The 144179-nt window shown below is 43.9% G+C and overlaps 2 protein-coding genes across 2 annotated transcripts; both read right to left on the minus strand.

Annotated features, from left to right (window-relative positions):
* Positions 1-21791: 21791 nt before the first annotated feature.
* On the minus strand, positions 21792-96046 carry LOC147899597 (uncharacterized). The gene is made up of 7 exons (XM_087378686.1): positions 95919-96046; positions 93382-93609; positions 84123-84264; positions 48541-48629; positions 24250-24304; positions 23988-24073; positions 21792-22403 (listed from the first exon to the last, which is right to left on the minus strand). The coding sequence occupies exons 1-7, from the start codon at positions 95940-95942 to the stop codon at positions 22257-22259; spliced, it is 771 nt and encodes a 256-aa protein (XP_087234812.1). The 5' UTR covers positions 95943-96046; the 3' UTR covers positions 21792-22256.
* Positions 96047-119849: 23803 nt separating this feature from the next.
* On the minus strand, positions 119850-121687 carry LOC147899598 (acetylajmalan esterase 2-like). Its single transcript, XM_087378457.1, has 5 exons — positions 121342-121687; positions 120851-121066; positions 120620-120771; positions 120206-120470; positions 119850-120096 (listed from the first exon to the last, which is right to left on the minus strand). Exons 1-5 carry the CDS (start codon positions 121601-121603, stop codon positions 119852-119854), a joined length of 1140 nt encoding a protein of 379 aa, XP_087234583.1. The 5' UTR covers positions 121604-121687; the 3' UTR covers positions 119850-119851.
* Positions 121688-144179: the final 22492 nt, after the last annotated feature.

The raw sequence follows: 144179 nt of genomic DNA on the forward strand, positions 1-144179 counted from the left end.
GCTAAGGTGGCCCTGATGATGTGGCTTGTTGATGTGGAAATACCCATTCCACCTATTGATTGTACCTACTAAGAGTACCTATAAATGGGGGGACAATGCCGCTACTACTTCAGGATAAACAAGTTCACGAGTGCAAATTGGGATTTTCAGCTTGTGGCCATAGTTTCTCTTGGAGATTCAAATTGTTGCAAGGCCATTCATAGTTTTAAAGTATTTTGCTCTACCACTTGCCTATTGTTTGGGAATCCTTATAACGTTGTTGTCTATGTCATTTTCTGCATGTGCTATAGTCTGCTTCAATTTTATTGCGTGTGCTTTGGTGTTGTAGGCTTTGTTGTCATCCTAACATCTTCATCAAAGCTGCATAACCCCATGAAGGAAAAGTGCCCAACTAGCATATTTGCCTGTCAATGGGTTGTTCGCCTGGAGTACTAGATTTTGAGAATTCCAGCCTAGCAATCAAATGCTAGATTGGTTGAACCGGCACACTGGTGCCATTTACCTTTGAAATTGACAAGCATCATTGGCTCTCTCCTAGACTCTTCAGCCTTCATTGCAGATTCCACCTAGTGCAGCCGATTGGATTTACCTTGCAACATAGCGCAGGCAACACGCTCCTGCTGAATCAGCGGCCTCTATGTGAAGCACATATGGTAGGCAAGTGGAGGAGATGATATGCATATTAGAGGATGATGACACGTGGCAAGTTGAGATTCAAAATCGGGATAGAGGGGGCGGCTGGGATTAAAATCCAAAAGCGAAAAGGTGAAGCGTCGGAAACTCTTCATCTTCTCCCCACACACACAAAAAAACTCTCCCAAACTGTCACTCTTCAAGCTGTCCGTTTCACCAATTGTCCAGGCGCTGCATAAAATTGTCTCATAGCTCATTTGCTCGCAGAGTCACAAGCTATATTGTTTGGCTGTTTGAAGATGGCGCCACTGTTGAGCCTCTCTGCAAATGCAAGGGAGAGAAGCCTCTACTACGTCTGGGGCTTAGCGTCAGTGAAGGAGAAGCGTATGGTTCTTGAGGCTTCGGAAGGTGGGTTACTTTGAATACAGTTGGATATCCATTGGAAGCGGAGGTAGCAATTTATCATGTGAGCGGATGGTGGGAGAAGTACTTCCCTTCGGCGAACGAAGCACATGGGACGATGGTGAGTCTGGCTGTGCAAAACGATACCTGCTTGAGAGCAGGAGGTTAAAGTGCGTGATACAAGGAGGGCAACATCGAGCTTGAACTTTTTCTACCAGAGCAGCAGAGCTTCACATATGTTAGCCGACGAAAGCCTAGCCGAAAAAGTGCAGGGCTCGAAAGCCTTGGGATTGCTATAGAGTAGCCGACGCCTTTGCAAGGAGGAGGAGAAGATGCCCATCCATAGGCAGTAAAATCTTCAGCGCCCAACAAAACTAATTCCTCTAGCTGGCCAGCTTCTCTTACGCTATCACCTGGCTGCGTCCAACCATCTTGGTGTTTCGTGCCTGTGCACTAGTCTCCATGGACCCTCTCTACACTCGCCTTCTTCCTTTATCTGCCACCCCTCTACAATCCAATGTCAAGTCCACCATTTTATCTATGGCTAGACCTCGAGAATTGTTGGTGATAGCGCACGGTGACTCGCAGACAGTCATGAGCTTGCTTGACGTGAAATCGAAGTTGACGTGAGCTGCTGTGGCCTCTTTGTTGGCACTTTCAGCTAGAGCAATGCAACGATCGACTGACCGTGTACTTCATGGCAAACCAAGGAGTGGTGGTATGACTATACATGGAGCACTCCTCCTTCCACTGTTGTCATCGACCTACACATCGCTTTCAGCGAAAAAACTGCAGGAGCTTTCCGAAGCATTCAAAGTGGTACAGCTACTAGTTATTGATGAGATATCCCTAGTAGAGCTCAACACCTTCGCCGCAGCAGACTCCCGCATGAGAGAAATCAAACACAACCATGACCAACCTTTTGGTGGAGTCGATGTTCTGCTATGTGGCGACCTGTACCAAGCGAGCCCAACCAAGGATTCATGGATCTTCCATGACAGAGCGACTCCGTCAACCATGCTAGGGTCCTTTTGGAAAACCATGCTTCTTTACTACGAGCTTCTTGGTTTGCCAGGAAGTACACGGTCAGTCGATTGTTGCATTGCTCTAGCTGAAAGTGCCAACAAAGAGGCCACAGCAGCTCACGTCAACTTCGACTTCACGTCAAGCAAGCTCACGACTGTGTGCGAGTCACCGTGCGCTATCACCAACAATTCTCGAGGTCTAACCATAGATACAATGGTGGACTTGACATATCGGGGTCTTTGCCTTGTTGTTAGTCCACGTGGAGACTCAGGCCCGGCATCCCACACGAGGTTGACTGCACTATAATCCCCCATCCCGAGATCACTTTCCTTGCTGCTCATGCACGGCCATGCGTGCATGTTCCAGCCCCCATGTCCAGTGGCCACTCAGCGACATGCAATACGCTGGCGTCATTTACTCTATGGCCAGACCCCCTTTTCAAGATCCTTACCATGTCTTTAGTGTCATTTCATAAGTGATATTGTAACACTTTGACATTATTTGATTAGAATTAAAGCTCCTTGATAGCTATGTGTAATTGAGGAGCATTTTTTGGTGTGATGAGCATTTGAAAATTCAAGTGTATTATGTTGCTCTTTTGTTGTATCTCAAAACTAGTTGGAGTATATTATTATGATTCAATAAGCTTTCATCCTATGAATTTTCCCTCAAAGTGATAATGAGTTTTTGTCGTGCATCATTCAATAAATACTACAGGTTTTGTACATATTGAATCCTTGATTTTATGTGTTCTTGTTTCAATGTACTATTCTATGAATGCAAATATTTTACTTATGATATTGTATTTAGTAGAGCATATTGGATGTTTTGGAAATCTTAATTTACATTTCCTTGTTTTTAAGAAATTTAGGTTGAACTTTACACCATTAAAATGTTTTGCATTCACTAGAAGCACATAGTATGATGCACTAGTTTGATTTCTCTAGATACAAGACTATACTTTTGGATAATTGTTGACCTTACCAATAAAGAGAATCAAATATTAGTTATGTGTTCCTATCTTATTTTTCCCTCACTTATGTTTGTGGCCTCCATGGTTTTCCCCAAAAATATTCATGAAATTTTTGTGGGTTATGCGTGAGAGGATTGAAAGCATTGGCAACCTTTAATGCACATTTCCTTGATTTGACAGCCATGTGCCTTGAATACCACAACATAAAATAAGGCTTTAAGTGCCAGGGTTGAAAATTTTGTACTTATATTTTTACCACAAGGACCTGGAAGAGTAGGGGTTCGAGCATGCAAAGTCCCACTTAAGTACCTAGTGGTCCAATGCCCATCTCTACTTAGTTTGTAGAACATCCAGGCCTCTTATGTAGATCATAAGAATTCAAGCATACATTTAATTTGAGATAGGCTAGTGGCCCAAACTTGGCCCAAATAAGTCGCCACGATTCAAAATAATTAAAAATGTATTAATTAGAATAAAGGGAGGAACGAAAGGGAAGGGTTAAAGACCAATGAGATTAATGAGGTCTTCCCAAGTTTAGTTTTCAATTGTGAATTAAATTTTGGGCCAATTCAAAACACCCATGCCTTTGGAGATATGGATTCATCATTAGATTGAAGGCATCCCAATTGCCCAAGTAGCCACTATGTTGGATAGTTGGGACTTAATTTCCCGTCACAAGTTTAGTTTTGAGTAGCCAATTTAGGGCTTCCATGTTTAGCTACAGTTTGACAATCATCATATTTATGCAAGCATATTGTAGTTGAAACTCACATCGTGACTTGGTTCATACTCCTTACTAGCCTAGGTTGAACCTTGGTCTTCTTCCTTACTTTATAATGCATAGTATATAAGTGTACCCTACTTCTTTCCCTTCATTTTCTTCCCTTGTTGAATTTTATCTTTATAGAATAGAATCATGAGCCTTTGGGTATTTCAATTAGAATATTAATTCAACATATATTTTTTAAATGTTTATTTGTTGTTTGACAACCCTTTGACAAAGAGATGTTTGATGGTAGTAGTATCATGGGGTGCTTTGTTTACATTAGCTCGAAGAAGAATATATTGGTGGAGAAGTATTTTATCTTTTTGTGGGGGTTCAATGGTTGAGACTTCAAAGCATGTCAAATGTTTCTCTCTATATGCCATCAGTGGAAGTGGGATAGTATTGTGAGTCTCTATATGCACAAGTTTGTTTTTTGTAGAGTATACTACTTGCTTTTTTGTCATGGCTTCCTCCTCATCCCGCCAACCAGCTTCGAATCTCCCGACTTCAAACAAGGGGCAAGCAAAGGGAAAGCGAGAGGCTGAGAGGGCCGTCGTCATTGACGATGAACAACTGCTTGTTGTGCTACTTGGGAGATCAAAACGCTCATGAAAAAATCCCGAGGAGGTAGTCATTTGTAGTACTTGGAAGTTGCCTAAAGTGTTTCTATTATCTTGCTGTGAACTAATTTGGTACTTGTTGTGCTTGAGCAGGTTCTTCTTAAAACAAAGGAGTTCAACGTATGGCATGATGACATATCCGCCAAGAATTAGTACACCTACTTAGTTCTAAAGTGTGACTTGAACCTCAAGAATGTTTGTGGTAGGTGTCCCTTCAATAGGCACAAGGAGTGGGTGCATGGCTTGCAAGCCATGCCACCTCTTCCAAGGGGACTAATCCCTAAGGGTGGCCGTCCGAAGAGGCATGTGGTCGATCGTCATCATCAAGATCGCTCCATCAAACGTTCACTCGACATGGGCAAGCGTTATGACAATGCTCGTGATGTTGTGCGAGCTAGGGCTAGGGCAAGTGCAAGAGAGGCATAGGAGGGTCTGCCTCAGAAGACAAGGCTAGACAAGGACACTTGGATAGATGCAAGAGTCACAGAGAAGATGTTGAAATGGGAAGGTAACAAGGAGGAAAGAATTAGGGAGCAAGAAAAGCATGTAGAGGAGAAGAAGGATGACATATTTAAGTTGCCCAATATCTCTATATATGATGAGGACACTTTCGAGGAGGAGTGAATGGTGTGCTTTTTGGTAGTGTGTTTATTTGTTGAGAAACTACTTCTTTGGTGCTTTTCACTTACTCATCCATTTTTGGCAGGTACAAAAGCAATGTTTTATGATCTTTTGTATTCTATAACTCTCATTGGGCAAGTGTGTCGTTCCCTATTTGTTTCATTTGTGGTTGTGCGTATGATTACAAATATGAAAACGAGGACATGGTTTGACTCATGTTTAATTCATCCATCCTAAGAGTCCGTCTTTAAATAACTAATTGGTGTAATGTGTTATATACACCTCTACTTGCTTTGTTTCTCATCTTTAGATTGATGGAACGGCTAGATCCCCAAGTATCTTTACTCAACCCATCCCCCTCTCCCATGTTCTTGTCATATGTGACATGGACACGCTTCAGGTCCACGTGGTCAAGAAACTTAAACATGATGCCGAGTGGATCACATATAATGTGCGCAGACATGCACATGGGTGGGATCAAGACCAAGCACGAGTGGAGTAGTGTGCTTTGAATTTTTCTCGGGTCTATCTCACGGACCCGCGGAAGCTTTGGTGAGACAGGCACAAGCACAATTTCTCCAAAGTATATCATGGTAAAGACATCATGCGGCGCATGGACCTCTTCTACACTCGTGACTACATCACCCATTCAGAGTGCCTATGCCTGCAAGAGGATGCTAAAGAGGAGGTGTTGGATGACCCACCCAGTGACGATGATAGCGGGAGTACGAGCGATAGCAACGCCGAGCAGTAGTTTATTTGTCTTGTTCTAAAACATGAACATGTCTTTTTGGGATGAATAAAATATATTTTAATGATAGCCTCACCACGATTTTAGCAAATGGTTTGGATTAGTACTCTTGATTTGCTAGATGGGTCAAATGTTTGTGGGATATTTGGTGTGATTGCTCATGATGCTTTTTTAAATACCCACGTCACATAATCTTCATGCTGCATCTATTCAGTGTAGTTGTAAGTGTGTTTCTTGGTGGGTATTGCATTCAGTAACTTGGCCATTGCAGGCTTTCAAGTGTGGTTTCTATGGGGGGGCTTAATTAAAGGTTGGAGTTTATACATTTGTTTGAATGTTGATCGTAATTTCAAAGATTATGTAAGCTTAACATTTTAGCATTTGAGAGCAATTGTAATTCCTTGCCCTATGTCTATACGATTGGATTACATTCTCAATCGACAAAATCTTTATATGCATACGTTAAATGATAGGGATGGCTTCTCGATGGACATAATCTTTATACACATTTATTATCTTGTTTGGTAGATGGCTGCTCCAGCAAAGTGTCTCCCTAACACTACAGTACTTCCACCGAAGGCATCCCAAGGGAAAGACAAGTGACGTATTGAAGACATCCTTGGGGCTGACAAAAAATCAAGCATCCTCTTAGAACATGAGGCTCAACCCCAACAAGGAAAACCCATCCGCCTATGATTATGTTGGTTGTGGGCATCTTGTCGTGCCAAACCCACTCGATGGCCCCTTTGATCTGATAGCCTTGTTTGGTTTTCTTTGTTGGACCTACGTGCACAAGGCATTTCAAGACGGACACACGTGCCTTTTTCTAGGGTCCAAGACTTCATCGTGGGAGAAGGCAATAGGGGTGGCTTCCCCATGATCTTCAAAAGATTGTATCATCACAAGATCATGACAAAGCCAAATGAACGAAGTTGGACAGAGGAGACAATGTAAAGCTTTCTACAACCCACCTATCCCTCTGTGTGTAGTCCCATTACTGTGTTTGATTACCTCTTGTTAATCTCAATGCTCTTTTGTAGCTATTGGTGTAGCTTTGGTATGGATGACTCTGAGGCTATCAATCTCAAGACATTATGGCTTCCTCAAACCCCGCCAAGACTAGCAAAGGGAGCCAGCTAAGAAAGCAAAGAGGATTGCACTCCCATGGCTACACCTACCATTTCTCTGTATGTCAGCTCTATCTTTTTTAGGATGTGGCGTCGATCACAGACTTACAGATGGAGCACGTGGACAAAACTGGGCATATTTCCTATAAGTTGGGGTATGATGGTGTATCCAAGATTGATGTTTCATTTGCACTGTGTCTTTTGTATGGTAGATGAAGAGATGGGTTCTCACAATGTTGGCTAGGGGTTTCACTCCCCACAGCAAGTGTGGGATCAACACATCAAGGACTTTCAACAGCGTGTCCAAGGGAATCCTAGTGCTCCAGTCGAACAGGATGATTTCTTGATGGTCCGCAACATACTCAATATTGCAAGGAAGCTAGACTCGACTACTTTCCAGCACGATGACGATGATGCTACCAGTGTAAAGATTTGGGCCATCGTGAACGTGGAGCATGTGTTTATCTATGTCAACCAGGACATCACCAACAAAAGGCCGTTCATCCTCAGCATCCAAACAAGATGGCAAATGGGTATGCTGAACATGTATGGCAATGGCAGTCTCATTGCAATGGATGCAACGTTTGGCACCAATCGGTACAAGGTACATGTCCCCACTAAGACATACATGCATTTTCTTTGCTATTTTCCATAGCTCAAGAGGATGGGTGTTTATTCCTAACCTCTTATTATGCTGTCGCATGTAGTTCCATTTGTACACAATGATGGTATTTGACAAGCATCGGAACGGGGTTCCCAATGCATGGGTAATTACCTCCTCTGTCACCAAGGCAAACATTCAAAGTTGGTTGACGGCCTTCCGCAACCACATCCTTGATCACAACAAGTTGTGGGAGCCCAATGCATTCATTGTGGATAATGCCCTTGTCAAGGTAGATTCTCTAAGGTGTGTACTGTTTTGTGTGCATAATAAATGGAGATTGCAACTCAGAATTGCATAACAAGTACTTCATTGTAGGACTGTTTTTGGAGTGTACACCTACCTCTTCCTGTGGCAAGTGCGTCAATCGTGGCTCAAGAACCTTGTGCGGAAGGTTCATGATTGGCCCACCAAAGCAACCATGTTCAAGAGCCTAGGAGGATCATGCAAAGGATCTTGTCTCAGGTTTCATGCTAGTGTACGACCATCAAACTGAGTTCATGGCGTATTTTTGAAAGACTTGGTTTCCCCACTTAGGTGAGTTTTATAATGTCTTGGCTCTGTCAACGTAATGATGTCATATATGTGATGCACTAAAACATACGTATGACACGATGGTGTCAATCATATGTACAGCACAATGACTTTTGTAACCTAGTGTCTCTATGTGGCACAGACATGTGGGTATGAGAAATAAGGCGCTTGCCCCATGCAAATGAAGACATGAATGGTGCCATTGAGTTGTATCATAGTATGTTAAAGTCAAGATTTTTGGCAGGAAGGAAGAGCGGGATTGGTCGGTGTATGGACTAGTTGTTGGACAAGCTACTATGTAAATGCTTGCCATATTATTAGTATGTTGTTATGGTGAAGCACAAGGGCTTCAAAAGGAATTGTAACATCAGGGGCATCATAGAGAATGCAATCCATCGAGCGAAGGAAATTCCAAATGATCATGTGACCTTCCTTGAAGGTGACCACCTTACTGCCACTATACGAAGCATGTCAAGAGCAAGTGGAATATATACCACATACAATGCCGATTGTGAGTGGGTTTTTTGTGACTATGATTGCTCTTGCAAAGGTAGCTTTTGCAAACACCAAGCTAAGGTTTTGATCCTCTCGGGCATCCCCTTGGAGACAGTGGTTGTTGGGGCTCTGCACTTGCATGGTGGCCAATTCATGGAGTTCCACACGCAAGGTTTGTTGAGTGCTATTGGGCTTTCTGAAGGCACTTATGTTGTCACTTTGTAGTTTCACATTCTTTCTAACCTGCTACTACAAGAGCACATTCAGTTTTTCATGAGGCCAAGGCTATTGGAGAAGAAGACAATGCTTTTTCTACACCACAAGAACATTTGAGCAGTTCTACTACAACCATGGCTGACAGAGAGATGATGCAAGAGAGACTCACTCGTGAACTCGGGCTTGAATTCGAGATGTTGTAGGAGGGCATGAGTTCTTCTTGTCTCAAGCCGTAGCCATGGTATCCCATGCCTCGATTGATTTACAGGTTCTCAAGGATAGGATGGACGATCAAAAGCTACACCCCTCCACCATACTACATGCCATTAATGAAACTCAATCCAAAGGGCTAAGCCTATTATAGAGAAATGATACCAATGTTGCATGAGCTCTATGGCAGCCTCACATAGAATAGCTCTTCCAGCACTAGTGCTTGTAGGCGAACCAAGACACGACAAGAAAACCATGCAACAATTCTTGAATGATTAGTCAATGGGCACCCAAACGTAACAATAACTTCATCTAAAAATTTGATTATTGACATCAGGACCTTTTTCCATGGCTTAAATTATTGCAAGTACGTTATGCTCTTGTGCTTATATGGTTTTTTCAAATTTCCTATATGGTTAATGGTTCATGTGACCTTATATGGCTATGCTCTTATAATATTGTTGGTTATGCTTGCATGGTTAGATGAACACATGCGATGAAACAGACATGGGATTTAAGCATATGCATATAAACATAGAAGCACAAGTGCACGTATGGTGACATGGTTATACAATTGTGCTTATGCTCTTATACGGTACTCGTATGCTTGTATGGTTAATGGATTTTGCTATTGTTCTTGTATGGTTGATGGCTTATGCTCTTATGCTTGTATGGTTAATGGGTTTTGCTCTTATGCTTATACGGTCATATGTTATGAGGAAAATGGTTATATGCTTAACACGGTGCTATGGTTATGGTGAAATGGTTATATGCTTAACATGGTGCTATGGTTATCGTGAAATGGTTATATGCTTAACACGGTGCTATGGTTATGGTGAAATGGTTATATGCTTCTGCTCTTATGCCTCCATGCTCCTATGCTTGTATGGTTACTGGGTTTTGCCCTTATGCTTATGCTTATATGGTTATGCTCTTTTGCTTATATGTGTAATGTGATATGCCTCCTTGCTCTTTTGCTTTCATGGTTATACTCTCATATGGAGCTATAGTAATGGTGATATGGTTATATGCTTATGCTCTTATGCTTATGCTCTATGCTTGTATGGTTAATGGTTCCCTTATGCTTATGCTTCTACGATTGTATAATGGGTTTCTCTCTTATGCCCTTATATGGTTATGCTTTTTTTCTTATATGCACAACATCATATGCCTCTATGCTCTTATGCTTGTATGGTTACTGGGTTTTGCTCTTATGCTTATACGGTTATGCTCTTTTGCATTTATATGCATATCGTGATATGCATACTTGCTCTATTTCTTTCATGGTTAAGCTCTTACACAGTGCTATGGTCATGGTGAAATGGTTATATGCTTATGTTCTTATGCTTATGCACCTATGCTTGTACGGTTAATGGGTTTCGCTCTTATGCTTATACGGTTATGCTCTTTTGCTTATATGCATAACACGGGGCTATGGTTATGGTGAAATGGTTATATGCTTATGCTCTTATGCTTATGCTCATATGCTTGTATGGTTAATGGGTTTCGCTCTTATGCTTATATGGTTATGTTGTTTTGCTTATATGCATAACACGGTGCTTTGGTTGCTTATATTCATATCGCGATATGCCTCCATGCTCTTTTGCTTGTATGGTTATGTGACCTTACATGGTTATGCTCTTACACAGGGCTATGGTTATGGTGAAATGGCTATGTGCTTATGCTCTTATGCTTATGCACCTATGCTTGTATGGTTATTGGGTTTTGCTCTTATGCTTATACGATTATCTTCTTTTGCTTATATACGTACCGTGATATGCCTCCATGCTCTTTTGCTTACATGGTTATATGACCTTACCTGGTTATGCTCTTACATGGGTGCTATGGTTAGGGTGAAATGTTTATATGCTTATGCTCTTATGTTTATGCTCTTTTTCTTGTACGGTTAATGGTTTTGATCTTATGCTTATACGGTTATGCTCTTTTTCTTATATGTGTAACACGGTGTTGTGGTTATGCTGAAATGGTTATATGCTTATGCTCGTACGCTTGTATGGTTAATGGGTTTTGCTCTTATGCTTATACGGTTATGCTATACATGGTGCTATGGTTATGGCGAAATGGTTATATGCTTATGCTCCCATGCTTGTATGGTTAATGGCTTTTGCTCTTATGCTTATACAGTTATGCTCTTTTTCTTATATGCATATCGTGATATGCCTCCATGCTCTTTTGCTTGTATGGTTATGTGACCTTACATGGTTATGCTCTTACATGGTGCTATGGTTATGGTGAAATGGCTATGTGCTTATGCGTCTATGTTTGTATGGTTATTGGGTTTTGCTTGTATGCTTATACGGTTATGCTCTTTTGCTTATATACGTAACGTGATATGCCTCCATGCTCTTTTGCTTACATTAATTTATATGACCTTACATGGTTATGCTCTTACACAAGTGCTATGGTTAGGGTGAAATGGTTATATGCTTATGCTCTTATGCTTATGCTCCTTTTCTTGTACAGTTAACGGTTTCAATCGTATGCTTATACAGTTATGCTCTTTTGCTTGTATGCGTAACACAGTGCTATGGTTATGCTAAAATGGTTATATGCTTATGCTCTTATGCTTGTACGGTTAATGGGTTTCGCTCTTATGCTTGTACGGTTATGCTCTTTTTCTTATATGCATAACACGGTGTTATGGTTATGGCGAAATGGTTATATGCTTATGCTCTTATGCTTGTATGTGGTCAATGGGTTTCGCTCTTATGCTTATATAGTTATGCTCTTTTGCTTATATGCATAACGTCATAGGCCTCCATGCTCTTTTTCTTGTATGATTATATGACCTTACATGGTTATGCTCTTATACAATGGTCTGGTTATGGTTAAATGGTCATATGTTATGACCTTACGTGGTGCTATGGTTATATGGTTGTGCTCTTATGATATGGTTAATTGTTCGTGGTCATATGATCTTGTATGGTTTTGCTCTTACAATTTTATGGTCATTTTGTCATTTGGATATGCTTACACAGTCCTATGGTTATGCTCTTATGCTTATATATGCATATGGTTATGCTAATATATGCTTATACAATCATATGTTCATGCTCTTATGCTCTAATGCAGTCCATAACAACAATTTCATGTCCAAGGTCCATTGATCCATCCTTGTAGTCGATGTTCAACAAAATAACATAGGAACATTCATTTTGAACATTCAATAACATAAACAACATTTGCAAAAATAAATGGGACAAGGAATATGAGCATATGGACACATTAAACATGAACATAAACATTTCATCTCCGTTAATGCAAAACTTAATTGTCTAGAGTCACAAAGCTACAAAGATATTGCATAAAAATGAGCACAACATCAACTTCCAAGTACAGTAGCCGTATATATAGTTGTCTATATATTGACTTAGAGGCCCGATGCCTACTCAACTTTTCGGGCTTTCATGGATATTTTAAAAATAATCATAAAGAGGTGTGTGTTTGAAGAACCAACAACTTCATATTGAAAACAATGGTTACTTCCTAAAGCTAGCACTTGCCTTTGAACCATGGCCAAGTCCTCGCATACGTGGCTGCAAACGAGCATAAACCCCCTCCTCTCATGGGGTACGAGACAATAACTCCATGTTCGCCAACTCTCCCAGCACGTACAACCCCATGTGCTCTATATGGGCAGATGTCTTAATACCAATCTCATCAATGGGTACTTCCACGTTGGCATTATCAGTACGATCCTCTGTTTGGCTACCACCCACAATCTCCTCATTACCAGGAAAATCAACCATTGTCATCCTCCTCCTCATCAGCATCAATATGTTCATTTGTCGCATGGCCAAATGGAGCAAGCATCACTGGAGGAGGGTCATCTTTCAAAGAGAGGAGAGGCGCATCATCTCTCTCACATGTAGGTCAAGGGGTGGCTGAACAGATCCTGAAATGGATTGCAACTAAAAGCTCTCATACATAAGGCCACCAATGGAAAGTGTTAATGCATTGAAACATAGAAACTCCAAAGCATACATACCAGTGGCCATGCCTAGCGCCTCATGCAATACCTAACTCATGGATTCAGCCATCTTCATGGCCTTGCTGACTCAAGATCAATGGTCCCACAGATCCCTAAGATTAAAGATAACATTAGACAAAAGGTTATGCAAAGGCATAAGATGCAGCATAACATTAGACAAAAGGTTATGCAAAGGCATAAGATGCGGCAACTAAAAAATTCAAAGTCACGAACCTACGGTGTGTCAACGAAAGGCCTCTTTCCCTTCAGGTCAAATGGACCTAGGGAAATCATGTCTGCATGCAAGGAATAATGCCCCCTTTGCCGCCCATGGGGGTCTCCAAGCCAATGTGGACAACGGGCCAACCTAATGGTACAACAAGATATAAGAACATTAACATATAGGTCATGTTGAGCGAACCCTATTTGCCTCCACCTTGATCACATGAGGTGATGGTGGACTGGGGGTGCTGGTGGAGTGGGGGTTACAGGTGGAGGTGGAGGTGGAGGTGGAGGTGGAGGTGGAGGTGGAGGCGGAGGTGGAGGCGAAGGTGGAGGTGGAGGTGGAGGTGGAGGTGGAGGTGGAGGTGGAGGTGGAGGTGGAGGTGGAGGTGGTGGTGGAGGTAGTGGTGGATGAAGGGGAGCATTTGAAGGTGTTGCAGGACCCCTTCTAACTTGTGGGGCACAAAGATAGGGAGTCAGTGGAGGAAACAATGGTCATGCTCGTGATGGTCGCCAATAATTAGCTTGTTGTCGAAGCGCTGCCAAAGACCCTTGGGATCTTGGGTGATTTGGGAGAATTGGGTCTAAGACAAATCCAGATCGTACCACCAGATATAAGCTTGCACTCCTCAAACTAAACAAACATGTCAGGAATATATATGATTGAACGTTTGGATAACGTAATTTGTGTCCAACAATTATTGCGAAATAATTTTCAAAGGATTGGAAGTCATAGCAAATTCTAATATCAATAGGAAGTCATTACTCACATCCTCCCCTTGCCGACAGACTCTATAATGTGGTTGTTCTGCCATGTTGCACTTTGTTGGAGATAAAACAACTAAAATGCTCAAGCGTTTAGCATAAATCCATGTAAAATAAATAAATTTCCCATGGACGTTCATACATTAGACTGTATAAAAGAACATCTATAACACATCTTGCAAAACTTTGTCTTGGACGAAACATAAGAATATCATTGGCAACAAATATGTCTTCGAAAACTTGATTGTGGAGCGAGTCTCACCCCAATCATGCTTTACGTTATTAGAGAACTAAAGGCAACAAATAGAAAGGCAACCATCCTTGATAGAGGTCATGGCAACACTTCATACCTCCAAGAGTATGTAGATCTGTGTCGTAGATATTTGATGTCATCCCTATCACTAAGGTGACCATGGGAGACACATTAACACCCAACAAGACAACGTAGGCAAAGGGGGAGGCGTGTACGGAGATAGACCATCAACAAAGACATAATATTTTTTAACAAATATGTTTTGGTCAAACAACAAATAAACATAGCAAATTTATTGCAATAATAGGAAATTAACATATAAATTACCACAGCAAAGGAAATTTAATATTTTCAAAGTTTGTGTAAAATCCTTAGTAGCTAGTATAATCCACACAAATGCTAGTAGAACTCAAAAATTATTAGCATAGTCCACAACTACATCAATGTTTCAACATCAAATTTCCCAATGCAAGTATATAATTTGCAAGAAGCCACAATGAAAAATACATGAAGGCAATAAAATAAACGAATAGACATAACATATGCAACAACCAAAAAGATGAATGGTCCAATAAGGTGTGCCATCATGATCTTCTCAAATTTTAGAAAGTGAAGGTTGGTTGCCTCAATATTAAACCATTAAAGACATTAGATTGAAGAACATATAGGCTCAAAGTACTAGGATGTAACCTTACTAAGGAACCTAATTTAAGCTAAAAACCTTACACTCTACTCAAACACGTAATTCATGTTAAATGTCCAATCCTTGCCTATGAAATTTGGAGTCAAAATGCATTCATTAGTAGACCAATCCACACTGTCATGTATTAGGTAAAAATAATGCACCATTAAGGCTCATCTTATGATTTATCAACAAGCTATTAAAGCTATTAAAGGTTCTTGAAATGAGTTTTCTTTTAAAGCTATTTCGCCACCTTGTCAAAAGTGTTTTTGTTAAGTTTTTGTCATCCAAGAAATGTTCCCACCTTTCTTCATTCCTCCCCCTTCAATAAAGAACTGGACAATGATTTCTTCAAGGGATGGAAGTTATGGCTACCAGTATTGTATAGTCATTGTGTCTCCAATAGGCACTCAAAGAAGAGAACCAGGTGCTCACAACTAAGTAGCTTAAATCCCTTTAACTCACAACAAACTATGAGGCCAAATGGAAAACCAAGAAATCACACGGGCTCCCCGAACGAAAAATCATGCACGAAATGAACAAATGGACCACAAACCTGGGCAACCATGGTGAACCGTGAGTTTCTCTACTCCGCACGTACCACGAGCCTCAGGGAAACACTACCATACATTCATCACGCCCACTCGTGAATCTAATGTGAGAAAGCCACTAACGTGAGAGAAAACGAGTGTTGGGCATCGAGGGATTTTGAAAAAGGTGCGGGGGTTTGAGTTGATGAGCCCAGCTCATTGCATGTCATTGAGTGGCCATGTGGACATGGCAGCTAGAGCATGCCATGTTATTGCCGCCAGGAAAGCGATCTTGGGATGGGGGATTATGTAGTCAACCGCATGCAAAATGGTGGGCTCGAGTCTCCACTTGGACAAACGACAAAGCAAAGACCCCGATATCTATCCTTAGGCGGCCATGAGAGCTCCACTCCCTAGCGAGCAAATCGTAAACGTGGAAAAAGGAGGCAAGACCGTCCTCACCAGCAGCTTAAACCTCCTGCTCTCACCTGAGGTATCATTTTGCATAGCCAGTCCCACCATCGTGACACCTTTAATCAAGGGTTGCACTTCCTCCCACCATCCCCTCAGGGGTTCCATATTAAAAATCAATATCTAAACAAATACAAAGTAGTCCACCTTCTGAAGCATCAAGGACCATATGCTTCCCCTTCCTTGACACTAAGCCCCAATTGGCCAGGGGCGTCTTGATCAAGGCCTTCTCTCCCGTGCTTTGGCAGAGACCCTCGAGAGTGGCAACGTCATCGGACAACTAAGGTTGTAGCTCTTGTCAAAAGCAACGAGCAGCCTGGCATGTGAGAATTGAGGGACGAGAATATCTTTTTGCAGTGTTTGGACAATTGCTTGCAAACTGACAGCTTTAAGGAGGGATAGTTTGGAGAAGAAGGATGTCCTTAGAAGGTAATCCATGTCGCATCTACCTGAAATCACACGCCAAAACTGTGTGGTTCGATGGATAAATAGTTTTGCTTTCTTCTTGTGTGTGTGTGTGAGATTTGGGGGGGTGGTTGTTTTGTTCTTGTGTGTGTGTGTGTGTTTGGGAGGAGGGTTGTTTTGCCGACTCATTATCACAACCGTCATGCATTGCAAAGTTGTCCATGTGTGTGTCACCAGCTTGGCCAACCTCCGGGCCAAGCAATGACAAGCTACATCATCATGATCCACGGTTCATGATGGACAGGGAGCTCCGATATATTGATTGCAGTAAAAAACTTTCTCAGTGGGTGCCCATCACTTGGTCATTTCTTAAGATCTCTCTATGTTTGAAATAGGTACCCTTGTGCATGGAATTCAAGGACTCACTATCATTTTTTGGCATCTATTTTTCAACCACCATCGAATCTAGATCATCCCTACATCAAGAAGACTACAAAAGGCATCCTTCTTGTAACTCTTTATGTTGATAATCATCTCATCTTAGAAGGCAAACGTCAACTCAACTTGGAGATTGACATGGACATGGGAGAACTCCATAATTTTATTGGGATGGAAATATGGAGGATGACATTGCAAGTACACAACCAACGGTTCTCAAGTAGTTTATCTACATGACTACAAGCCACACCCAACTCCTAATGGAAAGCAACATCAAATTGTCACTGCACTTGATAATCCTCCAACTTGAGATCCTCATTAGTATAAACAATTCATTGGTAGCTTGATTTATTTAACTATCAATAGGCTTGACATCTCTTACTCAGATGGTAAGCTCATTCAGTTCACACAAAACATAAAGAAGACTCGCCTCATTACGACAAATAGAATACTAAAGTACTTGCATGGTACATGGGATTAGGGATTACATTATGCCAAGTCATCACACTTACACTTCCAAGGATACACTAATGTTGGTTCGATAGGAAGTAAAAATGATAGAAAATTCACTAGTGGATATAGCTTTAGTCTTGGCTAGAATTGGCCATGTCTTCCATGCCAATGATGCATGTGAAGTAGTTAGAGAACCTACAGTGCTCTATTTTGATAATATGAGAACCAAACACATTGAAGTGCTTATGTACATCAGTGTTGGATAAGTCCTCAATGAAGAGGTAGATGTGCTTCACTATTTAATACAAGATCAGGTTATAGATATCTTCGTCAAGCCACTTTCCCTTGGCAAGTTTTCACACTTTGACATTTTAAGAGGGGCAATTGATACATAAGTTATACAAGATGTATTCATTGTAAACAATTCCACTATACAATCTCATATGCCCAGCACATACTAAGATCTTTTCATCTTTCTTTTTTAATTCTGGTTGCTATCATATGCACTAGGTTCTGAATGAGTGTCAAGATTGGATGGTGTCTTTCTCTTTTCCTTGCTCCCATTGTTGCAATTTGCACCTCTAGCAGAGAAATCTTATAAATGCACCCTCTATTAAATTACACTATATCTGTCACGGGAACATGATGTTCTATGTGCAAAATAAACTCGTGGATACTAAAAGTCCCTAGGATTTGATGTTAGAAGTGGGTCCAATCACTAGGTGCACCCACTAGGCCCAAGTGCTAGGCCAAGGCAAGGAAAAGAGGGGTCAAAATGATGGGCTCAAGGGAAGGCATAAGTGTGTCAGTGGGTTAGAGGCTTTAATGAGCCACGTGGCAATCTCTTGTGTGCATGTGATTGCACGTGGTCTTCTCTCTCTACCTTACATTTTTCTCTCTAGCTTTGCACCTTGAAGGTGCCCACATGACGTACGAAATCATTCTCTCCTCCGTGATTATCCGTACGGAATTGATTGCATGCATTTTGAGGTTGTTTCAATTCCATGCATTTCGAGGTTCTTGCATGCGTTTTGAAGTTGTATGCATCCCAAGGCGTAATTATTGCTACTCTACGTTGCTTCACGTAGTGAGGTCCTTGGTTGAAACTACACAACATGTTGCACATTGAATTCTCTATTGTATAGGTTGTACGGATCAGCTACACACAATCCGAGACTTTACGACTCAATCGCACATATACTAAGGTACTTTTTTACAAGTTGTGGGGTCAACTTGCACATACACTTATGCCCCTTGTTAGTTGTACAGTCTCACTGTCCACCCGTGACCATCTTCCACTCTCTCTTGCCCTTGATCTTCTCCACGTTGAATTCTCTCTCCCCCTCTCCTAGCTGCCCTCTTGCTTTGTGGATCAACCCCTTCTAAAGGTATTCCCACCGGGAATAGGACACCTACAAGCTACTTTGATTCCAATTGAAGTGGGTTCAAGCTCATTTGGAACTGTTTCATCAGTTGCTCGTGATTGAAGGTCTTCTCTGCGTTGCTAGTGGCATGGACAAAGGATAAGTGTGAGGACAAAGCTCTAACCTCTTCCACAGACAACGGGTACGGGCATTTTGACATTCATTTGAATTCCATTTGTCATTTTTGAAGCCTATCGTCGCTCTTTTGTTGTTCAAAGTTCTCTCTTGGCCATTCAAGCTGTGGACAGACACCCAAATACAAACAATGTACCAATATTGGTGCCAAAGGGACAAGTGTTGTAGATTTCTTCTTGCTTGAGGCCACTTGTGCAATTTGGAACTTGTGTTGTTGTGTTGTGTCACCTTGAGAGGTTGAACATTGGATTGTTGTGGAATCCATAGTTAGCTTTCAATTGGACACATACAATGGGAACTACCTTAGTCTTGCCTTGACAGTCGAGTGCTAGTGTGCGCCATGCCTATTGTTGAGAATTGGCTTGGGAGAGTGGCATTGCCAATTTAGGAGAGTGCAAGGGTGGATACTTGTTGTAAAAGCATTTTCCTTTGCCAAAAGAAATAAATTAATACCAAAAGGGGCACCAAAGCATTTGCAGTCTCGTGTTTAGTTCATGAGTAGGGGCACCCTAGCCTCCCTTTTAGCATGTTTAAAGTTAGTTTCTCAATTTCTCAGTTACAATTAACTAATGGAAGTGGCTTGAATGATGCATTGTGGCTGTGATTGATGTGGATAACCTGTTAGTTATAGTTTACTGCCCTTTAGCTTTGCTATATCAATACTTAGCAATGGGCAATATAATAATTTACGACTCACTTGGAAGTTTCAAGTTAGTTGTGGGATTTGATCCAATTTGGATTTTATTCCCAAAAGAGAACTCAAGCAAGAGAAATGAACATCAATGCGCATGATCTCAACCACACTTTGTTTAGGATTCTATTGCGTAGTCAATGTTCTTATACATGCCCATACTACTACATTTTTGGGTGCTAATATACACCAAAACTACCCAAAAGATTTTGTACATGTACCCTCTTCTTTTCTAGTGCAATTTAACAATGGACTTGAGAATGGTGTATTGTCAAACTTGTTTCATCTCCATGGTAAACTATGTAGCTCAATGTATCCATGTACAACACTTTTGTGATTTTTGAAAGCTTTCCGCATCATCGATGACATCATTCTTGCACAACTATCACCACATCATTCTTGCACAACTATCGCCATGACAAAGAAGAACTTGCCATTTTATGCCACTTTTTCTCTTTAAGTGCTTTAAGCTATTCCTCCTTTCCCTTGTTGAGCTTTTTCTTTATTAATAATATAATGACCTATTTTACTCATAAACCTGAGAAAAAATGACCTTAGTCAAAATATTTGTTCTTGATGTGAGTTTCGTGTTCTTTAAAAAAAAGACCATAAACCTTGTCTGGGCATCAGATGTGTTCTTTCCATCTTCCATGTCTCTAATATAAACCGGAGCAAAAATGACCTATTTTATGAATATTATTTCTTGATGTCAATGTCGAGTTCTAAAAAAATACACCCACCATAAACCTTTTCACGAATCATCATGCATTGTACCGGCTGCTCAAGGCAGAAGTGACTAGACACGATTAAAGATACATGCCAATTCACTCTTACACGTGACCCTTGAGCCACCCAAGCCTTTTTGGATGTCTTTGTCTTTAATGTCAAGTATGGCTGAATTGACAATTATCACAATGATAATGGTCATATCATCCCATGTCAGCCACCCAAGTCTCCTATGAGGGTCTCTTGAGATAGGCTCGTTTCCGTCTATCTTTCATTATAACTAGTTACCATCATACTCTTCGCATCAATTCCAAGTTACAAAGGGCTATCTATGTGAAATCAAACCAATAGTAAGTGTATGATCCCAATAGAGATTTAGCATGAAGGCACATCATTTTCCCAAAAGGTGGCAAAACATTGAAAAAATTACAACCAAGTGCCTAGCAACATCCTATTTGAATATGTGCTAAGAATTATCTAAAGCTATAGCAAATTAGGGCTTCAAATGGCTCCCCACTTGCCCTATCCTTTCTAAAATTCTAATTGAACATTATGAATCCAATGACACCATTATTTATCACCTGAAGTGCAAGTAATATTCATCTCATTGGATAAGTTCATAAGAGATCTTGCAAGTCAAGAACATTCAGTAAGATTTGTCAAGGTGTTGGTAGAGGTCTCGAACACTTCTCACGATGAAAACTCGAGTCGAAGCCATTCAAGGGATCCTTAATCGTCCCTCTCGATGTTCACATCCTCCAAAACACAACCTAGTCAAGTGAGGAACGTTCCAAGTATTGCATTCCCATGACATAGAAGGGGAGGATAGGAGGCAATTGTGTCAAGATTAGCAGTTTCACTACACAGCACACAAAAATTCCCTCATTCTAGTAATGAATTAAATATATACCATATCATTGCCTTTGCTCAAAGATGGTGTCACCATCAACTAAGTATTACTGTAATACAAAAATGAGCATGAACATGAAAGCAAAAGTGCTAGGAATAGCAAAAGTGATTGTGAGTACATCTTCAAAGGCAAGCAACCTATACTCTGCAAAGTTAGGAAGAATAAGATCGATCAAAAAGGAAATCTCACATTTCATGCCCAATAATTTTATCAAACATGAAACCTTGGAATGGATTCATTGCACACCCCCCATTTTTGACAACCACAACAGACCGGGATCCCTAGACATTTTTTTACCTTGTATCTCAATGACCTCAGGATGCTGTACTGCCACAATGAATGTTTGGGCAACTTGACATCTTCCACCTTGATCTACTGCACAACACAAAATGTTTTGTGCCTTCTCGTATTAAGTAACAAAAAGCTCCAAAAAGTTGTTATTCCAAGCCCTTAAGTGTGACTGCTTTCAATCATTGGACAATTATAGAAACCTACAGCCATTCTGGCACTCCACAAGAACTTGACAATCATTGGACAATTAAAGGAAACCTACAGCCATTCTTAGGCACTCCACAAGAAAACTATCAAAAACACCTTGCAGTACAGCTTCTCAATCCCACATTCTCATGAAATTCCAAAAAGCAAGCAGACAACCCACTGTTGGCACTTCAATAATCGGCATTACCAATTGGCATTTCTAGCTGCTGTGGAGAAAGCTCAAGTGCTACAGTGCTCGAGGACCTCACGCTCGTGAATATCTCATCACGATGATCTGATGCCTTGGAGAGCATTCACTACAGTACTTTTTCAGTGTAGCTTCTCAATTACAAATCCCTCATTCCCATGAAAATTCAAAACACAAACCAGACAGTTCCACATAGTTGGCACTTCTAACTGTATGGAAAAAAAACGAAGTGCACAGATGATTTCGAGGACTCTAGTTGTGAGTATCTCGCCATGATATCTGAAGGCCATGGAGAGCATCTCACTAAAGTGCAAATGACCTTATTTTTCAAAAATGCCTCAAGAAAAACTGAACTTGACCTCACCATGTTCATATCGATAAAGTAGACCCTAAAATTTGGCCATGAGAGTCAAAAATAACCTTATCGAACGAGGGGCAATTTAGGGAACCACACCAGAATCTGCTATTACAACTTTTTTCTTTGGCTTGTCTGTGCGATCTGTCTCCTGTGATTCAATCTTCCGCACTATATCCAAACCTTCCAGAACTTGCCCAAATACCACATGTCGGTTATCCAGCCAAGAAGTCTGCATTCCAAACAACATTGGTTAGAACGAATATATAAAGATGAGGATACATCTAATGTAAAAAAGAGTATACTGGGAACAAAGAGCTATAAACTAAACCCCATAACAAAGAAACACCTTGTCCCAAAGGTCACTTATAAACCTTCAAACCATATGCAGTACAATAGCAAACTATAAATATGCCTCCCCCACCCATTCCACCTTCCCATCCCATCCCTCTTTTTGGTGATTCTGAGAATATATAATTTCCGCATCTTTGAAGTATTCTCACTTTCTTTTTTGTCAAATGCCAGGCTGTTCCACATTCCTAGTTCATTCTTCCCTCGCCCATTCCACCTTCCCCTCCCATCCCTCTTTTTGGTGATTCTGAGAATATATAATCTCCGCATCTTCGAAGTATTCTCACTTTCTTTTTTGTCAAATGCCAGGCTGTTCCACATTCCTAGTTCATTCTTCCCTCGCTTGCCTCAGCAGATCCTTCTGTTCCATCTTGTCTGGCAGATTCATTTCTTCACCCCACCCCCCCCTCCCCCAAAAAAAGCCCCTTCACTTCTCCACACCTACCTACCGACCATCTCTCTCTCTCTCTCTCAGGCTTTCACTCTCCCCTAACATTTTCTACACACACACACCCCTTTGTAAGACTAGAATATATCCTATCATACAAATTCAGATTTTCGTTGTTTTGAAGTCCAAAATTCTACAAAGAAACAAAAAGAGAAGAAATGTCAGCTAACAAATGTTTTTTGAAAACACAAAGTAGTCACACCTAGCAAGCGCAGCAATGCTTATGTCGTCACCTCTCTACCCCTCCCTTTAATTCCCCACCTCTGCTCTTTCAATGTCTACTGTTCTACTGATAAAAATGATCCTCTTCACTACCATCCTCACACTCTCTTTCTCCAATCTCTATCACACCCTTGCTGACAAATGACTGCACTACAGTGTACAACCCTGGAAGGTAAAAGGGGGAGGGGGGATTCAATTGCCATGCATAGCTGGAATTTTTCCCAGTTCCTACATATTTTTCAAGCTAGACAGCTACACACACACACGGGGGGGGGGGGGGGGGAGAGAGAGAGAGAGAGAGAGCCAACCTCATCCTCTGAAGACATAACACTGCCGTTTCAATCTCATGACAGACAAAAGGTGTTGAAAACCATGAATTCCATCATGCATAGCAGGGACTAGCTACTATGTCATCCCCACCAACGTGATCAGCACCCAACGTTGGGTGTAAACCATAGTATAAACAGATGCTCTCACACATACATATCCAGAAACAGCTGTAAATTGTACTTGGTTTTAAAGACTTTGAATCCTGTGAGGTGGCTGGCATTATTGAGATCTGTAGCCATACATGAGAGAGTAATGGCACCTTTCTTTTGTCCACTGTTTGCTCTCTTAAGGCAACTGGATATTTAGCTAACCCTCAAACAGCCTGTCACAACCAGCATGATACTTACCTGGAAAGGATTCTAACTAGCATCTGGGCATCATAATTAAAAAATCACTAATACTGGATTTTCTCCCCCCACACGAATGATTCTTCCTCACAAATTAAAAAGGAAAGAGCCAAATTACCTTGACAGTGCAAATGAAAAATTGGCTTCCATTGGTATTTGGACCAGCATTTGCCATACTCAATGTCCCAGGCCCTTCATGTATCACTAACCACATAGAAACAGGAAACTGTCAAGGTCGTAATTAATGAGAGCATTCATAGTCAAAGACGAGAGGTAGAAGCCGCCTCAAATAAAAAACTTACAAACAGCTTAAAATCAACTATCATTCACATCCTATTTCCAATAAAGAGATCTCCATTACTATTACATCCTGAACTTACATTTAAAATTTTCATCATCAAACTTCGAGCCATACACACTATATCCACCTCTTCCCTGCCAAGCCAAAAGAACATGTGGAAAATTCATTTAAAAGAAATCCACCAAGCCAAATAAAAGTGCAATCACAAACCAATCAAAGTCAAATTGACAGACATATCCCTTCCGGTAAAAGGTTGAAAAAAGGAAGAGATGGAGAGAGAAACTTGTCTCTTAATGAAACTTTAAAACTTCTTCACAACCTAATCTAAATGTTATCACCAAGCCACAAAAGGTCATAAATAAAATTGCAAACCAACATACTCATATTGACGCAGAGAGTTAGACCCACGAGACACAGGAGCGATGACGAAACTTGCCCTACCCTAAGAAGCCCCTTTTTAGGTTAATTATTATAGAGTTGTGTTGGAAGACAACACCCATCCGAATTCCATGCAAGAGACATGTCACATCTTCTCAACATCTATCCAATCAAATTGCAAAATATTCTTTATTTCTTATATTCATTTTCAACTTTCAGATTTTTTTTTTGATTGCAGTGTTTGCACATATTGTTTTTCATTGCCATTCCCATAGTACTGGTTGTTAGGGTCTAGCATTTGAAATGGACCCCCATGTTGAGTTAGTGGGCATTAGTGTTCCACAAGACTATTACGCCAATGGGGAAGGAAACCACAAGCCACTTGACGACTAATTAAATGCATAAACTATACACCGACCCTACAACTATATACCTAGATGAATCCAGGAACATTCCCAAACTCATCCTCTAAAAACACAACATAGTGCAATTTCAATCTCATGATAGTCACTCACAAGGTTGAAAACCATAAACTCCATCATGCATAGCAAGGACTAGCTACAATGACATCCCCACTGACGTCATCAGCGCCCAACAGTGGGTGTAGACCATAGTATAAAAATATGCTCTCACACATACAAATCCACACACCCACACATACTTGAGCATTCATTTATACAAAGTCTTCGTACTGAGTTTCTGTCAGCACTCCGGAGGTGAAGGGCAGACTCAGCCATGACGAAGGCTAGCACTAAAGAAGAAGGCTAATCAAAAGGTAGTCCAAAATCTCTTCATTCAAGCTACAACTACTTGTGAAGTCTAAACGTTTTCATTTAGTCTCTCCCCAACGAGCATCTAAGTCTAAATCTAGCTGATAGGGCAACGCACCATTTAAGATAGAAAGAATTATCACAATACCAGCAAACAACTATCTTGGTGTATGTCTATAGTCCCTTGGAGTGTGGGCCTATGGCATGATATAGTAATGAAGGTGCAAGAAACGAAAGCAGACTCAAGTGCCATTCAAGGTACATGGGATAGGCCATCAGAATATCAACGATGAAATCAAAATTGAAGTAGTTATAGCCTCAGAATTTAGGTTTAAGTTTACCTCATTGGCAATTATGACACATGGTAAGTAAGTGCCTAGAGACAAGGATAAGGTTTAAAAAGTAGAGAAGGAACCAAAAGGCCTAAATGAATAATGCCATTTCCATTAAAGTCTGCTTCTTCCACTCTGCAACTTCATTTCACTACGGTGTTTATGGCACTGTGTACAATGTCCCAAGCTGCTAAAAAATCAACCAACCCATGGCATCACCCCCCTGTCAGTCCAGAGCATGAGGAGCTTGTGTCCGCTCTCATTTTCAAACATGGCAGAAAATGCTTAAACATCTCATTTGGATTTCAAAACGTAAATCCAAGTGTGCGTAGTAAAACTCTCCACAAAGGTTACTAAGTACGAATAGAGCCTCCAAGCGATGCTGTCTGCATTGTTTTACATACATCACTACTATGAACTAAGTGCAACTTCCAGGATGTACCAACAATCCCGTCCTTAGGAAAGGAGAACCCCGACAAGCAGCCCTCAGAAATGTGCCTTGAAAGTACATGCATGTTTGGAAGATCTACCACCATGTCCTGTGAATGCATCTTGACCAAGCTACCACAGTTTAGATGCCCAAGTCTCTAATGCCATAGGTTAGTGTCACCAATAACAAAGCAGCTGCTGCACGTGCTCAATAACAGCCCCTCTCTTGTAAGAATCAAGATTACACAGCCCACTGGTAAGTGTTCCGATGAGTACAATGATGTTATCATGCCAGACGTTACACACAACAAACAATAACCATCAAAGCTCACTCTATTGCCATGTGTAGCAATGGATGACATAGAAGTAACATTTATTTTAATATTTAGAACATATAAAACCTCCATTATAGTGACTGCATCACCTGAGACTGATGTGACTTCCACTTGACCAATGCCTCTAACTGGATAACAAGCATTGCTGGCACATGTGATATGCCCCCCTTAGGCGCATCATCCAAGAATATAAACAAGTTCTTGTAGGACGTGATGTGCTTGGAAGCACCACTATCAAAGTACCATTCTGACAGAATCAGCCACAGTTAAAGCTGCATGACCCTTGGAAGGATCATAGTGGCATGTAACAACAAATGCCCACTCATCAAGAGCAATATTTGCTGCCTCATTGCTGTATTCACCTGCAGTAGGGGCATCTAAACTGCAAGTCCTGACTACTTTTTCTCTGAAGCAATCATCAAATGGAATATTTGCTGCCTCGTTGTTGTATTCACCTGCAGTAGGGGCATCTAAACTGCGAGTCCTGACTACTTTTTCTCTGAAGCAATCATCAAGAGGAATATTTGCTGCCTCATTGCTGTATTTACCTGCAGTAGGGCCATCTACACTGCAAAGTCCTGACTACTTCCTCCTTTTCCCTTCGGCGCATCATCCAAGAATATAAACAAGTTCTTGTAGGAGCTGATGTTCTTCGAAACACCACTATCAAAGTACCATTCTAACAAAATCAGCCACAGATAAAGCTGCATGATGCTTGGAAGGATTGTAGTAGGCATGAACAACAAATGCCCACTCATCAAGAGGAATATTTGCTGCCTCATTGCTGTATTCACCGGCATTAGGGGAATCTAAAATGCAAGTCCTGACTACTACTTTTTCTCTGGAGCAATCATCAAGAGGAATATTTGCTGCCTCATTGCTGTATTCAACTACAGTAGGGGCATCTACACTGCAAGTCCTGACTTCTTCTTTCTTTCCCCTTAGCCCATTATCCAAGAATATAAACAAGTTCTTGTAGGAGGTGATGTGCTCCGAAGCACCACTATCAAAGTACCATACATTCGGACAGAATCAGCCACAGATAAGCTGCATGATGCTTGGAAGGATCATAGCGGCATGTAATAACAAATGCCCACTCATCAAGAGAAGTATTTGCTGCCTAATTGCTATGTAGGGGCATCTAAATTGCAAGCCCTGACTCTTTATTCTTTTTCTCTAAATCAATGCACTTTCTGCATTCTGAGACGTCATGTCCAAGCTTCCTATAAAATTTGCATCTCCTTTCTTCTTGCCTTCACTCTGGCTATTCACTCTGTGGCTAGAAGTACATGAAGTACCAGCAGTAGTCTTAGGCTTGCTAAAATTCTTGCCCACCTTGCTTTTACCTTTATGGTCTATGGCAAATGCTTGATGTGCATTCATGCAGGCAGTCCGATTTGCATGGCTCTGCTCCTGCGAAAGCAATCGACAAGCTGATCAAAGGTACAGTGGTTGGGATTGCCCATGGCCACCTACCTCAAAGTAAGTAGAAGCAAAGCTTTTATAAGAATCAGGAAGTCCACTAAGCGTAGTAGACACAATCTGAGAATCTGGTGAGCTGCTCTCTAATGTCCTTGACCTCGCATGTTGTCCCCTTCTTCCATCTTGACACCACCCAACTGCCTACGCAAAACATGGCAACTCTAGCCTCATTCCTTATCTAATACAGAGATGTCGATTAATCCAATGTAGACCTTTGCTGTCCTGCAAGACCTTTCACAGACAAGTCGAGCCTCTCTCCCATCCCATCGGATCTAGTCCTGAGTAGCAGGCAATGCAACAGCAATGGTAGATGATCCGGAGGTAGCAATGATATCATAACCTGGGGCAAAGGGTGCAGTGGCATGAGGTGTCTGAAGCACAAGTCTCACATCAGTTCCTACAACAATACCCCAAATTTTTTAGCAACTAAGACATGGCACATCATGTACGACCACATAGGATAGTTGATGCCATCGAGCTTGTCCTCAGCATTAAGCATCCCAAGCAAATCATTACCGGCCCATAGTAGGCCCGAAACGTTTCCCCAATGTTTTGGGAATGAAACGCACATTTCGGGCCTTCCAAAAAAACCCCAAAAGTTCAAAAGCCCCAAAAGTGCATCGATTTTGGGAAAACAAGGTCCCCCTATCGATTTTGCCATCGTGCTAACTCTCCGCGCATCAAATCATCATACAGCCCATCGAATCACTGATTGCATGCCCCAAGCCTTTAAGCGCAGCCAGTACAACCATACATCACGATATTCACAGCCCATACGGCACAGACCATACAGCACGTACGATCACCAGTATACATGCAATAGTCGTCAAGCAGGCCCTAACGCCCTTGCAGGCTAGATCTGCCATCCACATAGTTCACCAGCCATACTGACTCTCCGCGCGTCAAATCGCCGTACAGCCCGTCGAATCACCAATCACATTCTCCGAGCCTTTAAATGCAGCTCGTACACTCCGTACATCACGATATTCGCAGCCCACACGGCATAGGCCGTACAGCACCGGTACATGCTACAGCTGTCAAGCATATGCCCTAAAGCCCTTGCAGGCTGCACCTGCCATCCACATAGTTCGCCAGCCTGCTCAGTAGTAAGTTCAAGCATTCACTTGAAATCCTTCACGCTTCCTGCATAATGTAGGCTGTAATAACTTGTAAGCTAAGCCCAAGGCTCTCTCTTTTTCTGCCTTTGCAAGAAGCAAGATGCCTCGAGATGCGCTATGGGAAAATGTTGTTTTTGAGTCCACGTACACTGGCTCAAGTGCTCAAAAATGGAAGTGTAAGTTAAGTGACAAGCCACATACTAGTAGTGGAACCAGGCTGAAGGCACATTTCTCCCACACCTCAAGCTTCTATGTAGCCAGGTTACTCCATAGATTTTCAACCAACTAAAAAGGTGGAAGTCTAGGGGAATTCCGATCCAGAAACTCCCGAACTGGGAATCCATTCGAGGAGATGCAAGTAATGCAATATCCAAGAGATCTCGCTGTAAGAAATCCTAGATTTACTATATTTAGAAATGTGCTAAGGAATAGAAAAGAGACTGAAATAGCAGAGAACAAGGAATATTTGTATTGCTTGAGTGTCTATAGTGTAGCTGTAGTGTGTCATCCATACAATTGGGCCTCTCTTATATAGAGAGTGAAGAGTCACACATGAAAAGGTGTGTACTCCAAAGTGTATGTGCATGAAGAGGTGTGTACCCCTTGTGAAGGGTGTGACCCTTGATGAGAGGGTACATTACAATAGGAGTGTCTCTTCAATAGAATGTCTCTTGTGAAGGGTTGTGCCTCATAGGAAGTGTCCCATCGAAATGGCATACCCTTCCACAGGGGTCCATTCATCAAACCATCCATAAGTCTAGATATAGAGAAAGGAATACGTCACAGATCGTGACATCCCCTCCCACTCGAAATAAGACCCTGGTGGAGATAATGAGCTGATGTAGAAAATATCACGGTAAATTCTGAATATACTGCTGTAAACTGTCAGGTTACTGCTGTAAGTCTTCATTAGATTGGCAAGTAGCGTCGGAGTCGTCCAAGTCTCGCCAAAGAACAAGGAATTCCGTGATAAGTCGATGTTGAGTCTCTCACAGTCGATGGTCCAGAATACGCTCAGGAATAAGAAGAACATAATCGTCTTCGATTTCTGCGACATAATCACCTACAGGAGGAACTGCTTCATCGCCTGGAATGTACGTCTTTAGCCAAGAAATATGAAATGTCGGATGGATTTTACCCCATCATGGCGGTAATTTCAATTTGTAACTTGAAGGTGAATTTTTCTTGACGATCCAGAAAGGTCCATTGTATCGTGGTCGCAACTTAGGAAACACAGACTTAACCGTCTTATAGCGATGTGGGCCTACAAATAATAGCACCATGTCACCAGTGTCAAATTCCAGGTGACGTCTATGTTTATTGGCAGACCGTTGATACCGCTCTTGCGCTTTTCGCATATGATCCCTGACTTGGAGTAGAATGTCTTGCATTTCTTGAACCAGTTGATGGGCTAGGGCAACTCGATGTTGAAGTACAAAATTCGTTGGTACAATCGGAGTGTGTCCATGAGCTGCTTGGAATGGAGTCATGCTGATGGCACTATAGAAAGAGTTATTATAAGCAAACTCAAGGAGTGGTAGATACTCTTCCCAAGCTGCTAGGCGTGACTGAATATAATGTTTAAGCATTTCTTCCAGAACTTGGTTGACTCTTTCAATCTCGCCACCTGATTCTAGGTGGTAGGCTGAACTGAACAGTAAAGTTGTAGCCAAAGATTCAAACAATGAAATCCAAAAGTGACTCGTAAACTTAGGATCTTTGTCGGATATGATATTCTTAGGCAATCCATGGTGTCGGAAGATGTGTTGTATGAAGAGTTTGGCTATGTCCGGAACCAGTACACTGCTTTTGCAAGCAACAAAGTGTGTCATTTTGGACAATCGATCAACAATTACCATAATCTGAGTGTTACCTTTGGAGGATCGTGGTAGTGTTGTAATGAAATCGATGGAAATACTTTCCCACCTTTCAGTTGGAACTGGAAGAGGCCGAAGAAGTCCTGTTGGAAATCGTCAGCTTGCTTTCATTTGTTGTTGACAAGATAAGCAAGATGTACCCTATGTTGCACTAAGTAACCTATGAGTATTGTTGATGCCTGGATGGGCAGCATAAGGAACTACATGATGCTCTTTTAACAAAAGACGTCGAACATCCTTGTCATGTGGTACACAGACGCGATCTTGATAATACACAAGGTCGTCCGTATAAGAATAGGATGAGAAAATCTTCTGTTCGGAAGTCGAAGATTGATCTTTTGAAAGAACTTGTACTGCTGTGCCGAAAGTACTCAATGGTCATGTGAAAGTTGGCCAAAAACTCAACCCAGCGTGCTTGTCGAGCGTTCATGACTGGCTGAGTAAAGATATACTTTAGAGAGTGATGGTCTGTCTTGACCACCGAGTCGGCTCCCATGAGATAATGTTTCCAAGAGCGATAAGCATGTACAACCGCAAGAAACTCCTTATCATAAACCGGGTATCGGGTTTGGATATCGGAATGTTTATGGCTGTCAAAAGCAATAACACTGCCTTCTTGCATCAACACTGCTCCTGTAGCGATGTCGGAAGCGTCGGTCATGACCTCAAATGAAAGGTTTGGGTCAGCAATAGCCATAACTGGTGTGGTAGTGAGTGCTTGCTTAAGTTATTGGAAACTATACTCTGTTTCGGGAAGCCATTGAAAAATTACTGTGCTTTTCAATAATTCGGACATAGGAGCAACGATTTCGAAAAACTGATAGACCTTTGTATGGTAGAAGTTTGCCAATCCGAGAAAAGAGCGGACATCATGAACATACTTAGGAGTAGGCCAATTTCAGATTACCTCGACCTTCTTGGGATCCACAGAGATGCCTTGAGCTGAAATAACATGTCCCAAATATTCGAGTTGGGTCTTGAAGAACTCACTCTTCTCAATGTTGATGTAGAGAGAATGTGCGCGGAGAACTTCAAAAACTTGGTGAAGATGTTGTTTGTGCTCATGTAGGAATCTGCTGAAAACGAGGATGTCATCGAGGTAAACGATGACGAACTTATCAAGGAAAGGCCTGAAGATGTCGTTCATTAGTGTCATGAATGTGGCCGGGGCATTGTTTAACCCAAAAGGCATGACGAAACATTCATAGTGTCCATACTTTGTTCGAAAAGCTGTCTTGTACTCATCGCCTTCTCGTAAGCGAATTTGATGATAATCTGAACGAAGATCAATCTTTGAGAATTATGTTGCGTGTAGAAGTTGATCGAAGAGGTCATCGATGCGAGGCAATGGATACTTGTTTTTGATAGTGAGCTTGTTGAGGGCTCGATAGTCGATGCAGAGGCGCATTGACTTATTCTTTTTTCGACAAGTAGTACAAGAGATCCGAAAGGGCTGCGACTGGGCCGAATGTGACCTTTGTCGAGTAGTTCGGTCACCTATCTTTGGATTTCTTCATTTTGAGTGTAAGAAACCCAATAAGGAGGTTTCGACGGTGGATTACTGCCGGGGATAAGTTCGATTGGGTGATCCACTGGTAACTGCTTTGGCAATTCATGTGGAAAAATATCCAAGTAGGGCTGGAAAAAAGGTTGGTTGAGGTATTCAGGAGGATCCTTTGTTGGTGTCTCCTCTAATGTCATAACCAACAAAAGTGAAGTCTTTACTTGATGTTTACGAATCCACTTCTTTACTTGTAGGGCAGAGGCAACTGGGGTTGAAGGAGAGTCCCTAGAACTAGTTAGCTCAATAAGTTTTTCCTGGTGGACAAACTGGATAGTATGGCTGCGAAAACTGATTGATGGATCATGGTCGTAGAGCCACTGTTGTCTAAGTATGACATCGTATCGAGAACGAGGCATGATGTCGAAGTTCAACTTGTCAGTATGATGTTGGATGCGAAAAGACAAGTTTTTGATCTTGGTGTTGCACAAGAAGGTAGTTCTATTTGCGAGTTCTAGGACTGGTGGTCAACCGAAGTTTGTCGACCATAGAACTAGCTAGGAAGTTATGAGAGAAGCCACTATCGATGAGGATAGTGACCGTTGTTCCACAAATCGATCCTTGAATACAAAGTACTTGAGTGACCAGGGAAGGTTCGGGGTTGCTGGCAAGGCTCAAGTGGATGGTATTTGCCATTCGAACAACTTTGCCTTTCTTGTCTTGTGCTGGGATAGCATCTTCTATTTGGGAAGTGCTAGGTTCCATATTGGAATTTTCCTTTGGTCGCTTGGGACAATCGAACCATCTATGGTCGCCTGTACAGATGGTACAAAGTCCTTTTGTGCTGGAGTTGTTCTTCTTGTCAGTGGCCGCACCTTTATGTTGGGGATGACGGTAATGACTTTGTGAAGAAGAAGAGGAGCGATCCTTGGAGGAGTGCTTCTGTTGGAATCCAGCATATGTTTCTGAGACTTGTGGGGATCTTGAGACTGTCGCTGACCTTGATTACCCCAGTTTTTTCTAAACCTGGGGTTATCTTGAGGGCGTGCACCTTTGGCCATAGTAGAGTTCTGTGTTCGATTAGCACTATGCTTCCCTATGTTTTGGAAATCAGTAATGCGCTCTACGTAAGCAATAGCGCCAGCTGTGGTGGTGATGTTTGCTTTGAGGACATCAATGCGTAACGAGGGATTTAGGCCTGAGATGAAAGCATGAAGGCGATCATCATCAGTTAACCCATCAATCTCCAGCACCAATGTGGTAAACTGAGAGATGTAGGAAGACAGGGAGCTTATTTGCTCCAACTGTCGGAGTTTTGAACGTGCTTGAAAGTCCGCATTGGCAGGTATGAACTGCTTACGAAGCACATGTTCAAAACGTTCCCAAGTTAACACACTTTTGCCGTCCTTTAAGCGTCTTTGCCACCATAGGAAAGCTGTATCCTTGAGGAGACACTTTTGCTATCCTTTAAGCGTCTTTGCCACCATAGGAAAGTTGTATCCTTCAGGAGGGAGGCTGCCATGGCAATCTTTTTGCCTTCAGTGAAATCAACATTATCAAAGTACATGCGCAATTTTGCGAGCCAATGGTCAACTATTCGACGATTTCGTTGACCAGTGTAGGCTTCCAAAAGTTGAATGTCAAGTCTTTTAGTTTTGGAAGCTTGGAGTAAACGGTAGAGGGCACGAAGTTCAGTGTTTTCTATCTCTAGTGGAAATGAGTCCACATAGTCGTCTGGTTGTGACACGTCATCCTCTGTATGTGTGGTACTGCGAGAATCTTGGAGTTGTTGAACTTTCTGGACCAAGTCGAAGATGTTGTCCTGAAGCTGGGAAATTTGAAGTTGAAGTAGTGCTTCACATTGTAAGTTGACTTCAGAAGTCTTTTTTGGACTTGAGTCGCTTATCTCCGGAGAGGCTGCACGCGAGCGTTGCGACATATCTGAGGTCCCCGTGAGAAAAGCACAAACCTGCGCTCTAGTTTGTACCATTCCTAGAAGAAGATTCGGGCTGCTCCCTGAGGTTGCTCATGTTGGAGGGGGCAGGAGAAGCAAGATGGAACCAGCCGTGGAAATCTGGTAAAGGAGGTATGTCTGAGGTAACACTGGTGATGCCGAAATGGATGTTACTGCTCGTGAGAGTACAGGGGTAGGTTGCAGAGTCCACAGATCTGAGAAGGGATAAGGAGCTACTGTCGGAAGTGGAGGATATCCAGGAGAAGGAGTGGCTTCAGAGTGCAAATACTGTCTTGGGGAAGGTACAACCTGTATAGGAGGATATCTGGGAGCTGAAGGAGGTGGAGAGTACCCTCGAGATGCTGAAGCTGAGGGGTAAAAATCTCTCCAAAGATGGACAGCAAACTCGTGAGGGATATCGGGCTCTGGGTATCTACATGTCTCGTGGAACACAACCTGGACTGTGCTGAGGAAGTAATGTAACTGAGGTGCCTCACGCAGAAGGTATAGGATGTGGTCCAAATCACTGGAAGGGCACGTGATACAGAAGACCCACGCTGCAAAAGCTCCGAAATGGGCTGGTTGTGCAATCTGAACACGATATTGTGTGGTAGATGATGCCTGAGGTGTCCTAGAAAGGACTGGGGAATTACCAAGGGTTTCCATGCTTTAAGGAGGAGGCTTTCATTTGCTGTAATTTGATACTAAGTGTCAAATAACAATATGAAAGAGAATCCTTAGAAATAGAATGGAAAGAATCCACCTGGCATAGATTTAATCTGCCAATTAGTTGCGTAGGAAAGGCCTGCAGATCACTGTCCAAAGGTCCATGTTGCTGTCCTTGCAAATCCACGTGCATGTGTGAACAAGAAATAGTTGCCTGGTAGACTTTCGAGGCAGATATGGGCGTTGGTAGAGGCTGGGTGCAGAAAAGGCAGATTTCGTGGAACCAATCACGCTTTTCCTGCGTTGAATTCAGAGGCAAGTACCAGTAGGGTGCGAGGAGCAGATCTGGGCCTGGCTGGTCAGAATTGGAAGGCAGCAAAAAGGGCGCTTTTCACAGGCTAAGGTGGCGAGATAAGCCATCAGGATTCAGCTGGTCTGAATCGCGATAGAGGGGCAGAAAAACTGCTGGGCACAGGTAGGTATGGTGGCAAAAAAAAAAGGGCAGCCTGCTTGCTTGTGGCGATGCTTGCTGCGTGCTTCCAAGGCTGAAGCGCGGCAGCATGGGCAGGGATCTGGCGCTGAGAGACTGGCAGGAACCCAGGGCAGCAAACCGGCTGATGGAGGGCTGCGTATGGCGTGGAAAGGGAGGTGAGCCTGCGTGACGAATTTCCGTACGGGCTTCAAATGGGAATCGTCATTTTTTGTGTGGCTGCCTAGGTTGGGTGGTTGCCAAAAATTAAAGCGTGGGTTTAATTAACCCTTGGTAGTCTAGGGTTAGGCCTAAGGTATGGGGCTGGTTTTTCCTTTTTAGCCCCTCTAGGTACCCTTTTTATAGGGTGCTTGGTGCCAAAAGGTGTGCCTATTCTAAGGGGTGTGACCCTTGGAATAGGTGTACCTTTTCATGAAGGGGTGTGACCCTGTTTTCAAAAGGGGTGTCCCCACACGAAGAGGTGTGTCCTTTTTTCCACGATGGGGTGTGTCCCTTGCGTGAGGAGTCAAAACTCTTCATCAAAAGGTGTGTCCTTTTTTCCACGATGGGGTGTGTCCCTTGGGTGAGGAGTCAAAACTCTTCATCAAAAGGTGTGTCCGATGGTGGAAAAGGTGCGTCCCTTGGTTTTGGGACAGCCCAAGCACATGAAAAGACACGATTTTTGTCGTGTCCATTCACATCAACTCGTGATGTGTGGGAGATGGAGAGGCCAATGATGACTTTAGGCAGGGTTGGCGCTAAAAATTTTTATGCTCATTCTCTCCATCTCTTCCATGCACAATGTGCACGGATCCTTCTAGCGGAAAAAGATGTATCAGATAGGCGCTAGGAGGTGGGGGGCATTTCCTACAAGCAGGAGCGAAATTTGCTCTGATACCACTGTAAGAAATCCTAGATTTACTATATTTAGAAATGTGCTAAGGAACAGAAAAGAGACTGAAATAGCAGAGAACAAGGAATATTTATATTGCTTGAGTGTCTGTAGTGTAGCTGTAGTGTGTCATCCATACAATTGGGCCTCTCTTATATAGAGAGTGAAGAGTCACACATGAAAAGATGTGTACTCCAAAGTGTATGTGCATGAAGAGGTGTGTACCCCTTGTGAAGGGTGTGACCCTTGATGAGAGGGTACATTACAATAGGAGTGTCTCTTCAATAGAATGTCTCTTGGGAAGGGTTGTGCCTCAATGCCTCATAGGAAGTGTCCCGTCGAAAGGGCATACCCTTCCACAAGTGTCCATTCATCAAACCATCCATAAGTCTAGATATAGAGAAAGGAATACGTCACAGATCGTGACACTCGCACTATTACAAAGGGGACTTGGAGGGAGAAGAGGCCAATAATGTTGTTGGTATTGGTGATATTTCAAGCGCAGCACCTCGAGCCAAAAGGACTAGTTTGCATGTTTATAAGCAAGGGCATTTGAAGACAGGGATGCAAAAGGCTGTGCCATGAATGAGGCTACTAGTCAATTACAAAGTTGTTCATCCAATGTGGGATGTCTTTAAACATTGCGTGCACACCTGCTTGGAAAAAGGTCATAAGATCCATCTCACACACAAGTTGTAAGTGGGATGGCCTCTCTTATCACAGCTTACGCACATCACACCTTCACAAGGAAAAGGAGTCTTTGAAGAGGGAGCTGCAACCACTAAAGGCTACTTAGGAGAAGTATGGTGCACATTGCTATGTGATGGTTGGTCGGATGTGAGAAGGATAAGTGTAGACAAGAACATGTCCCGTCATGCAAAGGCACTATGTTCCTTCGTGCCATTGATGCATTCATTGCAGGGTCCGTAGTTATAGGCGAATTTACTTGGTCCCATATCTGCCGAGCTATCCATGAAATCAGACCTCACAACATTGTGCACGTCATTACAGATAATGGCTCCAATTGTGTGTCTATGGGAGTCATGCTTGAGGGAGAGTTTCCTAAGATTGTCCGGTCACCTTGTGCGGCCCACAGCCTTGATCTCTTGATGGAAAATGAAACCGGCCTCTAATCACTCAGAGGGCAGTGGAACTAAACCTTTAATCACTTCAGCACTTATTTACAGCTCACAAAGCATATATCACAACCATTAACCATTGCATGATCACCATTTGGCATTTACCCATTTGTTCACAAACAAAACCACTGAAAAAGGGATGGAGGCTAGAATGCCCCTGCTCAACAGACATAGACAAGTGCACCCGATTGGCCCCAAACACCGTGGCGCCCCTTTCGGTATTTCTTTATATTTCACAGTGAAATGATTACAAGTTGCATCTGGGAGACCTTCCCTGCAACTGAGCACGCAGCCCCAATTCACTAAGCCTTCGCAAGGCTTTCAAGCATATAACACCATCACATAAGTGCACTTAACCCATAGGCTCAACCCAAAGGCATTCTCTTTTCCGAGTGCAATTCCATTGGCTGTCCAGATGCAATCACACTACACCCCAGCTGCACTCTCCTTGAGTGGTTTCCAGATGGCATTCACAAAGCTTTTCAAAGCTCCGAAATAAAATCAGCAAAGTACCCAACCAAAGAATGACTCATGTAGCACTGCCTGGGCACCTGTGAGCCAAGAAAGAGGCGGCACACGAGGCCAACCAATAGCTTATGGCAAAAAGAAATTGCAGTAGCAAAATCACAACTCACCAAGCCCTGAAGACTCGAACCAAGTCCTCAATCGCCAAGAGGACATAGTAGCCAATGCCCAATTGCATTCTCAGCCAAAGAGGAGTGCAAAGGCATGAAGAAAGAGCATTTACAAGAGCCGACCAGCAAGAATTCCACTGAAAAATGCGAAAAGAAACACTTCTGTCGCGAAGAAGTGGGAGTTCTTGGGCTCAAAAGAAGCGTGCTTCAGAGAGGAATGCATTGAGAAGGTTTTGGAGAAGTTTCATCGCCGGAAAGTCCTCCAAAACTGAGAAAAACCAGTCAACCAGCACGTCGGACCACTCGAAATTCAACAGAAAGCTGTAGCTTTGCAAGAGGAGAGGCCCAGGAGGCGGTAGAAGCAAAAAGGTCCAGAAAAAGCCACTTTTGCAAATTCGTCCAGCAAAAGAAGTGCTCAGCTCTGCCCGTTCTACCAAACGCACGGAGGGAAAAGCATATCACTACGAAGGGGAGGCAGAGGGGAAGCCATCGGGCCAAACGGAAGTTGAGGAATCCAAACGGGTGAGGAGTTATGAAGAAAAACGGAATTCCGCTGAAGGAGGCTGAAAAACCAGTCCAAAATCTCAACAAAGGGAGAAGATGAGAGAGAAAACCACACATGTGAAGTTTAGAAGGCCCAGGAAGGTCCAGGAATGGCAAAGGAGCATGTAGAAGGCACTAGAGCCACCTGGAACTCTAGGGGGGCCACTGAAGGTACATGGCCCTCTAGGGGGCCCATTAAAAATGCCACGTCATCATTTCCCAACAACCACTCTTTTAATTCCTTGGAATGCCTTTGGGCCTAGGGATTAATTACGCTTATGTGCTAGGCACCATGCCGCGTTTAATTACACATTATTAAGCCCACGCTTGGACTTTTAAAACCAAAGTTGTCACGGTCTTGTAGTACATTAAAGTACCTAGAATTTCACGCCCCCGTCACATACCCCTCTCTTGAAACAGCAAACCACAGTTTGCTGCCCCAAAACACAGGAGCGAGCATGAAATTTAGCATAAAAGAGTATACAAGAAAGCCGCAGCTATAGTATACAGAGACAGTGAAAATATGGCTAGGAGAGGCATGCATCCATCCATATATACTGCTCAAAATCTATGTGATCCTCGGCGATCAATAGTCAAGATGCATCAATATCATGAAGTCTCACAGCAGAAATACTGTCAGCTCAGTATCTCGGATGAAACATACAGTGTCATCAAGCGACCTCATGAAATCACGGTGAGCCCGTCTGTACTGAGGGAGTGGAGGTGCTACCCCCCTCTCGAACATCAGGTAATGCTCCAGACGCTCGCTCTGCTGAACTACCTGTAGGAGCCCGGACCGCAGTCGGCTCTAATTGGAAAGCATCAAGGTAAAGCTGCAATATCCCAGGTGAATCTGCCAGTTCACCTTCCTCCATCCATTTCGCATCAAGTGATGGGTAATTTTGAAATTTTACCAAGTAGCGACGGATAACTTTACCCTTGAGCTTTCTATCTCTGTGTGCCAGAATCTGCTCTGGGACCAGAAGTTCATCCTGTTCTTCCACTTCAGGCTGCACCTCATCAGGTACATCCTCGGGAATATCTCCATGATATTGCTTTAATAAGCTCACATGAAAGGCATTATGTATCTTCCAATGCGGAGGCAACTTCAGCCTGTAAGCTACCTCGTTTATCTTTTCAGAAACCTGGAAAGGACCATAGTAACGCATGTTCAGCTTTGTGTACAACCTTTCCTTGCCTTTCTTATTTTTCAGCCTTGCCTTCTGAAAACGCAGCAAAACCCAATCACCTTCTGTGAATACCAATTCCCTGCGGTGCTTATCTGCTGCTCTTTTCTGCTTGTCTTGACTTCTTTGCAAGGCATATTTGATCTTCTTGTAAGCCTCTTCAAGGCTTTCCACAAAACGATCAGCTTCGAAGATTTTCTCTTTTGTATGCAAAATGGGAGGTATCTTCCTGGCACCTTCCACTATTTCAAAAGGTGCTTTACCTGTGGATGTGTGCACCGTATTATTGTAAGCATATTCCAGCAAAGGCAAATAATGCTCCCATTTGCTTTTGTGGTCTGAGACATAGCATTTAAACATATCCAAGATGGTAGAGTTTTCCTGCTCCGATTGTCCATCAGACTGAGGGTGAAAAGATGACGAAAAATTCAGCGTAGTGCCCATATTTTCAAACAGTCCTCTCCAAAAGAGGCTGGTCATCCTCGGATCTCTATCACTGATTATGGATTCAGGCATCCCATGATACTTGAAGACATGCTGCAAAAACAATCTGGCCATTTGATCTGCTGTAATTTTCTTTCTTACTGGCACAAAGTGGGCTTGTTTGCTAAACCTGCAAATTATTGTCCACAATCCATCATGTCCAGTAGGAGTACGTGGAAGATCAAACACAAAATCCATAGCTATGCTTTGCCATGGTCTATCAGGAATTGGCAAAGGGTGTAACAACCCAGGTGCCTTCTGCCTGTCAAACTTTACTTTCTGACAAACCATGCATGTTCTCACATAATCTTCCACATCTTTCCTCAAAGATGGCCAATAAAAGTATTGCTCCACTGCTGTAATTGTTGCTGTAATTCCCCTATGTCCTGCATATGGAGGAGCATGACTTTCCATTATGACTTTCTGTCGCATCTGATCAGTGACACAGAGTCGTCCATGCATCAAAATGAAACCCTCTTTCAACATATAGTGATCATGCCTTTGACCATCAGAAAGCTGATCATAAATAGTTGAAAAATCAGCATCATTAACATACTGATCTTTCATCACATCTAACACATTGTTGTAAGCAATGCTCACTGCTGAAACACTGGGTTTCTTGGAGACTGCTTCAGGCTGTGGTTTCCTGGAAAGTGCATCAGCCACGACATTTTTGTTACCCGGTACATGTACAATTTGAAAATGAAACATTGAGAGGAAGTTAGCCCATCTCATGTGCTTTTCAGATAATTTTCTCTGCGTGAGAAAATATCTAAGTGACTGATGATCTGTTTGCACATAAAAATCAGCTCCAAGAAGGTAATGTTTCCATGTGGTCAAAGCATGTATCACTGCTAACATTTCCTTCTCGTATGTCTGCAAGTACAATTCAGCATCTTTGAGAACTCTACTCTCATATGCAACCACTCTGCCATCCTGCATCAAAGTGCCTCCTATGCTGTTTCCACATGCATCACAAGTTACAGCAAAGGGTTTTGCAAGATCTGGCAAGATAATAACGGGTTCAGAACACAATTTTTGCTTCAGCTCTTCAAAAGCTGCATTTTCCTTTGGTCCCCACCGAAACGGTACAGCTTTCTTTTGTAAAGCATGCAAGGGAGAAGCAATTTCTGCAAAGTACTTTATAAACCTCCGATAGTATGAACACAACCCAAGAAAGCTTCTCACTTCATGCAGATTTTTCAAAATTGGCCAACTCCTTATGGCCTCAACTTTTGCAGGATCCATCTTGACTCCATCCTTTGACACTATATGACCGAGAAAATGAATCTCATGCATAAAGAATTCACTTTTCTTGGTGTTTATTAATAGCTTGTGTCTTTTCAACTCTTGAAACACAATAGTGAGGTGTTTCCTGTGCTCCTGCTCATTTTTAGAGAACACAATGATGTCATCAAAGAAAGTGCCCACAAACTTTCTGTGTGCTCTAAAAATTCTGTCCATCATTCTATTGAAAGTGGCAGGTGCATTAGTCAAACCAAAAGGCATCACAAGGAACTCATATAAGCCAAATGAAGTGCGGAAGGCAGTCTTGTAGACATCTTCAGGCCGTATCCTTATCTGATGGTATCCACTTTTAAGGTCAATACGACTGAACATTGAGGAACCTTCCAACCGATCCAATATATCATCAATGCGTGGAATTGGAAAACGGTTCTTAATTGTGACTTTATTCAAAGCCCTATAATCAATACACATTCTCCAACTGCCATCCTTCTTTTGCACAAGCAACACAGGGGAACAGTAAGGAGAATTACTTGGCTGTATTAATTCCTTTTCCAAGAGTTCCTTCACTTGTGACATTATCTCTTCCTGTTGTGCCTTACTGACACGATAGGGAGGTATATTAGGCGGTGAGCTTCCTGGAATTATATCAATTTGATGATCCTCGGGCCTCTTGGGAGGTAATTCTTGAGGAAGTGCATCTGAGAAACAATCCTGAAAATCTGAAATAAAAGCAGCCCTTTCTCTATCTAAAGCAGAAAGAGTAGAGCCCTCCTGAACTGGTTGGCTGTCCTCTTTGACAAAAATCAAGTACGCTGAAATATGACGCTTTATTACATTGGAAATACAAGAAGCTGAAACTACAGGGATGGACTCCCCTTTCAACTTTACATCAAGTACATGATTTTTGCCTCTATGAGTTAAAGAAATCTTCTTGTTTCTCATCTGCACATCAGCCCCCACCCTGTACATCCAAGGCATCCCAAGCAAAGCATCACACTCTGGCAAAGGCATAATGTAGAAGTCCTCTGCATCCTGATATCCCTGGATATGCATCCTCAACTTGCCAATGATAGGAGTGACAGGTGTGTTGAGTTCAGGGTTGGCCATATCACACATGCCGGATGGCCCCATTTCCTCAGGCTCGATGCCAAGCCTTCCTGCCATATCAGGAGTTATGAAATTTGCCTTTGCCCCAGAATCAAAGAAAAACAAACAATTCTGATTTCTGATTTTTCCCCATGCTCTGCACATCTCAGTCTTTTTCATTTCCTCTTCATCATGTGCATGTGGCAAACTCCCAATCACATCTGGAAGAAGTCCTGCAGAAGGTTTAGGCTTTTTGCCCTTCCGATCAGCCTGTTTATCACCATTCTTATCATCATCTGACCTGTCTCTTTTCTTGAATGGGCAATCATAAGAGCGGTGTCCCTCTTCTTTGCATATAAAACATTTGTTTTGCTCCATGAGTGACTTTTTCTCTTCATCAGATAACTTGGTACGGGGCTGTTTATTAGGCTGTCCACGCCTTTGACCAGCTTTGAATTGGGCTTTTCCTCCCTTTTGAAACGGTCGTTTGCCATAATTTTTATTTTCAGATTTGATGTCCTTATCCTGGTGTTTGGCAGCCCGTTTGTTGTCTTCTTTCTTGCTGTCCATAAAGCCCAAATTCTTCTCCTGCATCCATGCATATGCTGTCCTTGCATTCTCAATTAATTGAGTCATAGAACCCACCTTGGTTTTGATGCAATAATCACGTAGCTCACTAGGCAATCCACAACAGTACCTCTCTATTTGCTCTTTCAAAGAAACATGCCTGTAAGAGCTCAATGGCAGCAAAACATCCCAAAACCTCTGGGTGTAATCATCAAGATTCTTGCAAAGTTTGTATGACAAGTCATGCCAGTGTGAAAGTACTTCAACTTCAAAAGTTGGAGTAAGCCAAGTAGAAGAGAACACTTGCTTAAATTCCAGCCAAGTAGCAGGCGCATCTCCATGAAGCATAAGGTTAGTGTACCACTTAAGTGCATTGCCTTTCAAAAATGTGGCAACCTTCCTCATCTTGGATGCTTCTGTAAACAAACCCCCAAGAAATGCAGCATCAAACTGTTGAAGGAATGTGAGAGCTTTGTACCTGTCCTGTACTCCATTATATGTATCAAACTTGACATGAGAACCACCATCCTTAAATTCTTTATATACATTTGATATTGGCTGTCCCAAAGATGGCTGTATATTTGCAGCATTCCCTTGACTAGGGAGAGCCATGCTTGGCTGAACATTAGGCATGGGAGCATATGCTGTGGCTTGCATGCCTGGCTGCATTCCCACATTGTCATACATGGCTTGTTTTCTATGCCCAATTGGCGGTGAAATCAACATAGCATCAAAAATAGAATCTGTACCAAAATATTCAGGTTGCTGCCTCAAATATGGCTGAGGTGGTTGAGCCACATTTATGGACTGCACATTATTATTTTGAGGAGTAGAAATACCCAAACCAAGGCCTTGTGCTGGCTGCTCATACTGTTGCACTGGATGTACTTTTTGTACCTCTTTCTCAAGTGCTCTTTTGGGCGATTCCTCTCTCTTGGAAGTCACTTTCTGAGTCATTTTTGATGGCTGTCCCTCATGGGAAACCGATGCATGTGTGTACTCACTCTTTCCGTGCTTGTGCTTTCTTGGTTTCTTCTTCTTCTTGGCATTTGTTTGCACAATCTGAGCCAAATTTTGAGCCAGCTGAGTCAAAGCAGTCACTGCACTTGCAAGCTGTGCATTCAACATAGTAGCATCATCTGACTCACTGCTAGAACTAGTATCACCGTTGAGCTCAGTTGTAGCTTCATGTGTGGCCTGCTCAAAAGGCATTTGTTGTGCTTCCTGCAGCTGTACACTAGCTGGATCATTAAGGCTTTCCTGCCTTCTCCTTTGAGGAGTTGTGGAGCTCTCTTGCTCATGGGTACTCACCATGTTCATGGTTGTAATATTCAGCTGTCAAAAAGTGCAGCAAAGATATCCTTCCACCAAACTACCAAGGCCCACCTCTTGAGAAAGAGTGTGTGGTATCCCGGCAATGGAACCAATGAAACCGGCCTCTAATCACTCAGAGGGCAGTGGAACTAAACCTTTAATCACTTCAGCACTTATTTACAGCTCACAAAGCATATATCACAACCATTAACCATTGCATGATCACCATTTGGCATTTACCCATTTGTTCACAAACAAAACCACTGAAAAAGGGATGGAGGCTAGAATGCCCCTGCTCAACAGACATAGACAAGTGCACCCGATTGGCCCCAAACACCGTGGCGCCCCTTTCGGTATTTCTTTATATTTCACAGTGAAATGATTACAAGTTGCATCTGGGAGACCTTCCCTGCAACTGAGCACGCAGCCCCAATTCACTAAGCCTTCGCAAGGCTTTCAAGCATATAACACCATCACATAAGTGCACTTAACCCATAGGCTCAACCCAAAGGCATTCTCTTTTCCGAGTGCAATTCCATTGGCTGTCCAGATGCAATCACACTACACCCCAGCTGCACTCTCCTTGAGTGGTTTCCAGATGGCATTCACAAAGCTTTTCAAAGCTCCGAAATAAAATCAGCAAAGTACCCAACCAAAGAATGACTCATGTAGCACTGCCTGGGCACCTGTGAGCCAAGAAAGAGGCGGCACACGAGGCCAACCAATAGCTTATGGCAAAAAGAAATTGCAGTAGCAAAATCACAACTCACCAAGCCCTGAAGACTCGAACCAAGTCCTCAATCGCCAAGAGGACATAGTAGCCAATGCCCAATTGCATTCTCAGCCAAAGAGGAGTGCAAAGGCATGAAGAAAGAGCATTTACAAGAGCCGACCAGCAAGAATTCCACTGAAAAATGCGAAAAGAAACACTTCTGTCGCGAAGAAGTGGGAGTTCTTGGGCTCAAAAGAAGCGTGCTTCAGAGAGGAATGCATTGAGAAGGTTTTGGAGAAGTTTCATCGCCGGAAAGTCCTCCAAAACTGAGAAAAACCAGTCAACCAGCACGTCGGACCACTCGAAATTCAACAGAAAGCTGTAGCTTTGCAAGAGGAGAGGCCCAGGAGGCGGTAGAAGCAAAAAGGTCCAGAAAAAGCCACTTTTGCAAATTCGTCCAGCAAAAGAAGTGCTCAGCTCTGCCCGTTCTACCAAACGCACGGAGGGAAAAGCATATCACTACGAAGGGGAGGCAGAGGGGAAGCCATCGGGCCAAACGGAAGTTGAGGAATCCAAACGGGTGAGGAGTTATGAAGAAAAACGGAATTCCGCTGAAGGAGGCTGAAAAACCAGTCCAAAATCTCAACAAAGGGAGAAGATGAGAGAGAAAACCACACATGTGAAGTTTAGAAGGCCCAGGAAGGTCCAGGAATGGCAAAGGAGCATGTAGAAGGCACTAGAGCCACCTGGAACTCTAGGGGGGCCACTGAAGGTACATGGCCCTCTAGGGGGCCCATTAAAAATGCCACGTCATCATTTCCCAACAACCACTCTTTTAATTCCTTGGAATGCCTTTGGGCCTAGGGATTAATTACGCTTATGTGCTAGGCACCATGCCGCGTTTAATTACACATTATTAAGCCCACGCTTGGACTTTTAAAACCAAAGTTGTCACGGTCTTGTAGTACATTAAAGTACCTAGAATTTCACGCCCCCGTGACAGAAAATATAGGAAATCTCGAATTGGTGAGCAAACTTTTTCCTTCAGCGTCAAACATGGTGAATTTGTCACTAAGAGGCCCAAGGTTTTGAGCATGTTCAGGGAAAACAGTGATTTGGAGCTCCTAGAGCCTGCCACCACATGATTTTCATACATGTTTATTGTGTTGGAGAGGTTGCTAAGAGTGTGACTTGGCATGTCACACACTGTGGTGTGTCATGAGCGGTGTACATGGGATGATAGGGATGAAGCCAAGTCTATTGCATTTGCTCGGGCACTTTTGTGAGACAATTGGTGGCGAGATGTACAGGCCCTCGGGAAGGCACTAAACCCTCTATATAGTGTCTTGTGACTTACAGATATGGAGGTAATATGAGTTCATGGACAAGATAGGGGAATCCTCGGATGCTTGCACTTATTTACAACCCAAGAGATTCTTCTCTAACTAGTAGCTAAACATATTTTGCTGTGTTGCCTACATAATATTGGTTTATTTTCCATTTGCTAAGATCGTGTTTAATCCTTGACCTTGAACTCTTAAGTAAAGTTCAAGACATCAAGGAGATATGGAACAAGCATTGAGATTGGTTTCATAGGCCAATCCATGAGGTCACACATATATTGCATCCTCTATGGAGGAGTGAGAGCCACGCATTGTGTGAGCACCTTGAGGAGGGTTGGACGAAAGTACATTACCACATTGGTGGATGGTGATGTAAATCTTGTGAGGAAACTCGAGGATTAGCGTCTCATGTTCCGTAATAGTATCTCCATGTTTGGAAAACCAACAGCTTTGCTTCGTGACACACAGTTGCAGCCAGTTTCCTTCTGGGAGAAGTATGGCATTTCTACCCTAGAATTGATAGGGTTCCTTCTCTTTTAAGTCTTTTGTGAGATGTTTCATTGTTTCTATTGTACTCGTTCTGAGTCTCTTTCATTACATTTTGCATGCACTTCTTTGCAAATTGCAAAGACACATTGCAAAGTTTTGTCCCAAGATTGTAGTTCCGGCCCGTGTGAGAGAAACTGGAGTACGTAGGCTCTCTTTCATACCAAGAAGAGTAGCACGCTCTCCACTGCACAGTTGGAGAGACTTGTTTTTTGTCATTGCAATTTGCAGTTGCTAGATCAAAAGGAGAATCCCATCGAGCCACAACACGTCAATCCAAATAGACTCAACATCAACAAACCTAAGGACATTCCTCAAGAGAAGGGAGACATTTTCTCCATGCTCTATGAGGAGAATACAACTCCATCTCATGCAATGCAATCTTCTCAAAGGGCTAGTACGTGTTGCACCACTTGCATCAAATGCTAGTACCAGTGCTGCACCACCTGCAGCAGATGATTGTTCCATGAGTTTTTTTCAAGTATTGGACTTATGGTTGTAATAATCTAAAATATTTTACTTTTTGGGCCAAAAAAAAAATTTTTTTGAGTAGCCTCTTATGCACGAAACGTTTTTATAAACGTTTCGGGTTTGTCCCAAAACGTTTCTGACACCACGAAACGCGTATCAAAACTTGGCGTTTTGAAACTCCTCACCTTACTATGTGCCGGCCATTGCTATCAAGCAACAGATAGAAATGCCTCTACACAAATGCAATGTTCGAGCCTCAAGGCTATAACTAGTTGCTGCTGCCCAAAAAAAAAGATTGTAAATGTCAGACTAAATGTGACAGCAAATGTCTGCAAACGTAACTGCACCAAATGCACTCAGTTGTGCACAAAATTAGACTGATTGCAAGGAGACTACTAGGGACACGAGATATTTTTGTGCACACACTTCATGGGAAAAAGGGATATATATGTGCAATCCGATTACTCAAGCTGAGTTGTTGGAAGCTTGCTGCACAGAGATCGTGGGCTGGGTGGAGAATACTTCTGAGACGCTTATAAGTGGTTTACTAGAGGAAGAAGGAAGTTTATATATGCATACCCAAGGAACTCATGCAATTTCCTCCCTACTCGTACAATCAGATCCAAAAGAAAAAGTAAAACCAAATGCACCATAATTTACATTTGTAAACAATTAAACATATTGTGAAAGTGAGCGCATACAAAAAAAGAAGGCTACCATCATAAAAAGCACAATTTCAACCTCCTCACGCTCACAACATAACAAGCCATTAACGCTATAATGTTGCAAGAACATTCTCACATGTGCACAAATTACAGTGTGGGAGAGTGCACATCGATGCACATAGACAAGTCTATGCTCATGCAATAAAAAATGTACATGCAGATACTTACATCACCTCGCTCAAAGTCTCCTCCTTGAATCATAAAATCCTTGATGACCCGATGGAAGCTTGAACCTTTGTATCCAAATCCTTTCTCTCCTACAAAAAAAAATAATAATAATAAGTTTCTTATATTATTAGAATTTTTAATGTGATTGCACTTCCAATGGTCATGCAGTCATCTAATTGTCGTGGTAAAACAGATTTGGACATTGTCTGGATTAGTAGCCCCGTTTTTAACGTTCCCCTTCAGATAATATTCCCCAAAGCATAAGCGTTCTCATATTTGAAATGTGGCTCGTGGTGCGATTAGTCTTTATTCAAGGTCTAAAAGGATCACAAAAATGTGTAAAGCATTTTGTAAAAAGGGCACAGATATTCATAAAATCTTTACATGGTCCTTACATGAGGGGAGGGAGAGGGACCCATTCAGCACATGAAAGTTAGATCTATAAACCAGATTTGTGCAGTTTCTTTCTTCTTTTTTTTGGGAGGTGATGGGGGAGGGCCTGCCCTGACCCCCTATAAATAAAGGGCTGGGGTGGTTGAGTGCCAGCATTAAAGTTCAATTTTCCATATCTAGGATCGGCTAGGCAGTTCAAACTGATTGGCTATTTAAAGGTTTGCTTTAAAGGAGCTTTATAGCATGATCTTCTGATTATATTCCCTGGTTTATTTCCAAATCTAATTCCGGAGTTGTCTGATTAGAGCTAGTAGTGAGATTTTAGAATCCATACTCCACTGCAAGAGATGGATTCTTCTTGAAGTAGACTGTAAGAATTTTGCAATCCATACTCCACTTCAAAATCAACAAAATAAAATGTCTGATTAGAGAGAGTAGTCTACTTCATATACTCCGGAGTTATCTGATTAGAGAGAGTAGTGAGATTTTAGAATCCATACTCCACTGCAAGAGATGGATTCTTCTTGAAGAATTTTACAATTCATACTCCACTTCAAGATCAAAAAAAATAAAATGTTCAGAAGCTACCTTGCAAAACAAATTCTTGGATGTTAGAAATATTAAGGTATTGTTAGTGTGTCAAAAAGATTAGAAGGTTGCTGAAACCAGCCAACACTGTTACATCAACAATTCAGCAAATATGCAATTAGCAGACTGAGAGCTAGAATGCCCCTACACCAAGATAAAGACACAGATTGTTGGCGCCCCTTCCAGTATTTCTTTAATTAAGTGAGAGGCCTGAATTCCAGGGTACATAAATAAAGGATACATTATTTCTTGCCTCGGGGGCATTCCACATCCCATTAGACATCCACACACCCTGCATAGCCTCTGCTATTCACACCAATCCTGGCAGTCGGCCTCCATGCCTAATCCAAGAAACTTGCACACAGCCTGGAACTGTCACTAGTAACCTCGCTTGGCCACACAGTTCCCCATAGCTGTCACTAGTGCGCTCAAAGCAGAAAAGGAAAGCAGAAAAGAGCTTTCTCCACTGTCCAGGACTGCCACAACCCATAGTCTCTCACCCTATTGGCAGCATACATCCTGAGACATCAATCTGTTTCTTCCAGAAGAGAAATGGCATCACAACACAGTAAATACTCTGGCAGTCACACCTGTACCATCCCTCTCTGGGTTCCAGGGATACTTCCCATCTCAAGCATGGATTCCCGACCCTTGCCTATTCAGCAACGAGGCTGTACCAAACATGTCCCATGCCTGAAACCATTTCCTGTAAGTGAACTATCTCCATGAAACCAAAAAAGCATGTTCCCACACAAAACATGAATGGAACTGGCCTTAGGCTGATCAAAGGGTTGGCACCAAGCTCCGAACCGTTACTAGCAGCCACACTTGGCCACACAGCCTGCTTGGCACCTACCTGCCCCCAGCAGTGAAAGAGGAGTGCCGCCAACTGTGAGGCCCTCCTAAGTCGTAACTCTGTTCCAACCAAACCTCCACGGTCACACGTGACATGTGAGCAAGTCCTTGAGTGCAGCCAGCCCTTCGAGTCAGTCCTCCACCCACAGGTATGTTGGGGTTAAGGCCCTGTGCCACCTCATACACAGTGTGAACACGGTTCACTCTGAACCGGTTCCACCCAAATGCCTACCCTATCTTAATATACATTCTTGAGGGTTGTGGTGTGCCCTCGTCTCTGCATTCACACCCGCCATTCTTGCTGTTTGATCGACTCCCCTCCACGTGTTTCCGCTTCAACTGGTATCAGAGCCAAATCGCGAGCAGCGACCGACGCCTCGAGTCAAGTCCTTGTTACGGGAAGCTCTGGCTACGGACTTGGCCATCTTTGTTCCCGAGGGTACCTCGCGCTCGGACAGCATCGGACAGCAGGCAAATGCTCCCTCGCAACGCAGCAGCAGCACAGAGCTCATCTTCGTATGTAGCTCGTGAAGCAGGCTTAACGCACGTTGTGCGTATGCTCCCTGTGATGCCCTGCAACGGCTCACACAAAAGAACTTTTCGTTCGTGAGATTTGCACAGCGGGTGATTGGAACTCCTCGTTCGTGAGGCTTGCAAAGCAGGTGAGGCACCACGCTTCGACGATAGCGTCAACGTCCTTCGTTCCAGGCGTCAAACAGCAGAGCTCCGTCAACGTCCTTCGTTCCAAGCGTCAAATAGCGCAGAGAGCCTGTTTTCTGACTCGAGGTCTTCAGGGGAGTAAAGCAAGTGATCGGCTTTCGCAAGTGCTGCTGCGCAGCAGAGCAACACACAGAGCCTGCACTTTCGACGCTACAGGAGTGGATCTCCGTTCGAAAGAAGACGTCTACAACTCACAGCTTTTCTCCATCGTAGTGCATTCTCCGAATTTGGAGAAATTTCATGCAACAAATTTGGGGCTTTTGACGTTAGAGTGCTTGTATGCACTTTGACAAAAGACGAGATTTTGCAATCAGTTTTGGAGAGTGGACAACACTGCATTTAGTCACAGTACGTGACTTTGAGGCCCTCTCTGCCTTAGGTGTATTTATTTCTTTCTACTTCAGCTTATCACTATGTCTTCAAGGAACGAAGGCAACTACTGGAATATTGAGAAGTTGGAAGGGAATGCAAATTTCTCTTATTGGAAGAACCAAATATATAATGTGTTGGTCCAGAAAGATCAAAATATGCCTATCAAGTATAAAAGGATCAAGCCTCATGAAGTTAGTGACCTTCAATGGGAAACCATGAATGAGAAGGCCAAAAGTACCATTCTTTTGACCATCTCAAAGAAGATCTACTTCAATGTAGAGAATGAAGCCACTGCTTACAGCATATGGAAAGAACTTGAGTCCCTTTTCGAGAGTCAGAGTGCAGCTAGTAAAGTGTTTTGGTTGAAGAGGCTTATGAAACTAAGCATGAAAGAGGGGACAGCCCTCTCACTTCACCTAAATGAGTTTCACTCTATATTCAGCCAACTCACAAATCAGAAAATGAATTTTGATGATGAGGTGAAGGCCATTTTTCTCTTGAGTACCCTTCCTGACAGCTTAGATACTTTTGCTACAGCCATCAGCAATTCAGCCCCTGCTTTCACAGGATTGTCATGCCAAGATGTGGAAAGCGCTCTTCTGCAGGAAGAGGTGAGGCGTAAGAATAGCAGTGAAAATAAGAATGCAAGTGCATTGGCTGTGGGTAGAGGTAGGCAGCAAAATAGAGGGGAAAACCAAAATAAAGGGAAATGCAGTCAGTCCCGTCCTCGGAAGGACCTTGAATGCCACTACTGCCATAAGAAAGGGCATATTAAAAGGGACTGTTTTCAGCTGAAAAACAAAGGCAAGGATAAGGAAAGAAAAGAAGAGGACAAAGATGCGAAAACAGATGCCAAAGACACCAAGGGCAAGGCTAAACTTGAGGAGCTCAATGCAGTGATTAGCAGTGATGAAGATAATGACGATGTCATACTTGTTGCCTCCTCTGGTGATAGTTCTTTTCTTGTGGCCAATGATGGCTCATATGCACAGGATTGGCTGTTAGACTCAGGTGCATCCTATCATGTTACTCCTCATGAGCAGTGGTTTGCTTCGTATGATGCAGGGAAGAAAGGATGCGTGAAACTTGGGAATGATTATGCCTGTGACGTTGTTGGTATTGGGGATGTACATTTAAAATTCCCAAATGGTTCTGAATTTGTATTGCACAACGTGAGACATATGCCACAGCTCAGGAAGAGCTTGATATCCACTGGGCAGCTTGATGATGCAAAGTATCTCACCCAATTTGGTCATTCTATGTGGAAGGTGCTTAAGGGAAATATGGTTGTGGCCAAGGGCTGCAAATCAGGCACCTTGTATCCACTGTATGTTGAGGGTGTTGATGCTAATGTAATCCATGTGACTGAGCAGCCACACACTTCATTGTGGCATAGCCGGTTGGGCCATATAAGCCAGAAAGGAATGAAAGTATTGTCTTCTTTGGGTTACTTGCCGAGACTTAATTTTTCTTATTTTTCAGCATGTGATCATTGTATTTATGGCAAACATAAGCAATCAGCTCATAAAAAGGCTGGAAATGTTAAACAAGAAGTTCTAACAGTACATACAAATGTATGTGAAATGCCCAATCTTTCTTTGGGCGGTGCCAAGTATTTTGTCACCTTTATTGATGATGCATCAAGGAAGATATGGGTCTATCCCATTAAGCATAAGAGTGATGTGTTCAAAGTCTTCAAGACTTGGTTGGCACTTGTTGAGAATCAGACAGGAAAGAAGCTCAAATGCCTCAGGTCTGATAATGGAGGGGAATACCTCTCAAGGGAATTTACTACATTTTGTGATGAGAAGGGGATAAAGAGGGAGTTGCCCGCTCCCTACAATCCTCCACAAAATGGCGTGGCTGAAAGGGCAAATAGGACCATTCAAGAGAGGACTCTCAGCATGCTCTCACAAGCAGGATTGACCCATGGTTTTTGGGCAGAAGCTGTTAAGACAGCAGTACATCTCATCAATAGGTCACCCAACCGTGCCTTGGATTTGAAGGTACCTGAAGAAATGTGGTCCGGAAAGCCACCCTCTTACAAACATCTCAGGGTGTTTGGCTGCCAGGCCTTTATGCATATCAGAAGGGAAATACGCAGCAAGTTAGACCCAAAGTCACGCAAGTGTATTTTTCTTGGGTATGGTGACAATGGAGAGATGGGTTACAGGTTGTGGGACCCTGAATCTCACAAGATTGTGAGGAGCAATGATGTGATTTTTCGAGAAGATAGGATGCAAAAACAGCCTATCAATATCATTGGAGTGAGAAGAGTCATTTTTGAGGAGGAAGGACCTTCAGCACAACCACAAAATGCAAATCAAAATGCTGTCCAAAATGGTCAAAATCAGCAGCCACCTCCGGCTTTTAATGCTCCATATTATCCTCCACAGGAAGAACCACAAATGCAGCCTGAGATTCAGCAAGATGTGCTTCCAAAGCAGGCTGTACAACCCCAAAATATGCAGGAACTGCAAGTAAATCAGCCACCTAATCAAGATGGTTGGGTTAGGCGGAGCACCAGGGTGTCTCGTATGCCTGATAGGTTTGTTCCAGGGGTAAATGCACTTGATGATTACATCATGGTGACAGATTGTGGTGAGCCCTCGTGCTTTAAAGAAGCCATGAAGAGGGAAGACGCAAAGAATTGGCAGAAAGCCATGGCTTCAGAAATGCAATCTCTTGAGAAGAATCAGACATGGAATCTAGTGCAGCTGCCTACAGGCCAGAAAGTCCTACCATGCAAATGGGTTTATAGGTTGAAGATCACTCCAGGGGATGCTAAGCCCAAGTACAAAGCAAGATTAGTTGCTAAGGGGTTCAAGCAGGAAAAGGGAGTTGACTTTGATGAAATTTTTTCTCCTGTAGTCAAGATGACTACCTTAAGGACTGTTTTAGCTTTGGTTGCTTGTCAGGACATGGATCTTGTCCAAATGGACGTGAAGACGGCCTTCCTTCATGGAGACCTTCACGAGGATATTTATATGCAGCAACCAGAGGGATATCAAGTCAAGGGAAAAGAAGGGCTTGTACGCAAATTGCAGAAGAGTCTCTATGGCCTCAAGCAGGCACCCAGAGAGTGGTATCACAAGTTTGATGCTTTCATGAAAGCACAAAATTTCAGACGGTCTGATCATGATCATTGCCTCTACACTAAGAAGACAAGAGATGGTAGTCTTCTTATACTCATTCTTTATGTGGATGATATGCTTATTGCTGGGAATTCATCTATTGATATGAATGCCTTTAAGGCAAAACTGCACAAAACCTTCGACATGAAGGATCTTGGTGATGCAAATCACATTCTTGGTATGCGAATTGTGACGAACAGGTCAAAGGGTTTACTCTATCTTTCTCAAAAAGAGTACATTGGCAAAGTTCTGGAGAGGTTCAATATGGATAAGGCAAAGGCTTTGAGCACACCATTGCCTCCATATTTGAAACTCAGCCAAAAGGACAGCCCTCAGTCAAATGATGAAAGGGCTAATATGGCCAAAATTCCTTATGCTTTTGCATGTGGCAGTCTGATGTATGCCATGGTTGCCACTAGACCAGATATTGCTTTTGCAGTGGGAGTAGTCAGTAGATATATGGCTAACCCCGGTAAGAGACATTGGGAGGAAATTAAGGGTATATTGAGATACCTTAAGGGGTCTCAAGATGTGTGCATATGTTTTGGCAAGCAAGATGCACAAGTGCATGGATACACACATTCAAATTATGCAAGGCATGTAGACAATCGTAAGTCCACCACGGGCTACGTGTTTACTTTCACAGGTGGTGCTATTTCATGGATATCCAGGTTACAGAGATGCACAGCATTGTCTACCACGGAGGCAGAGTATATTGCAGCCACTGAGGCTTGCAAGGAGGCCATATGGCTTTCACGTCTGGTGGGAGACTTGGGTTTTTCAAGGGATATTCCTTCTTTGCATTGTGATAGCCAGAGTGCTATTATGTTGGCAAAGAATCCGGTCTTTCATCAGAAGACCAAGCACATTGATGTTAGGTACCACTTTATTCGTGAGGTATTGCATGACAAGTTGTTAGAACTTGTCAAAATCCATACTGATGATAACCCTGCTGATCTCTTCACTAAGCCCTTGCCAGCAGAGCGGTTTGCACATTGCAGGACACTGATGGGTGTTGGATAGGCCTTGTACATTTTATATGTACTTGCTGTAAATTTTTTTTTTGAGGCACATTGCCTTTAGGTGGGAGGTTGTTGGGGTTAAGGCCCTGTGCCACCTCATACACAGTGTGAACACGGTTCACTCTGAACCGGTTCCACCCAAATGCCTATCCTATCTTAATATACATTCTTGAGGGTTGTGGTGTGCCCTCGTCTCTGCATTCACACCCGCCATTTTTGCTGTTTGATCGACTCCCCTCCACGTGTTTCCGCTTCAAGATATAGCCCAGAGTGGCCCACCCTCCTTGCAAGTCCATTTGACACTAGAGAACGGAGCCTAAAACCAGACTGACCGGTGAAAGACAGCTATGGCTTCAATATCACCACTCTTAAACGACGGGATTTATACTCTCAAAAGCTCTCCCTCACTCCCTCTCTCTGGAGATGCACTAGGGCCCAGGACAATTCGTCGGGCTGGACCCCCCCGAAGGTCTTTATTCATCCAAGAAAATCTGTTACAGAAGTTCAACGTAGAGCTATCTCGTAAATCTCCATCTTACAGAACGTGAATAATCTCTTCTTTTACAAGAGCTTCAAGCTCCATTCAAATTGGCAACATGCCACTTGTCTAAAATCTAGACTAAATCCTATTACAAGCCACTAAGGGCCATTCTGGAGTCTTCAAAGCTCTCGGTCACACGAACCGCCTCCTAGATGCTTGTCAGGCTCCCATTTTGCTTAGGAAAAATAATCCTTCCTAGTACCTGCAACAATTAATTAAAGCGCACCACCATGGTAACCATTAATTGTTAGCGCTTTGCATGCAAATAACACACTGTGGACTAATCCTAGTCACGGTGGGCGTCCCCACTGAACACATGTGCACATCTAAACAAATATATATATAGATAAACATATATATATTCTCTGGTTGACCGGAGTCAACACTCTTGATTATAATTAAAGAGCTTTGACCAAAGGTCAAGGCGCCTTAATTATAGCCAAGTCTCTCGAACCAAAGTTGGCACATCTTGGTTAATCAGGGTTAACCCTCTTGGCGCATGCCAAGTCTTGTTGACCGAAGTCAACACTCTCTGACCGCAGTCAGGTTTACTTCACTGGAGTCAAGTATCTTTGACCGTAGTCAATCCTTTGACCATTAAAATAACTCTTTGACCATAATTAACACATATAAAACTCTTTAATTATGATTAAATAAATGGTCAACTGTACTTTGACTTACGATATTTACATTGTAGTGACATCCCCTCGGCTTCTATTCAGTTGACCTCAATTGAAAAGCTTCTTTGTAAACATCCAAAAGCTGTGGATGATCGAATAACATGTCTTCGTCCATCCACTTGGCATCTAATGCCGTATAATTCTTGAATTTTACAAGATACCTGTAAAACTCCTTACCCTGACGGCCTTTGCGTACAATATGGTACACAATTTGCTCTGGCTGAAGGACTTCCTCCAGCTCATCCACTTCTGGTGGATCTTCTGATACTGGTTCTGTAGGCTCTAGTCCTTGAAATTTCTTTAGAAGACTCACATGGAATGCATTGTGAATCCTCCAATGCTCTGGCAATGCTAATCTGTATGCAACCTCATTTATTCTTTCTGTAACCCTGAAAGGGCCATAGTATCTGGGAGATAACTTTGCATACACTTTCTGTTTGCCTTTAAACTTGCGGAGCCTAGCTTTTTCAAACCTCAAAAGTACCCAGTCCCCTTCCTTGAGATCTAGCTGTCTCCTATGTTTATCTGCAGCTCTTTTATGTTTCTCTTGAGACCTTTCAATTGCTGTCCGGACTTGGCTGTAAGCTGTCTGGAGGTCTCTTACAAACTGATCAGCTGCAAATATTTCATCTTTGGTCCTCAATATAGGTGGCAAAATCACTTTCCCATATATGATTTCAAAAGGGGCTTTCCCTGTAGAGCTATGTACTGTATTATTGTAAGCAAACTCTACTAACGGTAGGTACTTTTCCCAGTCTGAACTTTGGTCACCCACATAGCATTTCAGCATATCCAAAATTGTAGAATTTGCTACTTCACTTTAACCATCTGTCTGGGGATGGAAAGAAGAAGAAAAATTCAGATTCGTCCCCATGTTATCAAATAAAGCTCTCCAGAATAGACTGGTCATTCTGGGATCTCGATCACTAACAATGGACTTAGGCATACCATGATGTTTAAAAATTTGTGCCATGAACAGCTTAGCCATATGATCTGCCTTTATGGTTTTGCGAACCGGAATGAAATGAGCTTGCTTGCTGAATCTGTCTATGATAGTCCAAATCCCATCATTCCCTGACTTTGATCTCGGCAAATCAAAAATAAAGTCCATTGTAATACTTTCCCATGGTGCCTGAGGCACGGGAAGAGACATAAGTAGGCCAGGTGCCTTCCGTCTATCGTACTTTATTTTCTGACACGTAAGGCATTCAGTAACAAACTGATGTATATCTTTCCGCATTCCTGGCCAAAAGAAATACCTCTCTAGGGCTAGAGTTGTTGCTGTAAGTTTCAAAGAGGTGATCAGCATCCTCACCACGTACGTTAGGCTTCGCTCCTGCGAGCTTCCCTCTCCCCATCGCTAGCTACCTCCACTCCCTAGCCCCCCCCGCCGCGACCACCCCCCGCCCCCTGTCTCTCCACCCTCGCCTTCCGCTCGCCATCCCCCTCACCCGCCGCCTCGCTCACCCGCCACCCATCCCTCCGCCTCGCTCGCCGCCTCCCATCCCCCGCCCCCTGCCTCTCCGCCCTCGCCCCCCCGCCCGCCCTCGCTCACCCGCCCCCCTCGCTCACCCGACCCGCCCCTCGCTCACCCGCCTCGCTCACTCCACCCGACCCCCTCGCTCCCCGCCTCCATCCCGCTCCCCCCCGTCCCCCGCGCCCTCACCCGCCTCCATTCCGCTCCCCCCGCTTCCTTCCGCTCCCCCTCGCCTCCATTCCGCTCCCCCCGCTTCCTTCCGCTCCACCCCCCCCCCTTTTTTTTTTTTTCTCGCCCCCCCCGCCCCGCTCCCCCGCCCTCCGATTCACCCCTTCGCCCCTGCCACATCACCCCCGCCCCCTCCCCGCCCTCCCGCGCCACCCGCCTGCCCCGTACCCTTCACCCCGCCTCGCCCGACCCCCCCCGTTCACCCACCTCGCTTCGCCCGCCCCTCTGCTTCACTTCCCCACCCCGCCTCCACCCTCCGCCTCCGCCACCATCCCTTCCATACCCAGGCGCCATCCTCCCGCTTCGTCTCCCCTTTCGGGGTGGCAGCCTGTTCTTCATCGGAAGCTTGCAGTTAGTCTTGGCGGTATGGCGGCCCCCTGCCCGGATCCGGAGGCCCAGTCGGACCCTCCCTCTCCAGATGCCTACCGTGTTATCCTGACAGAGCAACAATCATCCCGTGTGCAGGAGGTTGCCACTGACTTTACCCGTACCTCTGTTTACGGTAGAGTCATTGGACACTCTCCCTCCAGAGCAGCCATCAAGGACTGGCTCCAGTCCACTCTCCTGCTAGAGGATGGCCATATTGAGGAGGTGGCCCTTATGGGAAGGGGCATCTTCTGGCTCAAACTCTCCAATGAGAAAGCTGCGAGCAACCTGATTGCCGGTTCCCCCACATCGGTGGATGGAAAGATTATCATGATAGTCCCGTGGTACCGTGGATTCAGCGCAGCAGATTTTGATGTTCGGTTCCGTATACCTCGCCACCCAGTGACACTAGTTTTTCCAGGGCTTGCTGCTGAGCTGCGGCCGATTGTCAGGGACTTGGGCTCCCATTTTGGATGGGTTATGCACGACACCTTCGCCGATGCGGTGACCACGGCAGGAGCCCCCCGTGTCCGAGTGGCTGTGGCAGACCCTGCGACCCTCCCTGCAGTGATCGAGATAGTGACAGATGCCGGCAGCATCACCCAGAGCATGATAGTCACCGGACAACCAGGTCAGTGCCTGAGGTGCCATGGCTTTGGGCACTTGGCGGCTGCGTGCCCACGCTTCGCCAGTTCATCTCGACCCCCCTCGCCCACGCCTCCTCTGCCCCCATCCCCCCCCCCCGGACAGTCACGTCAGGAGGAGCCGAGGCAGGCGGAGCTCGGTCCAGAGTTAGTGGGTCGCTGGACCGAGGTTAGAAGGAAAAGAGGAAGGAACAAGAAGATCTCGGATAAAGGCAAGGAGGCAGAGGTTACCCTTCCGGCAACAGCACCCCAGAGACCTGACAGGCAGCCGCCCCAGGGACCTGGGAGAGCTTCTTCGTCGACGGCAGGCCGCCCTTCACAGCCTCAGATCCCCCCCTCTCCCGCTCCTCCGCCCCTTTCCACTCAGTCCCAGTCCCCTCCCCAGTTTCCCCTCCCTTCGCCCGGCCCGCAGCCTCAGCCTCCGTCTCTTCCTCCTCAGTCTCCTTCTCCTCCCTCTCAGCCCCAGCTCCAGAGGAGTCCCCATCCCCCCCCTCCCTCCGCTCCCCTCGACTCCTCTACAGTGTTAGCTGCACCCTCGGCTTCCCAGTCGAGGGCAGCCCCCGCTCCGCCTCCTCCACCTGCTCCGCCAGTCGCCTCCGTGGAGCTCGAGTCGCCTGCCCCTCAGCCTCCTCCCCCTCCCCCCCCGCTGGCAGGACACCCGGAGTCTACACCACCACCGGAGCAGGCTTCCATGGCCGCTAGCCCCTCAGTGGCAGACTCTGATGGGTCTCAGCTTCAGGAGAGAGCGCTTCCTCGAGACTTTTACAGATCAGGCCCCTGGGACTACTTGGACGTGGCCGACCTTGGGACCTTCCCGGCTTATCTCGACATCAGCATCTTCTTGCTCCGCAAAGGGGCGGATGGGAAGATTGTCGCCTTGGCCCCTAGGGATGGCCCTAGCTTCGCCTTCACGTTCCTCAGCGATGGCACCGAGACCTGGACAGACGACTCGGTTTGGGAGGCGCTCAGAGAGCAGACACACGCCCAGGTCTGTTCCTGGATAGGCCCGTCCGGTGGGCAGCTTCTCGAGACTCAGTGGTCCGAGGGCGATGTGCGCTTGCGGTGGCGCTGCGCCGCCAAACGCTTCCGACTGATTGTGATCCTCAGACCTACCCCGTCATGGCCTCTCCCCCAGGATGTCAGAGCTTGGTCCCATCAGAAACTCCGCACCTTCTATGGGATGACCACTTCAGAGATCTCGAGTTGGCTCGAGAAAGCATTTGTTCATGGCACCAAAGGCCTCTCGCCTTTGTTGAAGGTGTTGAAGGACGGGCAGGACGATCCCGTCTCCCCCTCCAAACCTTCTCATAAGCGACAGCGCCTCCATTCCGACATGCCTGATTCTTCATCGACTTCGACCGCGAGCAGACAGTTGTTCGCAGCCCCCCATCCCTCGCCATGAGCCTACACCTCGTATCCTGGAATGTGAACGGGTTTCACTCTTCTGGCACCCGTGGTCCCAGGAAGCTCATTTTGCGGCAAGAACTTCAGCCTGCAGTGATTGGTCATTTGGATGTACTTCTGCTCCAGGAGCACAAGCTCTCTACGGCTCATTCCCGTAGCTGCGGGAAGGTTCTCCCTGGACGTTCCAACACTTACTGGGAGCCCTCGATCGGCGCACAGGGGAGGAGTGGGGGTGTCTGTACCTCCGTGTGCGAGCAGTTAGCCCAGGGAGTCTTCGGTCATGGCACGTTGATCCCATGCCGAGCCCTTTGGGTAGGCCTGGATTTGGAGGGATCCAAAATTGGAATACTCAACATCTACGCTCCTACAGACCTCGGATGCAGAGCCACTTTCTGGAGGACACTTACAGGGATTCTTCCAGTCATGGATTCCTGGATTGTTGGAGGTGACTTCAACAATTTGGAGTCATTGGAGGACCAGCAGGGCAGAGGTCCGGAGTTTACAGGTATGGCTCAGGCAGAGCAGTCAGCTTGGGACTCCTTCATCTTCGCGACAGGAGGTAGGGACAGCTGGAGAGACCCGTCCTTCCGGCGTTGGCACGGGAGCCTGGACTTCTCTTGGGGCTTCCGCAGGGAAGGAGCCAGACTCCTGGAGAGGCTTGATAGATTCTATGTCAGTGATTGGGCCATCAGTAGAGGCGGTCAGGCGGGTATAGTTCCAGGGACGACACTTTCCGACCATGCGCCGGTACTCCTCTCATTAGATTCGGCAGCCCAAACCCTCCCCCCCCGGTCATGCAGGATTCCCGATTCTATTTTCTCGAGGGAGGACGTGCGTAGCAGTATTTGCAGTCTTTGGGACAGAGATTGGGGGGAGTGAACGGATTTGGTGGACTCAGTTGCGCAGGCTCTGCAGGAGTCCAGCCAGATCTGCCAGCTAGCAGCCCTACAGGTTCGTCAGGAGTGGTGGAGTAGAGAGAGAGCTCTTCGGAGGGACCTCGCATCCATTCAGCGACTCCAGCAGGCCTCCCCGGGCTCGGAGGAGCTTCGGATCCAGGCCCTTCGAGCCAGAGCCCTCCTGGAGGAGACACTCCAGCGCCGCTCAGAGTTTTCCTATCACGCCTCTCTCTCCTTCTGGGCCCGGAAGGGTGATCGGATGTGCAGAGAGTTCTTCAGGACGCATGGCCAGAGAGCTGCAGGTGATCAGCTTCGGAGTCTCAGGACAGCGGATGGTCACATCGTTACGGATTCGGGGGAGGTCCTGGGGTTGGCCACTGACTTCTACAGGACCCTCTTCCAGCAGGAGCCGCTTGCCCCTCGTGCTAGTCGTGCCCGTGAGGAGGTGTGGAGGCACATTCTATCCCTGGTCCAGCCTAGCATGCAGGCGATGTTGTTGGCGCCGTTTACCTCGGATGAGATGCTGGAGGCCTTGATGGCTATCGACGGACAGAAATGCCCAGGAGAGGATGGGCTTCCCCGAGCATTCTTCATTTCCTTCTAGGACCAGATCCATCAGCCCCTCCTTGCAGCTCTGCAGGGGATTTTCAGCAGCGGTTTGATGCCAGAGAGCCTCTCTTCGGGACTGATTTGCCTCATCCCGAAGGGAGGAGATAGACAGGAGATCCACCAGTGGCGTCCGATCACTCTCCTTACTACCGCCTACAAAATCCTCGCTAAGATGATCAGTGCCAGAGTTCGGCCTCTACTCCCAGACCTCATCCATGACACTCAGACAGGCTTTGTCCAGGATCGCAGTATCTTGGATAATGTCTTCACCTTTTCAGAGGCGGCGGAGTGGGCTCAGCACAGTGGATCACACCTTGCCATTCTACTTCTCGACTTTGAGAAGGCCTACGATCGCGTGGACTGGGCCTTTTTGGAGGGGACTCTGGAGCGGCTAGGTTTCCCCGCAGGATGGATTCAGGGTATCTCAGCTTTGTACAGGACAGCGTCTAGCAGGGTCATCATTGGAGGCAAGATGGGTGAGCGCTTTAGCCTGGAGAGATCAGTGCGTCAGGGTTGCCCCCTTGCTCCTTACCTGTTTCTTTTCTTCGCCGAGGCCATGACTTACTACCTTCGGGCGAGGTCTACCGGGATCCGGGGGTTCGCCTTCCACTTCGGAAGGACACGGAGCTTCTGGACTCGGAGTACGCAGATGATACAGCCCTTTATGTCCAGGATGATGAGAGGATGCTAGAGAGGGTGCGGATGGCCTTGGAGGTCTTCTGCTCGGCCGCTGGTGCGAAAATCAACTGGAACAAGTTAGTTGGTTTTCTCACAGACCCTAGGGCGTGTTCTCAGTGGGGGCGATTTCTGGGTTTCAGATGGATTCCACGAGGACAGACAGCTAGATACCTTGGCTTCCAGGTTGGCCTAGACATCACGCCAGCTCAGCAGTTTCTCCCGGTGCTAGACTCCATCCGACGGAAGCTGGCTTTCTGGAGTACTGCTAAGCTGTCTCTTGCAGGTCGTGCCCTGGTAGTTAACCAGGTCCTTCTAGCCACGGCTTGGTATGTGGCTTCATGCTGGTGCTTCTCGAGATCCAGCGTGGCACAGCTCAGGAGGTTGGTTCGGAACTTCCTTTGGTCTGGGGAGGATGGTCTTAGAGATACCAGAGCCAGGGTTGCTTGGCAGACAGTCATTCTTCCGCAGGCTGAGGGTGGCTTGGGGGTTATCGATCCAGAGCTTCAGAGTCAGGCCTTGTTAGGCAAGCTTGTCATCCGCGGTTTGACCCCGGGGGGGCAGACGTGGAAGATGTTACTTCAGCAGGGAATAGGCTCTTGTGTCCCGCGCCGAGGTGGAGAGTGGCCACCGTCCCTCAGGTGGATCTTCACTTCTGCCCCGCTCACTCAGCCCCGTTCTCCACTCGTTCGTAGCCTCCTCATGGTTTGGAGGCGGCTTTGTCTCAGTCTCATACAGTCCCAGCCCAGCTGTCAGGAGGAGATCGATCGCCAGCCGCTCGTCTGGAATGGGCAGGTCAGAGACGCCGAGGGCCTTCAGTTGGGGGAGAGATCACATATCAGGTGGGACGGCTGGATGAGGGGGCCAGCCCGGTCCCTTCGAGTTTGGAGGGATACGTACAGACATCTGGAGATGACCGATCTTGCAGTCGCAGCTGGAGGTGCACGTGGAGTCCAGGCGAGACGCACGGAGATTGACGGAGCGATCCCAGCCGCTTGGTTGGCTCCACCTGAGCCTCAGGTCCTCATGCCTGGAGACACCCGTTGGCTGGGACAGTTCACTCCTCGTGGCATCCCACTGGTGGTCGCAGGACGTTTGGATGACTCCTCTATCGCCTTCTTCGCGGTTTCAGGGGATGGACGACTCAGGAGAGAGGATGCGCTCATCGACCCCCTACTCCCGTGGCAGAGGGTTAGGGTCGTAGGCCTTCTGGGGAAGGTCTGGCGTACCGACCCTAGTATCGAGCAGGACCAGTTGCAGCTTTGGCGTCTTTGGCTATGGGAGGGGCGGGCCTTGTCAGAGCTTGAGTGGGACCCAGGAGAGTGGTGGTGGCCAGAGATTGTGACAGGACAGGGGCCGACTTCCTTCTTCGCTTACAGCACGACTCTGGGAAGGCGAGTTCTCGGGAGGATGCAGAGCCGCCCCCCCACCCAGCGACCTAGCTGGTACGCACAGGGTATTTCCAGGTTCTTTTTGCAGGCATTCTAGAAGGCCTTGTGGGAGAGCTGGCGGCCGCGGAAGATCTCATACTTCCTGTGGCTTCTTGCCCACAAAGGTCTTCCAGTGGGGAGCTGGTTGAGGCAGATAGGCCAGGACGGTTGCTGTCAGATTTGCCATGCGGACGAGGAGTCACCAAAACACCGCCTGTGGAGCTGCACGCGCGCCCAGGAAGTGTGGAGGTGGACCTTCGGGCTTCTTACCCGCGCAGCACCAGAGCTAGGAGTGATCACTTGGGGCGCGTTCTGTTGGTGCAGCACCGCACCTGGTCTTCATCACTTGTTCGAGGCATGCCAGCAAGACCCCACCTTCCTTATCACACAGGGGACGTGGGGGCCGCTCGAGGGTATCCCACAGCACCTAGCAGAGGCTGATACAGGAGTTCGGGAGAGGCAGCCAGTCTGGGAGATTATCAGCAGCATTACAGGATGGCACATCTGGACCTCGCGCTGCGCGCAGATCCTCGGTGGCACTTCCTTATCGACTGCCCAGATCATGGTGGAGATTTGGAGTGAGATTATTCATACCCTCAGAGGCCAGTGGGACCAGATTCAGGGAGACTCCCGGGCTGCTGGTCAGGAGAAGCGGAGACGCTTCCTCCAGGCTTGGGACACACAGAGCCTCTTCTTCGAGCAGACTACGCAGGGCCTTCGGTGGCACTACTCACCACCCCGATGGTTGTTCATTCACACTCAGCATATCCCTCCGTGAGAGTACCTTTTAGGGCTGCGTCCGGTTTGTGAACGCAGCCCGTCAGCTATAAGCTGACCTCTTGTATTTTGTTCTCGAAGTAATATAATTAGCACTGTTTTTTCGAAAAAAAAAAAAGTTGTTGCTGTAATTCCTCTATGTCCAGCATAGGGAGGTGCATGGCATTCCCCCAAAATCTTTTTCCTCATCTCCCGGGTGATGCATAGGCAATCATCTTTCATTAAATACCCATCTTTCAGGGAATAGTGACTGGTGGATTGCCCTTCTTGCATTTGCTGTAAAATTTCACCAAAATCAGAATCATGAGCATATTGTTCCCTCATGCCTTCCAGGTCCTGATGATAAGCGATAGTTACATTATTGACCTGGGGTCTTCGGGACAAGGCATCTGCCACTCTGATCCGAATTCCTGGAGTATGGACAATCTGAAAATGATACATTAACAGCATGTTTGACCATTTCATATGCTTCTCGGAAAGCTTGGTCTAAGTCAAAAAGTATCTCAGACTTTGGTGATCTGTTTTGACAGTAAAATCTGCACCCAAAAGATAGTGTTTCCATGTATGGATGGCATGAATTACAGCCAATAACTCTTTCTCATAGATTCCTAAATATCTTTCCGCATCCCGAAGTCGCCTGCTTTCATTGGCTACTACATGACCATTCTGATGCAATGCAGCCCCAACACATTCTCCACAAGCATCGCAATCCACATCAAAAGACTGATAAAGATCCGGAACTACCAGAATAGGCTCTGTAGTCAACTTTTCCTTGAGTGTATTGAATGCTTTCTTCTGTGATAATCCCCATGTGAAGGCTGCATTTTTCTTAGTGAGGTCATGTAATTGAGCTGCGATATCAACAAAATGTCTGATAAACCTTCTGTAGTAAGAACACAAGCCTAAAAAGCTTCGAACTTCATGCACAATTTTCAGCTCTGGCCATTCCTGAATGGCACCGATCTTCGCTGGATCCATTTGTATCCCATTCTTGGATATTATATGCCCCAGATAGTGGATTTCTTCCAGGAAGAATTCACTTTTCTTGCTGTTTGCATAGAGCTGATGATTTCTCAGCTCTTGAAACACTATAGCAAGATGTTCTCTGTGGTCTTCCTCTGTCTTAGAAAAAACTAAGATATCATCAAAGAAAGTACCCGTAAAATACCTGTACTTCCGGAAGATACGATCCATCATTCTATTGAATGTGGCTGGAGCATTTGTCAACCCAAAAGGCATCACTAAGTATTCATACAACCCGAATGTAGTGCGGAATGCTGTCTTGTGCACATCCTGAGGTTGTATCCTCACTTGGTGATAGCCACTCTTCAAGTCTATCCTGCTGAAAACTGAAGCTCCATTTAACTGATCCAGGACATCATCAATACGCGGAATAGGGAATCTATTCTTGATGGTCATTTTGTTCAGTGCGCGATAGTCGACGCACATACGGAATGAACCATCTTTCTTCTGTACTAATAGTACAGGGGAACAAAAAGGAGACGAGCTGGGCTGAATCAATCCTTTGGACAGCAAGTCCTGTACCTGAGCCATAATCTCCTCTCTCTGAGTCGCACTGACTCTATAAGGGGGTCTGTTTGGTGGCTCACTACCAGGCATTAACTCTATCTGATGATCTTTTGGTCTCTTTGGGGGAACTCCCCTGGCAAAACATCAGAAAAACAATCTTTAAAGTTTACCAGAAACTGAAACTTATCTTTGTCTGCATCATTCATTTCAGCATGCATATCATTCTCTTTTTCTTTTACAAAAACCATGTACGCAGAAATTGCAGACTTTATTGCTTTACCGCATGAAACATCAGATACAATGGGGATAGTGTCCCCTTTATTGCTGGCAATTAAACGCTGATTTTTCCCCCTATGCACAAACTCCAGCACTCTTTCAGGAAGAGTCAACTTCACTGCCTTGCGGTGAAACCAAGGCATCCCCAAAACTACATCATAATGTTTCAGTGGAGAAATGAAGAAGTCTTCCTGATCCACATAACTCTGAACATGAAGACGGAGCTTCCCTATCAAGGGAGTAACTGGCACAGGATTCCCACAAAACATTTGATCGGCATCCAAAGCCCTGCCTAACTCTTCCGTCTTTATTCCCAGCCTCAGGGCTAGATCCTCTGATATGAAATTATCAGTAGCCCCTGAATCAAATAAAATTAGCGCTTGCTGGTCTCTAACTTTGTCCCATGATAGCAGCAATTCTCGTTCTTCTGGGTTCAAAGCATGACCCAGTATATCAGGAATTCCCCCCGCCATTGGCTTTTGCGGTCCTCGTGGCTTCTCTGCCTCTTTTCCCTTCGATGTTGAAGGCTTTTCTGGGCACTGGGCAGCCACATGCCCCTCTTTACCGCACCTGAAGCATTTCCCATCTCTACGGAATTCCGCTATCTGTTCAGGGGTAAATAGAGATTTGCCCTTATAAGTCTTTGAAAACTGAGTACCCCTCGGCTTCTGAGGCTGAAACCCTTTCTTTTCAGCCTTGGGGTACTCTTTCTTTTCTGATTTTGTAAAATCAGTTTTCTTTTTATCAGCACGACCTGCATGCACGGATGGCACTGTAGATGGATCTTGTAACGGCACAAGACTCGCTACTGAAGCTGAATGCATAAGATCTTGAATATTCTTTGCCCCCAAAGCATTCACTACTGCCTGAATTCTTGGAGTGAGACCTGCTCTGTACTTCCTCATTTGGGTGCCTTTGGAGATCTTTTTGAACGGTGCAACCTGCAAATAAGCATCCCAGAACTTTTGGTTGTACCCATCCACTGTATCTCCTGCATCCATGTGCAAGCTGTCCCAATCTTGAAGAACATGGTCTCTAAACTGTTTAGGCATGAACTGCTGGTAGAAGGCTTTCTTGAAGCCCTTCCACTTCCTTGGGGCTGACCCATCTGTGGTCAGTGCACTCCACCATGCACTAGCCGTTGCTGTCAAGTGTAAACTGACCATTCTTAATTTGGAGGATTCTGAAAATTTTTCTGTACCGAATGCAACATCAAACTGTCTGATAAACTGCAATGCTTTGTCTGTATGACCATACTGTCCATTGTAGGTCATAAACTTGACAGATTTTCCTCCCTCTTTAAATTCCTTGGTCGCTTTGGAACACTTTCTCTTCCTAGACTTCTCGTGTTTCCTTCTTTTCCTGGATGATTTATCTGATAAGGAAGAAGAAGACACAAAGGTCGAACTCGAGGTAGACGATGATGGACTAGGAGATCGGTGATGATGCCTCGATCTCTTTTTACTATGGGACCGTCTCCTATGAGATCTATGAGATCTCTCTCTCTCAGGCTGTACACGAGAGTGTGCCTCCGGCCTTGGCACGTCATATACTGGATTAGGCATAGCTTCTGCTTGAAACAAATGCTGAGCCCTGGGATCCCTTTTGAGATTTTCCAGCTCTTGTATACGAGTGCGTACCATCTGTTCAAATTCTTGTTGAGTTTGCGGCACATTTCTCTGTCCTGGATGTACATCCCTATCTTGTGAATCCCACTGGATAGGTGATTGATCCATATTCTGAGATCTGCAGATTTCTCACACAGTGAGGGTAACTGATGCACACTACTTTTGCTTTTCCAACAGAAAAAGTACCTCAACAAGAGGTGTTTTGCATTCACAATCTATGCCAGTACTGGCTGTCAGTTCAAGGCATATACCCACACAGTTGCCAAAGCATCAACAATTATATTGCCCTTTTCTGGCTGCTGCAGATGGCTTCAAAAGGCATCTGTTTTTCCCTCTTTTTACTGCTCAAAGGCATGCATACTCTTTTTCTGCAAATCTCTGATTCCTCTGTTTTTCTACTGTTTTTCTGACAGTGAAAGTCTGACAAACAGATGAAAATTACTAGCAGAAACAACCTCTGCAACTGTCTTCTTTTTTTTTTTTTGTAGACAGTAACCAGATAGGTAACCGGTTGGTTACTCTAACCAGACTGACTGGTTCTGGTCTGGTTAGTCTGCAGCTAGACTAACTGGACTGGTTACACCAACCAAACTGATCTGGTTAGTTTGCAACTGAACCAACTAGACTGGTCACAGTCTGGTTACAGTGACCAGACTAGACTGGATGGGTCAGGTAACTGGACCTCTAACCAGTCCACTAACCAAGGTTAGGTTGGATAAACCCAGGGTCTGCCACCTCAGCCACCTGTCTAGCTGGCACTCCAGGTCAGCTACCACATGTCCTGCCACGTCATCTGTTGGACTGGTTGCCACGTCATCTGACACGTGTCCAAATGACACATCAGCAAATATCTGTGCACTGCCACGTCAGCGCCTGTGCCACGTTTACTACCATGTCATCTGCTGACCTGGCTAGATGCCACAGCACGTGTCAGTGTATCTGTGCATAGAGCCACGCCCGCCGCACCTTGGTGACCGTCGATCTGAGCCTTCACGAAGATTTGTTGAAGGTCTTCGTCAACATCTCTGTCAGACAACAGAATAGCACACCGTGCGTTGCCTTCACAAGGTCTTCAAGGATCTCCACGAATTCCTTTGGGCATACCATCCAGCGACCTCCCTGATACTCCTTCGCCAGTTAGGAGGCCAAGAATCACCAGAATCGCTCCCATCTGCGCTTACTCTCCGTCAGAGGCATCACGCAGCCGTCTGCTCATTAATTCATGGTCACGGAACCTTTTACATCGCCATTCACCAGCTGACACCCCCGCCCTTGCCAACCATTCAGTGCCCGCGTAAGAACGTCTCTTTGGGGTCATCAGCACAAGATTGCCTTCCCGATTTCCATTGTTCGTCCTTTTGCATTCACAGGACCCCTTCCTTTGCCGTTCACGATGGCTCATGGAATCTCTCCTTAGCTTCCTTTGGGAATTCCATCACGTAATTACCCAGCAAGACACGACGCTGTTTGGGCTCTTGCCTAAAAGAGGAGTTGCACTTCCGGTAGGCTACCACGACCATTTACAACCCACAATTGCGTCAGCTTAAGCCATAGCTAGTTAGGCCTTTCTGTACTCCATTCACTCACGCCAACTTTCGGGTCTCGAAAATGAAATACTGGATCACGCTACGCCAAAGATGTTTTCCCCGTATAGCTTACGCAATATGTTTAGCCAGACTTGCCGCCGTGTGCATAAACACTCGCATGCTCCTCTTTATTCCAACACTTTGAATCGTCAAAAACTTCAGTAAGTTTTTGAGCCTCGGCTCTGATACCAATAAAACCAAACTGACCGGTGAAAGACAGCTATGGCTTCAATATCACCACTCTTAAACGACGGGATTTATACTCTCAAAAGCTCTCCCTCACTCCCTCTCTCTGGAGATGCACTAGGGCCCAGGACAATTCGTCGGGCTGGACCCCCCCGAAGGTCTTTATTCATCCAAGAAAATCTGTTACAGAAGTTCAGCGTAGAGCTATCTCGTAAATCTCCATCTTACAGAACGTGAATAATCTCTTCTTTTACAAGAGCTTCAAGCTCCATTCAAATTGGCAACATGCCACTTGTCTAAAATCTAGACTAAATCCTATTACAAGCCACTAAGGGCCATTTTGGAGTCTTCAAAGCTCTCGGTCACACGAACCGCCTCCTAGATGCTTGTCAGGCTCCCATTTCGCTTAGGAAAAATAATCCTTCCTAGTACCTGCAACAATTAATTAAAGCGCACCACCATGGTACCCATTAATTGTTAGCGCTTTGCATGCAAATAACACACTGTGGACTAATCCTAGTCACGGTGGGCGTCCCCACTGAACACATGTGCACATCTAAACAAATATATATACAGATAAACATATATATATTCTCTGGTTGACCGGAGTCAACACTCTTGATTATAATTAAAGAGCTTTGACCAAAGGTCAAGGCGCCTTAATTATAGCCAAGTCTCTCTAACCAAAGTTGGCACATCTTGGTTAATCAGGGTTAACCCTCTTGGCGCATGCCAAGTCTTGTTGACCGAAGTCAACACTCTTTGACCGCAGTCAGGTTTACTTGACTGGAGTCAAGTATCTTTGACCGTAGTCAATCCTTTGACCATTAAAATAACTCTTTGACCATAATTAACACATATAATGAAAGGGAGTGAAGGGGGAAGAAGAGCAAGAGAGTGAGAGTGAGAGAGAGAAACACTCAAGTGCGGGTGTGAAAAAATGATGAGCCACACCACCAACTCACTTATGTTTTATTAGGATTAGGTTTACCCTATGACTGTCTTAAGACAATCATAGGTGTCCTATCTTTTAATGAAGGGTTGGCAATGTGCCTTTACCCCAACAACCTCCCACCTAAAGGCCAATGTGCCTAAAGGGGAGAAAAGAATAAAAATTACAGCAATATACAGTAACTGTATACAAGACCATAAAGTAAGAATGGTCTCATCCTAATCCCATGATGTGGCGGCAATGTGCAAACCGCTCTGTAGGCAAGCTCTTAGTGAGCAAATCTGCAGGATTATCATCAGTATGCACTTTCACAAGCTCAAGTCGCTTGTCTTCCAGTACCTCCCTGATGAAATGATATTTCACTTCTATGTGCTTGGTCTTCTGATGAAAGACCGGATTCTTTGCCAACATGATAGCACTCTGACTATCACAATGCAAAACTGGCATATCTCCTGTAATGCCCAAATCTCCCACCAGCCGAGTAAGCCATATTGCTTCCTTGCAGGCCTCAGTGGCTGCAACATATTCAGCTTCTGTGGTTGACAGTGCAACGCATTTCTGCAACCGAGACACCCATGATATAGCACCTCCTGCAAATGTGAAAATATAACCGGTAGTAGACTTCCGGTTATCTGCATTCCCTGCATAGTCTGAATCTGTAAAACCATGCACCAATGCATCTTGCCTACCATAGCATATGCACAAGTCTTTGGTACCCTTGAGATACCTCAAGACACCTTTCACTGCTTCCCAATGCCGCTTGCCTGGATTTGCCATATACCTGCTGATGACTCCCACCGCAAAAGCAATATCCGGACGAGTGGCAACCATGGCATACATCAAAGATCCAACTGCAGATGCATACGGAACCTTGGCCATTTCAGCCTTATTATCATCTGATCTGGGGCTGTCCTTACTGCTGAGTTTTAAATGTGGAGGCAACGGGGTACTAATGGACTTCCCCCCCTCTGCAGTACTTTGTCAATGTACTCTTTCTGTGACAGAAACAAAAGTCCCTTGGACCTGTCACGAGTAATACGCATGCCAAGAATATGATTTGCATCACCCAAGTCTTTCATGTCAAAAGACTTATGCAGTTGTTTCTTCAAAGCACTAATCTCATGCTGAGATTTACTGGCGATAAGCATGTCATCCACATATAGAATGAGTAGCATCAAACTGCCATCCTTTGCCCGTTTGGTGTACAAGCAGTGATCGGTCTCACACCTATGATACCCTTGGGACTGCATGAAGGCATCAAACTTCTTGTACCATTCTCTTGGTGCCTGCTTGAGTCCATACAAGCTCCTTTTGAGCTTACACACAAGCTGCTCTTTCCCTTTAACAGCATATCCCTCTGGCTGACTCATATAGATCTCATCATGGAGATCTCCGTGAAGAAAAGCTGTCTTCACATCCATCTGACATAAATCCATGTCGTCATGAGCAACAAGAGCTAACACTGTTCTCAAAGTAGTCATCTTGACTACAGGGGAAAAAATCTCATCAAAGTCAATGCCCTTCTCCTGCTTAAATCCCTTGGCAACCAATCTGGCCTTATACCTCGGTAAAGCATTTGAATCCACTTTGACTTTGTAAACCCACTTGCATGGCAAAAGTTTTCTGCCTGCAGGTAATTGCACCAAGTCCCATGTATCATTCTAAAGTAGGGAGTCCATTTCTGATTGCATGGCTTTCTCCCACTTCTTTTTCTCTGTTCTTCCCATAGCTTCCTTGAAGCTGGAAGGCTCACCACAATCTGTCAGCATGATAAAATCAGCCACATTATTGGCTCCTGGAACAAACCTGGCAGGAGGCCGTTGTACACGGGAGCTCCTCCTAACAAAATGTTCCGGATTAGGCTGCTGTCCAGCCTGTTCTTCATGCATGACGGGTGGCTGTACCACCATATCTGGCTGTGCTACAGCTCCATCTGCTGGCATATCCAGTGGTGCATCATTGGCAAAATTATCTGGCTGATTTTCAGCCTGTATACCCTCTTGAACAGGGTTATCTGCAGCAGGCTGCTGCTGCATATAAATGGGCATTCTTTGCTGTCCAACATCATCATAAATAACCCTCCTGTATTCCACAGGTTGCACGGGTTCCTTGTGTACACTATCCTCTTTAAAGATGACATCATTGCTGCGTATAATCTTCCGTTTAACGGGATCCCATAACCTGTACCCCATTTCACCTTCGTCACCATAACCCATAAAGATGCATCTGATAGACTTTGGATCCAGTTTGGTGCGTAGTTCTTTGCGTACATGAGCGAAGCACTCGCAGCCAAATACACGTAAGTGCTTATATGAGGGTGGCTTGCCAGACCACACCTCCTCTGGCACTTTCAACTCCAAAGCCTTGTTTGGCGACCTGTTAATAATGTGAACTGCTGTTTGCACGGCTTCTGCCCAAAAGCCATGGGGTAATGCAGCATAAGACAACATACATCGAACCTTTTCCTGAATAGTTCGATTCATCCGCTCACTTGCACCATTTTGAGATGCATTATGAGGGGCTGTGAGTTCCTGTTTGATGCCCTTAGCTTGGCAAAACTGCACAAAAGCATGTGACACATACTCACCCCCATTATCGGATCTGAGGCATTTCAGCCTACGACTTGTCCGATTCTCTACCTGAGCGACAAACTTCTTGAAAGCATCTAAGGCATCTCCCTTATGCTTCAAGAAATAGACCCACACTTTGCGTGTGGCATTATCAATGAAAGTAATAAAATATTTTGCACCCCCTAGTGATAACTGTGGCATCTCACACAGATCAGTGTGCACTAGATCAAGCGGTGCTCTATTCTGGGGAGTTCTCCTCTTATGAGGAGTCACAGAATGCTTGCCAAATATACAATGATCACAGGTAGGCAAATCTGAAAAAGAAAGAGGCGGCAGATAACCCAAACGTGACAGTTCTTGCATTCCTTTAACAGACATGTGTCCCAACCGGCTATGCCACAATGAAACCTTTGGCAGCTCGGTTATGGCAACAACATGATTACCCACACTGGAAACATAAAGAGGGTACAAGGTATCACTCTTAAAACCCTCAGCCAATACAGTCTGGCCATCAGTAATCACCCATTTGGAATCCCCAAATGTGGTGTGGTAACCACTGTCATCCAATAAGCCAGTGCTAATCAGATTTTTCTTGATTTGCGGCACATGGCGAACACCATCAAGCATAAATGACCGTCCATCAGGAAATACTATCTGTATACTGCCAATCCCTGCAATCTGACATGCATAGTTGTTCCCAAGATGAACAACTCCATGAGTACCTGTGTAGGAAGTAAACCACTCCCTATGAGGAGTAACATGAAAAGAAGCACCTGAATCCAAGAGCCAGGTGTGCATGTCATGGCCATCAATAACCAAAGCATGTGCTATTACAGCAGAAGAGCATAAAACATCATGTATGTCACTGTCACTGTCCTCTGCTGCAACATTCACTGCATCCAAGTCATCTGCCTTGGCCTTGCCTTTGCCTTTGCTTCCACTGCCTGCATCCTTTGTTTCAGCCTTCTTGGCTTTCTGATCCCGTATGAACTTGAAGCACTTAGACTTCACATGTCCCTTCTTGCCACAATAAAAGCATTCAATGTCCTTTTTGCCACGGGACTGACTGCGGGATTTGGACTTACTAGCAGATCTCCCCTTCTGCTGAAAACTGCCTCTATCCTGTACCTGCAAAGCATTTGAAGACTTGCTGCCCGCATTATTCTTCCTGCTCATCTCCTCCATAAGGAGAGAGCTCTCTACATCAGCATAAATAAGAGTGACATTCGAGTTTGACAGGGTGGTCTTGAAAGTGTCCCAACTCTCGGGGAGGGTACACAGCAAGAAAGTAGCCTTGAACTCCTCATCAAGGTTCAACCCCTGTGCAATCAGCTGTGTAAAGATGGCATTGAACTCACTCAAGTGTGAGGTCATAGCTGTACCTTCCTTCATGCGAAGATCAACCAGCTTCTTCAGCCAATAAACCTTACTGGCTGAGCTCTTTTGGGCATACAATTCTTCTAGTCTTTGCCATAGACCATATGAGGTCTTTTCAGCCTGAACATTGAACACAAGAGTGTCTGAAATAGTGAGCATGATAGCTGCCCTTGCGGACAAATCAAGCTCTTCCCAGTCATCAGCTGCCATGTCAGATGGCTTTACACCCTTCACCCTTATGGGCTTAGCAATCTTCTTTAACAGAAGTACATTCAAGCACTGTTCTGCCCATAATGCATAGTTGTGTGCTCCTTCCAGTTTCTTTATGTTCAGAATTGAAGAATCACTTCCCCCTGATGCCATATCAGATGAGGAAAGTACCTGACTCCCTGGAAGTAAACAAGAACTGAATAAAAATTCTGATTTCTCAGAAAAACCTGCTCTATTCAAGAGCCAGAAGCACTCTCAATGGTGCTGTTTTTTACTGTCAGGAAAATCTGCAGCAAAACAGTAAATGACACTGCAAATACTGTACCTTCTGACACACTGTACCGTGCTCAAAAAGAGGCATAAAAACAGTAATTTCAGACTGCTGCAGCTGCTCAACAAGTGCTTAACAGTGCATAATCATCTGACAAAGCACAAACACTGCTGTAAACCCTGCTGTACTGTCTGAAAAATATGCTGTACTGTCTGTACTGATCACTTCTCCCACCTCAAATGAGGTATTGCACTGAGTTAATATGCATAAACCACTTGGCAATCACCCAAAAAAAATGACACTTCAGCTTGTCACATAACCTGCAACAGTAAATGGGATAAATCCCAAGCAATCACCCTTATACCAAGGGGAGAAAATGCATCTGAAGATCTCTGTCGGTAACCCAAGTGCTGTCAAACAAAGTCTGGGCAAAAGCCCCTTGATCTGACACCTGAATCAAGTGGAGAACACCTCAACACTGAGGTAGCATGCAATATGAAAATCTCTCTGACAAAATCATCCACCAATGTAATGCATATACTGCCCTGTGTAGAAATGACATACACAGATCCCAACGTACAAACACTCAATGAGGAACCTTTTGAGCACTGTCAACGATGGACAGTTAGGGACCGAGTAAACTCGATGCGCCTTGGCCAAGCGTGGCTCAACTGAGGTTCTCTGAGTGTGGCACAAGAAATGTGACCTGCAAGAAAATGTCACCTCGACACTGCGGAAATCAAGACAAATGTGTGCTCTCTGGCACCACACTGCCTCAAGGCATACAATGCATCACCTTCCGGGCAAAAGCCCTATGATCTGCTCACCTGTAAACTGAGATTCAAACCCAGTAAAAGCATATGTCCTCTTGCAAAATCAAGGCATTACATTCCCAGAACAGAATAACTGTGCAATCAACCACACACTGTGGTTCCTTCACCTCAAGCACGAGATGAATGAAAGTACGTGCTGTACTTTCAAGATAAGACAGTTTTGTGAACTGAAAAATGACCCTGAATCAAGAGGAATGAAGAGCAGAATGATGTTTCAACTCTCTTTCTTCCCCAAACAAAAAATGCCTTTTGTACTTTCGTACTTGCTGTACTTGTACAACAGCCAGATCCAAAGAAAAAAAATTTCTTCGGACACAGATCCCGAAAAACCGAAATAATGTACCTCCCTGCTGCACAAAAATCGAAAAACAGCTCCCTGTACCTGCGCTGTGGAGATCCGTACGGCAATACGACTTCTGTACGGAATCCGTACAACATGTACGGATAACCGTACCTGAGCGCGCGCTGCGTGCTCTGGTTTCGCACAGCCTGATGCTGTGCACAGGCTGCTCTTGCACAGAAGAGCAGCTAGTAGCTGCTGGACAAGGCAAGGGCCTGCGCCAAAACGATGCTCGCGCCCTAGCTTGGAAATGCGCCGCCGCCCTGCGTGCGAAATGCGCCAAGATCTGCTGCGCCGCCGTACCCGCACTCGCGTCCGCGCTGCTCCCGTGCCCACGCCACAGCCCGCGCCCGCTCGAAGTCCGTCCGTACGACTGTACGGATGACGTACGGTCGTACGGCGCTGTCCGTACGTCCGTACGGAAGGGGGTGGGTAGGCTAGGGAGTGAAGGGAATGGCTCTGATAGGGAGTGGAGGGGAATGGCTCTGATACCAGTTGAAAGGGAGTGAAGGGGGAAGAAGAGCAAGAGAGTGAGAGTGAGAGAGAGAAACACTCAAGTGCGGGTGTGAAAAAATGATGAGCCACACCACAAACTCACTTGTGTTTTATTAGGATTAGGTTTACCCTATGACTGTCTTAAGACAGTCATAGGTGTCCTATCTTTTAATGAAGGGTTGGCAATGTGCCTTTACCCCAACATATAAAACTCTTTAATTATGATCAAATAAATGGTCAACTGTACTTTGACTTAGGATATTTACATTGTAGTGACAGAGCCCAACGTGACCGTGACCAATCAGGCTCCCACCATCCACACGTGACAGCCTTGTGATCAGCTAACAGGCTAGGCTGCACTGAGAATCCCGAACCCCAGCTTGGGACCTTCTGCCCTCACCAAGAGCTCTCACGACAAACAAAAAGCACTTGGGCTAACCAGCCCCTCACCAACTGAGTCGCAGCTTGCAAGTGACCGGGTCCAAGATAAGTTGCTCACTCCAAGCCACCAGCTCATATGTGATCTGTTCTAGCACACATCACTAGTTCACGCAACGTGCGCTTACCACAGGCCACCAGCCCATCGAATTCTGTACCAGCTCTCTCCAACAACCCATCACCAGGGAAAGAAGCCCTCCGTGGGCAGCCAAGCATTCGCGACGTCAAGCCAAGGTCCTGTGAAGCCTTCATACATACATCCGCTTCAGCCCGTGCCATATCTCTTCTTCCTCGCCCGTTGGCCAGCCGCCTTCCTTTTCCTTCGTAATTCTTCTTGGGAGCTTCCATGGGCAACCTTACCAAATTTGTTTGCATGGGCATGCCACGTGGCAGCCCACGTTTTCAATTGCCCCTTGCCCCCTCTATGGGGTCCATTCCAATGTCCCAACCCTGGATCCTTGGGGCTTTTTACCCCCCACTTTGGACCAACCACCATTTTTACCCCCTGGGCATTAATTGCTACGGGTTCTAGCACACCAAGCAACCCATGACCTTGCTCCTTGATTTCCCAAGGTCTTGCCCGCATGCAGGCCAACATGCATGCGCCAAAAATCACACCCTCGTGACATACCCCTCTCTTGAAACATGGCAAGCAAGCCACGTCGATTGCGTCTGAAATACATGTGAATATATCATCATAAAAGCAGCATAGCATATATGATTGTTCTGAACCTAGGATAGCAATCCATATACATTGCGGAAACCATCTCATAGACTAGCTGGGGTGGGGCAAACACATGGTATGCACGTACGTCCACATAGTTTGCCAAACACCGGATTCAGATGGAGAGGCTCCCCCCCTTTCAGTATAATTTGGATGCACCCCCTAAGTCAATCCCGCATATGAGATTAACTGTATCATACGGTTAGATCTTCTCCAGCTCCACACGTCTCGCGCTTGGGGGGGAGATCAAGAGCTCCCCACCAAGACATAGTTCTACTGTGACAATTTCTTGCAGATCTCAGAGGAGGGATTCATCGTCAAACCCCTATATCTCGAGGACAGAAAAGTCTCACATGCACTGAGATCTCCATTGAGAAGATGCAGGTTTCATCCCATCAACTGAGGATTGAGACAGGGAGAGCAGCACGTATACCTAGAGAGCAACGGACCTGCACGCTATGCACACTGGGAGTAATTGAGACAGAGGAACACTTTCTTTGCATCTGGCCAGCCTACTACGAGATCCGAGGACTATACCACTGCCTCTATCAGGATGGAAGTAGCTTCAGCCCACTATCACGGTTGATCCATTTCCATGACCAGGCCTGCATTGGGCTCTACCTGCTTGAGATGCACCAACATAGGGAGACCTTGCTACGACAAATCAAAGAGTAGGAGGAGGCGATCATACCACAAAATGCAGAGGTTGACCACAGACAACGGCACGCCATTGATTTTTATGCATTCGAGTCAGCTCCAAGACACAGTGGGGCGGAGAAGGAGGAGCTAGCTGCTATGTGGGCAATCTGGATTACCGAGAGAGGATTGCAGAGGCCACCCACAACACGGAGAGCGCCCAGATTCACTCGATTGAGGTTCACCCTATCACAGCTTTCATCATAGGGGACCACCCGAGATGAGGAACGGGTTCAGAGATCGAGGAGATCACGCCCTCGCCCCCGACGCCACGATATGAGAGACTCAGGTTCGAGACATTTTCACCACAGTGCCGGGCTTCGGTTTCTAAGTTTCCAGTTCCAGTTCCAATTCTCAGCCTGCTCCAGATAGCAGATAGCACATGATATGATATGATATGATATTTTTGTTTTTGCTTGAGCCATTGAGCTCTCTTTATTTCAGCACAGTACTCAGCAAAGGGTCTTAGCGCACCCTTTGCCTCAGCCCCTTGTGGCTTGTATGAATTTCTCTCTTTGGTGTCACTTTGTCCCACAGGCCCGCGAGGCCTTCTGTGGACGTTAATATATATTTCTTTCTTTCTCGGGAGGACAAACTTGATGGCGCCAAATACTCTTTATGGAGTTTAATGGTAAAGACTAGTGAATGGGGATGAACGTGTCCCACAAATGCCGCACGTAATGTGCAACCAACATAGGGTACGCATAGCGGAAGACTAATAGAATCGCCCAAGAGCTCACACAGCATGTGGTGTGGGTGGAATCACAAACTTCCTTAAAATGTGCTTCACATAGATGTGCAGAACAGCAAATAGACAATGCTCAGAAGAGATATAGGACCAACAAAATATTTCCGTCCAATGGACACAATACAACAAAGAGCCAAAGTCCCGTCCTTTGTCCTCACAAAAAGAGGTTGTCCTACCTCCAAGACACTCCTAGATCCCTAAGTCCGTGTGCTCCCTGATGAGCGTATGTAGACCTTAGTCTTTGTGTCTGATCTCTCCACCTTGCTGCCTGGGTGTACAGCCTAGGTGTGCAGCTTCCAGTGAGCTATGTCTGCAGCTCCTCATCCTTCTTTGTCATCTTGGAAGTGGGCCAAAGGATGCTGAACTGCTGCTCCAAACTACTACTCGAATGGCTGCTCCAGAGATATTGCCCCAACGGGCTGGTGGCCAACTATTTGCACCGACCAGCAGGCCCTTGAAGGCCGACTCCCTACCCCAAAATAAACGACCCATGAGGGTCTATTGGTCGACCCAGCAGCCCCCCCCCCCCCCCCCCCCGGGCGATCTTTTTTAGGTGCCTCTAGGCCCTTTAACCGACCTGCCTGGCCAACTTTGAACTTTGCCTCCCCACCGACCTGAGGGGATATATATAGTATAGATGGGCCTTTGGCCCTTCTGCCCACTTGCTAGCCTAGTTGGCTGGCTCCAACCAGCCCTCCTTCTGACCAATGTTCTCCTTGCCTTGTTAATAGTTCTGTTGCAGGCCATAAGCGCGCCCACAATCCATGCCACAAGTGCGCCTTTGCCTTGATACAATCCCGCCTTTGTTTGCTGTGACGTGTTACCCATGTGGCAACCCCCTCTCCCTCTGTTCTCTAGGCGGATCTTGCCCTAGGTCTCCCTCCTCATTTGGGGGCTTACAGCTCAGCCCAATGCCAACTCATCGATGAGGTTGCTCCAATAGTTCCCATGATGAAACCCTCTGGAACAATCTGGTGTCGATTCTGATTCATGGCTTTTCAAACAGTGGCTCCTGCTTCTCCAGGTCCAGTCCTCTACAAAAACAAACCATCCTGGTACACCAGACGGCACCACCACCTTCAGTCATGTTCCCGCCTTCAAACTCGAGCAATCCAAATGGCACCATCTTCCAGGTGTCCCTCTCATAATGAGTGAGCGACTTGGAGTCTTATAGGCACCATGCTCTCAAGGTCTGTTTCAACCCATCCTTCCTTTGGCAAGGTCCACAACAAAAGAACCATCTTGAGAAATGAAATCCCAAGAATATCTCCTAATAACTTGGACATGAGCTCTCACTAAGTTCTCAAGCAAGTACTCTTATGGCTTCAGTACACCATGTCCATAATCACCTTCCAACAATCAACTTCCAAGATTTGAAGAAGCACCCACACTACCCCTTCTACCTTCCAAGAAGGCACATTCCTTCTAATCTCGCATTTCCTTAGACACATGAAGAGAAGATTCTCTCCACAAGATGTTATAAAGGCTCAAATTAATAAAATCAAGTACATACCAGAACGTCGTCCTGCCTATGTGCTTGCTCTGAAAGCAAACCATGTACCTCATGAAGGCACATACCAATGACCAATGTAATCATGTAATGCCCCCTTTTATCCATCTGAACTTGAAATCCTACTCTCCATGGAATCCACCCTCATGTTAGTATCGACAACCATGCACCTGGAAGAGTCCAAGCACTCCTTGCTGTCCTTCACCTTAACAAAGGTCTCTCACACCCCGTTGGCCCACATGTCAATATCACGCATCTGCACTATGACTTCTAGGTCTGCATATGTGACCTCAGTAACACACAAAAGGGGGCTGAACCGCTGCTCCAAACTGCTCCTCAAATGGCTGCTCCAGAGATATCATATGAGGCCCCAACGGGGCCCTTTTATAGGGGCTGGTAGCCCCCTAACTCCCTGCCCCAAAATAGCCGACCCATGAGGGTCTACTGGCCCACCCAGCAGCCCCCCATGGGCGCTCTTTTCTAGGCGCCTCTGTGCCCTGTAGCCGACCTGCCTGGCCAACTTGAACTCTGCCTCCCAATACCGACCTGTGGGGATATATATAGCTGGGCCTTTGGTCCTTCATTCCATGCAGGGGCCCAGCCCCTTGGTCTGCCCATTTGCTGGCCTGGTTGGCTGGCTCCAACCAGCCCTCCTTCTGGCCGACACTGCTGCTGTTCTCCCTGACTTTTCCTGGGTCTGTTGCAGGCCATAAGCCTGCCCACAATCCATGCCACAAGTGCGCCTTTGCCCTGAGACAATCCCGTCTTGTTTGCTGTGAGGTGCAGCACTGTCCATTTGGCATCCCCCTCTCCCTCTTTTCTCTAGGGAGATCTTGCCCTATGTCTCCCTCCCCCATGCTCTCCTCATTTGGGGGCTTATATATGGGGAGGTGACCTTTCCAACATAATGCGCTAATCCTGGTTGAGCATACAGGCTGCAGTAGTGGCTGGACCGACACATGCAGCAGTTTCAATCATCACAGCTAATCTGAGAAGATCATATGCCCCCATGATTCCCAGGCTCTTGCCTTGATCTCTTTGGCAAACAAAAGGTTTATCATTCCACACATCAGGTCCTGCAGGACGTCGTTGCGCAACTTGCACTAAGAATTAGACAAGAGTTTCATTTGTCACGGAGCTTGAGAATCTGAATAAGAATGAGAGTGCCAGTACGTCAAAGCATCTCACCGAGATCCAAGAAATTGCAGACATTACCGGAGTCCAGACAAGTTTCCACGAGTCTCTCATATTTTCTCTGCAGCCTCTTCAGTTTGAGGAGCTTGTGGATCTCAATAGGTCCATCTATTTTTCTCATTGCTCTTTTGCACAGGGACCATAGTACACAGCCTCGGGCATTAAGGGTCTTGTGGATGATCTTTTACCAGCTATTGTCAGTTAGGCTGCTGTTCAGACAGTGTCCATTGTGTTTCTGGGTTACCAGCAACCACTTGTACTATTCCCATAGTTTATTACCCAGAAATCTTTGATTGTATTTGAAGTTTTAGCAGTAAACAAGCAGTCATCTAGAATAGGAATCAGCACTACTTCAAGCGGCCATCTAACAAGGAAAAGGATGATCGAAGCAAAGCAAAAAAAAAGGGAAGATGCTATTAGTATAGAATAGCAAGGTCACTCATATCAGTGAAGAGACTGGAAAAAGAAAAGAAGAACGAAGTTGGAATGTCAGTGTCAGTTTCTCAAGCTTGAGATGCTTCAGTAAATTATGCGGTTGAAGAGTGGTCCTTTCTAATTTGCAATTTTTTTTTGGGCAATGCAATTATGATCCCAATGGATCGTGTTTTAAAAACATGTTGTGTGCGTCATGTCATCTAAAGTGCCCACACAATTAAAAGAAAATTCAAGCACAAAATAATAAAAGACAAGCTTAATATTTAGGATTTTAGAAACTTCGGTATTGTTCTCGGGCTTGGGTGCTGTAACAGTGTCATACAATATGTTACATACAGCTCATGACAATGCAATTATGTCGTTAGCTCTTGGAAGGTGAAATGAGAAGTCTAAATGTCTCAACTCAACATGCATGTGCAATGTCTTGTTTCTTCCTATCCTTGCCCTTACTACGGCAGTTATCATGAAAGCTACTAAATGCCTTTTACTTGATAGGATGCAACCAAGTATACACTCATAAATAGCTATTTTCTTTTGGTTTTGCTAATGTGCCTAAAACTTACACTTGCAATCATTAACCATCTCCGCAATGACATGGCAAGCCTCAAACTTTTCACACAAGGAATATGATGCCATGAAATGACCTTCAAAACAGCTCACAATGTCACAAATGACCACATTTACAACAAAATACAGACGAAGGAAACAAAGTATAAGAATAAAGCATAAAATACTCTGCAAATTTCAATTCCAGATTGTTAATATAGGGTACCTGTACAAAGTGCTCGAAAATTTTCTGCTGTTTTTGGGACAGCTTCTCCAAATAAACCAACCACAACCCTTCCTGCTGGCTCCCCTCCAATCTCTATATCAAAATAGCATTTTGTTGTGACCTTTGCTTGTGTAGCCACCCCCTATGAAGAAGATTGCTAATTAGGATACCCCACTAAAAGCAAATCCATCGATGGCTTTTAAACATTACTCCAAAAACATAGAGCCAAATGTGCAATGTGCATGTATCTATCTTAAAACGCATACTAAGGACAAGACCTGTATGAAAAGCTCCAAGCTACGTTCAAACTCTGCCATTCAAACACTTAAGGAGTTCACTGGTACAACTAGTTAACATGTGGGGACTGAGCCTTCATTGGGGCTACCAGAGAGGGTTTGCTTGTATTTGTTGACTTTGAGCACTTTTGAGTGCATGTAAATGTGCTATAATCCACTTCTTGAATGAAGAATCAAGAGAACAAGTAGGAAGGACAACAAGTTAGTTACAACATCCTTTTTGTAGCATCGTAGCAAAAAAAAACCTAATAAGAATCAATTTGAGAAGACTACTAAAAATCTATCTCGGATGAGGCATATACCAGAATATAAGATAAGATAGCATGTATTTATGTGTGTGTGTTCACACTCTCTTTTCATCAAGCCAAGAGATAGTTTTGTTTGGGTTTGCATTGCAGGTCTATTTGGCGCATTCTCACCACCATGATGCAACCTATTCAGCCTGTCCCCCACTCCTTACTCTTCCTCTAGTGGAATGGAACTTTGATCGTGGACTTCTGAATTATTCCCCTTTCTCATTTGTAGATCTTTCTACCAAGAAAGCTTATGATATTTTTCACTTCCACAGCCGTGGATTCAAGAGCATGGGAACCATTTTGGCATCTTGACAAATCTCTTGTTTGGTGGAGGTTTTGTCTAAGGCATCTGGACCATTAAACTCCCTCTCAGGCAGTAGGTTTTCTACGGCGCTGATTGGTAGGCGCATTACCGATGGGCGCTTCAAGCGTACAGCTTCTTCGACCTGCCCTTCCTGTTCACATCGGCGGACGAAGACAGTCCTCCATATGCTCGTGATTTCCTTCACAAACAAGGAGCTTATCTTCGTGCTCGTTTTCCTAGGATTTCTTTGGGCAATTGGTTTTGGTTGCTTGGTAGATATGCCTCTACACAAGACTAGGTCTAGTTCTTCTGTTGGTGTGACTTGTGAGAGAGGAGAGTGAGAGAGCAAGAGAGCTGAACGTAACATTGCAATAGATGAAGTGAAGTAGTACAACAACAGGGAAAGGTTTTGTCTAAGTGACAAAACCTTATCCTTCACTAACCGTAGCTACTGAACTAACTGTGGTTAGGGGAAAAAATGCCCCTAACCTACTTATTACATTACATTGGTCACTGCTAGAATATATTAATAATTCTAACACCCCCTGCAGTGCCAATGTCATGTACAAGGAAATGATCAATCACCAAAAGGAAATAAGTTCAAGGCACTGCGAAATGCCTCAAACTTTTCACGTGGAAGTGCTTTGGTGAAGATGTCTGCAACATTGTCATGTGTTGACACATAGATCATACTGATCTCTCCTGCATGCAACTTCTCTATGACATAGTGATAGTGAACCTCAATGTGCTTCATGCAAGCATGAAACACAAGATTCTTTGCCACTGCTATAGCACTCTGACTATCAATGAGAATCAGAAAAGACAATGTTCACTCAAAATGAGTCCAAAATTGCCTGCAACAGTCCCAAAATGCTTTTACACTGCCAAATTGCATCCGAATGCCAAAAGCCCCAATTTCTTCAAGGAAATTGCATCCAAAAGAGGGCAAATTGCCTGAAAGCCCCAAAAATGCAAGAAATTGCTGTGTAAAGCAAAAATCCCCAAATTTTTGCAAGAAATTGCAACTCAAAAGGGGCAAATTGACTGAAAGCCCCAATTTGCAATTTATCTGCAAAAGGAGTAAATTCTACTGCCAATGTGCTCAAATGGGACTCAAACTGAGTCCAAAAAGCCTGCAAAGCTCCCAAATTGCTCTTCTTCTGCAACATTGTAATCCAATTGCAAAAGCCCCAACTTCTTGCCAAAAATTGCAACCAGAAGAGGGCAGATTGACTAAAAGCCCCAACTGTTGCAAAAATTGCAATGCAAGTCCAAAATCCCCAGACTCTTGACAAATCTGCAATTTGGCTGCAATACTTGTCCAAGAATGTACAAAAGCCCCAGATTTTTGTCCCAAAGACTGCAATGTGCCTGCTAAATATTACTTGCTGCAAAAATAGAAGTACCTACACCGTGTGTCTGCTGGTGGCTGTACGGACAGCAGCGCAGTACGGATGTACGGACTAACTGCCTGCAATTGGAACGGGAGTGGCCTGCGCAACTTTGTACGGATGTGCAGACATCCTTCCTGCGTAGTACAGGCACGTATGGACGATAGTACGTCGAACAGCTTTGAAGCTGTGTACTACCAAGCAGCCAACAGGCTGTGCGTACAGCCAAATGGCTCACAGCACGGACGAGCAGTAGGTACGGACAATCGGCGCAAAACTGTACGGAGATACCTGTACGGAGCAGGTGGTACGGCGGGTGTACGACGAATGTACGGCCAGCAAACTCCAACTCCGTACAGCGTACGGAAGTTGTACGGCTGTTCACTGGCGTTGTACGACAGTCTGTGCAGGACTGTACAGACAGTCAACACAGGTACGGATGGCAAGTACGGATTGGTGCATAAGTACCGTACAGATTGTACGGACAATCAACGCAGGTACGGACTGCTGCTGTACGGAGGTACGGATGGCAGATTGGCACTGGGTGTAACGGGCTGGTAGCCAGGGGCTAGGCCGGAAGCGAGGAGCAAGGTCTTGCTGCTCTGATACCAAATGTGAGAGAGCAAGAGAGCTGAACGTAACATTGCAATAGATGAAGTGAAGTAGTACAACAACAGGGAAAGGTTTTGTCTAAGTGACAAAACCTGTGAAGCTCATGACTGTACACATTGTGTATGATGGACTCGAGCTCCTGCGAGCTTCCCTCCCCCCCCACCGCTAGCTCTACCTCCCCTCCCTAGCTCCCCCCCTCGCCGCGACCGCCCCCTGCCTCTCCGCCCTCGCCCCCCGCCCGCCCTCCCCCTCACCCGCCGCGTCTCCATCGCCGCCCTCGCCTCTCCATCTCGCCTCTCCCTCGCCTCTCCACCTCGCCTCTCCATCGCCGCCCCCCTCGCCTCCACTCCCCCCCCCCTTCCCTCGTCTCACCCCACCCCCCCCTCGCTTCACCTCACCCCCCCCTCTCCGCTCCGCCTCTCCCGCCCGACCCCCTCACTTCACTCGCCCCCCATTCCGCTCCCCCCGCCCCCCGCGCCTCCGCCCGACCCCCCTCGCTTCACCCGCCCCATTCCGCCCCCCTCCGCCTCCATTCCGCTCCCCCGCCCCCCGCTTCACCCCTCCGCCCCCGCCACACCACCCCCCCGCCCTTCCGCGCCCCCCGCCTTCCCCGCACCCCGCACCCTTCACCCCGCCCCCGTCCCGACCCCCCCGCCCCCTCACTTCACCTCGCCCGCCCTTCCGCTCCACTCCTCCACCCCGCCTCCACCCTCCGCCTCCGCAACCGTCCTCTCCACACCCAGGCTCCACCCTCCCGCTTCGCCCCCCCTTTTTTGGGTGGCAGCCTGTTCCTCATCGGAAGCTTGCAATTAGTCTTGGGGGTATGGCGGCCCCCTGCCCGGATCCGGAGGCCCAGTCGGACCCTCCCTCTCCAGATGCCTACCGCGTTATCCTGACAGAGCAACAATCATCTCGTGTTCAGGAGGTTGCCATTGACTTTGCCCGTACCTCTGTTTACGGTAGAGTCATTGGACACTCTCCCTCCAGATCAGCCATCAAGGACTGGCTCCAGTCCACTCTCCTGCTAGAGGATGGCCATATTGAGGAGGTGGCCCTTATGGGAAGGGGCATCTTCTGGCTCAAACTCTCCAATGAGAAAGCTGCGAGCAACCTGATTGCCGGTTCCCCCACATCGGTGGATGGAAAGATTATCATGATAGTCCCGTGGTACCGTGGATTCAGCGCAGCAGATTTTGATGTTCGGTTCCGTATACCTCGCCACCCAGTGACACTAGTTTTTCCAGGTCTTGCTGCTGAGCTGCGGCCGATTGTCAGGGACTTGGGCTCCCACTTTGGCTGGGTTATGCACGACACTTTCGCCGACGCGGTGACCACGGCAGGAGCCCCCCGAGTCCGTGTGGCTGTAGCAGATCCTGCGACTCTCCCTGCAGTGATCGAGATTGTGACAGATGCCAGCAGCATCACCCAGAGCATGATAGTCACCGAACAGCCAGGTCAGTGCCTGAGGTGCCACGGCTTTGGGCACTTGGCGACTGCTTGTCCACGCTTCGCCAGCTCATCTCGACCCCCCCGCCCCCGCCCCCTCCGCCCCCCCCGGACAGCCACGTCAGGAGGAGCCGAGGCAGTCGGAGCCCGGTCCAGAGTTAGTGGGTGGTTGGACCGAGGTTAGAAGGAAAAGAGAAAAGAACAAGAAGATTTCGGATAAAGGCAAGGAGGCAGAGGTTACCCTTCCTGCAGCAGCACCCCAGAGACCTGACAGGCAGCCGCCCCAGGGACCTGGGAGAGCTTCTTCTTCGACGGCAGCCCGCCCTTCACAGCCTCAAATCCCCCTCTCTCCCGCTCCCCCGCCCCTTTCCACTCGGTCCCAGCCCCTTCCCCAGTTTCCCCTCCCTTCGCCCGACCCGCAGCTTCAGCCCCCGCCTCTTCTTCCTCAGTCTCCTCCTCCTCCCTCTCAGCCCCAGTTCCAGATGCATCCCCATCCCCTCCCTCCCTCCGTCCCCCTCGACTCTCCTACAGAGTTAGCTGCACCGTCGGCTTCCCAGCCGAGGGCAGCCCCCGCTCCGTCTCCTCCACCTTCTCCGCCAGTCGCCTCCGTGGAGTCCGAGTCGCCTACCCCTCAGCCTCCTCCCCCTCCCCCCCGCTGGCAGGACACCCGGAGTCTACACCACCACTGGAGCAGGCTTCCCTGGCCGCTAGCCCCTCAGTGGCAGACTCTGATGGGTCTCAGCTTCAGGAGAGAGAGCTTCCTCGAGACTTTTACAGATCTGGCCCCTGGGACTACTTGGATGTGGCCGACCTTGGGACCTTCCCGGCTTGTCTCGACATCAGTATCTTCCTGCTCCACAAAGGGGCGGATGGGAAGATTGTCGCCTTGGCTCCTAGGGATGGCCCTAGCTTCGCCTTCACGTTCCTCAGCGATGGCACCGAGACCTGGACAGACGACTCGGTTTGGGAGGCTCTCAGGGAGCAAACACACGCCCAGGTTTGCTCCTGGATAGGCCCGTCCGGTGGGCAGCTTCTCGAGACTCAGTGGTCCGAGGGCGATGTGCGCCTGCGGTGGCGTTGCGCCGCCAAACGCTTCCGACTGATTGTGATCCTCAGACCTCCCCTGTCATGGCCTCTCCCCCAGGATGTCAGAGCTTGGTCCCATCAGAAACTCCGAACCTTCTATGGGATGACCACTTCAGAGATCTCGAGCTGGCTCGAGAAAGCATTTGTTCATGGCACCAAAGGCCTCTCGCCTTTGCTGAAGGTGTTGAAGAACGGGCAGGACGACCCCGTCTCCCCCTCCAAACCTTCTCATAAGCGGCAGCCGGCAGCGCCTCCATTCCGACATGTCTGATTCTTCATCGACTTCGACCGCGAGCAGACAATTGTTCGCAGCCCCCCATCCCTCTCCATGAGCCTACAGGTCCTGGGGTTGGCCACTGACTTCTACAGGACCCTCTTCCAGCAGGAGCCGCTTGCCCCTCGTGCTAGTCGTGCCCGTGAGGAGGTGTGAAGGCACATTCCATCCCTGGTCCAGCCTAGCATGCAAGCGACGTTGTTGGCGCCGTTCACCTTGGATGAGATGTTGGAGGCCTTGATGGCTATCGACGGACAGAAATGCCCAGGTGAGGATGGGCTATCCCGAGCATTCTTCACCTCCTTCTGGGACCAGATCCATCAACCCCTCCTTGCAGCTCTGCAGGGGATTTTCAGTAGCGGTCAGATGCCAGAGAGCCTTTCTTCGGGACTGATTTGCCTCATCCCGAAGGGAGGAGAACCGTCGTTAGTGAACTAACTGTGGTTAGGGGGAAAAACTTCAAATGAGGAAAAAGTGCCCCTAACCTACTTATTACATTACACTGGTCACTGCTAGAATATGATAATAATTCTAACATCACTATCGAGCTTTGAGGTCTTTATACCATGCCCTTGTATGGGCACTCTTCGGTGGATTTTATGATTTCTTTCATTCCTCCCTACATTAGTCTCTCCATGATGCACACTCTCTTGGAGATCTTCCTCTAGCCCGCCTTGAAAGTGTTTTTATCACTGTTTTTAGTTTTGACTAGTACTTGCTCCACTGTGGAGCAGCTATCAATGTACATTCTTCTAAATGAAATACTACTTTTCACCAAAAAAGGACAAAATATGTGTACAACTATGTATATAGGGATGCATAGATGGATGTTGTAAATGTGCGCACATCTACCTATGCATGTGCATAGGTGTTTCCATGTCTAAATACTGTGAGAGTTTATGGAGGTGGAGAACTAAAAAATGTGGAGCTCAGATGAAATGAAATTGCAAGGATAAAGTACAAGAGGGCTATCAACATGACAAAACCCTAAAACCCTAGGGTGAGTCAAAACTAACTATACCACTAACTGTAATTGGAAAAAAACCTTCAAAGGAAGAGTGTCCTAACACTCCTAAATAAATAATAAAATATTTCCAACACCCTTGTATTGATAATATCCAAATGTACAAGGAAGAATGTCAATCACAAAACAGATATAATATAAGTTCAATGGTTTGCAAAAAACCTCTAGCTTTTTATGGGATAAAACTTTGGTCAAGGGACCTGCCACATTCTGAGACATAAGGCAAAAGACCAAGCTGATCTCCTATGCATGTAGCTGCCCCTTGTATCTCTATGTGTTTTGTGTATGCATAAAACACAAGATTCCACCACCCTTGCAACCTTGTCTCCTTATCTCTAAGGTTCCTTGGTGTGTTGTTGGGCGAGACTTCAAAAATATAAAGTTTGACAAGGACAAATAAGGATTTCTTGACCCTTTGGGTCAACGGCTGTAGCTACTCATTATGAGACAACAGTTGCAACGAGTCCTTTATTGAGCGTTTGATGGAAAGTTTGAATCTTCGATGCAACAGAAGCATATGCTCTCAGCAAAGGAATGTCAAGAGACATAAGTTTGTATTTCTATTGGACAAGCGTGGCATTGCAAATCTAACCGGGAAGACCCAATAGGGGGCCGTGCAATGTGGATGGGCATCCGGTTAGTGAATTTCTATCATTGAGATCCTGAATATTTAAGCAACATGTCACCAACAAACAGCCCCCTTTTGGCGACACCTCATAAACTGTCTCCCTCAAGGACTCCTAGATTGTTGGAGATTTCAACATGTGAAGTTTGAGAAGGACAAGCAAAGAGGTGCTTCACTCTCACTCATGCTAGTTGGTAGAGCTAGGCACTTGGGAGCAATGTGTTTTCGCCATCCTAGTCAAGATGCATGGCAAAGCCTGAGTTTGCCAAGATTAGGCTCTGCACAAAGGGGGTCCACAAGCATTCTAACATTCAGGCTGATGTCCAATCACTCAACTAGAGCAGCCGTGCCAAGGGCTCCACGAAGAAAGGGTGAGGATTCCAAAAGCATTCTTCCAAGAGAAGGAGGTACAGCACACTGTAGCCCATGCACAGGCTGAGGTGGGCAACCAAAATAGCACTGTGTGCTGCTGTAGCACCTGCTGTAAATCCTCCTGAACTGCCACATGCACTCTGTCAGTAGCTGCTCATGGCTGAGTTCCTATCTTCTGCTCCCTCCTATGCACTCACTTGTCGATGCCCTATTGAGCTGTAGACTGAACTACCTTCTGCCCCCCAAGGGACCCCTTTTATAGAGGCTGATCTGCCCCTGGACTGGCCAACCAGGCCGTCTGTAAAGCTCCACAGACCAGGGCCGACTGGGCTCCAGGTCTGCTCCCTGCCTCAGACTGCAGACTGCAGTCTGTAGGAGGCGATTGTAAGCAGCTCTCCAGACCTAAAGCTCCAGGCACTTTTCTGCTGGGTAACTCCATATGGGCCTAAGGCAGGGCAAATGTGAGCCACAACCATCCCTAAAGATGGGCTTACAGTCGGCCCTAAGCCATGACAAGGGTGGCCTTATTGGCTACCCTGAAACGCATACAACTAGGATGTGCTATTGCTGCCCATGTGGCAGCTTCTGTTCAGCCCAAAGATCACTTGTATGAGCAAATTCTCTCACAAATGCCTGCAACCAACATACTAACTCACATATCTAATTGACCCCAGAAACGTGCACAAACCTATGCTTTTAAACCAACCAAAGAATGCAGGACCTAATAGAGTAGACCAGAAGCTAAACATTCACTCTCATACATAAGCACGCATCCACCCACACCCACAAACACATGATCATCCATTTATACGTCTTCAAACCACATTTCTATTTATTCTTAGGCGTGAAGGGCAGACTCAGCAGGGACTAGTCTGTCCTTCACACAAATCAATTTGTACTAATGTGTATAGTTTCTTCCAGATCCATAAACGAAACTTCATTCCTCTTCTTGCATTTGGGCAGGTGTACAATCCTGATTCGCAGTCTTAAATAAATGGACTGCCGCTCTTCAAATGAAAATCATGGGATTCTCAATGGCAGATACCACCAAGCAGTAAAAGAACTTAGGTTCATAAGATCAAATGAAGCTACTTAATATGTTATAAAGCTCCCAATAGTCAAAAGTAAACACCGTGCAACAAGCAGCAAACCATCTCATTCTTTCAGGAAAATGCTTCCAGATATTTGACATTGCAAGCACACAGTATATATCACGAATGGATGCAGAAAAATGAATAGACCAGCACCTGATACAGAACTCTCCAACCCTGCAAACATCCATGATATGCAACAACATAGAAAAATAAACTCCAGACATAGCAATCAAAAACCAACAAGTTTTCCTACAATAAAACACATAGATTAAGCCATTCCATATGCACTACGCATATTATAGTAGAAGAGGAACGTGCTTCTTTGGCAAGCTAACTGACCTGAAACCAGATGACTAGACAAGACACCAGACATAATCATTATATATTACAGAATCACAGATCAACATCATCCATGCATAACCTCTTGACATTCACTTACTTGTGACATAGATCGTGTCGAAACCCATTGCCATTTCTTTGCAATACAACCAACAGCAGGTACTGTCAAGTGGTAACTACCGGTTGAGAAGGAGCTGGATGAAAAACGCAATGCTTTTCGATTGTTGAGGACCAGAGAATTTGAAAACGATCTGACAAGCACTGGACTCCTTGATGAGCAACATTTTGAAATCACTGAATGCCCAGAAACCTTTGAAGCCACGTTGCCCTATTAAGAGTACACCCCTATAATACATCAGCTCGTTGGCATAAATAGCACTAGCATACACTGGTAATTTTGCAAAAGATACTGCTTACTCAAACTACAAGAAAGTAACTGAGATTGAGAAAGTACAAGTCATTGAACATAGATGAGAAGTCAGGAAAGAATCATTCAGCCTAAGACATAAACGGTGAGGGTCTCCAGCAAATCAATGCCCATGATCGTAACCCCCCTTTTATTGGGCTCTTGAAAATTCCAACATCTCTAAAGATCAACAACCCTTGTTTATTTGAGCTCCTTTGTCATTAAAAACCAAGCATGAAGAGAAAAGAGGATGAAACAAGTAAATTAAAAAATTCGGACACAAAGATCAACCCAAGAAGAGAGAGAAAGAAGTACAGTTACATCTGTGAAATCACCAGAGGATCTTTGATCCAATCGATAAGGGTATATGCTACTACTTCCATCAATTTTTGATGCAAACATACTATGCCCAAGTGCCATCTGTTAAGCTATCTCAACCCAAAAGGACTGACCTTCATCCTTGTCTAGATGCTGAATTGACTACGAGGCACATAACTGATAAAAGTGAGATTTGAGTAAAATCTCAGGCTCCATAACAGTGCTGAAAGGCCATAGGGTAGAGTCCCTCCACTCTTCAAAAGCCGTGAAATCTGAAATGAAGTGTGTGATACATAAATGAGCAACAAAATGGGCCTATATCCTGCACCTCTGAAAGTAAAGTGTTCCTCACACCACGCCTCTTTCATTTCACACAGTGTACATGTCCCCAGACTCTCCAAAATGTATTCACATTTTACCTACAGACACATTGATGCCAGAAATTGAGGGAGGTATCCCATACAAAACTCTCAATCGCTATAGCAAATGAGAGAATCAGAGAAGTGAATTTGAAGGTATCCGAAGTGCTGGCAGGCAGTTCGACAAAAATCAAAAGCGCTTCATGTCATGATGCATGAGACTAAGAGAAACGACATTCAAAGTGTTAAAAACACAAGTCAGTTCTTCCTCACCTCTACTATCAATTTCAATCAGTAATTTGAATCGACGGTGGTAAAAGCACTAAGGCAACAAAAATTTGCAGTGCATAGAAAACCTTAAAAGAAAGCCACAAGACTAGATTATAAGAGCTGAAAATAATATCGTGCCACAGAGCAAGGGGAAAAAGAAGCAAGTATATATCCAGATGAATCGAGGAGCATGCCCAAAGTCAACCCTAAAAACACAACACAGTGCAGTTTCAATCTCATGACAGCCACTGACACAGTTGAAAACCATAAACTCAAGCAGGAATAGCACTACATACTATGACATCACAGAAGCAAAGGACGAAAAGCATGATAGACTCGATTGAACCAGGGTGAAGAAAGAGATAGAGAAGAAAACAAGGGGGGAAGACAGAGAGGAAAAGTGCAATGTGCGTGCTATGATGCCAAAGTGCAGCGTACTCACAACTTTGCCAACCATTAATTCCACCATGCATAGAGCGCAGTACCTATTACAAAAATCCAACAACTTTGACAGCGTCCAACTTTGCATACAGATCATAGATAAGCGTGCTCTCTCTCTCTCTCTCTCTCTCTCTCTCTCCCTCTCTCTCTCACACACACACACACAAAAGCATGCAATTACGTCATATAGCACTCATACTTAGGACTCTTGAAATGACAGAGACTTTATCATGATGCGCGCATCTTTGTTACGGTAACAGTAGAGCACTCAGCTCAGCAAAAAATACATACATTTCAACATTGATAAAATTTATTGTATAACGAATGGCGACTGCGGAAAAACATAATAGACGAGTACGAAGGGACAACGCTGGGGATAAAAAATCAAGGCATTGTGCGCATACTGTCACCCTTCAGTCGATATAGACTGAACTGTGAGCAGAAACCCTTTCCTTCGACGAGCAGTCCCCGGTTTTTGGTTCCCTATTTGCAGCTGGGGATTTTCTCCGACTTGATAGCGGAAAAGAGACGACCGAAAAGAAGGAGAAAAACAAAACAGCGAGCGTTGACTGCGTAGGCCCCTTTCGCAAGTACGATAGAAAGGTCAAAAATGCAACATGTAAGGGACGAAGACCAACAGGAAGTTATCGAGGAAAGCGCACAAACAAACGGCCGAGAGACAAAATGAGGCTGGGATCCTGCAAGAGGCCAACTGAGTCGGTGACAAAACGGGAAGTTCCGACAAAAAACTACGAAAGGAGATGCGTAAAACTCCTGCGCTGGGGAGAGCAGAATGAAGCTAAGGGTAAAACATGTGGAGCAATGGAAGTGTCGAGAACTCACCAGGGAGATGCTACAGGACGCCATGGATGCAGAGGGCGAGGTCTGCAGAGGCAGGGGAGGGCAAACAACAACAGGAAGAAGAAGAAGAAAAATAAGAAGAAACAACAACAGTATAAAAGGCCCTTTCTTGTGAAAAGGAAGGTACCTTTCAACTCTCCCTCTTGTCCTCTTCCTAAGATTTTTGGTTTCTTCGTCCCCCTTCCATTTTTTATCCACATTTTTTGGCCTGCCCCACTTGCTCAGGCCTTCCACACACTTGGCCCAAACACGCCCAAGGTTCATGGCCCCGCATGATTGCCCCGCCCACCTTGGAGATGCATTCAATGACAGTTGGGCCGACTTGGTCGCCTTTAGCGTGTAAAACACCCTTAGTAGTCGTCTGCGGTGGTTGAAAGAGAGAAATGCTTACATTTCATTATTTCGAACAAAGTAGTCATTTCATATTGGCTAGTAGAGTTTTTGATTCCATTCCATCCCTGGTTTTTTGCTTCTGTGCACAGGTGTGTTGTGGCAAGTTTGATGAGTGCATGGCTCGGGGGATTTGTGGCCTATGTGAAGTCGCCCCGCCGCCTATTAAAATCACTAGAATCATTTGTGCAATCGTTGCTGTGATTGTCGTAATTGGATTTGTGCTGCTATGCGTGAGATCTTCTAGAAAAGGAAACCCAAAAAGAAGCGCAGATACAATGCGCTCTATTTCTTTACCAATTCACGCACATTGAGTAAATACCAGCGAGGATATGTCAAACTCAATAGAAGCATGGGAGAGCCCCGTGGATCCTCACAGCAAGTTGATCTAGAATTGTGTGGGAAACTTGGGCTGCCATTCCTTGATCGTCTTTACATGCATTGTGAGCCCATGCTCATAAAGAGATGATTGTCAACATAGTCCTATTTGCCTATTGCCTATCACGTGTCTGCACATGCCCATCGACGTGATTTGAAGAGATATGCAGCTTCGATGGTTTAGGGAAAGCTTTTGCCTCAACGCTCTTTGTGGGGGTGTTTGCTTTCCATTCGGCTTGCCTGCTTGGTTTGACGTTCTTTTTTTAGAGAAGCTTCCTCAGGACTCACTCTTCTGTGTGGGATCGTTTTCAGCTTGGTTGCCTTTTCAGCTCCATCGCAAGCTTTAGGAGGTTCCTTGCATGCCTATTTTAGAGGTATGACTCTTGTGTCAATGGCTACAACATCTTTTCTTTCATCATCGATGAGGTTTGTTAGGGACCTTCTATATAAACATTTGTGCTGAAGGACTTCAATCGCAGTGTGTTTTCTAGCAATTTTATCGATCATTAGTTCAGGCGCTTTGTGTTTGGGTTCACGCTTTGATGGAAGGCCAAAAGAAGCTTGATGTGTGCATGCAACCGATGGACACTGATAGCACCACGTTTGGGAGAGGTTGCTAACTTTTTATTCCCTTACCTTCCTTCACTTCAATTCTTGCGATTCCTTTTTGTGTTTCTCATTTGTGGTACTTATGGTTTACTTATGCTAGACTTGGAGAGGAAGTTTGGCAACTATGTAGAGGAGAAAACTTGTGATACTAATTCGGAGTCCAACGGTGATTTCTTATTCCTCACTTGTTGTTGCATTTGCGTGAGATTGTTTGATGACACGAAATAGCATAAAGTATCATTGCAAAAATCTTTTTTGAGGCCTGGAGTAGTTGAAGACCATAGAAAACATGGTCTAACTCTTTCCACTCTCCTTATGCAAGATCAGTGGTGGACATATCTATTGTCCTTAGGATCTAAAACATGCCTTGCACTATATTTAGGAACATAGTCCTGGTACTGTTCATTTATAGGAAGAAGGTTGTGGTACTGCTTTTACTGAAACTGTCCAAGAAGATGTATGACAGACGTAATTATTGCTGTCCAAATGCTTAAGTATTTCTCTTACTTGCTGCTTTTAAAAAATCTATGTTGGTTGGCCGCATGCTTAAGCATCTAATTTTGTCCATTAACTATTGAACATTAGCCCTTATTGTTGCTGCATTAATTATACTACTGATTGTTATGGTGTTCCACACTTTGGGAAAATATACTTTGTTGGTTAGTTTTGGAAGACCTCTGTAATGTGATTAACACCTGCAGAAAATGTTTGGCCATGTTTGACCCAAATACGTAATACTAGGAATAAAATCAGAATGTGTAGATGGTGTCAATAATTCAGTGCCTATGTAAGATGTTGATATGTCAGATATTATGTAAGCAGGTGTTGGTCTATAGCTAGAGGAATAACATGATGACACAAATCAGATAAAATATAATGAACTTGGCGATTAACAATGTAACATGTTCTTATGAATGAGCAGGGTGTGTTTTTTGTTGTCAAATTAATGGTCCTTCTTTACACTCCCACCATACTCATGCCTCATGAGAGTGCCTTTTAGTCATTAGTTTTAATTGTTTTGTTATTTTGTGGGGTATCATACTACATTGATTTAGGTTATAGTATGCTATGTACATGCATATTAGTTTTATCATCCATCGCCAGCAAAAATAGGGACTTTTGATTAAGCTTTGAAATAGGACTTATGACTAAGCTATCCACTGGGAATGTGCAGACCAATACTTCATGATCTCCTCTACTCGTGCCTAGAAGCAGTCATGAGCAGCAACAACAGGCAGCTGATTTGGGGGGCTAGAACAGATATCTCTCCTGTGATATGCTTCGCTATTTACGAAAGGGTTCTTAATGCTAAGATTTCTTGCAAGAATCCTCCCAACCTTGCTTTCCCAGCTGCTCTTATTCATTGGCCGCATGCCTAAGCATCTAATTATGTCCAATAACCATTGAACAGTAGTCCTTATTGTTGCTACATTAATTATACTATTGATTGTTATGGTCTTCCACATTTTGGAAAAATCTACTTGTTGGTTAGTTTTGGAAGACCTATTTACTGTGATTAACACCTGTAGAAAATTTTGGATGCCTTTTATCTTGTATTCGTAGATTAATAGAGCATTCGGTGATAGTACTTTCTTTGAAAAAAAATTGATTATAGAAGTTACGAAGGTGAACGAGATTAAGGCTAGTTTATAGAGAAATTAATTGTTTTTGTTGATGTTACAGCAAAGAAATATACATCACATGGCACCCCTACTTAAAGCTCATGTGAGTCATTGTGTGTATGTTTAATATCGTGTTGCTTCCTTGATGTTGTTTGCAAAACTTTTTTGTTATTATATCATGTGTTCTTGTGTTTAATTACAACTGTAGCAAGTGATTGACTGGTTTCTAGAGGACATTTCCTTTGCTAAATCACCAATTTTATTCTTATGAGCTCGCTCACATTCTATGTGTGTTCCTTGCATGGGTTCTTAATAGGTGATGGTATTTGGAAGGTGCATTGCCTTCAATATTTGAGCCTCTTTAGTTCACATTGTTCTTGAATCTATTTTCCTTTTTTTTTTTTGTGGGCTATGTGTTGTTGTGCTGATTTATGTGCCTCACTCTTATAATCCCCGAGGCAGGGTGTCTTCTATTCTCTACGTGCACTCCTTCTAGGAAAGGTGAGAGGAAATTGCAGCAAACTGTCGTTTGAATGCAATTGCTTGGCCAATAGTTATTCTTTCAATTCAGTTGTACCTTTTATGCATCTTCTCTCTATTTTGAAACACTATTTGAAAAACATTTTCTCCAACAGTGTTTCTTGAAAGCCTCCCTACTCTGTAGTAACAGTGCGCTATAATTAATATGCTATGTATCCATGGTGCTTTTAGTATTGATTACAATGCAATTGTGTAGACGAGGAACTGATGCTGCATTTGGTTATGGTGCGACTCTCTAGATGTCAAGGTTGTCATGGATCATGGTTGGAGATCGGCACTAGTGCCATCGTCTTGAACACCATATGATTACTTTGAGAATGGCACCAGTGCTATTAATCACATGGATTGACTAGAATGGCACAAGTGCCATTATCCATTCTCTAGGTGATGAATGGCATTGGTGCCATTCTCCAAATATTCATATAATGTTGTTTTCCAACACTTCAACTAATCTGATGAAGGATATCCCAACCAATAATTCGAGGAAGGCCTCATGAGTAGGTAAAGAAGACACCCTCATGACAATTTCATATGGAAGGCCTCATATAATGTTGTTTTCCAACACTTCAATTGATCCGATGAAGGATATCCCATTCAAAAATTCAAGGAAGGCCTCATGAGTAGGTAAAGAAGACACCCTCATGACAATTTCATATGCTGATAATCAATTTCATATGGTCCTATCCCATTCCCTAGATGTCAATTTTGTCACATATGATGGTTACAGATTGGTACTGTTGCCATTTTCCACAACACCATATGATTATATTGAGACTAGCGCCAATGCAATTAATCACAAGGATTGATAAGAATGGCACCAGTGCCATTCTCCCTTCTCCATGTATGAATGGAATTGGAGCTATTCTTGAAATATCCATATGATGTTGTGGAGAATGGCACCAATGCCATTCTCCAAACTTCAACTTATATAGAATGAAAATTATTCATGGATGTCAAAGTTGTCCTAGATGGTGTCATACAATCTTTTGTTAAGGGGACCCCAGCATATTGTGAGAAACCAGTGGAGAAGGATACCTTGAAGGGAAAAGCGCCTATCGATGACATAGATATTTATTGCGATGAGGGTAGCAGTGTCTTCAAGGGTAATTCTACTGCATTGTCTCCAAAAGGTACATATAGTTCCTTCTTGCTTCAATGGTGCTTCATTTTGAACATAGATTACTATTTCTGGATAGGTTTGTCTCCCCTAAGTATTGCGAAGAAAGTTGGGAAGCAATCAAACTTTCCCATGAACAATATGGAGGGTATGTTGTATGATATTTTCTTTTGAAAACTTGTCCATAGGGTCTGTGGTTGCACTATGTGTGCCTTTGCAATTTTAGTTTTAGTAGAGTGGAACGGAGTTTCGTAGGTCCCTTAGTGAGGTTTTTGTTGGAATTTAAGTCAACATTGTTGCGTGGTCTATTTTTGTTGAGTCTTCCATGTTCTTACATTATTCTCAAAGCTAGAGAAGCTATGTCTATTCTGCATTTTATCTATGCTTTGAAGCGTTCTTGAAACACTTTTGTAGCTAATTTATATCAGTTTTTGACTCATGAGAGTACTCAGCTTTCATACCAATGTTTGTGAAGCAGAGGATACAGCTTCTTTGAAGGCACGAGCGGTCATGACACAGTACACACAAGCTTTGAAGATTGGGGGCATGTCGAAGACCAACTGGATAAAGAAAGCTAGCGCTGTGAAGTCATTACGGAAAGCCTTTCTTGCTACAGCCAGACAAGCATTGTTTAGAGTGTCTTCAGACAGGTGAAAAACACAAGCACATCTCCACTCCTGACAACAAGGTGCCAGCAGTCAGAGTATAGTCGGACAATAGATGGACTATCAAAGACTATCACGAGATGTAAAAAGGACAAACCGACTGTTGTAAGGCAACAGTAAGTTTCAAAATGTAACAGTCCTAGTCAAAAACATTGTGGTGGATCATGCCACTAAGGAGTGCTTTTAGGGACAGTTACAACTGTCCCTATAGTTACAAAATGACCCCACTACCTTGTTCTAATGACTCCCTTTTACCAGAGGTGTATTTAACCTATCCCATGGTTAGTGTTCATGTGGGTGGAGAGGCTTTTTCTCAAAAATTCAGGGACACGAAACCTTCTTCACTGAAAATACTCCTTCAAGTGCACCTTGAAGGTATGGGAAGAGTTGAGATCAATTAGTGTTCCTTGATTGCTAACTGGATCCACAGTCTCTATTTCTTCTTGTTGTTCCTGAGTCTCTGGTGTTGCTTCTGTTCCTTCGGGATGTTCATTGGTTCTATTGGGACTAGCACACCTGGAGTTGCTGGGGGTAGCTCCTGACTTTGATGCTGGCATCCTCCTCTTGCTGATATGATGTAAGCTTAGGAATCTAGTAGGGTCACCGAAAGTTGCAAATGTTCCTGCTTTCTCTGTGTCAAAGATTGTGAGATGATCTTCTAATGGCATTTGTTTTTTATGGCCATCCTTTGATTTTGCCTTTAAATTCTCCAGCTCATAGGCATAGGCAGTCGATGCGAAAGCATTGTATGGTCATTTGGCTATAGTGAACAGTCTGCCCTTCAAGGTATTCCACATCTCTTGAGATGTCCAGACCAGCTAATTTTTCAACTCAAAAAATTCATATTTGCTAAGGAAGACGCCATCTACCTCATCGGCCATTTCCTTGAGTTGTTGTTCAGCATGTTGTAGCGCTTGAAGCTGTTGCTGTAACAATAGATTTATTATTTGAAGATCATTTTGATTTGCTCCATACGATCGAGTTGAACAAAGAATTCATCTTTCATCTCTTGGAGCCATGCTGTCACAGTCGGCATACAATCCTGTTGTACCTTAACCTGTGCTGTCAGCTTTGCAATATGCCTACTGTGTTGCTCTATGGACCTTGCATATTCGTCCTGAAGTTCTGTAATTCTGGCCTGTGCACTGGCAAGCTGTTGCTGCAAGTCAGAATGCTTGATCATCAATTCCTGTGCTACCTCCTTTTTTTTCTAGAGCTGTTCGGCTTGCTGTTGCAGTGTAGCTTGTTCTCTGTTGGGCAACATATTGTTGGAGTATGAGCAGGGCATTACCCGCTTGCATCCTTGACACCTCTGTGTGTGGTGCCACTACCGGTGTGTCCTTCCCATGAGTTTCCAGCAAGTCGAGCTTGCAGATTGGAGACAAATTCTCAAATTGGGAGTTTCACCGAAGCAGCTTTGACCAATGGGTTTTGCATTTTGTGCTAAGGGTGAGCTTGAACTTGAACTTTGATAGGCTTCTTTTTCTTCTTCTTTGGGGGTGGTGGGAGAGGATTAAAATTCAATTGCTTCCTTGCAGTCACAAAGACACTGGCTAAAATATTAATGGCAAGTGTCCTTTGGAATAATTCATGTGTTGAAGTGGAGAACAATCTTTCTAGCTCAATTTTTGCTCCGTGCACTTCCTGGCTATGTATGAAATTATCAGAGGAACTTGTCCCACTAGGAATATAATCAGGGTCATGAAAGATATCCTCTGGATCATCTGTTTGGGAAGCAACCTCTACCCAAGCTCTATTTCGTGTAAAATATGCTATTCTGATATGGCGAGGCAACGTTTCCTCTCAGAAGCTATTCGACATGAGCTAGTTGTTCCATTAAAGGAAAAGGAGATGGAGGATTACAACAGCTTATCGAGTGGCAAAAATGAGCTGTTGTCAACTAAGCTTTGCGTGCTCTCCTGACACTAAAAGTGTAATGTTGATGTTGTGATATTCTTTGCTGATTTTGATGTATTGTGCTTGGTGCATTGTTGTTGTTGGTGGCATACGTCGCTTTTCCAATAGGAGTCCGCTGACTGTCAGCTTTCTTTTGTTTGTTGATGTGGTTGTCGGGGTCTTGCTTTGTGAGTTACGTTCCGAAGCCTTGAGCTTTGCTAGATTCAAACACTTGCTCCTAGACTTGTCGCTGAATGACAACTTTCATACAATCTTCTCCAAGTTCCCCTTGGCAGAGTAGTGCTTTTAATACGAATATGCACGTATGTTGAAGTAGCACATAGAGACCTTCCTCTACTAGTGTATTCACTAGTATAGATTTTTTGTGTGTTCCGACATTTGCTACCGTATGCGATTTCTAATGCCATTTGTAATCGTGGGTGTATTCGTTGATTTTGTACATGCATGTGCGATCCTACGACATAATTGTGAGCTTGATGTTTTTCAGAGTTGCTATTTGGATGTTTCTCTGTTTGTTGCTTTCACGTCGTAATTGACAATGGTTGTTGTTGTGCGTTTAGCAAAAACTAGCAATTCGGGATAGGAACGTTGGCAGGATCACCAATAGTGTTCAGAGTGTCTTCAGACAAGTGAAAAACACATACATCTCACTCTTGACAACAAGGTGCCAGTAGTCGGAGTATAGTCGGACAATAGATGGACTATAAAAGACTATCACGAGATGTAAAAAGGACAGAGGGGAGATATTGCAAAAGGTAGTATGCTTCTTGTTTATTATGTTTTGATAGAGAATACATCAACTCAACAACTCAAACTCTCAACAGGAGCTGATACACATTTTTATAGCCATCCAATATCAGTTTGCCGATTGTTGTAAGGGAACAGTAAGTTTCAAAATGTAACAGTCCTAGTCAAAAACATTATGTGGTGGATCAGGTCACTAAGGAGTGCTGTTAGGGAAAGTTACAACTGTCCCTATAGTTACAAAATGATCCCCACTACCTTGTTTTAATGACTCGCTCTTACCAGAGTAGTATTTAACCTATCCCATGATTAGTGTTCACATGGGTGGAGGCCATGCCTTCAACAGGCATATGCAGAAGGTAAGGACATGTAAACTTTGCCCAGTTATGTGTGCTATATGAAAGTTGTTCATTGGAGAGGAAAAAGTAGTGACTTTGGTGCGCGTCTTGGGAAAAGTACCATCCACTGGTGGAGTTTGCATATAAATAATATTGTTCACAGCTCCACAGGGAAAGCCCCCTTTGAGGTCTTTTATGGAAACGTGATTCTGCCACCTGTCTTGAGGACCAAAGACGAGACTTTTGTAGTTGATCAATATGTTAGAGACCTTTAGACAACTTTCAGCCAGGTTCGGACAGCCATAGAAAGGTCTCAAAAAAAGCATATAAGAAGTCTATAGATAAGCACAGGAGGCAGTAGATCTCAAGCAAGGGGATTGGGTTTTGGGTTATGGGCAAAAGGTTGAGTTTTATCACTTAAAATTTCTATGTTGCATACACTATCAAGTTGCACTGAAATGCTGCTTTATCCATTTCACTCACCTGAATGCATAGATAATTGATTACCAATGTGGTTCGTGTGGTGGGGTCCAAGTTAGTCGTGAACCAAGCCATCCTTTTTGCTTCACCTATGATTCTCTGCAGCATATACTTAAGATCCCTTGCCTCACAGGGCGCATCTTGCTACTTGATGCGTCTGCCATCATAGTTGAGATTCGTGGGAACCATGTCGATACGCTTCTACACATAGGTACTTCATTTCTCGAGCTTCACGCTAACAACGCTCTCCAAACTCGCTCTCTTCTGCTCGACATCAAGCCCAGTGGCACCTTTAGTATAAATAGTGTTGGCTCAATCATACAATTCGAGCTGAATGCATGATCTTGCCGTGTACCATGATGGAGCGAGTTGCTTGAGCTCCTTACGGAATAATTTGTGCTCCAAAAAGTGGTTTTGCAGCCACAAGGGTGTTGAATTTCTTTTTTTGTTGAGCTAAAGCCTTTGGCTTCTACTATATAAACATGAGCTGTGTGCGCAGTGAGTTCTTTGAGCTTCCCTGCTTGGAATAAATAAATTCAATTTGCCTCAACAGGATTCACTTGTCTCAAATGGTTTGTACAGCTTTTAATTCCTATATTTACATGATTTTGAACTGGAACGCAATAGACTTCCACTTTATGTTTTCATTTTAATTCGTATCCTACGAAGCTTGAGGTGCAACAACCTTTAGTCTTCCCATTTTAATAAACTGCAGCCACATTTTGGAAGCCAATGTCACATTGTACGACTGGAATACTTCAAATCAACGAAGTCTATTTGCGGTGTAGTAAAAGTCTCCTGGTTTGCAAGCTTTAACCGCTTTGTCCTTCTCATATTTTGTATAATACTTGTTGAATAGTGTATTTGCTGTGTAGCATTACTTTGCTGGTTTGTGTGGCTTTGAACAATGTTATAGGGGATAAGCAAACAGTGGGCTTGGTTGACCATGCAAATCATATTCGATGGGCACAATACTTTGGACAGGCTTCAACCCAGGTGGTATTGACTTGCATGCAAAGTGGCATGCCCATCCCATAAGTACTTGTTAGGATAACACACCTAGGAGCGCGTTTTTTGATGGTGGTGCATAACACTAGTTGGAAAACGGTGTATAATGCGTGATCGACCATGCAAAGCATATCCGATGGGCATAATACTCTACATGCACCTCAAGCTAGGTGGTATTGAGTTGCATGAAATGTGGCATGCCCATCCGATAAGTACTTGTTCGGATAACACACCTAGGAGCGTGTTTTTTACGGATGTGCATTACACTGAGGCAAAAACAGTGTTTAATGCTTGATAAAAAATGCAAAGTCTATCCAATGGGCACAATACTTTGCACATGCCTGTGCCTTGCCCATCCCATAAGTAGTTGTTCGCATAGCACAGTTAGGAGCATGTTTTTGACGGTGGTGCACAACACTAGGGGAAAATGGTGTATAATGCGTGATCGACCATGCAAATCATATCTGAAGGGAGTATGATTTTTTCTCGAGTTCAAATCCACGAGCTTATAGTTCCAAGCTTGATTCCAATGACCTTTCATGATATACCCTTTCCTAGAGAAATGGTGTTGTGCACCCTTTTAATGCTTCCACTCCATATCCTCTAGGTTTGTCTCCAAAGTCCACACACATACTTACCAACCACGTAGCACCAAAAATACAATACCAACATATAATGTGCACCCAAACCACAAACCATAAAACACTACAAATATGGTATTATTCTTGTCATACCACAAGTACATTCCTTCAAGCGTATACCAAAGATGTAAAGCTACATATTGTAGTCATGATCATATCCATGCTTTAAAAACAAGCAAACATATCATAGTCAAAATGTTTCCGACAACATGAAAATCTAACCACTACATTGGTCAATTAAAAATAGCATAAAACCATAACATTAAAGATGTACCCTAGGGTATGGAGTCCCCACACACCTTAAGGACGACTACATACCATCTAACCCTTGAACAAATGATTGGTGTGCATAAGGTTATTCAAGGATATTAATGTGAAATAAAAACCCTTCACTTGCTAATGATATCTCCCCCACTTGCCAATTCAAAGTTGGCATCATTTGCCTCCAAACTAATGTGATCCCCACGTGTCTCACTATCATCTACATACTTCAGGCTTGCTCTCCTCCTTCTCATCATGATGTTGGTCTTCCCCCTCAATATCATGGAGAAGCTCTTCACGTGTCCCACTAAATCTCTCGATTCCAACATCTTGGCTAGTTCAAGTCCTCTTGCCTCCACTCTTATTAGAAAATGTAGTATTCCTATTCCTCTTCCTATTCCTCTAGAGGAAGAGTCTCTTTTGGTGCACTGCATCATGTATATACTCATGTTTGGCATGGTAATCCTCTCTCTCTCTCTCTCTCTCTCTCTCTCTCTCTCTCTCTCTCTCATAATGTTGGGAGGACCAATTTTTTACATAAAATTATATTGATCATTTGGCTAGATAGAGTTTTATAAATACATCTTTTGTCCTTTTTATAGTTCATCAATCTGAGCTATAGTTTGAGAGTTATGACCATCATCACGTCTCCATGAAATCTTTTGCTAGCGAAAGGGTCCTACAAAGATGCCAAATTTTATTTTTGAGTATACAGTCAAAGACAACACAAAATGTACATCACATTATATTTTTACATCTCATCAATCCAAGTTACGGTTAGAGAGTTATGAGCACTTTTGTTAGCCATCATCATGATAACTTTCCATGGTTTTTGAAAGGTCACCTCCATTTATCATACCTCCCCTTAATGGAGGGGAGACAATGAGGTGAAGTTCAAAAGGGGGGGTGAAGTCATTACATAGAGAGTTGATCTTAAATTAAGCTCTTAAAAACACCCATAGGTTCCTTTTGTTGGCCCAAGGGTCTCCTAGAAATTTTCTTTGTTGTATTGAGCCTCATAAAATTAAATCAAGTTCAGTTTGAAAAAATACCATAGGACCATTTGGTCGGCAAAAGGTCCTTTGTGCTTTTTTTGTTGCATTATGCCTCAAATTATTAGAAAGGAATTGCTCATAGGACCCTTCCACTGGTAAATCTCTTGGGGTTTTTAAAGACCGAAATTCATTTATTTATTTTCAATTTGAATGCATCCGAGATTTGAATACTTATTTTTTACTAGAGAGCCTAGAAAACTTATGAAATTTTGGTTTGTTCACTCTTTGGGAAACAAATCTTTTTGAAAGGATCCAAGGAGATATTTTTTCTTAGCCAAGATGTAGTCAAAAGTAGTATTTTGCATCCTTCAAGGACCCTTTCACCAGTGAAAGGGTCCATGGATATGTGACGAGCCTCAAACTGTAGCTCGGATTTGGTAAGATATAAAAAGAAAAAGTAATGTAATTTTTGTAATCCATCTAACAATGCAATCAAACATAATCTCTCTTTGAGACCGCTAGCAAAAGGGTCCATGGAGACATGATGGTGGTGAAAAAATGGTCATAACTTTGAAACCATAGCTCAGAATGATGAGATAGAATTTTTGTGCTCCATCTAACCATGTAGTTAAAAATAATATTTTTCATCCTTCTAAGACCCTTTCGCCAAAGAAAGGGTCCATGGAGATGTAATCATGGTGAAAAAATGGTCATAACTCTCAAACCATAGCTCGGATTGACGAGCTATGAAAAGAAAAAAAGATGGAATTTTTGTGGTCTATCTAAACATGCAATCAAAAGTAGTTTTTGCATTCTTCTAGGACCCTTTCTTTGGCAAAAGGGTCCATAGAGATGTGATGAATGTTAAAAATGGGTCATAACTCTCAAATCCTAGCTCGGATTGACAAGTGTAACAAGAAAAAAAGATGGAATTTTTATGCTCTATTTAACCATGCAATTAAAAGTAAGTCTTTGCAACCTCCTAGGACCCTTTCTCTACAAAATTGTGCATAGAGATGTGATGAACGTAAAAAATGGGTCATAACTCTCAAATCGTAGCTCGGATTGCTAAGCTGTAAAAAGAAAAAGTGATGTAATTTTTGTGATTTGTCTAACCATGCAGTTAAAAATAATACTTTTCATCCTTCCAAGACCCTTTCGCCAGATAAAGGGTCCATGGAGATGTGATGATGGTGAAAAAATGGTCATAACTCTCAAATCATAGTTGACGATCTGCAAAAAGAGAAAGAGATGGAATTTTTGTGCTCTATCTAACCATGCAATCAAAAGTAAAGTTTTTGAATAAAGAAAAAATATGACTTTTTTTCCTATCTAGCCATGAAATCAAAATTGAGTCTTTCCATCCTTTTAGTACCCTTTCACCACTAATGAAAGGGTAAGTGGAGATGCGATGAAAATTACGGATTAATGAGATGTGAAAATATATATTTATAAAAATCTATTTAACCTAATGGTGAAGATAATCTTATAGGGAAAAAATTACCTCCCAACACAAAGAAAGGGCTAGAGAGGGTTACATTCCAAATATGAGTCTATGCATGGTGCACTAAGTATATACATAATGAAAAAGATAGATAGTATATACATGGTGCATTGCACCATTTTGTTAGTGTGCAAGGTGTCATGGTAGCATCCATCTAAGAGCACACATTTCCTACAACCATTGGATTCCAAGAGACTCATGTGCATTATAATTATTTCCCTTGATGCTATACTACCAAGGATTTCATGGTGAAACATATCCTACCATTAGTACATTCCAATAGGCTCATAAAGTGTCCTTGCCGCTACAAGCTTAATGAAGTGTTCAACATCCCTTTCATTGGAAAAAGTGGTGACAAAGGGTTCATCCACCCAACCAATACAAGCCATGATGATGAAGCCCAACAAGAGGGGTTTCAAGGGTTAATAAACCCCTTTGCTAGCAAAATGGGTGCTAGGGGTTGCATGTCTCCAAGGACTCTATCTGAAACTATGGAAAATTAATGCGATGTTGTTATCCCTTGTGACCTAAGGGTATGATTCTAAAGTACTCTCTCTCTCTCTCTCTCTCTCTCTCTCTCTCTCTCTCATGTGTGTTCCTTTTATCATGAGTTATAGGTACTATACAAAAGTATAATGCATGTGTAAAATAGTATCCTTTCACCCAAAGATGTACGTAGTATGAAAAAGTATTGTGTGTGTGTGTGTGTGTGTGTGTGTGTGTGTCACACACACACACACACACACACACACACAAATTTGAGTACGTTACTTGAATTTAGGGCTCATCTTGCTCTAGAGACATCCTATGATAATTACAATAGTAAAGGGTGACTCTTGCACTTGGGTAAGACTCCAAGACTTTAAGACTCACATTGCACATGGTTGAGTACTTCCTTCAAAGGACATATATTTCACCCTTTTTCCAAGAAAGAGTAGTTTGGGTGGCTGTTTTTTGAAGATATCTTGGCAATGCAAGCTCAAAGCTCGAGGTTTTAGGCTTGGAAAAGGGAAGCCCCCATCCGAAGGATACAATACTTTGCACACGCTTCAACCTAAGTGGTATTGAGTTTTAGGCAAAGTGGTGCCCCCATCCGATAAGTACTTGTTAGAAAATAATACACCCAGGACCGTGTTTTTTTATGGTGGTGCATAACACTAGGGGGAAAACGGTGTATAATGCACAATCAACCATGCAAATCATATTCGATGGACACAATCCTTTGCATGCATCTCAACCTAGGTGGTATTTACATGAGTGCAAAGTGGCACCCCCATCCGATAAGTACTTGTTGGAATAACACACCTAGGACCATGTTTTTTTATGGTTGTGCATGACACTAAGGCAAAAACGATGTTTAATTCTTGATCAACCATAAAAAGCATATTCGATGGACACAATACTTTGCACGCACCTCAACCTAGGTGGTATGTACTTGCTTGTAAAGTTGTACACCATACGATAAGTACTTGTTCGAATAACACACCTAGGACCATGTTTTTTTATGGTTGTGCATGACACTAAGGCAAAAACAATTTTAATTCTTGATCGACCATACAAAGCATATCCGATGGGCATAATATTTTACATGCACATCAACCTAGGTGGTATTGAGTTACATGCAATGCGACATGCCCATCCAATAAGTACTTGTTCAGATAACACCCCTAAGAGCATGTTTTTTTACGGATGTGCATCACATTAAGGTAAAAATGGTGTATAATGCTTGATCGATAATGGAAAGCCTATCTGATGGGCACAACACTTTGCACATGCCTCAACCTAGGTGGCATTGACTTGGGTACAAAGTGGGGCCCCATCCGATAAGTACTTCTTTGGATAACACACCTAGGAGTTTGTGAAGTTAGTAGTTTAAAAAAATTCAATGGATAGCCGATTGTGACAATTGACATTAGGAAATTATTTGTGAGGTTAGTAGTTTCAAAAAACTCATGTTTATTATGAAAATAATTGAGTCTAATTATTATGAAAACAATTGTGCTTAGTAGGATATTTATTAATCAAAAGGAAGAGAAGGGTGACATTAGAAAACTATTTGTGAGGTTAGTAGTTTCAAAAAGAGCATGTTTATTATGAAAAAAATTGAGTGTAATTACAAAAATAATTGAGTATAATTACTTGAAAACAATTGCGATTAGTATGAAATAAAGAGAAGGGTGAAAGGAAAGGAAAACAAAAAAGACCAGTGAAAAGAAAGAAAAGGAAAAAGGAAAGAGAAGGCTAGAAAAGGAAAATCTTAATTTACCCTAAAGAAGAATAAAAAGGTCTTCTTCCCTTCATTCATTCTTATCTCAATCAATTGGAGCAAGAAGGAGCAAGAAGGAGCAAGAGGAAGAATCAAGGAGAGTCTACATCGTCTATATAAAACCTTCAGCCAGCTTAGCCAGGTATGAAGAATTTATATTCACGTTTCTTTTTCTTAAATATTTAAGAAAGAGAAATTGAGAGAGAAGAGAGAGGGGAAAAAAATCTTTTTGAGAAGGAGAGGGAGGCCATGGTTGACGAAAAAAGCATGGATGGTAGGAAAAGAGAAGAGAGGGGATGGAAGAGAAGAGTAGGGGAAGGGAGGGCGATGGAAAGGGGAAGGGAGAGACGTACGGAAAAGGACAAAAGAGAGGATGAGACGTACGAAAGATGGATGGACGGAGGTACAAAAAGGGAACGCAACGAAAGGGGATGCAACGAAAGAGGCGATGGAAGGAGGGATGGGATGAGAGGGGGTGCAACGGAAGGGATGATGGGAGGGTGGGGGCGTGCATTTCCGAGTGGTTTCGTTTTTGCAATTTGGATGTGGTTGATATGATTCCTGTCCATATTGTTTAGATTATGTTCCCTAACCTTTTCCACTACTACCCTCTGAAGGACAAATTTATGTAATGGGATCATACCAAGGGTCCTAAGGTCCATGGTTGTGAGTGTGTGAACACATCATGTGTGCAGGTGTGCCTGAGTTAGGTGTGACTGATGATGTGTCAGTTAGTAGGTATGAATGAGTGAATTTAGGAGTGTGGTGTGTGAAATTTTTATATGGCCACAATATGTATCTTTAAGCATCCAACAAAATATTTGATTGAGTCTGAAAGATTGAATCATTATATTTTTGCTAAATGTAAGATAACCTTGACATCGGAAATCCTAATGAAAGTGAGGTTTTTATGGACAACACTTGGTTCTCTAGCAAGACATTTGAAAAGAATTGCCACAAAAGCGGATACATACACATTAGTCAATTTTTATACATGTTTAAGTGCAATTGTACCAAGGGGAAGTCAAGAACGGGAAGAATCTCTCACAAGCTTCAAGGTAGCGAGAGATAGATATGAAAACTACACAAGTATAATTTCTCGACCTGATGAGATGTTTGAGCAAGTTGTGGTAGTTTGTTATGCATATGAGAAGGGTGAGGTTACTTATAAAGGTCCTTTGTTACTATTACAAAAGTCAATGGTTGAGAAAAAAGAGGTGACAGCAAGAATGTGGAGGCCCGTAAAGTATTTGCCGGATAGCTATGTAATAATGGCAATAGAGAAACTCCTCAAGAAAGAATGGTTTTTTGGCTAGAAGGACAAAGATCATTGCATGGAGGAGTGCATCAACATACAAGTGAAACATGATGTAGTGGATAGTGTGATTAGATATTTGCTCACAGAAAAAGATATCCCTACTGATCAATGCAACATTGACCCTAATATTGTGAAGCATATAGCCACTTTATCCACAGCTAAGGAAAAGGCATGGGCACATAAGTAGATGAAGAATCAAGAAGATGAGGCGGAAGTAGTCACCTCGTTCATGAGATCCCAAATCCCACCACAGGTGATTGCATATGTTGAGAAGCTTGTGAATGAGCATAACCTGAGAATAACAAGTGTAGTCAACCACAGCTTTCAATTCAATGTGAACATCACTTCAAAATCTAGAAAGCTTGTAGCGTATAGGGGCATTTCAGATGAGGACTTTTTACTTGACAAAACAAGTTGTGATAAGCCCCAAGTATTCTTTATTGATGAGGTTTCTTCCAATGATATTCGCCAATTCATCAGTAGAATACTATATACCACCATTAGTAGAGTTGGAATTTGCCATATTGTCATTTTTTTCAATAAAGAAAACAAGGAAGAGATACATAACACTTTGGAGAAAGTTTACACCTGTGATTTCAAGATCTACAATGGTGTGTAAAGCAAGAGAGAATGTGGATTAAAGATCCAATGCCTCGAATCATTCCTCATGCATGCGGAGTCCATATCCTGACCAATCCCTACAACATAACATAAGGGGGACTTCCAAGAGTTTGTATCTCATGCTAGAGGATAAAGAGATCCATAGGTCCTCTCATCATCAAGTGCACTCCAAAATCTACGAATGTCATGCAAAAAGTGGAAGTCTTTTGATTACTATGCTGGAATACGTGCAATCGCCTAATTGGGAGGTCACCTTATTATGAATGGGATATGTTTTCGAAGATATTCTCAGAAAAGAATATTCCACTAACATTATTGAAAGAAAGGCTTGCATGGCACACTTTCACTTGCAAGCTGATCTAACTATCGGCTACAAGAAAGAGATGGAACATAAGAGGATTGGAGATGATGACATGGAAGATCTTGATGGCTCCTAGAATAAAGACGAAGGTGATGCACAGATGATTGTACATGATGACATGGATGATCTTCCTGGCTCACAAAATTATGCAAAGAAATCACGGACATATATCCTGGTATGACCCTTTACTTTTCTTTTACAAGCATTAGATTTAACTATAACCTATCAATCTCACAAGCTTTTATATTTTTTACAGACGATAGAGGGGAAGGAAGAAGTCAGAAAGGCCACAATATTTCCTTCAAGTTTAATTGATATGGTGATTGCTGGAAAAATTGAAAGTGAAATATTTAAGACAATAAAAGGATCACTGAAAGAATTTCCTAACATAGAGAGTCAACTACATCGCTTATATGGGAACTCAAAGCATATAATGATGGCATGGCTCATGCCAAAGAATTTTGAAGATTTGTCTAAGTTATAAGAAATAGGAAGCAACTTTGATATTTAGGTTGTCATTGGACAACAAGCTCAATATCTATCATTTAGTAAAGAAGAGTTTCAAATCCTAAGATGTCAAGGGAAAGAGGTTAATGATAAAGTTATAATGGCTGCCCTCAGGTTTGATACAAACTTTATCTTGGCTTAGATAAATCTAATGAGCTAATGTTTGGTTATTTTTTGATGCAGTATAATAATATCTTGGTTTCCTCCAAATTTTGGAAAGTGTATATGTCATAGATTCCCTGCTTTCTACATGGCTCAATAATACTAAAAAGTTAATAGAAGATATCTGCACTTGGCTGCAATCTCTTAATATGGACAACGTACGAGTTATCATTTTTCCATATTATGAGGCATAAGTGACACCGTAACCTCATATTTACTTTTGTGAGAGATAAGATGTAGTAAAATAATAAAGATTCTTAATTGGCCATGCAGGAAACATTGTCTTTAGACCTACAAGCCAAGAAATACTATTTTGCCAATCCAATGGCAAGATATCATGGCAATGTGTTAGCATAAGTATACTCTTAATGCATTGTAACTTTCGTGGTATGTATCTTTTGCGATGCACTTATTCATTCCCTTGTATGTTATGATGGATAGGTCTACATCAAGGTTAGTAAGTGCAATTGAACAAGTCACAAAGTATGATGGTGACTTAAAAAAGCCATGGACTTACAACGATGCAAGGTTGTAGAGCAAAATGATCCATATAGCCTGTGGGTGGAGAGTGTGCTACAACTGCAAGTTGCTCCTCGATGAAATATTTGATGTGAAGGGCTCACAATCCTCAATGTATATAGATTCCAATGCAGAACTATACACATTTGTGGCTCATACCATTCGTCTCCAATTAAAGTAATTAAGACACCCGAGTTTGCATCAAAGACTCTCAAGGAAGTAGAGACTCAATATACTCCCAATCCATCATAGCCTTTAAAGGAGTCTACTCCTGAAGCATCACAAATTGAGTTTAGCCACCGCAAAAGTAGAGATTCAACATACACCCGAGGAGTATAAACCCAAAGCATAAGAAGGGAGTCCACGTATAGAAGTAGAGACTCAATCTACGGCCAAAGCATCACACCATTTTGGGGAGTCTATGCCCAAAGCATCCTAGCAAAGTCCACGAGTGGAAGTAGAGACTCATTCTATGCCGCAAGCATCATAGCCTCCTGAGGAGTCTATGCCCAAGGAATCACCATCTACCCCACACTCAAAAGCAGAGATTCAATATATGCCTGGAGAATCACAACCTCCACTAGATTCTATGCCTAGACCATCATAACCGAGTCCACGCTTGGAAGTAGACAAATTCTATGCCCAAAGGAAGAGTCCGTATACACCTAAAGCATCAAAGCCTCGAGAGAAAGAGTCCATACACGCCTAAAGCATCAAAGCCTTGAGAGAAAGAGTCTACTTCCAAAGCATCACAATGGAGTCCACAACAAGCATCAGAATCCACTTCATTGTGAAGCTTTATGATGGGGTTTAGCATGTACATTTTTTTCAAAGTAGAAAAAACTTTATTGGTAAGTGATGCATGTAAAAGTGCAAAGTCACAAAACTTTGTATTTGTGATTTTGTTGCTCATAATGCTATTTTGGTTGATTTTATTAAATGTGTGAATACATACATAATGGGTATTTATCATGAATACATATTAAATGTGTGACTTGTTTTCCTTGGCTCACAATGTTATTTTGGTTGATTTTATTAAATATGTGAATACATAAGGGACATTTACTCATGGATACATAAGGGACATTCATCATGGATACATATTAAATGTTTGATGATGAAAAAAAAGCATCTTTGATGATATAATAAATATCTCATGATAGGAATGTGATATTTATATTATCCTTATCTTCAATCACTTTATTCCATAGATTTAAATGTATTCAAAATCTATCCTCTCATATGTCTCTCACATTACGGTCTTACATCTTTTACTTCACTCAATCGACAACTCACCTCTCTAAATTTATTTAATCGATTTCACTTTATTCGAAGTTTAACTTATTATATATAATAAATATCTACGATGAAATCTAATAATAATATCATTCTTCTATTCCATCACTTTATTTTATGGATTTCAATGTACTGAAAATCTATTGTCTCACACGTCTCACATTACAGTCTTGCATCTGCAAGTCTAACTTATTATATACAATAAATATCTCATGATGAGAATCTAATAATTATATTATTCTTGTGTTCCATCACTTTATTTTATAGATTTCAATGTTCTCAAAATCTATCGCCTCATATGTCTCGCATTACGGTCTTGCATCTGTTACTTCACACAATCTAGTAGTCTAGTGTTCTCCCACCATCATCTTAGCGACATCTCAGCCTCTCCCAATTCTTTAATCTAAATCTTTCATCTCACATCATGAATCTGCAGTTCTATGAATCCCTCTCTAGTCGTTCGTCTTCTACACCTTACTCGCAGCCTTATAGCCATACACTTCCACCTTGCTCTCATTACCTTCCTCCTCTCCTCAAGCTTACTCCTTCCATCTTGCTTGCAGCCTTATAGCCAAACACTTTCTTCCACTTTGCTCTCATTACCTTCCTCCTCTCCTCAAGCTTACTCCTTCCATCTTGCCCGTAGCCTTAAAGCCAAACACTTCTTCCACTTTGCTCTCATTACCTTCCTCCTCTCCTCAAGCTTACTCCTTCCATCTTACCTGCAGCCTTACTTTGGAACTTGAGTCTACTCCCATTATCATTCTTGCACTCATCTCATAGCCTTACTATCAAACTCTTCTTCCATCTCACCTTACTCCCTCACTATCTCTTGTTCCTGTGGTCCATATTCTCGTAGCTTAAAACTTCATGGATCTTTTTGAAGTCATCAATTCCGTGGAGGAAGCCATTGGCACCAACAAAGATTAAATCACCGAGAATGAGGCGAACGGAGAGCAAAGAAAGAGAGACAGTGAGCTCCATTAACCTAGGACGAAAAGGAGGAGTTTGCTACTTAGAAGCGCCTAGAGAAGGAGGAGAGAGGAAAAATAAGTAGGTCTACTAGTGAAATAGATAGATTACTTTCATATAGGAGAGAGCTAATAGACTATCTACGTGAGGTTACTTCACGTGTGGCGTGTTATGGGAGATTTTCACCCTAGAAAGCACAAGCCATACGGAATCAAGAAAGTGCTATACAAGAGAAAATTTATAACTCCTTACTTCTGTTTTGTAGTTTTAACTACATCGATCATGATGAGATGGTCTCAGCTCTTGAATGGGTTGAATCTTGAATATCAATGGCAAATATTAATGCCTTCCAGTGAGAGGCTTATTGTAACTTTTGGTGTTTGTTAACACCATTATAAATATTATGAGAGTTTGCTTAATATTGTAACTTTTGAAGGCGTTCATTAACACCATTGTAAATATTACGAGGGTTTACAACTGTTGAATCTTATCTTTTGGTGTAACTTATCTATATCACGTTAAATTTTATAATTTTGAATTCATCTCCTTTAAAAATCTCTAAAAAATTGTTTGTGTTTATGTTTTCATCTATGCTTTGAAAAGTGGGTTTTTGTCTAAAAATATATGTAAAAATGAATTTATACATTGACAAGTCCAAAATTAATTAAATAAGTGTTTATCAGTATAAATGGCACACAATCACAAGTCCACTTCTGAGGAGGGAAGCAAGAGTTAAGATTATCAAACAAATACATAAACTAAAAGTACAAAGATTTATAAATATAAGGAGCTCACTACAATCCGACTCAAAAAAAGAAATAGTGAACTCACCAAAGTAAAGGAAGCACAGCAAATGGTTGGTTTATCAAGATGGGAAAGCATTGATTAGGGGTTCAAATCCAAACCCAAAGACTCTTAATCTTAACTTGTGTACTCCTCCGATTCTCTAGCTATCCAAATTTAGTAAGTAACTTTTGGTGTTTGTACTTTATCTAATAAACCTATGACCTCTCGAAGACGTTAATCTCTCTCTCTCTCCAAAACAAAAAATGTAATGAAGCACATAATCAAACATCTATGATTGATGTCACTCTTATTGTGCATGTTCCAAGGACCAATGAATACCATGCATGGTTGGTATTGAAATGGCCAAATGGTCTAGCTTCCTAATTCACCTCTAGTATAAATTTTTGCTTTCTAAATTGTATTGAGCATCTGTGAATGTGAGGTACATATTGCTTATTTGGCTCAACTGTTTCTTGAGTGTGGAATGAAAGTGTGTGGTACAATTATTCATGCAATCATCTATGTGTCTAAGCGATTGATTGAATATCTTCTTAGAAGTGGGTAGAGAAGTGGGGTGGAGGGAGAAGCCGTAAGGAGAGGGAGGTGAAGGGAGGGTGAAGGGACAACCACGAGGAGAGGGGAGCAACTATTGCGAGGGTGTGAAGGTCATGAAGAGAGAGAGACTAGAGGCAAGGTGGAAGGTATCATGAAGTAATGAGGGAAATATAGAGAGAGATAGAGAGCGAAGGGTGCTGAGAGATCTAGGAAGAGAGGAGAGAAAGTAGAGAGGGAAGCACAAAACAAAAGAGGTCAGAGGTGGTGATGAGCTCAAAGGTCATTGGGGGTAGATATCAAGGCTACACTTGCCTCATCTTTCATGAAGATGAAATGTTTGAGAAAATAGCTAATGGAATGTTTGAGAAAATAGTTCACTTTAATTTAGCACATGTCAGGAACCAAAGATTATGTATAAGTCCATATCTTTAGTGGGTGAAAAAACCAAAGGGTGGTAAGAAATCTTTACCCATCTATCCCTAACCCATCGAAGACAGGTCAAGCTACTAGTAATATGGAATAGGCGGGTGATGGAGCCATGGTTGAGGTGGCAAGCTGATTCATGTGCCAACCCTTGCATGTGGATGCCCCATGTGTGCATTGAATGGAGTGGTTGTGCATAGTCAAATGGATACTAGTTTTATAAGAGCACATTCCCACGACAGAGATCTCATCGCCAACCTCCACCAACATTCGCCAAACTCTGCCACGCCATAGTACGTTCCCCCTCCGCGCACCAACGCCTATGCCTGCCAATGTTTGATGAAGGGACTTGCATGGTACTGGTTCACAACTTGGGGTGCAGGTTAGCTCAAAATCCAACACCGCAGATGAGCCCTTCCTCCATCGCCCATGAATTCCATCGCCCATGAATTCCATCTACCGGCTACAGCAGGTGAGGGTCTATTATGGCACCGCAATGCCCACCTGGAGAACCCAAATTTTCATCTCCAGCAGGGCGGTGAAGCGTTGGATGCAAGCATGGCGTGGGCAACATTGATGAGCGGGAACATGCAAGGCGGTGACGCTCCATGGCATTTCCGCGTGGAAATGCCATCGCGGGAATGCCCTCTAAGGGGAAAGTACGTTGAGGTAGCAAGCATCTTTATGCCCATTGCCAACCGTCCTAGATACTCTATGTCCATATAAAAATAGAGTAAGGGGCCAAGGGAATCTTGAGAGCTAGGCATCCATGGGGAAATGAACGTTCCAACATGTGGAGCATAAAAGAAAATCCTCCTGTTAAAATTTGATTTATGGGATTAAATGAAAAAGTCCAAACAATTGATTGATATTTCAAATGTCTTGGTCTCTATAAATCAAAATGCGTGTGTTCTCTATTTTCATCCAGTAACAATAGAAGCGCATGGCTTCAAGCCGTTCAATGGGTTCAGAAAGGAGCCGCTGATGAATTGATTTGTTATCTCTAAATTGAATCTGTCTGTGAAGTGGAAGCCGTCCCAATTGAGGTACGCGCTGGGATCACTGCAAAGAGACAAAGTAAGGCTGCTACAGAACCCCGCCACATTGTAGTTGTAAGGGAAAAGAGGTCCTGCACCGCAACAAGCGTCCAACGCATCGCTGAAACCTGCAGAAGTACGAAGAAAGACGATGAGCAATTTCTTGCTCTTTTGAATTGAATTGAATATATGATGAATATCTACGTGAGGAGGAATAAGGAAGGAAGATCTGCGTACCAAAAGCCGCTTTATTCCGTAATATGTAAGTGTAGGCGCCATAGTAATCCGCATAAAGGAACTCGGCGTCCGGATGCGCAGCCCGGAGGCTCTCCACCTCCTCCAAAAGCCTTACACCATGGTGATAAGCAACCGAATTGTAGTCCCTTAGGCAACCGTCGATATCTTTGGGACTTTGAATGTAAGTTGCAAGGTAGGAGGCGGCACAGCCAAGAGGCGTGATGCTCAGGAATAAAAAATGTCTTGCCCCACTGTTGTATAATGCCTGATAAGAACCATAAGAGACTCGTCATGAGATGCCTCTTGATCCGCAACCCCATTTCAGGAAGAGTGGGGCTGGGAAAGCGCATGCTCAACAAACAATTCGTTTCCAAATCAAGTACAGGAATACCGTGAGAGCAAGCGGGAGCTTACTTCTGTAACGGTTCTGATCTTTTGAATAACTAAGGGGACCAACGTGTTGTTTACATAGGCAAGAGTACGCAATGAGAAAGCCCCACTATAGTCGTTTCCACCGATCTCAATGACATACAATCCGGTGGCGAAATCGTCCAGACCAGGCTTACCTGTACTTCTAGAAAAATTAATCATTTTCTAGATTAGCAAAACGGGTCTTGAAATATGTTCGTGAGACGAGAGCATCACCTGATTGTGCGCCACCGGAGGCAACGCTTGCTTTGAACGCTAAATGCCAATCGAGCTGCACTTCTAAGGAGTCGTGGGTTAGTGCAAGGATTAACTTGGAAGCCAGCAAGGGGGCAGTGAGCGCAGTGGCTCCCGCTACTGCGTAATTGATACCATGACGGAAATCTTTTGTAGAATCCAAGGAAGGGTTAAGAAATGGCAGGCCCAAGGACATGGCTGCGAAATAGGGAGTCGCAAAGCGAAAAGTTCAGCCGAAGCAAGCAAATTGTTTCTTATCAAAACAGCTCAAGAATTTGTCTGTCGTATTATAAGCTCTTTCTCTCTCACTCTCTCTTCGCAAACGAAATGCGAGACGTGTTCATGATGTCAGAGTCAAGCATTGTCCTTCTACTTAGAAGTACACTATGTAGAACTTTGAAAAGCAGTCACTGTCCGATTTGATTGAGTTGCAAGATGAAGAGTAAACCAAGAAAAAGTCTGAGATGTCGAACCCAGCAAGTCGATCAAGAGGCGGCCATCGCTGAAGCGGCTGAAGGGGCTACCAGGGAAAGTTTCTCCGTATGGTGTCATAGTAGATCTGAGGAAGATGGGGTTGCCGGTGAGGAGGCTATTTCCAGTATCAGAAAGGGAGTCGCCAAAGGCGAAGATAGCAGGGTAGCAGGGAGGATGAGCAGCAGCTACAGCACGATGAAGGCCATAGCCATGGATCACAAACAGGAGCACCACCACCACCAGACAGGAGTCGCACGACATTCCAATTTGAAAAGGCGATGCTCTTCGTCCTTGCCTTCGCTAGCGTCCAAGGTGTTCCTGCCTTATTTATGCATTCATTTGCATCTTCTCGGCATTCATTTGCATCTTCTCATACACTCGGCATTGACTCATTAGACTCATTAGACTTATCGTAAACTCATCGTGGGGACATAGTGTATTAACCACGGACACAAAACACATGTTACAAAGAAGGAGCTCAAAGCAGGCGAGGAAAAAGTAACCAAGGGAGCCATTTGAGAGGAGCTAGGGAGTGGGGAGGGCAATGTAATTGTGGGGTGATTGATTGGCGACTACTTGAAGGTTTTGTTGGAGAAAACGAGGTAGAACACGATCCTCGGGGGTCTACTTTGTTGAGAGACCATGCTCAACATCATGTGATCATATGTGCATAACACTAACCCAACAGAGTACTATAAGGGAAATGGTTAGATGCCCTAACCCTAACCCTAAATGGGTTTGTATATATGCTACATTTTCAACTAAATCTAGTGTACAATTAGTCATTTGTGGTGTGCTCTCTAGCTGTGCACTCTCTCCTCATCTCCACTCTTCTCCTCTCCCCTCTTCATATTTTGTCATGGTATTAGAGCATGGTTCTACCTTCTCCTGAGGCACCATCCTTCTTGTGAGAGTGATTGAGAGATTGAGATATCGAGAGCGATTGAGAGTTCTTTCATTCTGTTGATGAAAGATTTCCGTTCATTCCTTTATGAAATTCCATTCATTAAAGAATTTCCATTCGTGAGCTTGAGTGTTCCTTATTCCATGAGAGAGAGAGAGAGTCCCTTCAGTATTTTCTTTGAGAGATATATTGTGTGTGTGAGATTTCTCAGATTTCAGAGAGTTCTTCATCCTTCTTTCCTCATTGTGGGTGAGAAAACTATAGTTGAGAGAGAGATCCTAAGCTTCTTGCATTTGCAGCCTACTAAGCTACAACAAGCCGTACAATACTTTTTCATAGATTTACATGATCCCTGAGTAGCTCCAGCCTACAAAGGCACAACACTAGCTCTAAAGAGACTCCTATCTATAGCAACTCTAAAGAGACTCCTATCTACAACAACTTGCAATAGAGACCAAGGTTGCCAAGAGTCCCAACTACCAAGAGCCAAGGCCGTGCAAGGTGACTCTTCTATAGCCCATACGGGCTCCTTAACTCAACACGGTCAGTCAGCCCTCAACTTGACAGAATGAGAACCTCCACAAAGCTCATTACGATTCCAAGGACGTGCTTCTCCATGCCATGCAATGTAGCTCCATCTGTGCCTACGATTGCCTACATATAGCGATTCCACCAATGCAACGTAGCTCCAACAGCAAGATCGGCTAGCCTCCATGTTCTAGCAACTAGGCGACTTAAGCACCTCTACCCCATGACTTGTCACAAGGCTCCTAGTTCTACCCTTCAATGCTCTCCTTGACCGGCACTTGTAGATATCTCCAACGCGGGCTCTCTTTGTCCACCTTTATGTAAACAATGGACCTATAGCACACGGGACATCATAGTAGCTACTCTATTGATGGCTGCAAGCATTTGCACCACACATAGACGGCTCGAATCACCTCCAGCTCCTACAAGCCAACAAGCTTGCCAGTATGCTTAGTGCCACTCGCCATAGCAGGGGGCAAAAACGAGGCTCCAATGCCTATCCTCAAATGCAGCTGACTCCAGCCCTCCATTGCTCTGATGGGAGACAATGGACCTCTACTAGCGGCTCCTATCTATGCTATCTATAAGCTCTCGGTGGCTCATCTACAACCTCAGAGCCTCTATTAACTATGACAACCTAAAGCTTTAGTGTCCCTGCTCTGCAAGGCTACATGAGACAGCTCCCTAGCTCCACGATAGCCTGACGGGCAACAATAGCACAACCACAAGGACGCACCTCCAAAGAGCCAAGCGGTTCCCTAACATCTCCAAACAAACTCCGAGACAGCTCCTTCATGGTGACCTGTAGTAGTGCTCATAGAGGCTGCATCACCTTCGATGCCGTTTTGTTCTCCATCGCCATCTCTGTCTCTTTGGATTGATCCGTGGCTTCTCCAAGGTTTCTAAACTTTAGAAAAAGCCACATGGGAGGATAGGACTATACCATGGTTCATTACTATGGTTAGCCCATGTAACTTAGGTTAAGTCCAATGGCCATAGCTTAACCAAGGTTAGGTTTATCCAACCATGAGTTAGGAAGGTAGATCAAGAAACAAACACGTGGCAGCTCCATAGAGCCTTATCCAACACGTCATCAAGCTTGACATGTGGTAGCCTATCTGCCACATCACCCTTATCTTGCCACATCATTGCTGACTCATCTGCCAGCTATCAGTGTGCCACGTCAAGATCCATGTCATCTATTGACCAATCAAACTACCACCTCAGCACTGCCACATGGCAATCCCATGTCAAGCACAATTACCTCCTGTCACATGGGATTGCCACATGGCAATCCCATGTCAAGCACAGTTACCTCCTATAAGGCACACATAGTCACTGCATGTGCACCCAATTGCCACATCATCATTGCTCCACTGGCACACCTCTTGCTAGGCACAGTCACTACATGTGACCCCCAGAGTGCCACATCATCATTGAGCACTTTGCACTCCTTTTTGCCCCTCAACCTAGATCAAGTCATATCTCTTGATCCAGAGAATTTGAGGGCACTCCAAAAAGAAAAATCGCTCAATTTTTTGTGCTCTATGCACTTGTCACATCATGCACACATTTTGGCGCAAGTATCACTCACTTTTGAGCCTCGTCGACAAATCCACTTCCTACATGCACATCAGCCTCTACATCAATGCATTTGACCCAACACATAAAAAGAACCAAAGAAAAGAAATTATTTGATGTTCTTTCATCGATTGACACTTGGTATAGATCTAGATCAGAGTAGACTAGATTGCCATAGAGGAGACACTTTGCCCAAAATTCTCAACTAGGTCCTACTTGAAGTCGGTCCCTATGCTCACATATGGTTTCACATCATCACATTACCTGAAACCTGACGTTAATCAGTTTAGTGAGCAGATTTTAGAGTGTTGAGAGGCATTGCTGATTGTTTAGTGGGCAGATAGAAGGTGATTTGATTTCACACACACATGCCATCATTGTAAAGCCTATTTGGCTATTTCACGGCATTGTGCACATCATTTCAAGCCTTGTAAAGCCTCTTGGCTATTCTTGACATCATTTTCTACAAGCCTTGTAATTCATATCATATTATATATTGCAGTTCCACCTTCATTGGCAATTAATATTTCACTTGCCACAATCAGTGTTTTGTAGTTGATTCAGACAGTGATTTTCACTATACTTTGAGTACATTTCTTGCACCATGTCTGCATCTAGCAACCTCAGTCTAAAGGCATCTACTAAGCTAGATAACTCCAATTATAGCAGATGGAAATACCAAATGGAGACCATTCTGGTACTTCAGGACAAATGGGAGTATGTCGATGGATCTACACCTAGACGACTGAATGCTCCAACTAGTAGTATCTCTACTCCACCTATTGTCACAGCACCAGCAGTGGGATCTGTAGCAGGATCTCTAGCTACACCAGTAGTTTTTGCACCTGTAGCAGATCCTACCATTGCACGAGCACAGGAAGAATGGGATAAGAAAGATAAGTATGCATATCATCTAATCAAGTAGAATGTGCAAGATGTCATGCTACGACAACTCAACATCATCAAGACATAAAAAGAAGCATGGGATATGTTCGCAGCTCCCTAGAGTCCAAGAACACTTCCAACATTCTCACACTAAGAAACCAAATCAACCAGAGTTTCCACAACAGCAGTGAAACTGGTCATGCTTATGTACTCAGGATCAAAGACTACAACAATCAACTCGCAATAGTAGGAGAGACCATGAATCCAAGAGAAATGGTTCAAGTCATCCTGAATGGACTAGGAGAGTCATCCTGAATGGACTAGGAGAGGGATACGAGAATCTAGTTCAGAGTATTGCCATCCAACGGCAAATTCCGACACTGGAAGAACTTTAGTCTTACTTAGTGAAGAACTTAGGACTCAGGCCATACATGCACGAAAAGGCCATTCTAATGATCAGGCATTCACAGCTTTAGATAGAAGTAGAGGCACAGGCAGAGGCAGAGGTAGATCATTCCAGAGAATTAGTCATCATCAACAATAAAATCATCAGCAAAGTTAGCATCAGCATCAACATCATCCTCAGCAACATTAGAATTAGCAAAGAGGAAATCATTCCAATCAAAGAAGATTCCAAGGACGATGGAATTCATCCACCAGTGTGTCAAACATTCAATGAAACTACTGTCATAAGTTTGGACACTATGAAAGAGATTGCCGCAAGAAGAAGTGCAACCAAGGCATGCAATCCAGTAGCAATAGAGGGAATTTCCATAATAGAGGAAATCATCATGGTGGACATTCTAGTCACAATCATTATGGAAATGAACATGGGAATATGTTTCTTGCAAACGGGGAAATGCACAAGACTGATATAATATATCTAGACACTGATTGCAATCCAAAAGAGGATTTCAGCTATCAAGTCAACCAAGTAGACCAGGATCCTTGATACATCGAAACGGTGCATCATCTCGTATGGCAAATCATCAAGAATGGTTCACAGAGATGAAACCATCAAAGGTCAAAATAATGTCATCTATACAACAGATAATACACCGAATCCAGTTCAAGGGACATGCATTATCCCTATGAACAATTTCACTAGTATGAAAGGATTGATCAAAGATGTACTCTATGTTTCAAAGCTCAGCAAGGACCTCTTGTCAGTAGGTCAAATGATGGAACACAACTATCGAGTCATCTTCGACGTAGATGAATGCACTATCAGAGACAAATCCAAAAAAGTTTAGCTAGTAGGAAAAGGAGTGAAGGAAGGACGCTTGTACAGAATGCTAGCTACAGTACTAGATTTGCATGCCATGTCAGGTCAACTGCAACAGATGCCACTATCTGCAGAATGGCAAAAGAGATATGGACATGTCAATTTCAAGAGCTTGTTAGATCTCAAGAATTAGGATATGGCAATTGGGATTCCTAAGCTATAGTTTCTTGGAAAAGTTTGTGAAGCATACTGCTTCAGCAAACAAAAGCAAACCAACTTTGGTAGAAGCACCTCTTGAGCAAGAGGTATCCTTGATTTGATACATACAGATGTATGTAGTTATGCCCAGATCCGCAACATCAATGGTTCACTTTACTACATGACTTTCATCAATGGCTACAACATATATTGTTGGGTCTACTTTCTGAAAGAGCAGTCAAGGTGCTATATCATGGTTGTCAAACAAACAACCAATTGTTTCTTTATCTTCAACTAAAGTAGAATATAGAGCACTTGCTACAGGTGCATGTGAGGCTATATGGCTCCGAAGACTATTGTCAGAAATAGATTACTTTGATGAATTAAAGAGCCAACAACAATATACTATGATAATCAATCAGCTCAAGCATTGGCCAAGAATCCAATATATCACTCTAGGACAAAGCATATTGATGTCAAAGAGCACTTCATCAGAGAAAGAGTGTTACTTGGTGACATTACACTGTAGCATTGTGATAGCAAAGAGAATGTTGCAGACATCTTTACCAAATGAAGAGCCTCCGCAGGGCAAATACTTTTCATGGGCAACGAACTTTTTGTTTGCCTTTTCTACACCCCCCCCGCCTCTGTGCTGTTTTGCTTGGAGGAGGCATGGCTGTCAGAGGAGTCGCTGAGGCGTGGCTTGGAGGTAGACGCCATTTTGCGATGAGGATAGCCGATTGTTCTCTGGCTTTGTAGGAGTGTTGTGCGTTGGCCAATGGCTGGTCAATGGAGCTTTTGCTGAAGGTGTTGCAGCTCGTGCGGTCATTGCTCATTGGCGTCTAGAGCAAAGGCAAGAGCAAAGGCATCGTTGACGAAGACATTGAGGTGAGCTTGTTTGCAGAGCTTGGCTGAGGCACAGTGCTTTCGAGCTGCTTTGGGCCACTCTGTGATCTCCTTACTGCTTGCTTGGCCTTGCTTATTGCTTGCTTGCAGGTCTCTCTTTTTTTTTTTCTCACGCAATGCTCTATTAATGGTGTAGAATTCCTCCAAATGAACTCTCTCTCACAGACAAGACTCTATCTCAAAAGAAAGAATGACACTCTCTTTCTCTCAAATCTCTCTCAAAAAACACAGAATTACTTTGCACTCTTCAAATTTCTCTCCTTGGAGAATTGAATCCCTCTCAATGGATCTCTCTTACTCTCTCAATGACGGAATTCCTTCAATGCAATGGAAGGAATCAATGGATGGAAATTTTCTCTCTCTAGGGACGGAAATTTGTTCTCAATCTAAAACTAAAACTAACCTAGGAGAACTCATGAGTTCCTAAGACATGCCTACAACTAATCTAGAAATGGAAGCAATCCTAGTGAACTACTAATGAGCTAAACTAGGAGAGCTAAACCTATGCTCTGATACCATGACAAAACATGTGTGCCTTAGGATCTATGGAGCGCTCTAAGGTGGATGGAACCTATGTGGAAACATGATGAAGAGAGTGCTCATGACATGTATCTCAAGTCAATTAGGTTCCAAGATAGATTAGCTTGGACTCATAAAGAGAATCTTGAGATAGTGCAAAGTGCTTGATTGATATTACTTCAAATGAACCTCCCTTTTATAGGTGAGGGTACTTACATCCATTTGCTTGCTCACATGTGGGATATCTCCTCCATGCCATGTGGCAGCTTACCCTTTACTCATACCTTTGCTCTACAAGTGCTCATGGCACCACAACTCTCAACACAATTGTCGAGAAAAAAATCGAATGGGATACATGAACCGAGCCTCCCCTTGCTGGAGAAAAATACCTGCCAGAGTGTGCTCACCAAACCCAGGATTGATATAGAAAGTCTTTGATCAATCTGGATTGCGTAAAATGGGTTCTGAAGCTAGAGCATTCTTGATTTGTGCAAACCCATGATCACAATCCTCATTCCAAGAGAAATCAACCCCTCCTTTCAATAGCATAGTCATGGGTCGTGTCAAAGCAGCATATTGATCAATGAAGCGGAGATAGTATCCTGCTAGATTGACAAATGAGCATACCTGATGTTTGGTTGTTGGCGGGGAGAGCTTGAGGATAGCTTCTACCTTCTCGAGGTCAGGCTTGATGCCCTTGGATTAGACAATATGTCCTAGTAACCTCCCTTGAGTGGCTCCAATGGTGCATTTCTCAGGGTTGAGGCTGTCATTCACATCACTGACCCTTTGGAAGGCCAATCTAACCTTCATGACGTGCTCCTTACGTGATGAGAATATACAGAAATCATCTAAAAACACCTCCAAGAAATCCCCCAAATAAGGAGCAAACACCATCTGCATAAATCTTTGAAAGGTAGCAAGAGCATTGGTGAGGCCAAATGGCATTACTTTGAATGCAAATGTCCCCCAGGGTGTGGCAAATGTGGTTTTAAGCACATCTTCTTCGGTAATTCTGATTTGATAAAACCCAAAGTAACCATCATAGAAAGTATACATCTCATGACCACTTACCTTCTCAAGAATGAGGTCTTGAAAGGGAAGAGGATGATGGTCCCTCTTGGTGGCTACATTGAGTTTCTTATAGTCAATGTAGACCCGCCACTTGTTGTTTTTCTTTGGGTGACTACCACTGGTGAAACACAGTTAGTATTGTGAACTGAAACAATAAACCAGCTTCTATGAGTTTCTGCAACTCCGAGCATAAAGCATCGGTTTGTAGGGGCCCTAATCTCCGATACTTCTGAGCCACAGGCTTCGCATCAGGCTTCAGCTCTATCTTGTGCTCTATGGCAATCACATGGCGAAGGTGCTAGTAGCTAGTTGCAAAGAGGTGAGGGAAATCTTTAAACATTTCTAGGAATTCGTCTTTCTCACTTGGAGTGAGGTCGGGGGAAAGCATAGATTCAAGCTATTGAGGACTAGCTATTACCTTTTTTGCAGGTGGTGGGTCGAAGACACCCCCATCATGTAAACTTCCTCCTCTGAGAACTCCTCCCCTCCATCTGATTCTTCCATTGATTCAGACACCGAGGATGAGAGAGTATCACTATCTTGCTCCTCTTCTTCTTCTGGTTCCGTGGCACCTAGTTGCACTGGGATCTTCTCCTTAGAAGCACCAAAAGACATGTATCCTGTCTTCCAATAGCTGACTGCATCAATCTTTCTCAACCATGGTCTCTCCAGTATGGCTGGGTAACTCTTGCTTGTATCTTCGATGTCCACTACATAGAAATTGATAGTGGTGGTCAACCCATTGATAGTGATGGGCAAATCCTCAATGACTCCCACGGTGGTGAGTCGTCGACCATCTGCTACCTTGATTCGAGTGGAGGAATGCCTTGTGCATTTCAAATTCAATTTCTACATGATTTGGGACACCATGATATTACATGCGGCTCCCCCATCAACACACACACTTTTGACATGACATTTATCTATGATGACATCTACTGTATGTGGGAGCCGATCAATTTCTTCAGAGATAGAAGAGACCTCTCGTACCTTTCCCTTTTTCTTGCTCCTCCTTGTTGAGAGCTCTTGCTGTAGCTCACATCTCACCTTAGGGCTTAATGCTATTAGTTGAGGGAGTGTGATACTCAAAGATCGATGAGCAAGGTCTTGAACGATTGAATAGTCCTCTTGCCCAGAGTCGATGGAAAAATTTGAGGGAGACCACTTACTCTTGTGAGATCTTTTAGTCTTCTCTGTTGGTGGGTCTACCATCTCAGCATTTGAGGGCTCTGAGAAGGAGACCTTCTTCCTAGGGTAGCCTGGTTGGAGAGGGGTCCAAGGTGGTATGACTTCTTTTCCCAAGGTCAAGGATCTCTACGTCAAAATCCTCAAAGCCTAATTCACTTAGAAGATTCACCCTTGGAATATTGGGACATTCGGTGCGATAATGACCCTTCTGGTGGCACTCATAGCATACAACATTGGCATGTTCTCTTGGAGGGCGATTGGCTTGATTTTTGATGCCCACCATCTCAAGCCGAAGATCATTCAGGGCCTTGGCTAGGTCATTGACTTCGGGTTCTTTTGTAGGAGGGGCCTCTTTAGCTGGTGGGACTGAGGGAGTAGAAAGGAGGGGGGCTTGTGGGCGAGGCTGGTGAAATCTTCGAGGCAGAGGGTGAGAATATACACCTTGTTGAGGGTAAGCATCTAAGGGAGGACCATACATTTGAGGTGGAGACGGTGGATACATCCCTGATGGGGGGTGGGAGTATGTCCCTGGGGTGGACCCCCCATGTTGTTGTTGCCAGAGCGGAGGGCGTTGCGGAGGGATAATCATCTTCTTTGAAGCGAGGTCAAACTAAACTTTATCAAACCTTTGAGCAATCTCATGTGCTAGTACCATAGTTTCTAGATTCTGCCATTTAAGCTTGAGGTGGAATTTGTCACTTGTTCCTGCTACAAGGTAGCCCAACACATGCTGAGTCATTCCAATTCGAAATCCGGCATTGTCCTCCTGCATGGCAATTAAACGGTCCAGGAGCACAGCCGCTCGATCCACATATCGATGCACTATCTCACCTTCTGACTGCTTCAAGCTTGCCACCTATAGGTACACATTCTCCGACTCCTCTTCTTTGCCGAAATACTCAATCATCATTGCTGTCAACCTTGGCCAGCTTTGGCGAATGTCTTCGGCCTGCTTCTCATACCACACTTGAGCCAAACCCTCTAAAAATGTGGGAAGAACCAACAGCCATCTGTCTTCAGTAAGAAAGTTGAGAGAAACACAACGGCGCTTGAAGGCCACAAGATACTCATTTGGATTTTCTTCAACCCGTCCACAAAACACGGGAATGTCAGCCATGCTTGGAAAATGGAAAAGAGAGAGACGATGAGGCTTATCTATGGGAAAACAATGGAAAGAGGTAGCTTGAACTGAAAATCAAGTGAAGATACATCCACAAAGCACACATAGGTAGGGTAGGGTGTGACTGGTGTATTGTGAAATACTACCTGGGAAGAATTTTCAGCATAGAATAGCTCATAGACAATCTTAAAAGGACCAACCCTCATGATATCATAGCCATCTTTACAAGCGAGGGTTAGAGACGCGGCGCTGCATGAGGTTGTTCATCATGGCAAACAAGAATGCCATGACAAATGTCAACAGTTGGAGAGCTTGCACATCACCTTCAGCTTCTTCCAGTTCTTGTAGTCGCCATGGTATTTCTTCAAGGGGTGTGCGGTTTGGGATCCTTCTTTTGAGCAATGTCCTCGAGGACCTTTCTGATGATCTTCCGAAGTTGGTAACTCGTATCAAATATGCCCAACACTTAGTTTCATGATGACCACAACCTTTGCATTCCTTACAAATGATCACCCTCCTTCATGGCTTGCAGCTTTATTGGGGTGGTGCTTCCATTCGCTTCATGCATGATTGAAGTACAAGCTTCATGTGCCAAGAAATCAGCAACTAGATTTTGAGCTCGAGGGATATGCTGAATTTTTACCTCTTCCAATTGGTTGCAAAGTTCCAATGCTTGTTGATGTCATGGAACCAAGCCTTTGCTCCGCACTGTCCACCTTCCACTAACTTGTTCACACACTAGTTGAGAATGTCCTTGCACCTCAAGTTGCTTGATGTGATGTTCTTATGCCTTTTGTAGCCCAAAAATGAGTGTTGAGTACTCAGCTTGGTTGCAAGTACTTGTAGGTGCAGAGTTACTATAACAATACTCCTTACCACTCGATGAGGTGAGATTCACACCCATGCCAACAGCCTTAGTCGAAGGTTTGTAAGCTCCGTCAAATTTAAGGATCCAAGATGTCATCACACCAAGACTAAAATCTGGACATCCCAAGTTTCTCGGTCTTTAGACAAAAAAGAATTACAACTTGAAGCTCGAAATGAGGCACAAAAGGTTGATTAGGTACAAATGGATTCCTTGGTCGAAACATTACCAACCATAGCTGAGGCCTAGAAACCTTTGTAGTGAGATTGAGAATAAACCATTCAAGATGAGCTTATCCACAAGAATTAATAGGCAAATGTGCCAAATCTCCCCCCAAGCTTGGAGAGCATCCCACCCTTTGAAGAAGGAAACCCTTTTAATTACCTCCGAAGCAGCAAGTAGCTCGATCACCGTACAATGAGTAGAAGTCCTCCCAGCCTATCATTAGTTCTTCACCTTGAATCATCCACGGTGTATCATCCCACCCGTCGTCTCCTTGAGCAATGCACTATATGATCAGTTGTTGCAGATCGACATGAAGATCAAGAAAGAGATCTTGCTCATTGGTAGCCGTAAGGCATGGAGGACCAGGCACCAAATCCTTAACCTAAATATCCACCCTCCTCATGTGGCATGCATCCGAGAAGTGAACTTGGAAAAGTTTTGAATCGGCGATCTAGTAGGAGGTGTGAATAGAGCACATGAAATGAAATACTTTTGCTTTTTATAGCAAGAGTAAACTCCCCACGGTTAGAGAGTTACAGTTCCTAAGATTTCAATATATAAGCAAAAATCATTACATTTTCATCACTTCCTACTTGTTGGCCCAATGATAAGTTTCCCTTTTGTGAAGGGGGAGGTCTTGGGTTCAAATCCCACTCTTTAATAAAAAGAGAGGAGAGGAGAAGGAGAAGGACAAAGAGAAGAAGAAGAGAGAGGGGGGCGCGGGATCTGTTACAGTTTTACAGAAACCCAAAAAAAATGTCAGTGACCAGAAGATGCAGGAGCCCAAAAAATCATCACGATCTGTCTGCGATGTGCATGGGTGTACACAGTGGACATGCGAATGTGCACACCGGAGCTCAGAGGGAGCACAATTGTTGCAGTTCTGTAGATGCGACCGGTACGAGCAGAAGATTCGCCAGCTAGAATACACGTAGGAACCGCAAGCAGAAAGCAGCCCGACTGGAAGTGCAGAAGTAGGGAGGTTTTACAGCCGTAGAGACAAGGAAGGCACATAGCTTGGAGGTGCAAAAGTAGAGAACTGCACACGAAAGAGGCCGCAGAGCCGCACCCAATTGTAGAAGTAACAGATTTTACACCACTAGCCATGGAGATTTTGATCCCAGCAGCCACACCATTTCTGTTAGCTAGAAAAAAAATCAGGATAAGAGGCTAGACACTAAGCATGGCGATGCTCAAGGGGCCATAGAGGAAAGGAGAACGTGAGGGTGAAACGTTATCATGGGAGGGAAAAAGGGATTAGAAGGGGAGGGAATGAAGAGGGAGACTATGGCACAAGGGGAAAGGGAGAGGGGGAAGAGAAGCATGTACATGATGGGAGGAGGAATGTAAAGTTGGAGACATCAAGGAAAGAGGACCATGCTTTATTTGAAAGGAAGGGAAGGGGGAAATCAAAGTACTAGCTAGGTGGCTTTACAAGAATGAGCGTGTCCCCTCAAGGAATAGCCCCCTCCTTTTATAGCCAAGAGAGGGGGTCTTTAACAATAAATGCATCCTCCCACATGCATGGTGTGTGTGGAAGAGTCTTCCATGTGGGCTAGGCGATTGCACACTCTCAATTGTGTGTGATTTTGATTTGAGGCCATTTCAGGGCCCGTTTTGGTGGCGAAAGTTCCATAGGCACTCAAAAAAGTGCCTTATTTTTGTTGTGCGACCATTGTTCTGTAGGTTGGTGAAAAGTTGCAACCATTGTTCATTTCATGTGCTCTATTCACACCTCCTACTAGATCGCCGATTCAAAACTTTTCCAAGTTCACTTCTCGGAACAATGGTCACACAACAAAAATACGGCACTTTTTTGAGTGCCTGCGGAACTTCCGCCACCAAAACGGGCCCCAAAATGGCCTCAAATAAAAAAAAGGCCCCGAAATGGCAGCATATACTACCCTCTTGCCACACTACGAAGGGCATCCCAATCTGACATAGTGCACTCTTGCACTTTCCGGTTGTGCTACCTACAGAGATTTGCTCCCAAACTCAAAAAAGGAAAGCAACACTGATCCTCTTACCAAGACGCCACGAACTTGGTTTGCTTCCTTCATCTCCTTACCACGAACCGAGCTCTAATACCATGTGAAGAGAGTGGGAGAGAAGTAAGGAGTCTCACTTGCAGCTTTCTCACATACACAATGGGGGAATACACACAAAGGTGGAGGCTGAAAATAGTTTTTCTCTTCTTAGTTGTGAAAGCCAAAAGAACTCTCTCTTAGTACAAAAGGAATAGATGAACCCTATATGTGGGTCTCAAACGATACTCAGCTAACCTAGGTGGCATACTAACTGAGCCACTAGCTAGAGTACATAAAGATAGTTGTCATCCAGCTATTATTCATGGGTGGTGTACCAACCGCATTAGCAGCTAACAAGTCGGTGACATAAATGCACAACGGTCACCCTGGCATATCACAAGTGGAGCTCGATATCTCAACACCCATATGGTTGTTTTCCCCACTACTACTATTACTTATGTTGATTAAAAAAGTGTGTTCCACTTGGTGCTGGGTTATCCCTTAATGCTTGTTTCTTTTCCTTCTTTGATCTCTATTGCTTAGCTAGAGAACCAAGCACGAGATGAGCAAAGTGCAAACAAGTGTTGGCCTATATAGGAGAAATTATTCATACTATTAGCTTTATTTGTACTAATATACCTATTCATACTATGAATACTTTTTATATGTACGAATATTGATTGATGGTGTGGTGAACTGTTAAAAAAACATGATATGGCAATAAATTTTCCCCGTTTTTTTTCCTAAATGAATTATTCGTCCAAAATTTGTGAATTTTTCGAATCACGAATTTGAATTTTTCCAATTATTAATGACCACTCTCCAACCTTTAGCATGAGTGCTTAATGCTTACTTTGTAGAGAATATTCATCATATTACAACAATTAACAAGTTTAAAATGTGACCCATGCAATGAAGATAAGATGGATATTTTAATTAAAAGCATGTATGAAATTACTCATTTGGAGAAAAATCTAAAAGTGTTGAGATTTGTGGGCCCTACATTCAATGATTGGAGAAAGATATGGAAAATAAAGATGAAAAGGTCATTTAAAAAATTGTTCAAGCCTTTTCTAGCACATCATACAAATGAAAGATAAAAAAAGAATTTAGTGTAAGTACGACAAAAGAATGAGACATTGAGAAGCCAACCGCTTTAGAAAGCTGGAAAAAGAGCAAGAAAGACCTGAGTTGCATTAATTCGTTTGATTTTTTTAATTTCAAAAATCAGATAAAATTGTGTTTTTATCGATTTAAAATGAACTAGATGTTTTATGCTATTTTATTCATACGAATAATCTAGTATTCATATGAATAATCTAGTATTCGTACGAATAAACTAGTATTTGTACAAATAATTGTACAAAAAATGAAGACTTAATTTGGTGGTCTATCTATTGTAAATGAAGCCACCTTACTAGCATTGGATGCCTGATTGATTGATTAAAGGATACTTAAGATTAATTAGATAGGTGAATGGTTTAGCATGTGATTAATTTAGCACAATTTTGGTAGAACAATTGAGTTAAGAAAGAGCAATTAAATGCAACTCATGATTATTTGAATGCATGCATGAAAGTGTAATCGAAGTTTGATTCCATCCATTACAATGCTTTACATGGAATCACCTATCACCTAAGTGGTTTTGTGGGTGAATGATGCCACTGAGACATATATGGCTTGTCAATATGTCTTTGCCCCTAATGGGGGTCCCTTAAGGACCATATTGACTTTGATTAATTGAAGGTCACTCATGATTACTTGGACATTGCTGTACATATAGAAAGATGATCGTTCGAGTAATTAGTGCAATCACATGTTTGTCAAGTCAGCGACCAACAAAGCCACATGTGTGTCAAAAACTTATCAAGGTGGAAAATCTTCTCTTTCTTAAATGATTGTTTCATGAGTGTAACATCCAAGTGCACATCAACATGAAATATCATCCATGACACCAAGGATGTTTTTATCGAATCTATGCTTATATATTAATATAAAATCTTAGCGAAAGTTTTCAAGATCATTTTTTAAGTTTCATAATAGTAGTAGAATGTAGTACCTTTTATATATTTTCATTTGAATTTTGAAGGAAAAAATGTAAATTATGGCGAAACTTTAAATTCTTTTATATAAAATATTCAAAATCATGGCGAATGTTTTAAACATTTATTTTTATTAGGGCATACAAACTTTTGATGCCAATATTAAAGTTTAGCTTGTTAACGAAACTGCCCATATTGTTTCACTTGTGGAGTTGGGCACATTGCTATTGCTATACCATCTTTGAAGGGTAGAATTCTATTGAGAGTTCACGCTCAACATCATGTGATCATGTGTGCATAGCACCATCACGTGATCATATGTGCATAGCACTAACCTTAGAGAGTGCTATAAAGGAAAGGGTTAGATCCCCTAACCCTAACCCTAAAAGGGTTTGTATATATTCTATTTTTTCAACTAAATCTAGTGTATAGTTAGTCATTTGTAGTGTGCTCTCTAGCTGTGCCCTCTCTCCTCATCTCCACTCTTCTCCTCTCCCCTCTTCATATTTTGTCATGGTATCAGAGCCTAGTTCTGCCTTCCGCTGAGGCATTGTGATTCTTGAGAGTGTGAGAGAGATTGTGAGATTGAGAGTTCTCTTGAGTGATTGTGAGATCCTTCCCTTCACTTCCATTGAGAGAAATTTCTATTCATGTGAAAATTTCTATCCATGAGAGATTTCCGTTAATCTCCATCCATTTGACTCATTATTTGTGAGAACACTATATTGGAAAATTTGGGAATCCCCTAAGTCCCACTTTCAAGTAAAGGGTTAAGATTTGACCATGTGGCCAAAACTTGAACTGCTATTTGAAAGTGGAACTTGGGAGGATTCCCTAATATGGTGTTTAAGATGGATTTCACTTTCAAGTAATGGGCTCAAAGTTGACCATGTGGCCAAATCTCAACCATATTGGGAAGTCCCAAGATATTTGAAAATTCCCAAATTCCCTAATATAGTGTTTGAGAGAGTTCTTTGAGTGTGATCTTCATTTGAGAGGAAGAGATCTATTTGTATTCATCGTAAGGAATAGAATTTCTATCGAATTCTAGTCATTCTGTCTGTGAGATAAAGGGAGAGACCTTGCTTGTGTGAGAGAGAGAGATTCTCAGTTTTTTGTATTCTCTTAGAGGTTGTTTGTAGGGAGGTTTTGTTCTCCTTCAACCTTAATTCAACAAAGCAATAGAGCTAAGGTGCCTCAACCAGCAAGCTCCTTCTCTACAAGCTGCAAGCTCCGACAAGGGCTGCAAAACCTACCCTTCGTATGCCGTTACTAGCCTCTCCTATAGCTTAGAGTGGCTCTTCTACAGCTCCAACTATAGCGAGCTAGTGACTCGCATGCAACGTCTTCCATCACTCCAGCTTCAGACTCCTCATGGGGTCGCCCTCATTGCTCCGAGCCACCTCTGCCTTCAACTCGTCCTCAGTGTCTCGGGTGAAACTAGGGCTTCTGGCGTGTTGAATCTCTCCACGAACAAGGCTCAACCGTGCCACCGAACAAGGCTCTCAGCCTTCTTCAATAGCAACTATGGCTGGGCGACCTCTCCGTCAACACCCTCGCAGCCTCCTCCAATGACAATGCTCCTCCAAATAGCATAGGCAGCCACCATCTCCGGCCCATATGTGCCAGGCCTCTGCACACCACCATCCACCACAATGACCTTAAAAAGCCTTCAACAGATTAGTGCCAGCCGACTCTATCAACGGGCTCATCGCGGGCTCACGAGTCATCTCCATCGAAAAAGGACTGAGTGGCTCTTTATTGCTAGTTCCGAGACCTCCAATGAATGTCGAGAACAATGAACGGGTTGCCAACAACCACGACACCTTCTCTACGAGAACTCCCGGATGTCGCAGTAGTCCAACCAGACCCAAGGTTAACAGTTAACCTAACATGGGTTAAATTCTATCTTCCACGTGGCCTCTTTGTTGAGACCTTAGGAAGAAGGTGTCGTGGCAGTCCCTCACCTTGGGTCAAGGTAACCCAACGTAGAGTAACCTTGGGTCAATATTAGATAGGGTCTAGCTCAAAGATTGACACATGGTAGACCTTATCTACCACATCACCATCGGGTGCCATGTCATTAGCTTATCTGCCATGTCATCGCCCTCGTTCAACGTGCCATGTCATCACAACCAACTGACACATCATTAGCCACATCAGCAGCCCAGCTTAGTTGACACGTCATCAATGCCACATAAGCAGACCACATCGTCCTACCACATCACCATTGCCATGTTATTCTCCCACGTCATCCTACCACCTCATCAGTGCCACCTCACCTGCCACCTCATCACTGCCACATGGTAGTCCCTTGACAGGCACAGTTATCCCTCTGCAAGCACACACAGTTCACTGTATGTGACCACTTCTGCCACCTCAGCACAGGGCTTCACAGGCACACCTCTTGCTAGGCATAGTGCCACATCATCATTGCATGTGACTCACAATGACACATCATCATTGAGCACCATTTGCACTCCTTTTGCCCCTCCACCTAGATCAAGTCACACATTTCGGTGCAAGTTACACTCACATTTGATCCTCATCGACAAAACCACTTCCTTCACGCACATTTGCCTTTACATCGATGCATCTGACCCAGCACTTAAAAAGAACAAAAGAAAAGGAATTATTTGCTGTCCTTTCATCGATCGACGGTTGGTTTAGATCTAGATCAGAGTAGACTAGATCACCATAGAGGGAACGCTTTGAATTTCCCCAAGTTGCCAATCTAAGCCATGCCCAAAATTCTCGACTAGTACCTACTCGGAGTCAGTCCATATGCTCACATACGGTTTCACATCATTACATTACCTGAAACCTTACGTTCATCAGTTCAATGAGCACACTTCAGAGTTTAGAGGCATTGCAGATTGATTCAGTGGGCGGATAGCATTTGATGTCACACACACATGCCACCATTGTAAAGCCTATTTGGCTATCTCACGGCATTGTGCACATCTTTTTTAGCCTTGTAAAGCCTCTTGGCTATTTCCGGCATCATTGCCACAAGCCTTGTAATTCAGATCAGATTTTATATACTGCATTTCTATCTTCACCTACGGTTCAGAGATTTCATTTGGCATCTTCAATGTATTTGTAGTTGATTCATACAGAGATCTTCGCGCCACTTCTGAGTACATTTCTTGCACCATGTCGACTAGCAACCTCAATCTGGAGGCATCTGCTAAGTTAGACAACTCCAATTATGGTACATGGAAACACCGAATGGAGACCATTCTTGTGCTTCAGGAAAAATGGGAGTATGTCGATGGGTCTACATCTAGACCATTGGCCGATCCAGCTACCAGTAGCTCTACTCCATCTGTTATCATAACACCAGCAATGGGATCTAGATCGGGATCTACATCTACACAAACAATTTTCGCACCAGTAGTAGATTTGCCATTGCCCAAGCTCAAGCAGAATGGGATAAGAAAGACAAGTATGCCTATCACCTGATCAAGCAGAATGTGCAAGATGTCATGCTAGGATAACTCAACACAGTTAAGACATCAAAAGAAGCATGGGATATGTTCGCAGCTCTCTATGAGTCCAAGAACACATCTAGGATTCTCACCTTGAGAAACCAGATCAACCAGACTTTCCGCAATAGCAGTGAAATTGGTCATGCTTATGTACTCCACATTAAGACTAAAACAATCAACTTGCAGCAGCAGGAGAGACTATGAACCCCGCAGAAATGGTTCAAGTCATTCTAAATGGACTAGGAGAGGGATACGAGAATCTAGTCCAGAGTATTGCCATCCAATGGCAAATTCCAACACTAGAAGAACTTCAGTCAGTTCTACTTGGTGAAGAACTCAGGACTCTTGAAATTCAAGCACGTAAAGGTCGTTCTAATGATCAAGCATTCACAGCTTCAGACAGAAGCAGAGGCAAAGGCAGAAACAGAGGTAGATCATACTAGAAAAGTGGTCATCATCAACAAAATCAAAGTTAGAATTAGCATCAGCATCAACATCATCCTCAGTAACATCAGAATCAACAAAGAGGAAATCATTCCAACCGAGGAAGATTTCAAGGATGAGGGAATGCATCCACCAATGTGTCAAACATTCAGTGCAACTACTATCACAAGTTTGGACACTATGAAAGAGATTGCCGCAAGAAGCAGTACGACCAAGGCGGTTAATCCAGTAGTAATCGAGGGAATTCCCGAGGAAGAGGAAATCATCGTGGTGGACATTCCAGTCACAGTCATTTGCAAATGAACATGGAAATATGTTTCTTGCAAGCGAGGAATTGCATCAGATTGATACAATGCACCTAGACACTGATTTCAATCCCAAAGAGGATTTCAGCTATCAAGTCGACCAAGTGGAATAGGATCCTTGGTACATCGACAGCGGTGCATCATCTCATACGACAAATCACCAGGAATGGTTCACAGAAATGAAGCCATTAGGAGGACAGAAAAATTTCATCTACACAATAGACAATACACCAAATCCAGTTCAAAAGACAGGTGTTATCCCTATGAACAATTTCACTAGTAAAAAGGATTAGTCAAAGATGTGCTCTATGTTCCGAAGCTCAGCAAGAACCTTTTGTCAGTAGGTTAAATGACGGAACACAATTACAAAGTCACCTTCAACGGTGATGAATGCACTATCAGAGACAAATCTAAAAGATGTTAGCTAGTAGCAAAAGGTGTCAAGGAAGGATGCTTATACAGAATGCTAGCTACAGTACCAGATAAGCATGCCATGTCAGCTCAAATGCAATAGATGCCACTATCTACAAAATGGCACAAGAGATATGGTCATGTCAATTTCAAGTACTTGTTAGATCTCAGGAATTAGAATATGGCAATTGGGATTCCGAAGCTACAGTTTCTTGGAAAGGTTTGCGAAGCATGCTGTTTCGGCAAACAAAAGCGAACCAACTTTGTCAGAAGTACCTCTCATGCACAAGGTATTCTTGATTTGATTCATACAGATGTATGGGGTTATGCCTAGACCCGTAGCATCAATGGTTCACTTTACTACTTAACCTTTATCGACGACTACAACAGATATTGTTGGGTCTATTTTTTGAAAGAGAAATCTGAAGTGTTTTTCAGATTTCAAGAATTCAAAGCCATGGTAGAAAACTAGACAGGCAGAAAGATCAAGGTCATGAGATCAGATGGATTAGGTGAATACATGTCTTCAGCATTCATGAACTTTTGCAAAAATCACGGCATTCGAAGACAATTCACATGTGCAGATACTCCTCAGCAGAATGCAATAGCTGAAAGGAAGAATGGGACTTTAGCAAACAGTGCTAGAGCAATGCTTAGTGAAAAGCATCTTCCAAATCAGTATTGGGCAGAAGCAATAGCTACAGCTAACTACTTGCTTAATCGGCTTCCTACCGAACCAATACAGGGTATGACTCCCTATGAAGCATTCACTGGACACAAGCCACGCATTGGGCATCTCTGCATATTTGGTTGCATAGCATATGCCCACATACATGATGATCATTGTAGGAAATTGGATGCGAAGTCATGCAAATGCATCATGGTTGGCTACAGTGAAGAAAGCAAAGCATACAAATTGTATGATCCCATCAATTGCAAAGTCATTATCTCCAAAGATGTAATTTTTGATGAGGAATCAGAATGGAAAACCTCACCTACACAGGAGATAGAAGCATCGACATCACAGTTATCTATAGAATAGGTTGATGAAGAAGAGCAAGAATTGCTAGCAACACACCAAGTAGAGCCACCGCGGCTCAGACAGTCTACTAGGGAAAACAGATCTCTAGCTAGATTGACATATGCTCAGAAAGGCAAAGCAATTCAAGTGGAAACCACCAACTACGCTCTTATGACTACCATCATGGCTACAGAAGAGCTAGTGTACTTCGAAGACACAGTAGACAAGCCAGAATGGCAAACTGCTATGAATGAAGAAATGGATGCTTTGTATAAAAATAACACTTGGGAATTATGTGACCTTCCACCAGGAAAGAAGGCCATAGCCAACAATATGCTCCAGTAGCAAAGATGGATTCCATATAGTTCTTGATATCACTAGCGACACTCAGTAAATGGAATGTGTATCAGTTCGATGTCAAGAATGCATTTCTCAATGGTTATCTAGACAAGGAAGTCTACATGCAACAACCCATAGGTTATGTTAAACCAGGAAAAGAGAAAAAGGTTTGCCATCTCAAGAAAAGTCTCTACAGCTTAAAACAAGCACCTAGAAGTTGGTACAGCAGAATTGACAAGTATTTTGCTGATCTGGGATACATGAAATCCAATGCAGATCATACTCTCTACTACAAAGTTCAAGGGGAAGACATTACTATTGCACTTTTGTATGTAGATGATCTGATTGTGATAGGAAGCAAGGATAGCTTCATCAGAAAATTAAAACAAGACTTATCTACAGAGTTCGACATGAAAGATCTTGACTTATGCACTATTGTCTTGGAATTGAGTTCTGGAGAGATTCAAATAGCACATTCATGAGTCAGCTCAAGTATGTTGACAGTCTCCAGAAGAAGTTTCATATGGCAGATTGCAAGATTGCAGCCACTCCCATGGAACAGAGTTTGAAACTTACTAAAGATTTAGAAAAGCCTATAGTCAATGACAGATACTACAGGCAGCTCATTGGATCTCTTATATATCTGACAATCACACGGCCAGATATTTGTTATGCAGTAAGCTCACTAGCACAGTTTATGGCAAATCCAAAACAGTCTCACTGGAATGCAGCCAAAAGAGTCTTGAGATACATCGGAGGAACAAGACAGTTTGGGATAGAATACAGAGGAAGTCATCCATGGTTGCATGGATAGTGTGATCGTGACTATGCCGAAGATCATGAGACCAGGAGATCGACACAGGGATATGCATTTTTCCTTGGTCAAGGTGCTATATCATGGTTGTCAAACAAACAACCAATTGTTTCTTTGTCTTCGACTGAAGCAGAATATAGAGCACTCACTACAGGTGCATGTGAGGCTATATGGCTCAGAAGACTATTGTCAGAAACAGATTACTTTGATGAGTCAAAGCCAACAACAATATACTGTGATAATCAATCGGCTCAAGCATTGGCCAAAAATCCAGTATATCACTCCAGGACAAAGCACATTGATGTCAGAGAGCACTTTATCGGTAAAGAGCTATTCGAGAAACACCGACTAGCTCTTGGTTTGACGCAGAGGAAGGACATTCCCATTAAAGGGGTGTGATGGAATGTAATGCTCAGTCCTTCTTCGATTCCCCAGAATCATCATCTTGAGGGAAGGCCTACTTCATGATGTTAATCTTGAGGGAAGGTGTTGAGAGTTCACGCTCAACATCATGTGATCATGTGTGCATAGCACCATCATGTGATCATATGTGCATAGCACTAACCTTATAGAGTGCTATAAAGGAAAGGGTTAGATCCCCTAACCCTAATCCTAAAAGGGTTTGTATATATTCTATTTTTTCAACTAAATCTAGCATACAGTTAGTCATTTGTGGTGTGCTCTCTAGCTATGCCCTCTCTCCTCATCTCCACTCTTCTCCTCTC

Source organism: Dipteris shenzhenensis, chromosome 8 (assembly GCF_047967505.1).
Source record: "Dipteris shenzhenensis isolate YYH24624 ecotype China chromosome 8, Dip_SZ_1.0, whole genome shotgun sequence".
Lineage (NCBI taxonomy): Eukaryota > Viridiplantae > Streptophyta > Polypodiopsida > Gleicheniales > Dipteridaceae > Dipteris > Dipteris shenzhenensis.

Coding starts and splice junctions, on each gene's coding strand:
- LOC147899598 (XM_087378457.1), bottom strand. CDS start 121,603: ATGTCGTGCGACTCCTGTCTGGTGGTGGTGGTGCTCCTGTTTGTGATC. Junction 121,067..121,341: donor CCTCTTGATCGACTTGCTGG/GTTCGACATCTC, acceptor CCTATTTCGCAG/CCATGTCCTTGGGCCTGCCA. Junction 120,772..120,850: donor CTCCGGTGGCGCACAATCAG/GTGATGCTCTCG, acceptor CTAGAAGTACAG/GTAAGCCTGGTCTGGACGAT.
- LOC147899597 (XM_087378686.1), bottom strand. CDS start 95,942: ATGGCGTCCTGTAGCATCTCCCTG. Junction 48,630..84,122: donor TTTTCGAGCACTTTGTACAG/GTACCCTATATT, acceptor TTTTTTTTGTAG/GAGAGAAAGGATTTGGATAC. Junction 24,074..24,249: donor TGATGATGAAAATTTTAAAT/GTAAGTTCAGGA, acceptor CTATGTGGTTAG/TGATACATGAAGGGCCTGGG.